The sequence below is a fragment of the Lissotriton vulgaris genome, chromosome 12, assembly GCF_964263255.1.
Source record: "Lissotriton vulgaris chromosome 12, aLisVul1.2, whole genome shotgun sequence".
Taxonomy (NCBI): Eukaryota; Metazoa; Chordata; class Amphibia; order Caudata; family Salamandridae; genus Lissotriton; species Lissotriton vulgaris.
Window position 1 is genome coordinate 415,630,402 of NC_141700.1, and position 144,179 is coordinate 415,774,580.

Consider the following 144,179-nt stretch of genomic DNA (forward strand, 5'->3'; position numbering starts at 1 on the left):
AGTTAGCTCAACTAACTATAACAGCCACATTTCTCTGGTTTTGTATGAGTGAAATGTCCAACTAACTATAACATCCCTGAAACCTGTGGGGTTTTCAATTAATTTCTAAGGCTTTTTAAATGCTAATTTCTAATTATATAGTCCTTGAAACCTGTGTTTTTTTCAGTGAATATATAAATCTATATATATATCTATATATCTATATGTGTGTATATGTAAATATATATTTGTGTATATGTAAATATATATTTGTTTATGTCAAGAGTAGCTCTGAAGTCATTGTTAAATCTAATTGGCTCACTCATATTAACCCCTTCACTGCGGCGGCTATTCCGCCGCAGTGCTAAGGGGGGAGGGCGGCAGAGAGGCGGGCGCATGCTGGTGACGGAACCACTCCGTCACCAGCGTCGGTTGCGCTGTGCTCATGACGGAGTGGTTCCGTCACGGCCCTGCCCGCTCAATAGAACGCGCCGCGCAGGCGTGAAATCAGCGCCGCGCAGGAGCGGCGGCATGGCATTGACGGAACCACTCCGTCATCAGCACAGCGCCACCGCAGCTGATGATGGAGCTGTTCCGTCATCAGCAGGGGAGGGGTTAAAGGATTTGTTAAATGCAGTTGTTCCTGCAGGGTATGTAGATTTGGTATCAACGCCACACAAGTCATCACTACCTTTCGCGATTTTTGTAGTTACACCTGCAGAACTGAATTTGCAGTTTACGTATTACAGTATAGTTGTGGTTTCAGATATGTTGGCAGCACAAAACTCCAAGTCCACTTAAGAATCCTACAGCGTTTGAAGGCTATGGTCAACAGTGACCCCACATATCCAGTGGCTAGACATTTGAAGGAGGTACACAACAACAACCTCGAACACCTGAAATATTTTGTCATCGATAGTGTACCTACACTTGGACGCAGAGGTAACCGTGAGAAAAAGCTCAGGCAATTGGAGACACGCTACATATTGGAGCTTAATATGAAATCACAATCAGGCCTCAACAATAGCAGGGATTTGTATAATTACCTGTAAATATGACGTATGGAAGCTATCCAAGTTTAAGTGTTTCCTTCACGTGCCAGCTCAATATTCACATTAGTACAGTTTCATGCTGTCTCTCCGACATTTGACCTTTTTCGCATTTGTGCAGTTATTTGTACTAAATCCATGCAGCCACAGTGCATATGTTCCATTTGATGTCATGTGCTTCTCTTTCAGCTACCATTGAGTCCCGTATTGCTGCATTTAAGCAGCTACAGTGTATTTGTCTCCGTTTGTTGGCATGTGCTTTCCTTTCAACATCCATTGCGTTGCCTTACCAGTGGGTGTCTCAGCGCCGAGACACCCACGGGTATTTGCGCGCTCTACAAATTGCCTAAAACAAAAATTAAAATAAATAATGATGCTTATATTCTGTAGTTTTGTATATTTGTTCCGGCTGGAACCTTGTGACTTCCGCTTAGGCACTAATTGTATAATATTCACTTAGAGCCCTAGTATGTCACACTAGATTCCACTATTAGTCAGTTTTTTTGTCTTTAATATTCTTTCACATTAGGGCACCTTTTCACTTGTTTGTCACTTATGTTATCCAGTCACCTTATGCACCAACATTCGACCGTAGCCCTTATTGCAATGGATGCCACGTATTTGAGCGTCTGATACACTGGAATTTGCTTGTTTGACCATCTTCAGTCAACAACATATTTTTACTCCTTCACGGATGGCCAGTTTTGTATATATTTCTTTTGTGGCATGCAACCTTAGACTGTGTACACTACTGACTCATCTCGATTATAATCTTCTGCCGTCTTTTCTCTGTTCCCCTTCACTTGTGATACATGGGAGATGGTCTGTTTAAATTCACTTAAATATTTATGGTGGATAACGCATATAGCAATTTGACATGCTGAAATTGTTTCTAGCAGCTTTAATTTTGCTACTATGGTCTCTCCTTTGTGTTTTGACGTCACTGAGCGAGTCTGTTTACAAAGATCTTTGATAATGGGATGTGTCATCTAGTAGTCATCAACATGTGACCTTCAGGGGCCTGATTGAAATGCACGGTGTGGTGAAAAAATGTAAAAAATGAAAAAAGTGTAGAAATACTTACCTAACTACTTAAGACGTCATGTGCACGTATCGCGTTATGTGATCAAGGCCGCAGGTCGGTGGCCGAAACGCGTCATTTGGACCTTGTTTTGATGGAATAAACTTACACATCAATTGGATGGCTCCTGTGTTTTTTCTGTGTGGCTAAACATGATAAAAATGCACATTGCGATTCTTTGGCTATACTTCCAAAGTTACAAATCTGTGAGTATGTATTTCATACCCTCTGCCCATGTTCCTATCCTTAAATTACAATGTCCATCTACAGAAAATCTTCCCTACTTTAAAGGAGCTACCTGATTGTACCTTCCGGATGTGGGTGTAAATGGCCACAGATCCCGATTCTAAGAATCACTAGCCCTTACACTGTAATTTAGATACACATATTGTTTTGTAAATGAGGTGCAGCATGATTAGCAGGAATAGTCACAGTTCCAGCAAGTTCTTACAAAGTGTCACCTGTACAATATTCTCTCATACGGGCACTCCCCATCTTGACCTGGCCAAGAAAGATCTGCCACAGCGAAACTTACGCATGTGCACTGGAGGTACTCTTGAATTCTGTCCCACAAAGTGGAAAAACAGTTGTGACATGTTCAACACTGAGATCAATTGATGGCTCAATCAAGCAAAGAAAATGCTTCATTTTATTGCCGTCCATATGAACTTACAGTTCCCCATCCCTTTTAATTTCCTTGTATTTCCGCGTTTTACAATTACGTTTTCTCTCTGCCTTCCTGGCCTTCGTACCACCTTGTTCAATTCTTGGGCCACATTGCCTGTTTCCTTTACCGCTGGATCATATGTCCTAATTTGTTCCCCTTGTCCTCTGTCTTTCACCTTAATAATTTTTACACAATACTTATCATACCACCGCTCAAGTGATATATTCCTGCTTGAACCTTCCTGGTTTTGCCCTGGACTGGAGTGTGCAAGCTGAGTACAACATTTCTAGATTCTGTCTTAGACCCACCTCTATGATTTCAACTAAATTTCATATTTTTCAATAGAGAGTTGCGGAAGAGGATTGGGCTTCAACAACTGTAACTCCGTTGCCAGAGCAAGTCCCGGGTGAGAGGTCTCAGGCAGGCAAGAAAGGGAAGGGCGAATGAAGACTACTAGCCACCCCAGATGAAATAGAAACCACTACTGATATTTTGTGACTAAGTTTATTTGGGAACGCCATTTTGATCCTTCCTAAGAAAAATAGGAGAATCACATGTCCATACCACCCTACTATGTATGCAGCACTGGCATTAAAGGTCCCAAATCCGTCACTTGAAACAGCCCAGCTCAAGGAACAACTGTCTGAGCTGTCCAAAGCAACTGAGTCAGTCAGAGATCATTGGCATACAAGAACTTCAGCCTACATCAAGCCACTTTATGGCATAAAAACAGGTGGGTCCCGTCTTATGAATGTAGAAAATGTCATTCCTACAGGGCTCGAGTCGGGGTACCACGCGGGTGGACGGCGTCCCCCCACTTATTTTTCCGGGAGCTCGGTAACTGGAGCAAATGGAGCCACAAATTCCCTCTTTGGCCTCTCTGGGGCGAGATCGAAGCCCATTCAGAACACTCTTCACGTGCTGGCTTCTCTGTTGCAATCGTTTCTAAGGGGTGAGAGAGGGGAGGCAAAGAGTCTGATGGTGCAAGCCATCTTTCGTGACGTCACTTCCTGTCGTGACGTCAGCGTCCCCCCACTTCTTTTTTTAGGACTTGTGCCCTGCATTCCTACATCCCAAACTCCTGAAGTTCTCCCCCACTCTGCCTGAGGACATTGATAAATTCCACATTTGTGAAGCTTCTCCTAATTCGTCCGTTAATCAACAAGTGAGCAACCGGCCCTTGGGGCAAAGTAAAGGAATGAATGCCAGCGACTGACCCTCTATTCAAAATACCAACTGCAAATTGCAACTGTGCCAAGTACAAGGCCCACCATAGGCACCCACTGACTGCTAAGGCATAAGAGTTACTCCCTGCTAAAAGCTCATATGGCTCAAAAAAGTCTGGAATCCCAATAATATGTCTCCTGGAAAAAAATGGACAAATTAGGGAACTGGGTAAACATTGGTAAACTATCACCCTGCTATCTGTTCCCAAAGAATCATTGGAGGCCCTGAGTAATAACACTTTATCCTGGATTAGAAGCAATGTGTGCGATGGGTTGATCAGCCTGACTGACTTCCGGGTGTTCAGAAGAGTGTAATTGAAGAACTGTGCTCATTGACTGGGTTTATTGACATAGGATGCAGTATCAGTAATTCACCTGGCACTGAGAGAAATGTGACAACAGTCAGAACTCAGTAGAGGTTTCAAATCGTCTCAGTATATGCAACTTTCGTTTCCCTCACAAGCACTGCTCCTATCTGATCCTATTTTCTATAGAATGCCCTACAAAAACTGCAGACATTCACTGATTTAAATACCAAGGTTGTTTTCATGTAGTCAAATATATATTAAGAAATGTTCACGCACTTAGAGAGATGCTTTCCAGAGTGTATATCGTATTCCACCTTGTGCTCCATGTTAATCGCTTACCAGTTCATGGATGGTTGAAACAACTGTTGTAGTGAATACCTTATGGAATCAAAAAAGTAGACAAGGACAGAACAGATGCTGAATGGCTCCTAATGATCAAAACCGTTATCCTTTTATCTTCTCTTTTTAATTTGTACTTGCCTGTGGGTTTTCCCTCCCAAAAGGGAGTGCCACTTATCACGTCTAAGCAATATTCCTTCTTTTTATTCGTAATTTTTTTAACTCATTTTTATTGCATTTTCAGTTTTTACCACACAGCTAGTAACATTCCACATGAGTGTATCGTGTCAGAGAGCCATGCCTTGTCTCCTTACTCCAACGCAGTAGATATTATTTTATCTGAATATTTTCACCTATCCTTTTACTTCTTTTTATAATGCTTGATATTTGATTTGCTGAGGCACCAACTGTCCGAAGTGTGTTTAAAAATACAGTCGCACAAAACAACACGCGAGCCTTGCCCAGTTTACTGGTGCTGAATTCACCAACCTCGAAATGGTGGGAGGATGCACCGGCCTTGTCGGAAATAAGACTGGTGGGCCTCAGATCACACCAGCTGACACTAGCAAGGGCTCCACCCGCCGAGCCACCAGCTCGGCTTCATAATGACTTTTATGTGCCTTTTTCTGGAGAGCTTTATGGGATATTAAGCGTCGCTCCCTTTTCTCTATTTAATCACAGCAGAGTACGGAAACCTGCTAACAGCACTACACACGGTGGCCTAATGCACACTCCATACCATTTACAACCAAAAAAAACCATGAACAGAAGCACTACGCTCGTATGAGTGTCACGCAAAGCACCGCCGAATTACTACGCACTTCGATTAACTTTCAGTGACCGTGTCTATAGGTTGCTTGGTTAATGGCTTTCTGTCAATAAAGCAAAAATGCTAATCTATCTTTACATCTAATCAATTCTGAAGTGTCTCTTTACATAAACGGTCTATCCCTTTCCTTCATTAAAATGGCAATCAACCAGAATGGACTGAGCAGGCCGTTGCAGATCTGATAAAAATACAATAATTAATTTCTAGGCTATGCATTTTGCGGAAGTTGTCCTTGAGTATTTTCGTCATCGCCTTTTTTTAAAGGGCACTCAGAATCAATGTTTCACATTTGCGAGCATCAATCTTCCCAACGTGATAAATTAAGTAGGATGTATTGATAGTTTTTGACCGGGCTTTTAAAATGTACATACTAATGACAATTGTGCCCTTGTGACTTGTGATTCCTTCTGTAGTTTACCATCGCAGGGATGTACCGGGTCTCTCTCTCTGTCAGGCTGTGATTCACCTCTCTCAGCTGAACTGTTGCCCATGTTGTAAAAGCGAAAAACGGTAGAGCCTGATTCGCCTCCACGGTTGTAATTATGGAACAGAGCAAAATGAATTAAAAACATGGCCTCTCTGATAGGCGGATATTTTTAATGGTGTTGAAACAACCAACTGATGACATGTGAGGTGCAGGGCCAGACTGGTCATAGCAGGCACCAGGCTTTACCCCGGTGGGCCGGAGGGATGGAGGCCGGTTTTGTACCCGTGGGGGCGTTTTGTTACTGGATGCCGGTTTTGCAGTATCAGTCCACTGTAACAAAAGTGGGAGCGGTGCTTCTCACTAGCACCCTGTCCATTCCCACACCCCTCCCCTCCTGGGGCCGGTCTGAGCAGAAATCTGCCAGGGCTGGTTGCTGTTCCCAGTCCAGCCCTGATGTGGTGGAGGCCCCACCCTAATACTTTTATTTAAAATAATATATTTTTCAGTAGCGCTTCAAACTGCACTGATGCGGTTTCACAGCACTTTGAATAACAAGTGCTAGTAGTACCAAATGTACTGGTACTCAATTTAAAAACCTCTGGAGGATGGAAGTCTGTGCTGTCTTTTCGGACATTTGATCTTGTGCCCTGCAGAGCATAATATATTTTAGTAGTGATCATTTAACTCACTGAGCCATCCTGTCGGCACAGACAGTTACACTCTCTGACATGCACAGTAATAGCCCACTTATTTTATTTATTTAAAACATTTATAAAGCGCACTGTGGCCATACTGGTGTCCTTGCGCTGACAAGACTCACCCGGACTCAGGGGAGGGAGGGAGAAAAAGGGAGGGAGAGGGATGCTGCAACTAGAACGGTACCAGACATGACTTCTGCTAAAACATACCAGGGATTACTTAGGAAAGAGCCATGTTTTTAGGGCATTTTCAAATTGCAAAAGATCTCTCAAGGATCTGATTCCAGATTTGAGCTGCTCTAACCGTTACGGCTCGCCCGCCGTATCTGGTCCTCCTGAATTTTGGAATACACACAAGGTTGGCTGTGGCAGAGCAAAGACAGCTCCAAGGGGAGTATCTTTTTAGGCTGTTTTGCACAGGCACAAATACACCGCCCTGGAGGGCTTTAAAGACAATAAAAAGAGATTTAAAGGCTAATCGCTGTCGCAGCGGAAGCCAGTGCAGATCTTTCAGAGCCTTAGAAGCAGAGGACCTCCTGTATTCCAATTTGGCAGGACATATCTGAACTGTAGTCAGTCTGTTAAGAAGATAATCAGGGACTCCTAGCAAAAGGGCATTACAATAATCCAATCACCAGGTTTTACTTCCTGTAGCAGTGAGAATGTCCCTTGCATGGTATACACTAATTTTATCATGCCTTAAGGGCCCAACTGTATGTGAATCTTGTATCTTGACTTTTATTTGTGCACTGCTCTCATGCTAACCTAGAGTGTGCACAGAGTTTTAGGCCTATGGTTGATGATGCAATGTCCAAGTTCTATCCTGTAACCTATATGTAGCATGCCCACATAGTAGGCAGAGAGCTACTGTCCCTGTCCTGGTCGTAGCACACTAAGCGGTGGTGACAGCGTACCATGCATTGTGATTTGTAGAAGACCAGACCATTTTATGTGTCATTGGGAGCGTGGCGTTTTGGCCACTCTGGTGGACAGCTCCACTGTTATGTGAAACCCAAAAACTTGTGCTAACATTCAGTTGGCATGTGAGTGTGCATGTGCAGTGAGCCTGTGATACATATGTGGTAGTAGTACTCTGTGTATGTATGTGCTTTGAGTATTGAAGGAGGTGGCAACCGTTTTGGATACCACGGATTTAGCAAGGTACATGTAAGAGGATGAGGACAGCTTCCCCCCACCGCAGAAGTGTATTATCTGTGTTCATGTGGCTGGAGACTGGAAATCCCGACACTAGAGTGTGGCATATGGAGACAGGGTTAATGTTATATCCTACATAATTATTTACCATGTATTCCAGTCTTGCTGCCACTAGCTGCTCAGCCTGAGTGTGTCTTGCTTTTAGAATGTTGGTGTGACTCTGATGCGTGGAATGCCTGGGTGACTGAGTGGGGTGAATGTGGCAGTTGAAGATGGGCTGAGCAGCTAGGGAGGCTTCTCCTGGTGGGGCTGGTACCACACTAGGCTGGCTGGAGTACAGAGATGTTGTTACCATAACTGATGACTTATTAAAGAAGACTTAAGAATACATCCTGGCTCCTGGTGTCTTTCTACCAACGACACAACAGTTCCCTTTAGAAATTCCAGGAAGACTTTCTTAGCAAAAGACTGCTGACTGATTCTGCCTGAGCACTGTCATTTGGTAGGGGTGAGGTTTGGGACTGCAGTTTCTGTTGTTCAAGGCAAGCCAGTTTCTAGGTCAATAGATAAAGGACTAATAGATCTGACTTAGGGTAAAAAAGATATCATTATATTCTTTCCTCACCGGTCTGGAAGAATAGAAATAGACTTCCATATTTTATTGGGGTATTAATGAGACTTTAAAGGATGCCCTTTTCCAAATAAATCCTCAGCCCACTACCTGCATGAACTTTGTTAACCCAGTGTCAGGCTTTCCCCAGGATGGCAGAGTACAAATTAAAAAGAAACAAGCCAATGTTTGTTTTCTTCCATGATTTGAGAAAAAAGGGATGCCTTTTTAAATATTGTTTTTATTATAAAAAACAGCCTAAGACATAAATATCAAATAGCATGTAAATATAAGACATAGGAGCGGTAGATAATAGAGTGGATACTGTAACATTGGTTCCCTCTGCATAAATCATGGGACAACGTTGCTTTGTGTTGAAGTATTTATTCTTACAAGGAGAGACGCTCAGCTGATCTCCGTAAAGCTGAACTCACAATGGCGCGTCGCAGTGCGCTATCCCATCAGGCACCACGCGGGATCATGTGGGTGCCAGACAACTAGAATGCGACCCCCATATCTCCCTCCTTTGTGACAACACAATATGAAGAACATAACAATGCAATTGCTGAGTGAATATTTGTGGACAACAGATGTGGGGGGGAGACAGAGAGAGATATAGAGAGAGAGACAGAAAGGGGTGTCCCATGGGTGGAACGAGGTGCTCCCCTAGGAGAGGGGTTTACATTTCAAATTTGCTATATCTGCTGGGATGCACCACTAACCTGCCTATGCGGGTACGTGTGTAGGAAGCCTGCCCCACTGAAGAACCGGGTTTTCTTGAACCCAGCGGCGCCAGGGGCACGCCCAAAGTCTTCGGATTCACCTGTCTTGGTATACAGAGACACGGAATACTTCTGGATGGCGTCAGAGATCAAATTTATTAGCTGCAGCTAGTAACAGTAATCCCAGCAATACAACACGGTGTACAGCTCAGGAAACTGTTCAACTTTTGTAGAGCAAGACATCACTTTTTATCCACATTTTGCTCATTATAAATGCACACCCACTGCGACAAACACTGATGAATGAAATATATTTTCCCACACATTATCACATCATAAAAGCTCGATTTACATTGTACCAACCCATAAGTTAATTATTAGGAATGTCCCAAAATCGATTTTCACAAGCCGGACAAAACCCATAATTGAAAGCACTACCCATATAATGAAAAGTCATAAGAAAAGAAACAATTTCAGATGCTGAATAGGATAAGATATATGCAAGAGAACTAAGGTTAACGATATCCTGAACATTGATTGGCAATCTCAGACAATGATCAGCCAGAGAAATTGGTTTAGCAAAAGGGTCAGTTTCAGGTGACGGGGTCAGCGTCCTACAGTTCACTCACAAGTCAGAAAAGGCCTAGTTAATCCGTGCATGAACAACGAAGCCCATGCAACTTTGTTCGTTCGGTTACCTCCACGGGCCTACGTGAGGGCAACACACAAAAGGCGTCACTAACAACTCGAACAAAATGGAGTCCGGTCTGATAATCACAGAACCTCACCCCTTGTGTCCCCTGTGCCTGAGGCGTGGTCTATGTGTTGCTCTCTGCTTGATTCTCGCTGTGTGCGTTTTGTGCCCTCTGTCCGGTGTCGGGGTTACCTGCGCTATTTGTTTCTTGGGATGGTGTGTGCTGTGTGGCATTCCCTTAGGTACTTGGCCCTGTGTTACCCCTGTCCCCCCCCCCCCCCCAAGGTGCTAGCGTCCCTGGAGGTCTCTTGTGGAGGAGCCACGAGGTCTCTGGTTCCTCCCTGTCGTAGCCAGTCCTGATGGCACTGCTGTCCATGTGCCACTGGAGGACTTCGTTGAACTTCGGCATGCGGCTGTGTGACCACACTTTTCCATCACTCAGGAGAGCGGAGCATGAATAGAGTTCTCTGATTTGAAGGGGTTTGCTGAATTTGCTGTCGCCTTTCTTGCAGATGTGGCTCAGCTTCACTTTGACCCAGTCTCCTACCGCCAAGGAGACTACCCATACAGTGTGTCTCCTGTCATTGTTGTCTTTGTAGATTTGCTGGGCCTTTTCAATGTTACTTCTAACCACAGCCGGGGACCACTTGCTTTGTAGTTTCATGTTCATCCACACTTGAGTGTCCCTTGTAAAAGGTTCTCTGCCTCGAAGGATCTTGAATAGGCTGTACCCTATGAGCGTGGGGGTGAAGCGGTACGTCCATTTTTTTTTTTTTTTTTTTTTTTTTTTTTTGAAATATATTTTTATTGCAGGAATCAGTAAACTGTTACAAATATGACCAGTATCCAAAATACACTGAAATCAATCGACTGCCTCCCGATCACCCCCCGCAGCACGTTTTTACACCTCATCATCCAGCCCACAGTTCAAAAGTAGGGCGATAAAATCCAGTGGGGGTTCAGCAGGAGCGAAAGGCTGGTCCGGATAATCCACCGTCCGTCATCTGCTTTTCTAAACAAGCCCCCAAACCCAAAAGAAAGTCCCACCCACAAAACACTAACTTGCAAAGAAATCCCTCCCCCACCCAACTCCGCCATCAGTGTATGGTAGCAACCGCAATAGGATTCGTGAGAGGACCCAAGATGAGCGTATCAGTAACAGAAAACACCATCGCCTATCGGGACTCAGGGCGCGCTTCTATCTCACTATCAGAGTCGCTGGGGGCGCAATAGTCTCTGAGGGCCTGCACCAGTGTCTCCCATTCCAGCGCTGTCTCCTGTGCTCGCTCGCTACGTTGTCTCCCAGCCAGTTGATACCTCAGCGTACTTTCCCCCGCCGCCCACTTCAATAGTTCGCTATGCCACCTGCCCCCAGTCGGACCAGCGCGTGCCTTCCAGTTCCTGGTCACCTCTCGTTTGGCCAAGAGAAGTCCTAAATCAATAAATTTACTGGAAATTTTGTTTTTGGGGGTATGTGGAAACCAATGCAACAGACCCACCGCCGCATCAAGCGATAGGGGTCTCCCTGTCACCTCCGTCAGGGTCTTCTCCACCTCCGCCCAGTAGGAGGACAGACCCGGGCAGGTCCACAACATGTGGAGGAGGTCTGCCTCTGGCGCCGGGCATCTGGGGCAAGCTGCCGAGTCCGTAGCGAAATACTGTTGGATTTTTGCCGGGGTCAGGTATGCTCGATGGAGTACATAATAGTGGACCAACTGAAAACGGGCGTGACGCGTCCCCTTCCACGCTCGCCGCACGAGCTGAGACCAGGTCGCTTCTGGGATTTCCTTGCCTATGTCTGCCTCCCAACGGCCCTTGAGGGTCGTAAGGGGGGTCAACCCTTCATTGACCAATCTACCGTAGAGGCAGGTGACCGCTTTCACCGTGCCCGCAGACATCATGACGTATTGGCACACCGGAGACGTAGGAGGTTCCTCCTGTCCGCCTTTCCAATGCGCCTGGATCGCACGTACCAGGGCCGAGTGCAACAGGAAGTCCCCTGGGGGAATCTCGAAACGATCAATGAGCTCCTGGAAAGGCAAAAGTACCCCGGCCTCATAAAGATCCCCCACCAACTGCAACCCCGCGTCCTCCCAGTCCGCCAATCGTGACCAATCCCCGCCATGGGGCAATGCCGTCAGCATCCCCAATGGTATTTCCGGCGCATACGGTATCCGGAGTTGGCCCCTGGCGTGAGCCCGGTTCCAGCACAGTCGGATGGTCTTTTCCTCCAACGTTAGGTCCTGTAAGGTCAAACGTTGGCGTAGAGCTATGAAAGATAGGACATGCCTAGCCATCCCTGTACCTCTCCTGTCCTCCGGGCCTCGGAATTCCCTGGCAACCTCCTGGGTGAAGGTCTGGAGCTGCGCCGCCAAATAATATTTCTCGAAATCCGGCACCGCAAGTCCACCCTCGGCTTTCGGCCTCATCAGGGTCTTAAGGGCCACTCTACGGCGGCCCGAGCCCCAAAGGAATCCAGTCACCGTCGACCGTAGAAGCCTAAACGAGGCCGGCGGGATCCAAACTGGCAGCGCCCGGAAATAGTATAGCAGTCGGGGGAGAGCCACCATTTTGAGGAGGGCGACCCGCCCCGCCAGCGAAAGCGGCAGTGTAGCCCAGAAGTCCATATTCCCCCGTAGAGCTCGACTGCACCTGGCGATGTTTCCGTCCAGGAGGTCAGATGGATTATGATAAATGTACACCCCCAGGTATCTGAAACAGTCAGGTTCCCATCTAAGTCCCCCATTAAGGACTGGACTAGGGGTGCCTCTACGGACCGGGAAGAGGCACGTCTTGGTCCAATTTACCCGTAGGCCCGAGACCGCCCCGAACGCCGAGAGCGCCGTCTTAGCTCCCTGTAGGGCCTCGACTGGGTCCTCCAGAAAGAGTAACAAGTCGTCGGCATATAACGAAACATGGTGCGTGCCCGAAGGGGTCCAGAAGCCACTGTAATGCGCCCCCGACCGGAGTAGCACTGCGAGGGGCTCCACCGCCAGCGCAAAGAGAAGTGGGGATAACGAACAGCCCTGTCTCGTGCCCCTTTCTACCGGGTACTGTGAGGAAATTAATGGGCCCGCCCGAACCCTGGCCGATACGGAGGCGTATAAGACCGCGGTCCATTTGATGAAGCCCTCCCCGAGGCCAAACCGTCGCAACACCGTGTGTAGGTAGTCCCATTCCAGGCTATCAAACGCCTTCTCTAGGTCCACCGACAGGACCACTGGGCATGGAGCATCCATCAGCGGTTCACCCAGCAAGCGGAACAACCTGCGGATGTTTATTGTCGTATTGCGCTTGGGGATGAACCCGGCCTGGTCCTCATGCACTAGGGAGGCCATGTGGCCAACCAGTCTCGAGGCCAGGATGCTGCTCAGAATCTTATAATCGACCGTCAGCATCGATAAGGGCCGGTAGGATGCCGGATCGGTCGAGTCTCGCCCCGGCTTGAGGAGGGGAACCACCAAGGCCTCCCGCATCGAGCCAGGCAGTCGGCCAAGCCTCCTCGCCTCTCTATAAACAATCACCAGTCTCGGAGCCAGGAGGTCGGCATAGGTCGCATAAAATTCCACCGGAAGACCATCTAGTCCCGGGGTCTTGTTCCGCGCCATCCTTTTGATGGCGCTGCGGATCTCCCCCAGTTCGATATCGGAACCCAGGGCTTTCGCCACGTCAGGCTCCACCATCGGGAGCTCCAGGGATCCCAAATAGTCCTCAAGAAGGTCGGGGTCTTTGACAGCACAACTGCGGTACAACTGATCGTAGTAGTGCCGGTAGCAACCTAGAATCTCCGGTTGAGTATGCACCATGGTCCCGTCCATCATACGCATGGATGTCGTCAGTGAGGTCTGGCGCGTAGGGTTAGCCAGCCAAGCCAGCAATGCGCTCGTTTTATCCCCTTCTGCAAGGGACCGAACCGTATAGGCCTTGTAGTCGAAGCAGCGCAGCCGCTCGACCTCAGCTGCCACCGCTTCCTTCGCCTCCGCCGTGCGTCCCTGGAGTTCAGGGTGCCCGGGGCGGCGGAGTTCCAACTCCCGAAGCTTCCGATCGGCCACCTCCAAGTCATCGAGGATAACCCGCCTCATACCTACCTTCTTGGTGATGCAATAACCCCTCACCACCACCTTAAAAGCGTCCCATTCCAGCGCTCTCGAGCTCGCAGAGCCCCCGTTGGACGCGAAATACTCCTCGATCTTATCACCTAAGTCCGCTCTGAAGACAATATCCTCGAGCATCTCAGGGCGTAACTTCCAGGTGGGCACCGCCGGCGCCCCCGGAAACCAGCGAAGGGCCAGCAGGAGGGGGTTATGGTCCGAGATGGTCCTAGTCAAGTATTCGGAACGGACGGCCGCTGAAACCAGTTCAGTCGAGCCAAGAAACCCGTCCAGCCGAACGTGCAACTCGTGGAGGCCCGAAAAATAGGAGTAATCTCTAGTGTCGGGATGTTGCGCTCTCCAAATATCCGTCAACCCCCACCGTGTCTGCCAGTCGCCACGGCTCTTGGCCACGCGGCGGACCGGAGAATCAGGGAGGGGCGGGTGCGAGCGATCAGTCTCCACATCCACCACTGAATTGAAGTCCCCACCGAGCAGGAGGGGCCCCGTGAAAAAGTGGGCTAACGAGCCCGACAACCTAGAAAGGAAGGCAATCTGGTCCATGTTAGGTGCGTAAACACAGCAAACGTTCAGGTCCCTCCCCCTCAGAGTGCCAGAGATGGCCACGTAACGCCCCTCGGGGTCTACCACTGAGTTTGTGACCTGGAAGGGAACCCCAGCCCGGATCCAGATTAGCGCCCCCCTGGCATACGCTGAGTACGACGTGTAGAAGACCTGTCCCCTCCATCTACGCTGTAGCGCCGCCCCTTCCGCCTTGTTCAGATGGGTCTCCTGCAGTAGCGCCATTTGTATTCCCCTACGCACTAAATAAGCGTGGACTTTGTGCCGCCTAGACATGGTATGAAGCCCCCGCACGTTCCAAGTAATACACTTCACATTAGCAACGTCAGCCATTGTCCCATACTGTGCATGCAAAGTCACCCCATCTGGGTCCCAGCAATAGGCAAACAACAATCCCCCCAACACTGATGGCGGCCATTTCCCTCAACCAAAACTCAACAAAATTTACGTTACCCAAACCCCCGCCCACCCTCCCCAGAACAGGACCCAAATAACTCCATTTAGTTCCCATCCAAACCATGCCCTCCAAAATTCCCCTCGTCCCCAACTAATCCTACAGTCGTCACCGTAGGAAGGCCTTAGGGGCCAGGTGCGGGCTGGGCGGTGGCAGTGGACCCTCGATGCTCAGGCTGCCAGGACTAAAGCAAGCCCTAAACAGTAATGGAAACCCTCGGGGCAAAGGCAGGGCCCCCCACCCCCCGCTTCTCCTGCGGTCATGTTGAACCATCGGCTCCCTCCACCCCCGGCACGGGCCCCCACCCAAAAGGATACAGCTCACCCCGTCAACCCTGTCCATCAAGAAGGTCCTCAACCGATTTCGGTGTAATCACCGGTGTGCTGGTACTATCCGTCACCGAGTTCTCTGAGTCCGTCGACGCTCCCTCGTCACCAGGGTTCTCTTCTTCTGCGATGGCATCCTCTCTTGACCCAGAAAGGGCAGACAACACCTCCAATACACCTTTCCGCTCCGTCGATGTCTCTGCAGTAGTAGGGCCGCCTGAACGGCCCCGGCGACTCCGCACCCTCGTGGACCGCCGTCGCTGTCCCGGCTCCGCCGTTGTCTGAGATGTGGGGGCGAAGCCATCCTTCCCAGCTCTATACAGTTCAAGCCAGTTACAGGCATCCTCCGGGGTATCAAAAAATTGAGTCTTGTCATCCACAATGACGCGGAGCCTTGCAGGAAATAGGAGCGAGTATTGAATGCCCTCGCTCCGGAGCTCGCGCTTAATCGCCAAGAATGAGTACCGCCTACGTTGGGTTTCATAGGTGTAGTCCGGAAAAATGTTCACCTGGCTGTTCTCCACCTTGAAAGGGCCATTATGTCTAGCGGCATTGAGGATGAGGTCTCTGTCGCAAAAATGCAGGAGGCGCGCCACCACCGGGCGTGGCGCCCGGCCCAGTTGCGGTGGCCGTGCTGGGACTCTATGAGCCCGTTCAAGTGTGTAGAAAGAGGATAGGCCTTCCGGGGCTACCGTGTCTCGGAGCCAGGCCTCCAAGTAGGCCACCATGTCGTCATCCTCGATCTTCTCCGGCAGGCCTACCACTCGGATGTTGTTGCGCCTGTTACGGCCTTCCGCATCCTCCGCTCGCTGTTCCAGGGCAGAAATCCGGGTTAGAGCATCTTTCATTGCCGCGGCCAAGGTGCGCTGTGCCGGCTCCAAGGTTTTCACCGAGCCTTCCACTTCTTTGACCCTGTCCGATAGCTTGCCATGATCCGCCCTGAGAAGGCCCAGACTCGTCGCCACCTGGGCAATGTCCTGCTGAAGGGCCGAGCGTGTGGTCGCAATCGCTTCCAGGACGCGATCAAATTGTTGCTGCAGCGGTGTGCCACCAGCGTCCCCCGGGTTGCCGCTGCCTTCCTTGTCTGGGGTCTCCGAGTCAGAGGCGGCCGGGGTGGGCCCCTTGGCCCCTCTCGGCTTCCCCATATCGTGGGAAGCGCACAATGTGGGCTCAGATAAAGGTGCCCCCGAGTGCGGGCTCCGACTACAACTCTCCCGAATGGAGGCCCTCGGGATGAAGGCCGGTGATCCTCTTCTCCAGGGCCAGGTGGATCTCCACAGGTTCGGCTCACGCCACCACCGTGTCGTCTGAGAGCGCTGAGGAGGAGGCGGAGACACTCGGCGCCAGGCCGGGTAGGGCCGTCTGGTTGACGAGGATCCGGAACGAGGGCCATCCACTCCTCCAGAGACTTTGTGGCACCAGGGGGTTATGCTTCCCATGGGATCGGGCCGATCGGGGGATGCAACCAGGCGCCGCGTCGGGGGTCGTCACCACCGCCGGGACCTCCAGGCGTCCGGGTTTACTATGGTGGGAGCTTCCGATCGCCCAGGCGCCTTCATCAATACCAGGGTCTCAGCAGGGCAGAGTCCAACTCCTCACTCTCCTGGAAAACACATGAGAAGAGGGCACGTTATGCTCAGCGGCGTTCATCCAGGCTAATGGCCCCGTCCAAGGGGACAAAGGGGTCCGGGCGCCATGTTGGGTCGCTCTCCCCGGGACCTCGAACTTCGTGTTTCGGGCAGATCACCACCCGTCCAGGTCGCGCCGGTCGTCTCAGTGGGGTCTAGTTGGGCCGAGCTACGATTTGCGGGGGCTAGGGTGCCCCGCGGCCTCCGATTAACAGGATAATCCCGGGCTCAGTCCCGGAGCCGAGCTCTCAGGCGACCATCGCCATCGGCGCCCAAGCCACGCCCCCCGTGAAGCGGTACGTCCATAACGTGTTTTTTAGTTATTTTCCCAATTCTTGCCCACGTTGATGGCGGCTTGAACAGAGCCCATGATGACGCGGTTGAAACGTTCTGCTAGGCCGTTGCCCGTGGGGTGATATACTCTGGTTTGCTGCATTTTGAGTCCATTTATTGGAGGTAAACTGGGGTCCGTTACCACAGGTGATGACTCTTGGGATTCCTTCTCTCAAGAATGCGTTAGTGAGAAACGCGAGGATGTCATCTGTGTCTGCCCTCTCACAGACCTCCACTTCAGGCCATTCTGAGTACCTGTCAACCAGAACGATCACATATTTGGGTACGCCCCACGAATCTAGGTCCCAATATGTCGACAGACAGTTCTTCCCATGGTTTGGTGGGTGTGGCGAATTCCCCCATTGGGGGCCGCAGAAGGGGGAGCAATTTGTCTGCCTTGGTGCAGTGCTGACATGCCCGTACATATTTTTCCCCGTATGAGCCGATGGCTGGCCACCAATAAGATTGCTTCAGTCTTCATTTGGACTTCACAATCCCTAAGTGGCCTTCATACACCATGCAGAGGATGCGATCCCATAACGACTTTGGGGGTACCACTTTGTCTCCACAGTGTAAGAAGATGGTGTTGTCACTGAGGGATAGTTCATCCCACACTTCCCAATACTTTCGAATATCCTCTGCCACATGCTTCTTTTCGGGCCATCCCTGCGTGATGAATGATTTTACTCTGGTCAATTTTGGGTAGTTGTCGTGGGCTGATGACCATTCTTGTGCACTGATGTATTCATGATCTTCTGTGAATGCCACTTGGTACTCATCCCAGTCACTGGGCTTGGGTGCTGTTTCCATGGCAGCGGAGCGGCTGAGGTAATCAGTGACTTTGTTCTTCTGGCCCGGTCAGTATTCCACGTCGTACACGAAGTCCAGGAGCTTGAGGGACATTTTCGGGATGCGCAGGGTGGCTGTCGTGTGGCCACTAGATGTCAGGACCTTTATCAGCGGTTTGTGGTCAGTTCGGAGGCTAAAGCGTGAACCCCATAGGTACTGGCGAAACTTGTCCATGGCCCAGAAGGGGGCAAACATCTCCTTTTCGATTACCCAAAATTTTCCTCATTGGGGACAAAACCGCTCCCAGCCCCTTCTCGCTGGCATCAGTGGTCAATATGCTGGGGGCCACGCAGTCAAATACCTGCAGCGGAACGGCATCCCAAATGTCCTTTTTGATTGTCTCAAACTCCAGATTAGAGGCCTGCGTCCAACAGAAACTGTTCCTGTCCTTCAAGAGTTGGCGCATGGAGTAAGTTTTTGTGGCAAAGTTGCGGACAAATTTACTATAGAATTCCACTAAGCCTAAGAAGGAACGGACGTCTTCTTTGGTTCGAGGTTGGGGCACAGCCCTGATCGCCTCCACATTGGCTTGTTTCGGGAAGATCCCCTTTTCACTGATCTCATGCCCCAGGTACGTGACTGAGCGCAGTCCAAACTTGCACTTCTCCAGTTCTGCCATGAGGCCGTTTTCCGACAGCGTCCGTAACACTTCCCGGAGAGTGGCGTCATGTTCATTTTTGGTCGTCCCCATGATGAGGATGTCTTCCTGGAAATTCAAGACATTTTTTCTGTTCTTGAATAGTTTGTGCATGAGTTTTTGGAACACCAATGCTGCGGACACCAGCCGGAATGGTAGGCGTCGGAAACTGTAGCAACAAAACAGAGTAATAAAAGAGGTGAGTTTCCTACAGGAGGGGTGGAGCAGGATTTGGTGGTACGCTGCTGTGAGGTCTATTGTGGAGAACAACTTAATTCCGTTGGTCTGTGTCAACAGTTCATTAATACGTGGTAGGGGAATTTGTCCACGAGGATGTTCTTGTTCAGTTCATGAAGATCGATGCACAGCCGCACGTTCCAGTTCGGTTTCCTTGCGACGACTAGGGGCGCTAGCCATTCGGCACTGTTGATGGGTTCTATTATGCCGCCCTCTTCAAGTCGTTGCAATTCCAGTTGTACGGCTTCCCTACAGATGAAAGGGATATTGTGCACTTTGTGGCTTACTGGTACGGCTCCATCCTTCAGGACTATCTTGTGCATGAATTTTGACAGTTGGCCGATGGTGCCCCCAAAGACACTTGGGAATTCTCTTCTCAAGTTGTCCATATCAAGCTTAGGGGATTCGTCTGTCATGAGTACTTGAATTTCTCCGCTGGGATTGAGTTGTATGCCTAATGCGCCTTGGTCAGCCCATCCAAGGACCGAGGGCCCTTTTTCTGCTACGTACAGTTTTCCTATCATAACACGTTCTTTAAACTCAAAGGGGAGTTGTCTGTATCCTACCATGGGGATTCTCTCGCCTGTGTACGTGACTGGGTGTACGTCTGTAGGGTATAATTGGCTCACTAAGGTGCTGCCAAAATTGTTATTCCAAATCTCCCTTTGTATGATTGTAAACGAGGTTTCTGAGTCAGCTACCATTGAAATATGGACCCCCCAATGGATAATACACATGATGGTTTCTTTCTGGTATTGCAATCAATGCCCCAAACCTGTTCGTCGATACACAAGATGAACTCTTCATCCCCTTCCCCCTCCCCCGTTTTGGGTTCTGAGTCTTCCATTACGCACTTCACGGAAACGTTGCTGGGTCTATGTCTGCAGACTTTGCCGACATGTCCCACGACTCTGCAGAAGGAACATTTGACTCAGTATGCAGGGCAACGGTTGTCATTGGCCATGTGTGTGTGTCTTCCACATCGGTAGCATGAACCCTTCTTGTCTGGAGGAGGTTTGGTGGGTCCAGTTTGGTCCTCGCGGGCCGTTGGCTGTTTCTGTACCCTGAGGAGGCGGCCAGTCTGTCTCAGGGAACTTTGGAGTCGGTCAATTTACAAATGGTGGGCTTGGTCTCCACGTCTTTTTTAGCTGCCACTGCGCAGTTGACCGCTAATTTCTTGAGTGCTGCCACGTAGTCTTCGACAGTTTCTCTCTCTCGCTTTGCTTCCGCTGGAAAAAATTGTATTTATCTATGGCCGTACATATGACTGTCTGGTAGTGGCTGTCCAGGTCTTTCAATGCGTGCTGGAACACGTATTCGTCTGTCGTGGCTCTCGGTTTCTTGACCATATTTTCGTAGACCCTCAACCCTTCTGGTCCTAAGTTGTGTAGCAGTATTTTCTTCCTGCGCTTTCTGGAGAACTCTTCTTTCCCTCCATCTTCCAGGGCAGACAGGTAGTTGAGGAAGTATCTCTTCAAATCGGCCCACTTCATGGCCGGCTCACCCGGTTTTGGGAGGAAGGGTACCAGATTCGTGAAGGAGAAGGTCTGGGCACACATTGTGGCGCAATGAGTTCACTTGCTGAAGGTCAACCACTCTCGAAACCTGCCCAGTGACAGCTGCTGGCAATCTTGTTGTGCTGGAGGCGCGACGTCTTTTGGCGGTGCTGAGCTGCGCAGATCAACGTCTATTATGTGGCGTTGGGTCGCTGGGTGGGTATCCCAGTAGCGTAGTACAACGTGGAGGGTGACCACTTGTGGACAACTGTGAACCTGTGATTGTGAGAATGGGCGCTGCGCACCCTGTAAGGGTGGGCCGGTATGTGATTGGCCCTGCAGTGGCTGAATGACTTGTTGAGTGGGTAGTTAGAGTTTCTGCTCGAGCCCACGTGCGTGAAAGGGGCCCTTAGTGGGGCTCTCTGCAGCTGGTGCTGGAATGACACCATATGTCTCTGTAGGTTACAGCCAGGGTGGTACAGACATTAGGGAAAGGCAACAGGTGCTTGCTGGAGCCTTGGCGCAGGTTGCTCACCTCGCCTGCGTTGGTAGGTCTGCTGCTGATGGAGATCTGGGGCGTAGCAGAGTGCATGCAGGACTTCTGGTGTCAGGACACCGCACTCCCTCTCCTAGATGCCGTGCTGAAGATGCGCTGAGACCGCATGTGTAGATTGTGGCAATTAACTCAGCAGGCGGCTCCTGCAGCACGATCCGGTTCCGCTCGTCGCCAGGTTGTAACGTTGGTTTCCTCAGCATAAATCATGGGACAACGTTGCTTTGGGCTGAAGTATTTATTCTCACAAGGAGAGAGACGCGCGTCCGATCTCCGTAAAGCCGAACTCACGAAGGCGCGTCGCAGCGCGCTATCCCATCAGGCACCCGTGGGTGCCATACAACTACAATGCAACAGCACCGATGCAATCAAAGGAAAGTTGGAGACCATTTCATACATACATATTCCAACCATTTAGATCAACTACAAATGTTCAAGAATTCATAGAGTGGCCGAGGGGCGAGATTTCATATTTTCAGTTATCGGTGAACTAGCCACAAGCGTTGCAAGAGAGAGCGGGGCAGACTGAACGGTAGATAGGGTTCTATTTCGGAGGGACAACCTAATAAAACCAGAGTGAAATTGAACAGGACCAGAACATGCACAACTTTCAACTACCTGGGGCAAACATCTTAGGCTGCCTTTGTTTGGGTTTATGTCTATTATATTTTTTAATGCTCTAAAAATATAGTAGCCATTTACTAGAAAATGCATCCAGTGAAAATTCACCCCCTGAAGAAAAGTACAATTAAGAATATTAGTGGTCTGTTTTTCATTGTCTTGTATTTATACTAATACCTGTCTCTTTAGCTCATTCAGCATTTTTTAAGTGGAGCTGTATAGGAGGGCAGTAACATTTTACAACGGAAACTAACAGTTTTAAAATCTGGCAAACTGGACTTAAATTATATCCACTGGTTCATTTATCTTGGCCATAAGTTTAATGCTTTGTATTTGAAAAAATACAAACAAAACCCAGTTTTGAGATGATATTCATTGTTGCTGGAACAATTGGATAGATTTCCATTTTCCTATCAATGATAACATCTGACAAGTAATGGAATCAGTGGCCACTCTGCTACGGTGGAGGAGCGCATTCCCACTGCTTTTCAGCAGTGGTAAAAAGGAAAAATAAAATGATAATAACTCCCTGTTATTATATTTTTATTTTTCCTTGCGAAAACCAGTTGTGGGGCGGGGCTTATCTGTCATCCCAGCCAGCAGGGGGAGGAGTGGTATATGCACTTAAGTGTGCATGACGGTTTAGCCGGCTGTCTTGGGCTTGCCAAATAGTGAACAGAACAGTGAACAGAAGCAAGGGCTGAGCATGTAGAGGGAATCGATGTGGTAGCGGTGGGTGGGGGGAGCCTATGGTTCCTGTCGCCTGGAATGGATGGGTGCTGCATCCCCTGTGTGACTGTGCAAGAGGCAGGAGAGTGGGATGGCAGGAAACAGAGGCTGGGGAAGAGTGGGAGAAAAAGGATGCACAAGAGGACACAACTGAGCAAAGAGAGATCAAAAACGCCACAAGTTGCACTACATATGGGACGAAGAGAGCAAAGGACAGAAAGGGGCAGAATGAATCGTGGAAGACAAGAGGCAGGGACAGAAAAGGAATTGGCAGTGGACAGAAAATAACAGGGCAAAACAAGAGGCATAAATAAGAGGCAAAAGAGAACAAAATTAAAAGAAAGGAAAGGACAGAGACAAGAGGTGAGAGGATAGCTAGAAAGTCAAGAGAGAGGTCGAAAGAGCAAGCAGGAATGTGTTGAGGTGGGGCCCTCACATGCTGAATCCGATCCGAAAGAGCTATACCTGGTCGTAGAACCAGGTAACTCTAAGATGGGGGTTAGGTCTAGCACCTGCTTAATGGTTAGTCCATGGTGCGGCCGCCATTTAAAAGGTCATGAGAAGTGGAAGGGGCATGGGACGTGGGAAGGTGAGACATGGAGTGCTAGGGAAGAGTGGGAGCAAAAGGAGGCACAAGAGCACAAAACTGAACAGATCAAAACACGACAAGAAGCACAGAATAGGGGCCAAAGAGAGGAAAGGACAGAAAAGGGCAGAGCAAGAGTCAAAACACAAGAGGCAAACAGAGATCAGCTAGTACAGAAAATGAATGGGTAGAAGAAATGGCACAACAATAGACAAAAAGAGCCAAGTACAGAAAAGAAAAGGGTAAAAGAGAGAAAAGCACAGGAAAGGATAGGGCAGAACAAGGGGCACAAACAAGAGGAGCAGAAAGCAAATGGCAGAGACAAGGGGGAGGAGAAAGCGAGAAGATCAAGAGAGCAGGCATGAGCTGGTTGAGTTGGGAACGTCAGGTGCTGGATCAACTCCAAAAGGGCCTTACCTGGTCGGAGGTACAGGCAACAGGTAAGTCCAAAGGGGGACAAGGAGTAGCACCTGCTTATGTGAGTAGATGTGGAATTCGTACTCAGGCTCGGCTGGTACTAAGGGAAACCTACCAAACCCAATCACTGCTGAAAACTAGACATCCAGAAGAGTCCACAGTGGTGTGACTCCCATGGATCCCACTATCTTTTCTCCCCCATAAATCCCTACAAAGTACACATTTTGTTTAAAATCAAATTTTCCTCACATTTCTGTGAGAGAAAGTTTACGATTCTGCTGGGATCCACAAAATTCCTACCACCCAGCATTGCCATATGTCCCTGGTTCCAAACCATACCTCAGTTGGCTTGGCACATACAACAGGAATGGACCAAACATGGACCCATGCAAAAAAGCATATTGACTTTGCATGGTATCTGGTTTGATCGGTTCATAGTGTGGATGCTAGGCCAAGCCATACAAGTGTGGTACCATTTATACTGGGAGAAATATGATGACATTGGGTGGAAAGAATTTTTGGAACTCCAACAGCTTCTGGTAGTTTCCCTCACAAAAATGTCAGGAAAATGTGTGGTTTTAGCTAAAGGTTAAGGTTTGCAATCAATTATGGGTAGGAAAATGTACTGGGTTCCATGCAAGTCACACCAACCTGGACTCTCCTGGGTGTTTAGATTTAAAAAATATCTGGGTTTGGTAGGGTTACCTGGTTGTTGTCTGGCCTGGATTAGATGCTAGTGGGTGTCTTAGGCGCTAGCAGGACCAGGGCACGCTATCACTTTTAAAATTGGTGCCGCATTGACACAGCCGGCAGCTTAGTCGCGCTTACCGCCGTATCTGTATTTCTGCCTGCTTTTAACCCCCTTTTGTTGTGCAGGTCCCGGAGCTGCTGACATTGGATCCGACTTATTTTAATTATCCCGCTTGCCCCCACCTCGCTGCAGAGTGCGCGCTGGGACCCTCCCTGGTCGCGCTGCACTCCAGTGCGGGACCTCTCTGCTCCACCTCCTGGCCCGCCCAGTGCAGACGAGATTGGCTCTGCCTGGGTCGTGACCTAGTGTGCCTCCATCTTGGGTGAGGGTGCAGGCGAGCGGACTAGCGCTCGGCCCCTCCCGCCCTCGGCTCTACAAAATGGGTCCCCCTCCCAGGGAGCGCAGCGGACGGGCGCAGCGGGCGCGCCGTCTTCGTGCCGAAGTCGCGCCTAAGTCCAGCCCGTCTGCGCCCGTCCGCGGCCGGACGGGCCCAGGGGCCAGGGATGCTGCCTCTGCAATCTCTTACACCTCCTTTGCCCTTATGAGCCTACAATCCTTCTCAAGTCCTCCACCGCCTGCTATCAAGGCTCGCATTTCCACGCTTGGAATCGCGGGGAACATCCCTTCTTATCTGGGGCCGGATTCGCCACCTACTCCACCAGCCCCTATTGAGTCACACATTCGTCTACTATACCTCAACACTCGCTCTCTTGTCAGACATCAAACTGACATCCTCCTCTTACTTACGGCTGAGAGGCCAGATGTTCTTTTACTATCTGAGACCTGGCTCACCGACGATTCCCTCCCTGACATCCTGGCGGCTTTACCCCCAGATTACTATCTGCTGAACACTAATCGCCCTGGGGGTCGGTGGGGGGGGGGTTCGGGGGTGGCAGCGGTAATACGCAAGAATTTAAAAATCATAGCCACCGCTTCCATGACTCTCCCTGAAGTGGATAACTTGGTTCTTAGCCTCGGGACTGAGGTGGGCGCAGTCACTTTTATAATACTGTACCGCCCCCCTCACCCTATGCCCTCCTTCCCCTCACCCTTCACAGAACAGCTTGTCAATCTCACCACCTCCTCCCCCCGCGTTGGCGATTTTAACTACTGGTTCCAACATAAGGATGCAGGACCACACGCCACTGAACTATTCGAAGCCCTCTCAAGCCTAAATTTCACTCAACTCGTCAAATCTCCCACCCACAGTGGCGGTCATATTCTCGACCACATCTGGGTCCATGGGGTTAAATCCTCTTGCCCGCTGATCACACCTTGTGTGTGGTCTGACCATTCCCTGATTGAGACTACAATCTCTGTCGTTGGTCATATCAGGATCCCCCCGCGGGAGGGCTGCGCCGCCCGCAAGTGGAGGGCAGCTGACTCTTCTAAATTGCTCTCTCACTTGTCACAGACCCGTCCCTTCCTCCCTAACGATATCTGCACCAATGAGCTAGACGGTAACATCTCTCACTGGCTCACGTCAGCTAGCGATATCTTCGCCCCCTTAACTAAGTTCCCCCGCTCTCGACACAGCAACTCCCATAAATGGTTTGACTCCCAACTTAAAACCCAACATCTGGAACTTCGCCAACTAGAGCGCAAGTGGAGGAGAGATTACTGTCCGTCAAGCAGAGACATTTATGTGGCCGCTCGCAACAAATACAAAAAAGCCATCACTGTGCCAAAAAAGCATATGCCTCCGAAAGAATCCTATCAGCCCCCTGTAAATCGAAGGAGATTTTTAAAGTCCTCGACGAATTCACTTCTGACTCCAGGACGCTCCCGACCCAGGCTCCTACGCAGGAATCATGCAATGCGCTCAGCACGTTTTTTTTACAGAAAATTGTTATGATTAAAGACACTATCCCGGTCATCCTCCCTGGCGCTGATTCTGTCTTTCCCCCTCATAATGCTCTTTCCCTCACACACTTCCCCTCTCTAGTTCCTGCATCCCTGGCCACACTGGCCGTTCGTGTCAAGTCTGGCTCACCGGACGACTGCTGTCCACCATCCATACTACGGGACATCTGCCTTACTTTACCTGACTGCATTCTCCCTCTGCTGAATTCTTCTGTCTCTTCTGGCATGGTGCCCAGCTCTTTTAAGGAGGCTGTCCTGGTGCCTCTACTGAAGAAGCCTGGAGCCGACCCCGTGGTTCTGGCGAACTATCGACCTATCTCCCTCCTGCCCTAGCTTTCTAAAATCCTGGAAGCTCACGTCACCGCCTGTCTCTCGCAGTTCATCGAGAGCTCCAACTTTCTTGAGGCCAACCAGGCTGGTTTTAGACCCGGCCACTCCACGGAGGCAGTGATCTTGGCCGTGTTGGACGCTCTGAGAGACAGCGCTGACAAGGGTACCCCCCAGGCCCTGGTACTTTTAGATCTGTCGGCCGCCTTCGACACGGTGGACCACAACATCCTTCTCCACCGTGTCAAGCAGGCCGGCATCCAGGGCCTGGCGCTGGCATGGGTCGAATCCTTTCTGACCGGGAGGTCTCAGACACTCAGCTTGGGCACCTTTAGGGAACCTAGGGAGCGCTCACTCTGCGGGGTCCCCCAGGGCTCCTCCTTATCCCCTCTTCTCTTAAATCTGTACCTCCGACCTCTTCTCTTTTCTCTGAGGCAGTGGGACGTCACCGTCTTCAACTACGCTGACGACCTGCAACTCATCTTTCCTCTCAACTCTTATTCTGCTATCTCTAATTTCCAGGCGGTTATGTCCCACATCCTTCAGTGGATGTGCCAGAATCAACTTAAATTGAACCCCGGGAAGACGGAGCTCCTTCTCCCGGGCAAGAGCTCTACCCACTGGGGTCCGCACTTCTGGCCGGCAGAGCTTGCCCCCCCCCCCACCCCTGTGGCCTCGGTGAAAAGCCTCGGGGTCACAATTGACTCCGAGCTATCCCTCAAGCCCCAGATAGGGATGGTGGTCTCTTCCTGCATGTATCAGCTGCGCAGGATCAGGAAGGTGGCCTATCTCCTGACTCCCGAAGCCCTGATCCAAGTCATTATGGCTCTTGTCCTCTCCCGCTTGGATTTCTCGAACTCTATCTATCACGGTCTGCCTAAATCCTTTCTCCTCAGACTACAAATTGTTCAGAACCAAGCGGCGAGACTGGCCTTTGGGATCCCGAAATGGCAATCCGCCAAACCTCTCCTCACCAAATTGCATTGGCTTCCTGTCATTTCGAGGGCAGCCTTCAAGATCGGCTGCCTCACCTTCAAATCTTTAACCGGTCCCTGCCCTGCCTTCCTGAAATCCCTTATCAGTCCCTACTGCCCTTCACGTAACCTCAGATCTTCTCACCTCCACCTCCTGGCTGTCCCCTCTATCAAACTCTGTAGATCCGGAGGTCGGAGATTCGCACATTTGGCCCCTAAACTCTGGAACTCTCTCCCTCCCCTGCTCAAATCCTCCAATTCCCTCATTCAATTCCGTAAATCTCTAAAAACATGGCTTTTCCCACAATCCAGCTAAATCCCTTTGCCCCCTCAGCATCAGATCAGCGCCAGGAAACCCACGGTGACAGTGCGCTTTACAAGCCTACCTTAACATAACATAACATAACATAACATAACATAACATAACATAACATAACATAACATAACATAACATAACATAACATAACATAACATAACATAACATAACAAGGCAAATAGTGCAGCCATTTAGCATGACCAGTGGGAAAAAAATGGAATGTATCCCCACTCTGCCCGCCCATATGTCAAAACTAAATTAAATAATCAAAATTTCCTCTGCTTGACATCAGGATGCCTAAGACCCCAAGTGGGCAAAAAGATGATGGGGGCTTTAGAGCTATGGCTGCAACCTGATGCCCGGGAAGGGTGCCATCATCCCATATTTTTTCTCCAAAAAATATGTGTGTATATTTGGCTTTCTACCCCCAAGAGGAGCCTATTTTGGGGTTGCAAAACTGTTGCATCTGCTCTGGGGTAGGGGCATGCACAATGAATAGGTGTGCCACACCCACCCATTTTTTTCTGTGAGCTTATTTTTTCAGTGGTGTCTAATGGGCTTTCTGTCCATTGAGGGGCATATTTTGGGTAAGAACACCCACTCCATCCCCAGGGTGTTAAAAAGACGATTGAACCAGATGGCATATTGTGTGGTAGGAAGACTGTTCTATTCATTCTGGGTGAGTGGCATGGCATGATGAATAGATGAGCTGCCCCCACCCATTTTGTTTTCCGGACCTATTTTTTCCCTTGGTGTACAGTTGGCTTTCTGTTCCCTGTAGGGCAGATTTTGCATAAACACACCCAATCTCTTCCCAGGGAGTTAGAAAGACCATTGTACCCATTCTGGTGTAGGAGCATTGCATGATGCGTAGGTGACCCGACCCTATCCCTTTTTTGGGGGGGGGGGGGGTTATTTTTTCAATGGTGTCCAGTTGACTTTCTGTCCCCCAGGGTAGGCAGACTGTGGGTAAACACCCACAATCCACCTGGGGGGGACAGAAAGACTGTTGCGCCCATTTTGGGGTAAGGGCACCGTGTGATGCCTGGCTAAGCATCCCCATGCCCCTTTTTTGGGGCAAGCAATTTTTTCTCTGATGTTTCATGGGCTTTGTGGTAGTTGAGGGCAGATAGGGTGTAAACACCCCATATCTGCCTTGATGGAACATAAAGATTGTTCAACTTGTTCTCTGGAGACGGGGTGGGGAATTACAGAGCAATGCTTGGGTGAGCCTTGCCACTCCTTTTTCTTGGAGCCGTTTTTCCCATGTGCCTAGTGGACCCCCCCCCCATCCGGGGGCATATTGGAAATAAAATCCCAGTGCACCAACAGGCAAGCCATAAAGACTATGTGGCCCGTTTGGGGTGTCTAGTGGGCTCTCTGCGAGCGGCATATTGGGAGTAAACACAGATTGGCTTGCTTTGGTGTAGCAACTCATCCGATGCCTGAGAGGGCCACCATCCACATATTTTATATGTGCCACATAAACATTTGCTGGTGTTTAATGAGCTCTCTACTTCTTCTGTGGTGGGCATATTGAGTGTAAACCCAACTCATTTTGTGCCTAGTCGGGGAAAAAGATTGTTTCGCCTGTTAGGGGTTGGGGCATGGGAAAATGTCTGGGAGGTCCACTACCTACCCCTTTTTTATGTGCCACATAAAAAAATCCCTGGTGTCTAGAGGGCTACCTGCCCCGGGGAATGGCGCAGGTTGGAGAAAACCTCTCAAATTCATCCCTGTGGCAGTAATACCATTTTGATCAAGCTTGTGGGCCACCCTGACTCCTCTTTTATATGGCTATATACATTTCCTTTGTGTCTTTTGGCCTTTCAGGTCCTCCCCAGGGGGATCATTGGAGCAAATACCTCCCATCTGCTCCCTTTAAGGATCAGGACTGTTTTGCCCAGCGGGAGCACCATCCCACTTCTTCCTTAAAAAGTATTCTGAGGTGTTTAGTGGGTGGATTCCTACGTGGAGGTCACCCTCCAGAGAAATCCACTAGGAAGAGATACAATTGGAAAGGGGAGATTAGTCTCTACCCAAGGATACCTCCCCCATCTATATTGGTGCTTGGGTAGCTGGATTATGCCCACAAGCAGTGATGCAAGTGAAAGTGAAATAAGCCAATGTGTTCCTTTTACTTTTACTGTAATTGTCTTAGCTGGCTAAGCATGCAGTTCATTATCCCCTCAAAAAACAACCGTGGACTGCTGGGAAAGCTGTTCCCCAGCAGCCCAACCTGAATATTCAACAAGTATTGGAAATTCCAACAAGTCTGGCTTTAAGGTAATGTTGTATGTAATGTGAAGCATACCCAGTAAAAAGCATGGGAATGGATATGAATTTGTCTAGAAACAAAAACAGCAGAATAATATTGGTGTAGGTTAAAAGGTCAGGTGACAGTTGCACTGTCAAGCCTGACCAAAACATCAATGTAGGTTAATCTAAGACACTTTCATAGCATTACAGTGTCATACATGTGCCCCTGAAAATTCAAGCTCAGGCACCTGTGTGAATAAACCAAGCTTACACAGCTGTGTAGAGGGCCCACACTTTATTTGAGAAAACACACAACTTCTGCCCAATCAAAACATGTACTCCTGGCTTCCAACATGTGGGTAGAGCCATAGCCCCTCTCTAGTGATGTTCACATAAGTGTGTGGTGAAAGCTGTGTTGTCAAGCCAGATGAAAAAAATAGAAATCCTCTTTTTCCTGCCTCTAGTGCCAGGACGTGTTGGACACGTCCTTGGCACCTGAGAGCCAGTGTTGAGGACATGTTCAACACATCCTAGGCACCAATTTAGTTATTGGAAGCAAATTTCAACATTCCAGCCATAGTATAATTCACTTCTGGGTTGATAGTTAAGTGTGTTGAGATCTTAACAGTTTTCTGTGACATTAATACCAATGTGTCTTTTGGGACGTTGTGAGTAACCTACATTCACTGAGTCTGAAAGTATGTCACTGGAGCAATTAAAAAGCAACATTTCATATTTTTTAATGTTTTTTGTGTAGCCTGCAATTGTGGTGAATTTCTAATGGTGTTCCTCTAATGTCTTGAAGATTTTCTGCTGCTTAGTATTTAAATACAAGGCAATCTCAGATGCACAAAGTTTAATTTCTTGGAGTTTGTACACTGGAAGTGAGATATCCAGACCTGAGATTTCAAGAGGTTCAATGAACAGGGCAAATAAGATTGGAAATATTCTGCATCACTGTCTGGTTCCCATAAGAATTACAATGGAGTCCACTATGGTATTATTTACTACAATGGATGCAATAGCCCTGTTAAATGAATTGGGAATCAACATTAAAAAGGGAGTATGAGAGTCAAAAAAATATAAGTGTAGCAAACACTGCATCCCAACAGATGAGATTGAAAGCTTTCTCTGTGTCTCACATTACTATAGCTTCCAGAATGTGGGGATTATAAGAAAAGTGATCTATGTCTTTTATTAAAAAAATATGTGCTGGTAAGCAATTGTCTATCTGTTACAAAACTGTTCGGGTCTTACTGAACTGTTCTGGAAACTGGATTATCTAACTATTCAGCTATTATTTTGTAATCGGATTTAAGAACAGTTACAAGATCAGCAGGAATTAACACCCTGGGGATGTGTATCTTTTTAACACAAAACTTACTCTCTTACCATTTAGGAAGGTAGTGGGTGCTTCCTTTGAATGAAGATCATTAATCAAAATAGTGATGAAGGTGGATAAAGACTCATTAAACATTTTTAAAAATTCAGAGGGAATCCCGTCTTCTCCAGCTGCTTTACCACCAGGTAAATGTTTAATAACCTCCTCTTTTTCTGCACTAGAAATAGAGTTATATGCTGATTAGCCTGTAAAAATGATGGAGAATATCTAATTTAATGAAGTAATTGACATCTTTACCTTGATTTTGAACTGATGTGAATATATTTGATTATAATAATGGAAAAATATTTGTATTAATTAACCTTATTAGTATCTGGATTCATTAATTCTTTATTTGTGTTTCAATTATTTTGTGTTTTGACAGTCCAGAAAAATGACTCTTTTAGCAGTTAGAGAGCATTAAAGAGGCTGTGAAGTTAGGGTGCTATAAGGGTCCACTTTCCACGGAAGGATAAAAAAGAGACCAACCAATCTCTGTTTACGGTGGGGGAATGCCGCCCACTATGTGGTCTGTATCAATAAATCCAAGAGGAACCTTTCAGGGATTTTCTCAGCTAAATTATGTGCCATTGAGTCGCCATCCAAAACCAAAACGGCTAGCACCATCCAGACTATGGTGTTGTTCTTGACTGTTTCAGGCAGCAGACTAGTAGTGTCTCACTTGAGGCCAGAACCATGATAACCTAAGGGGCAACTAAAAACTTAAATGATGTCAAATATTCATACGAATCCGAGATACTTGTTATGATTAAGATTAAGGCTGAAAGAGGGTGTGCAGCATATCCACAGATCTGACAAGGTCCCAATCAAAGATCAATGTTTTGTTTCTAATGATTTAATTCCAAACTTTGATCTTATGGACAATCTATGATGTTATTTTACACTGGCTTGGTTGTGGATTGCGAACCATAAATCCTGTATGGAATGTGCAAAGATTCTCTAGTCTTGATTTCCCTATTTCATTTAGATAAGTGTTTTGGATGGAGATGGAGATGAAACTATCCCCCAGATACATGAAACCCAAATTCTGCGAATTATAAATTGGGATAAATACTGAATCACAATTTAGAATTCGCAGAATGGGATTCATTAACAAATGCGACCAAAAAAAGCGAATCGCAAATGGCCGCAATTGCCGTTTGCGATTTTGCTCAAATCGCTAAATAAATCGCAGAATCGGCCTTTTTCTGAGAATAAATTGCGATCTCGCAAGTTCCCAAAATCGCAAATTGCGATCTCGCTAATTCCGAGATCCCAAAAAACGGGATGTCGTATTTCGAGCACAGAGATGACATCACAACCAGGAAGCAGGCAGTTCACTCTGCATACTGAGTCTGAAGTGGAAGCAGCACTGGCCAGAGCTCCACTCCAGACCACCTCCAGCTCAAATTCAGGAGACACCCTACAGCAGAAAATGTCCCAGGAAGCAGCAGGGAGCAGTTCCACAGAAAGGAAACGTAAAATCGAATTCTCTGAGCAAGAATTGGAATACTTAATTGAGGGAGTGAGCAAAGACCATGACCGGCTCTTTGGGAAGGACTCAAGGAGGGTGCCTGAGGCAGAGAAAAGGCGCATTTGGATGCGCATCCGCGCCAAATTAAATGCAGTTGGAGTTACCCAGCGCTCCATAGATGACTTAAAGAAGAGGTGGTATGACCTCCGAGGGCGTGCCAAGGAAAGGATTGCAGAGAGGCTGGGGGAGCGTGTTGCAACTGGAGGAGGAGAGCCCACCGTACCACCCAACACCCCACTGGAGGACCTTGTGGAGGACACCCTGAATCCCGAGGCATGCGTGGGAGTAACCCGGATGGACTGCTCCCGACACACCCAAGAATCCCAGGGTAAGTGCCATGGGACTGCGACCCTGTCCTCTAACAATGGCCATGACCCCAGAGCTACCCATTAGAAACCCCAGTCATGCAGCCCATGCCCACCAGAAAAGCCCTATTGCATTGTGGGACATGTAGTCTGACCAAAATTTCCATTTAGCCCCATACAGCCAGACCTGTCCAGTGAGAGTCAATCCTACAGCCAGTCATGGAATGCTAGCATGCATGCATGTAGCAACCTTCCATGTGCAAGATACATGTCATTAATCACCGTCCACTTTACATCACAGGTGGCGCTGAAGAACCAAGCACTGATAGTGAGGCCCTGCAAATAGACGACAATCCCGAGGACACCGAGGGAGACGTCCATCCTTCCCCTCAACCAGGACCATCAGGGCCAGCACCAGCACCAGCAGTAGTACCACCACCTGCCCCTGTGGACAGGGCCACCCCAGCAACAACAGGCGCACCACAACCAACCTGTGTGACACCCATGCCAGTGGCACTGACAACTACAGCTGCTGCACGGAAGCAACCAAGGCGCACAGCCACTGTGAGATCACAGTCCAGCGGACTGGTGAGGGAGCCGCGTGACACAACACCACGCGCCGGCAGAGGGGTGAATATGCGGGTACCTTGCCTGACAATTGAGCGTTGTATGCTCTGCGTACACCAAAAGCAGGCACGTCACCTTGCAGCCACCCACCTGCAGCTGCACAAGATAGCACAGAATGTGGGACAGCTCTCTGACAGAATGGAGAGGATAACTGCTGCTGTGGAGGAAAACACCCAGGTCATGTTGGCCCAGCGGGACGTCAACCGGCGCCGCCACCGCCAGCTGCTGACCCACCTGTCAGCGTACACACGCTCAAACTACATTATTGGGAATGCCACCTTCCAACTCTCACGTCGCTTGATGGCGATGCAAAAACAAATGGTGCAATGCTGCCAGGATGTCGCTAGGGCACTGGAGCAAGTCACCACTGCAGTGCAGAGTCTGCAGTCAACTGGCCATGGCCAGGCAGGTGGGGGGGATGACGCAAGTGAGGGCAATTCCAGCCACAGCAGCCTGTCGTTGCCACTGGTGACAGTACCCCGCCGCAGCACCAGACCCGCTGCTGCCTCACGGGCAAATGCTGAGGAAGAGGTGGAAAGGCGACTGGGAGCGTCCACCCGGAGGCGCTACTGACAATTTATTGTGTACCATGCAGGGCCATGCTGATGAAACAAGCATGCCCTCCTTACATAAATGGGGATGTATGACTCAATACAGATCTCATATAAATGTAAGAAAAAATTACACATTATTGTGAATTTAACAATAATATATATTCAGTACCAATTAATCTGACTCATGTCATTATTTCAATTGTCATGCATGAGTGAAGTGTTGGGTGAGGGGAGTGGGTGCACTAGAAACAGTTAATTGTGATTTGGTGGCGGCGCCTATGTCCTTCAGCAGGATTCTCCCTGCGTGCATGACGCACATGTGCAGGTGGGCGGTTGTCCTCTTCCGACTCACTGCCAGAGATCTCTACAGGTATCCTGCGCTTGGTAGCAATGTTGTGGAGTGTTGCACACACCGCCACGATGCAGCAGCACACCTCAGGCTAGTATTTGAGGGCCCCACCAGTCTTGTGAAGTATGCAGAATCAGCTCTTCAAAAGCCCAAATGTCCTCTCAATGCAATTTCTTGTGCGGATGTGTGCAGCATTGTAACGCCATTGCTGTGGTGTGGCATGGTTGAGGTATGGGGTGAGGAGGTACTCACGGAGACCGTAGGCGCTGTCACCTGAATTATAGGAGCAGAGGGTTAGTGCCTGTTATGTGCAGCTACATGGTCACAATGTACTATTTGTTGGCATGTGTACTTACCTAGAAGGTGTCCTTCACCAAAGTCTCCCCTGACCAGTCGTGTGTGCATGCCGCTGTGCTGGAATATGAAGGAGTCATGTGTGCTCCCTGGGTATTGTGCCACTATGTCCGTGATGATTGTCTTAGCGTTGCTCACCATCTGGATATTCAGGGAGTGGTAAGACTTGCGGTCCCGGTACATGTATTCTGTTTCTGCAGGTGGGCAGATGTGGATGTGGGTACAGTCAATGCATCCTATTACATGTGGGAATTGCGCAATGTTGTAGAAATCAAGCTTGGTTTTATTCAAGTCCTGTTGGGTGGTCAGGAATGTAATGTAATGGTGTAGCCGGGTCAGCATTGCATCCAGGAAACTCCTTAGGCAGCGGGACATGGTGCTCTGGGAGATCCCCCCTGCAACGGCAACTACCCCCTGGAAGCTTCCGGAGGCCAGGAGGTGCAGGCTGCACAAGACCTGGACATGGGTGGGCACGGCATTGGTCCTCCTTGTTGGGTGCTTCATCAGGGGGTCTAGGTCCCGGATCAGCTTGGTGATCATTGCCCCATTCAGGCGGTACTTGGAGTAGATTTCTTCTCAGTTTGGCCCAGAAGGGTGATCTGCTGGTGGAATATTCGCTCATGGATCCTGCGTCTGTTCCTTGCTGCAGCCTGGAGCCTTCGCCGCCTGACCACCATGTAGACTCCTGGCATTGTGTGAGTCCACATGCTCCTACTGTGTCTCCTTAAGTGTGTTTGGTCAGGCCAGCACCTGGGGCTAGTTTAGGTTTTAGGTGTTTTTTTTTTTGGTATTGACGCGTCGCAAATAGTGATTTTTTGATTTTTCGCTATTTGCAAGTTTTCATGAATTGCGTTTGCAATTATTTAGCGAGTTCACAAAATATTTAGCAGAATCCTTGGATTCTCGCTATTTCCGAATCGCTAAAGGGGTTCCACCTAGATTCTGCGATTTATTTTGCGAATTCGTTAAAAAAAATTTGCGATTTCGCAATTTTGTACTTTTTTTGATCATGAATTGCTTTTCTTTTAATTGCGATCGCAATAGCTAATTCGCAGCTATTGCGATCGCAAATTTGGTTAATGAATCTGGCTGTATATGCCCTAACTCTACGTTTGCAGCTAAAAGACGTAACTTGTGTTATCAGCCACTTATTCAAAATCAGAAGACTAATCAGAAGGAAATGAAATGTGTAATGAAAAACAGAGGCATCACAGCTGCATAGATATTTTGGTTTTGAGTGCTGCTGATATATAATATCAGATGTAGTAACAGGTTGCAGCAAATCGAATGCCTTGACATAGGTGGAAAACAAATATTTGCGGGTCCATGGAATGGAAAATAGTGAGAAGGGTTTTCTTTGACATTTCGGGTCACAGGCCAACTTAATTCTTTCTTTATCTTTATGGTAAATGGCGCATTGAGGGCCTGTTTGAATTACTATGAGTTCGACAAGGCAACATTATACAAATTCCAACCATAACCTTTGATATTTGTACTTTTAAATCATGTGAGCTCTCTAGTCTATACACTAAGATAGCTCTATGTGGGGCATACCGCTCAGTCTGGTTTAGGGGGAACAAGGAGAAGACGGTTAATGAGACAAGATCTTGATTATAAGAAAAACAGTTATGCTCGTTGAAATGTGTTTTCTACTTCTTTGTATATTTAACCTAGCTTGTTTTATTTGATATAGACAAAATGTGGGCTCTTCCAGGTAAGGAAGCTGACCACTACCACATGAGTCATTGGGTTTGCAGATTGTAGGAAAATATAATGTATATCGAAGGCTTCACAACTAATAGGTTTTCTAAACACAATTTGAAATCCATGGCTCTCTATATCCCTAAAACCTGTAATGATGGAGTCCAAGAAGGATCCCACTTTAGATGCCTTGTCAACCACCAACCTGTTTTAATGAGTTAAAGTTTATTTGGGTTATTACATTTTATTAGAAGGTTCTTTAAAGGGTTTTCTCCTTTAGTAGCCCAGATATTACTGCATTGTTCTGGATAGGATGTCACTTGCAAAGACTCCTGGAGCCAAGTACTCCTTTAACTTAGATTAAGGCCTTCAGTATTGCTTTCATGTTGATACATTTAATGTATATTTTGTAGTTGACGCAAATGGTTATTAAGAGGATAATGCAAGAATTCCCTCTATCCCACCACATTGGCTTCCCATCAGGTAGCCCTTTCTAAATGCATCTATGTGCCCTGTGAATGCAATTCCACAATAACAGATAGGGAGTTATTGAATGGTAAGACTGTTAAGATGGCCTTGTGATAATGGCATCATTAATTAGTGGGTATCACAAATATGGCAACTGTTTGGTTTAACTGCAATTAACTACACATTTTAATATCAAAAGCGTAAGATAGGATGTGTTCTAGTTTGTGATTTTCTGACCATTATATTCCGACCAATATAGGGGAAAACGAAGGCTAACAAATTGACTAGATAATCAGATATCAATACTGACAGACCAAAAGCATCGTTCAGAATCACCAAAGGATGGAGAGGGAAGGTGAGGTCCATTCAGCTTCCTGGCTTAGTATCAAAAATCAAGATGGGGGGAGAATGGACCATTTGTGACTGCGTTTACAGGGGTCTTATTCTCTTAATAAAAAACCCTCATGCACACACGTAGTTGGTAGGCGGTATATCTTGATTCTCCGCCAATTACGATGCGTTGGTGCATCATCATCGGGTCTTTTTTTTGTTGTATGCTCACCTCCATCTGGAGGTAACCACTGGATACGTAGTAGTGTCCAGATATAGTGTCTTTAAGTGCTCAAAAAAGGATGTGAATTAAAAATCTCTGGGTCATCTCAAGTCAATCGTTTTATTACAAAAAAGATGATTCAGGATTAATAAAAATGCTGGTGTGTAGATATGGATCAAGTTACTAGATCCTCTATACTATTTGTTAAAATCAGGCCGACATGTTTCAGCCCTACTGAGCCCAGCTGGGTCTATGGGGCAACAAACACCAACAAGTGGTCCATTCTCCCCCATCTTGATTTTTGAGGCCAAAGGCACCACAAGGACATGTGCAGCCCCTTAATTGAGTTCTTGTAGCCATCAGTGCTGATTGCTTAAAATCTGCAATTCTGAAGCCTAGCACAGTGACAAGTTTGATCCACTGGACACAAGAATTATGAGTTGGTTCATAACTGGTAGGGTATCTTCACATGGAAAAATTGTTATCCTCCAGGCAAGAACGTATTAAAATAGGCCATGAAGTGAAATCATTACTCCACACTGGCCATGAATTTTGGGATCCATAAAGCTAAATACCTTGTGGAATGTCACAGTCCACACAAGTTACTGACTTGATAAATGATGACACTTTTGTCTTCTAACAAAGACAAATCATCTTTAACTGACATTCACTGACTGGAAATCTGTATAACTGGATTTTGAAATGAACCATCCATCTGAGGAAGAATATAAAACACTATTGGTGGTAATCCCACCAACCAAAGGGGTCTCCAAAGGTGGTTAGACCAACTCATGTAACACATTTTCTGAACCCCCACTTCAGATGAAGGGCACCTCTAAAGCACTGAGAAATGAGATGCATTCACTTATCAACCACTGTCTTCAATCTGATGGTCAAAGAGAGGGTGGCGCAAGAATCGTAGGGGTTGGGCATTTAGCAAAATTTGAAAGACTATTTGTAACAGAATATCAGAAGAAATGCAAACTTTAAAAGTAAGGAAGGAGACACATACTTTGGCAACATTTAAGCACCCTTTACAGGGGCAATAAGGCAGGCTATGATAGTTGCATGGGCCAATGGAGTTGGTTCCAGTCAACATGGTAACGAAAATTGATAGAGACCAATCTTCGCATTGAAATGTATTGAACTGAAGAAGTTACTTGAAGCTATGTTTGCACAATTTCAGATTACAACAGTTTTGGACCCAAGAATTTGGATCGCCGCAATTTCGTATCCCTCTATTTTGGATGCCATAATGTTACACAGGTAATTAAAAAAAATAGGGGCACATGAAGAGAGATACATATATGCCATGGCAGTGAAAATAAACATGGCCTATTAACATGTTATTTAGAGCTAGTGTACTACTAAATGTGCATTCACACATTCATTACTGTGGTACAATGGTCACATTTTTGTTAATTTCACAGAACAGCAAACTGGACATGAGAAAAATGCTGTTCACTGCCTTGCAAATGACATATTTTACACAGAAACACTACTCTCCTAATAGTCACATAAGTGAGATTTTAACTTGCTGCACTAATGTAAACCCTACATCCTGGTTTTGGGGAAATATGTTTTTGGTCAAATAAATGCACATGAAACATGGCATGACATAAACCATGTAAGGAATAATATGATGGTTACTATTTATTATCATTGTTGAGCGAGGGTGGGAGGAGCATCATGACTTACTCAAGGCTTTGCCTTTCATTATTCAAAGTATGCAATCACATGAGGATATAAAGAGGGAAATAAAGTGCCCACCGTACCTCCTCTGAAAAGATAACATATCTAAACACAATGAGTACGGGGCATAAAGGATGAATACAGAAGGAAATCGTATTCCATATCTAGTATCCCTCGCTGAAAGGCCTGATTTAGTTATTCTGGATAAGGAAGCCTCACCCATGCAATGTGGCAGGCTTCATCAAAGGCTTCCTCACTCCACCCTGGTAAGACGGTACTACCAGGGTGGACTCAACGTCACAAGTATGATGGAGTTCTTGACAAATTATAATTCCTGGATAATTGCAGGGATCCACATAAAAATCGGTTAGGGTAACCCTATAGGATATACCTTTATTTTTTAGATACCCTAGGTATGATTTAAAGAGGAAAGAGGGGTATTTCTGGGCACCATTGCACTCGCATCTATTTTCATGCCAATAGGGGTGTTTTGGGGACTGTGACCGCCACATCTATTTTCCTGCCAACATGTTTCTGCCTATAAACTAGCCTATCAAATGGTCTTGGACATTCATCAGGGCTAATAAATGTAGAGATAAAAGATCCCCCCTAAACTACAATAGCATCTCTACATGCAGAAGAGGACTATGAGATAGAGAAATCAGGTTACTCTGATTCATCTTCATGGAGCAGTATATCCTCTGATTCTGAAAGCTCTCTGAATGGAAAAACAATAACCAAAGATAGACTAGGTCAGTGTCTATTTTTTCCATGGGTAACTACACACCCAAACCACAGCCCCACCAGGATTGGGGGTGTCCACAGGCATATATTTTTCACATTACCCAACCCACCCAACCGTCTCATTGCATTTTCAGAACCCCTCTTTTTAAACAGAGGGACTACTGTACCAAAGTCTCTCAAACCAGCCGGATTTCCTACAATGCGTGTTAATTGTTCATCCGTGACTTCTCGAGCGCACGCTTGGCCCGTTCCCTCCCACTTGCTGGCATACCCCTCCCTCCCCCCACCAGGCTCACGCTTCTCCAGCGCACCGAGAGCTTCACTTCAAAGGGATGCCTTATTCAAGTGCAGCGTCGACGATCGGCGCTGACACTCCCCAGCGCTGCCTCATCGTCGTTGCACTTACTCTTTAAGTGCAGCCTTGTTGGGTCAGCCAGATTTCGCACTAGAGCTTCTATTGGGTGTTACAAAAAGGTCTACTTCTAATGATGTCTTCTTAGAGTGACATTTTGCTTAGTAGTGCATAATTGTAGCACTCCTCATTCCAGTTAAACAAAAGAGGATGATGGACGGAGCGTTTGAGCAAATCAAACACTCACCCCCCAGTCAACTGATCTGGGTTTAATCCATCACTATTCTTTAGCTCACTCAGCCACCCCAGTTCAGACATGGCCATATGCAAATCAGTCTGACCCTGTGCCTCATGGTAACAGTCCAACCCGAACTGCCAAGCCATGTCTTTCCTGGACAGGAAACAAGCATCTTGGGACTGGTTTCGGATTCATAATCCTCATCAGCCAGGCTATCTTGAATTCAGTGGCCAAGTGAGCAAGGGACTCACGTCTGAGCATACACTGCCAACTTAGGGCGAACAAAGCGAAATAAAAGGGGATGATGGACGGAGCATTTGAGCAAATCAAACACTCACCCCCAGTCAACTGATCTGGGTTTAATCCATCACCATTCTTTAGCTCACTCAGCCACCCCAGTTCAGACATGGCAATATGCAAATCAGTCTGACCCTGTGCCTCATGGGAACAGTCCAGCCCGAACTGCCAAGCCATGTCTTTCCTGGACCCGAAACAAGCATCCTGGGACCGGTTTCAGATTCATAACCCTCATCAGCCAGGCTATTTGAATCCAGTGGCCAAGTGAGCAAGGGACTGACGTCTGAGTTCGGGCTGGACTGTTCCCATGAGGCACAGGGTCAGACTGATTTGCTTATGGCCATGTCTGAACTGGGGTGGCTGAGTGAGCTAAAGAATGGTGATGGATTAAACCCAGATCAGTTGTCTGGGGGTGAGTGTTTGATTTGCTCAAACGCTCCGTCCATCATCCCCTTTTGTATCGCCTCATTCCAGTTAGGCCTCTGTTCGTGCAGTGTTACTCAATACTGCCTCATTCCGTTTCAGTCTTCCTCCAGTGTGGCCTCAGTTCGGTTGACCTGCCTTGCTCAGTGTAGCTGTGCATTAGAACACTTGTGTCTTTCTACAGTCAGCGCTACAGTCTTCTAGCGCCGACTCATTTCAGTGCTGCACCACTCAGCGTTATAGTCTTCTAGCGCCGATGCATTCCAGTGCCGCACCTCTCAGCACTATAGTTTTCTGGCACTGACTCATTCTAGTGCATTCTTAATCAGTGCTGCTTCATCTTGGTAGTCTCAAGGCGCCCTCGTTTCAGTGCAGCGTCATTCCGAGGGAGCTTTAGTGCACGATGGCCTTATTACGGCGCATCCTCGCTCAGGTCTGCCTCTCCAGTGCTACTCTCGTTGTATTAACACCTCATTGTGGGTCCTCACTCCCAGTCCCATTTCATTGAAGGCTTTCCTAAACCCATGGCAGACGAACAGCGGTGCAGCCTCACACCACTGAGGCCCGATTCCAAATCGGAGTTAATCTAATTCACGCTTACTCTCCCGCAGTTGTAGGGAGGCACAGGGCAGCACCATTCCAGTGGAGCCTTGTCTCAAGACAACCTCATTCATGTACATCTGTCCCATCCCTTATGCCTCCTCATTACATGCAGACTTATTCTACTCCTGTTCCCTTCCAGTGCAACACTTGCACTGCTTTTAATGCAGCCCTATCCCAGCGTAGCCTCATTCTACTGGTTTTATGCAAGCAGAGATTACACTCGCTGGCATACCGCCCCCCCACCAGGCTCACGCTTCTCCAGCGCGCCAAGAGCTTCACTTCAAAGGGATCCGCTCTCCCGTCCCCTGCTTCACACTTCAAAGGAATGCGCCCCCCGCCCCCGCAATGTCGAGAGCATTTCCCGGCCGCTTTTCATTTTTTTTTCTCTCTGCCAGAGCAGGAAGAGTCAAGCCTGTAAAGTTTTTTTTCTTCCAGCCTCCTTCAGTTACTGGCTTTGAACGGGGTTGCTTGAAAACAAAGCCAGTGTTTGCTTACTATTATTTTTCTTGTTTAGTATCCGGTCACATTTAGCCTACACTGGCTTTGCATGAAGGCACACTCTAAAATGTAGACTTTGGTAAATCCGCCTACATGCTGCAAGCTAAAATTATGTAGGCGTTTATTTGGTATTATTTATAAGATTGTTTCCTTGTTCTGCCCTTGTTAGCTCTAATTTGCAATCCCCTGCCAAAGCTGGCAGCAATGTACAAAGTAGAAACATTCACAAGTACGAACTGTGACCACACTGACACACTCCAGGCCGCCGCCCTAACAGACGCCACTTCACTATCAACACTCAGCCACACCACAGCACCACTCAGCACCGCCACAGTATCACTCGGCACCACCACAACATCACTATGCTCTACCAGAGCACCACTCAGCACCACCACAGCATCACTCAGCACCACTACAGCATCACTCAGCACCGCCACAGTATCACTCAGCACCACCACAACATCACTATGCTCTACCAGAGCACCACTCAGCACCACTACAGCATCACTCAGCACCACTACAGCATCACTCAGCACCACTACAGTACCACTCAGCACCACCACAACATCACTCACCGCCTCAGCACGATCACAGCACCACTCAGCACCACCACAGCACCACTCAGCACCACCACAGCATCACTCAACGCCACCCTAGCATCATTCAGCACAAGTCAAGTCAAGTCAAGTCAAGTCAAAACATTTATATAGCGCACTACATACCCAGAGGGTTTCAAGGCGCTTAGGAAGGGGAGGTGGATTATTTGTCAAATATCCACGTTTTAAGCTGCTTTCTGAACGCTAGGTGGTTCTGGGTGAGGCGAAGGTAAGCGGGGAGTGAGTTCCATGTTTTGGCAGCCAGGTATGAGAAGGATCTGCCTCCCATGGTGGTCTTGTTGATGCGAGGTACAGTGGCGAAGGCTTGGCTGGAAGAACGGAGTTGGCGGGAGGGGGTGTAGAAGGACAGTCGAGAGTTGAGGCATTCTGGTCCGATGTCGTAGAGTGATTTGTGTGCGTGGGTAAGCAGTCGGAAGGTGATCCTCTTATTGACGGGTAGCCAGTGAAGGTCTTTAAGGTGACCGGAGATGTGTTCGTTGCGTGGGATGTCTAATATGAGTCTGGCTGAGGCGTTTTGGATTCGTTGTAGTTTCTTCTGGAGTTTAGCGGTGGTACCTGCGTAGAGGGTGTTACCGTAGTCCAGTCGGCTCGTGACTAGAGCGTGGGTGACTGTTTTCCTTGTTTCGGGGGGGATCCAGCGAAATGTTTTTCTGAGCATGCGAAGAATGTTAAAGCAGGAAGAGGATACAGCGTTAACTTGTCTGTTCATTGAGAGTGAAGAATCCAGGATGATGCCAAGGTTCCGTGCGTGGTCTGTCGGGATGGGTGCATTTCCGAGGGCTTCCGGCCACCAGGAGTCGTCCCATGCAGAGGGGGATTTACCTAAGATGAGGACTTCTGTTTTGTCTGAGTTCAGTTTCAGACGGCTTTGTTTCATCCATTCGGCGACTTCTTTCATTCCTTCGTGTAGGTTAGTTTTAGCGGTGCTGGGGTCCTTGGTGAGAGATAGGATCAGTTGAGTGTCATCCGCGTAAGAGATGATGTTGAGGTTGTGTAGGCGGGCGATGGCCGCGAGGGGGCTCATGTATACGTTGAAGAGGGTGGGGCTGAGTGAGGATCCTTGTGGTACGCCGCAGATGATTTCGGAGGCCTCTGATTTGAATGGCGGGAGGCGGACTCTCTGGGTTCTTCCGGTGAGGAACGAGGTGATCCATTCCAGTGCCATACCTTGGATTCCGATGTTTTTGAGGCGTTGTAAAAGGGTGCTGTGGCAGACTGTGTCGAAGGCTGCAGAGAGGTCGAGGAGGATGAGGGCGACTGTGTCTCCATTGTCCAGTAGAGTTCGAATGTCGTCTGTTGCTGCGATGAGGGCGGTCTCAGTGCTGTGTTTGGCTCGGAAGCCAGATTGTGAGGGGTCGAGGGATTTGTTGGCTTCGAGGAAGGCGGCGAGCTGGTTGTTGACAGCTTTCTCGATGACTTTGGCCGGGAATGGAAGAAGCGAGATGGGGCGGTAGTTTTTGAGTTCGGTGGGGTCCGCTCTTGGTTTTTTCAGTAGGGCGGTGAGTTCAGCGTGTTTCCAGTCTTCTGGGAAGGTAGCGGAGTTGAAGGAGCAGTTGATGACGTCTCGGAGGTGCGGTGCTATGACGGAGTCCGCTTTGTTGAAGATGTGGTGAGGGCATGGGTCTGTGGGGGATCCAGAGTGGATGGAATTCATCAGGCGGATGGTGTCCTCCGTGGAGATTGGGTCCCAGGCGTTAAGGGTGTTAACGGGGGGAAGATGGTCAGTTGATGGTAGGGTGGGTTGGCTTCCGGCTTGGTTGTCAAAGCTGTTGTGGATGTCAGCAATCTTGTTGTGGAAAAAAGAGGCTAGGGAATCGCAGAGGGTTTGAGAGGGGGTGATGTCGTTGGAGTTAGCTGAGGGGTTGGAAAATTCCTTGACGATGTTGAAAAGTTCCTTGCTGTTATGGGCGTTGTTGTCAAGTCGATCTTTGAATGCTGTTTTCTTGGCTTTCCGGATCAGTTGGTGGTGAGTACGGATGGCGCTTTTGAAGGCGTCCTTGTTGTTGGTGGATGGGTCTTTTTTCCAGATCTTTTCAAGGGAGCGGCAGAGTTTCTTGGATTTCTTGAGGTCGTCGTTGAACCATGAGGCCTTCTTGATGCCAAGTTTGTGTTGACGTATTTTCAGTGGTGCTTAGGTGTCGGCGGTGTTGGATAGCCAAAGGGTGAAGTTGGAGGCGGCTTCGTTGGCGTTAGAAGAGGGGGCTGGGGAGGTTTGAAGGAGTGATGTGGAGATCTGCTCTGTGGTGATTTTGTTCCAGTTTCTTTGTAGAATAGGTTGGAGGTGGATGATGGGTTTCGGCTTGTTGTAGGTGAAGTGTACGCAGCTGTGGTCAGTCCAGAGGAGGTCCGTGGTGTGGCTGAAGGAGACATGGTTGCTGGAGGTGAAGATTGGGTCGAGTGTGTGACCTGCGATGTGGGTGGGGGAAGTGACCAGTTGTTTAAGTCCGAGGTTGGCGAGGTTGTCCAAGAGGGTGGTGGTGTTGTGGTCGTTGGTCTTTTCGAGGTGGAAGTTGAGGTCTCCCAGAAGGATGTAGTCTTTGGAGGAGAGCGCGTGTGGAGTGATGAAGTCAGTGATGTCTTCACTGAATTTAGCGCGGGGTCCTGGTGGCCTGTAGAGGAGGGTGCCTCTGAGTGTGGTCTTGGGGTCGATGTGGATCTGGAAGTGAAGGTGTTCGGAGTTAGCGAGGTTGGCGTCGGAGCTGGTGGAGATGCGGATGGATTTCTTGTGGACGATAGCGATTCCTCCTCCTGTGTGGTCGGTGCGGTCCTTGCGAGTGATCTTATAGTCATCAGGGATAGCGATGGCGATGTCAGGGGCGGAGGAAGCGTTCATCCATGTTTCCGTTAGGAAGGCGACGTCGGGGGAGATGGTGTCTAGTAGGTTCCAGAGGTCAATGGCGTGCCTGTGGACCGAGCGGGTGTTGAGAAGGATGCATTCTAGGTGGTTGGGGTCGGGAATCTGTGGTGTGGTTGCAGCGGAGATGTTGACGGTGCCGATGAATTTGCAGGAGAAGCAGGAGAACGGTCCATGGGTGCGTCCAGGAGCGGCTTGGACGCAGTTGGGGGCGTGACCGGGGTTAAGGGCTAGGAGGGTGGTGGCATCGTTGGTAATGCGGGAGGGCTGGGCAGCGCGAGGGGCAGGGGGTCTGGCGCTGGGCGCGGTCCAGGCGCGGACGGGCGTAGACGGGCTTACCTTTGGCGCACCTTCGGCGCGGATTGGGCGCGTTCGCTGCGCGTGAACGCTGCGCGCGGGAGCAACTGTCATATATGGATAGTGGAGGGGGAGGGGCGAGGGCGTATCAGCTGGGAGGCGGGGCGGGTGCACGAGGACGACGAGGAAAACAAACAAAATGGAGGCGGAGGGGGGAGGCACAGCGTAGCGCTACAGGAAAATGCGCTGAGAGCGTAGGGGAAGCAGTTTTAATGTAACAGGGCGCAAATGAGGCACAAAACAAGCACAATGTCAAAAAGCGGCACAATTTCACAAGCCACAGAGCGCCAATGCTAAATACACTTTCATCAGCTAAACAGCGCAGATCAGGCAAAGCGCTACTTAGCTATGCAGCAGGCGAGATGAACCAAGTCAGTAATTATTATGGCAAAACGAGTCAAAGCAGCGCGGAGAAACCAGCTGTCTGCAGGGACAGTGGGAGCGACTCCTCAGCTCGTGGGGAAGGAGCGAGTCACGGCGCTTCCAGGGGCTGGGAGCTATTTGAGGACAGTGGGAGGGCGTATCAGCTGGGAGGCGGGGCGGGTGCACGAGGACGACGAGGAAAACAAACAAAATGGAGGCGGAGGGGGGAGGCACAGCGTAGCGCTACAGGAAAATGCGCTGAGAGCGTAGGGGAAGCAGTTTTAATGTAACAGGGCGCAAATGAGGCACAAAACAAGCACAATGTCAAAAAGCGGCACAATTTCACAAGCCACAGAGCGCCAATGCTAAATACACTTTCATCAGCTAAACAGCGCAGATCAGGCAAAGCGCTACTTAGCTATGCAGCAGGCGAGATGAACCAAGTCAGTAATTATTATGGCAAAACGAGTCAAAGCAGCGCGGAGAAACCAGCTGTCTGCAGGGACAGTGGGAGCGACTCCTCAGCTCGTGGGGAAGGAGCGAGTCACCACAGCACCACTCAGCACCACCACAGTGTCACTCAGCACCACTAAAGCACCACTCAGCACCCCCACAGCATCACTCAGCGCCACCCCAGCATCACTCAGCACCACCACAGCATCACTCAGCACCACCACAGCACCACTCAGCACCACCACAGCATCACACAGCACCACCACAGCATCACTCAGCACCACCACAGCACCACTCTGCAACACCACATCATCACTCAGCGCTACTGCAGCATCACTCAGCACCACTACATTATCACTAAGCACCACCACATTATTACTCAGCACCACCACATTATCACTCAGCACCACCAAAGCACCACTCAGCACCTCCACAGCATCATTCAGCACCACCACAGCATCATTCAGCACCACCACAGCATCACTCAGCACCGCCACAGCACCACTCATTACCACCACAGCATCACTCAGCACCACCACAGCACCACTCAGCACCACCACATTATCACTCAGCACCACCACATTATCACTCAGCACCACCACATTATCACTCAGCACCACCACAGCACCACGCAGCACCACCACAGCATCACTCAGCACCACCACAGCACCACTCTGCACCACCACAGCATCACTCAGCACCACTACAGCATCACTCAGCACCACCACAGCATAACTCAGCACCACCACAGTATCACTCAGCACCACCACAACATCACTGTGCTCTACCACAGCACCACTCAGCACCACCACAGCATCACTCAGCACCACTACAGCATCACTCAGCATCACCACAGCATCACTAAGCAGCACCACAGCACCACTCAGCACCACCACAACATTACTGAGCACCACCACAGCACCACTCAGCAACACTACAGCACCACTCAGCACCACCACAACATCACTCAGCACCACCAGAGCACCACTCAGCACCACCACAGCACCACTCAGCACCACCACAGCATCACTCAGTGTCACCCCAGCATCACTCAGCACCACCACAGTATCACTCAGCACTACCACAACATCACTGTGCTCTACCACAGCACCACCACAGTATCACTCAGCACCACCACAACGTCACTATGCTCTACCACAGCACCACTCAGCACCACCACAGCATCACTCAGCACTACCACAGCATCACTAAGCACCACCACAACACCACTCAGCACCACCACTACATCACTCAGCACCACTACAGCACCACTCAGCATCACTCAGCACCACTCAGCACCACCCCAGCACCACTCCGCACCACCACAACACCACTCCGCACCACCACAGCATCACTCAGCACCACCACAGCATCACTCAGCACCACCACAGCATCACTCAGCCCCACCACAGCACCCCTCTGCATCACCACATCATCACTCAGTGCTACCCCAGCATCACTCAGCACCACCACATTATCACTCAGCGCCACCACATTATCACTTAGCACCACCACAGCATCACTCAGCACCACCACAGCATCATTCAGCACCACCACAGCATCACTCAGCACCACTCAGCACCCCCATAGCATCACTCAGCACCACCACAGCACCACTCAGTACCACCACATTATCACTCAGCACCACCACATTATCACTCAGCACCACCACAGCACCACTCAGCACCTCCACAGCTTCACTCAGCACCACCACAGCATCACTCAGCACCACCACAGCACCACTCAGCACCACCACATTATCACTCAGCACCACCACATTATCACTCAGCACCACCACAGCACTACCCAGCACCACCACAGCATCACTCAGCACCACCACAGAATCATTCAGCACCACTACAGCACCACTCAGCACCACCACATTATCACTCAGCACCACCACATTATCACTCAGCACCACCACATTATCCCTCAGCACCACCACATTATCCCTCAGCACCACTCGGCACCACCACAGCACCACTCGGCACCACCACAGGACCACTCAGTGCCATGACAGCATCACTCAGCACCACCACAGCATCACTCAGCACCACCACAGCATCACTCAGCACCACCACAGCACCACTCAGCACCTCCACAGCTTCACTCAGCACCACCACAGCATCACTCAGCACCACCACAGCACCACTCAGCACCACCACATTATCACTCAGCACCACCACATTATCACTCAGCACCACCACAGCACTACCCAGCACCACCACAGCATCACTCAGCACCACCACAGAATCATTCAGCACCACTACAGCACCACTCAGCACCACCACATTATCACTTAGCACCACCACATTATCACTCAGCACCACCACATTATCCCTCAGCACCACTCGGCACCACCACAGCACCACTCGGCACCACCACAGCATCACTCAACAGCACCACTCAGCACCACCACAGGACCACTCAGTGCCATGACAGCATCACTCAGCACCACCACAGCATCACTCAGCACCACCACAGCATCACTCAGCACCACCACAGCACCACCACCCCAGCATCAATCAGCACCACCCCAGCATCACTCAGCACCACCACAGCACCACTCAGCACCACCACAGCATCACTCAGCGCCCCCCCAGCATCACTCAGCAGCACCACAGCACCACTCAGCATCACCACATCATCACTCAGCGCTACCCCAGCATCACTCAGCACCACCACATTATCACTCAGCACCACCACATTATCACTCAGCATCACCACAGCACCACTCTGGAACACTACAGCATCACTCAGGGCCTCCACAGCATCACTCAGGGCCTCCACAGCGTCACTCAGGGCCTCCACAGCGTCACTCAGGGCTTCCACAGCATCACTAAGGGCCTCCACAGCATCACTCACGGCCTCCACAGCATCACTCACGGCCTCCACAGCATCACTCAGGGGCACCACCACATCACTCAGCGCCACCACAGCATCAATCTGTGCAACCATTCAACAACAACTGGTTCAAATATGTTCTCTCAATGTTTCAAGCTTTATTACAAACTAGCAGCCCGTCCCGACGTTGTCCGGGAACAATTAGGCTTCGGGCCCCCACCCGCCCCGACGTTGTCCGTGGGTCCCCCGGAGCCTTCCTCCATATATTGCAGTATTATACCTCTATGTTTACTTTGTACGCTTTTGTAACCTGCACACGTCACTTTTTCCTCCTATACCTCTATGTTTACTTTCTACGCTTTTGTAACCTGCACACATAACTTTTTCCTCCTGTAATGCACTGTTTGGCTCACTTTTGTAATGCTCTGTTTGCTTCCTCTTGTTACCTGCACACGTCACTTTTTCCTCCTATACCTCTATGTTTACTTTCTACGCTTTTGTAACCTGCACACGTAACTTTTTCCTCCTGTAATGCACCGTTTGTCTCACTTTTGTAATGCTCCGTTTATTTCCTCTTGCTCACGATGTACGCTTTTGTAACCTGCACACGTAACTTTTTCCTCCTATAATGCAACGATTGGCTCACTTTTGTAATGCTCCGTTTGCTTCCTCTTGCTCACGATTGTCATTTTTGCTTCATTTTTCCGCCGCTCACCGCTCCTAACTAAATAAATAAATAACCTACCTCATCCGCCGCTCACTGCTCCTCCCCGCCTGTCCGCCGCTCCTCCCCGCCTGTCCGCCGTTCCTCACCGCCTGTCCGCCGCTCCTCACCGCCTGTCCGCCGCTCCTCACCGCCTGTATGCTGCTCCTCCCCGCGCCATATCCGCCGGTCCTCCTCGCGCTCCTTGACGCCGCTCCTCCCCGCGATCCTCACGTCAGCATGCACGTCGTGGCCGGCGCTTCTTCCAAGGGACTACTTTTTTTCGGTAAATTTTTTAAATAACGTATATTTATTACGTTTATATAGCCTATGTCCATCTGCACACCCTGACGATTACAACGATGTATCAGGTGTGTGGATTGGCGCTGTGGTTCCCGAGTTTACCCTCCTCAAAGGTTCAAAGTTCTTCCTTTATAATAGTAGTATAGATGTCACAAAAAAGATGTTAATATTTCACTTCTGTTCTTGGATTTTTGTCACAATAAAATACACTGAACATAATCTTCACAAAAGTTATTTACAAAAGTTTAAGCTATAGCCATTATAAATTACAATCACTTTTATTTAAGTATTAATTATTTAAAAAAATTAAAAGCCATTGTTATTTGTAATATCAATACATCTAAGTCACATAATTACAAAACATGTTGCATTACAAATGCTATAGGTGTCACATTTGCGAAAGTTATAACTATTGGCATTGTAAATGACAAAGCTATTAATTTAGCTATTTTCAAAACCAACACATAAATAAAAAAAAATGTCATTTACAAGAGCAATAGCTCAAACTTTCCAAATGCGAGACCTATTGCATTGCAAATGCTTGTTGTCATTTGGAAAGGCACAGTTGAGGAAGAAAGTCTTATTTGGAGGCTGGATAAATGCCCTTGACACATGCCTGAATTTCACTATGACAATGGGCAAACCTAATTTTGCTTTTCTTGATCAAAGAATTTACCCAGAAAATGGAATATTGAAAATGCAGATTTTTTTTACAAAGCCACCAATGGGAATAACCTATTACGATTCAATAGTTTGCAACTTTGCTCTCAATGGAAAAATCTTCCAGCAGGCCAGCTCCTACGTTTGACATGGAATTGCACAGATATAAGATTATTTGGAAAACGTGATGAGAAACGTAGCAAGAAACTGACTGAAAAGAACTATCCAGATGCAATCATCAAAAAAAGCTAAGAATCAGGCAGCCAACAATTATAGGGAACTTTCTGCCCTAGTTCACTTGAATTAAAAAAAAGTTAAGAAACACTAGAGAATACTTAACTGGAACAACTTAGGGTTTGAGAAATCTTTGTTCTATTTTTTCGAAAAGCTAGAAGTCTGTGCGATCTTATGGTGCACACGCCATAAAAGCAAGATAAAATAATATCACCATCAACCCCTAGGAATAAAACCCCAATTAATTGCCTTTTCCCATGTGGATATTGCAGCCTGGGTCCAATCACCAAAAAGACAGAGAAACTGGATCTAGTTCTTATGACACCATGGCAAATGAAAGGATTCATGGATTGTAACTCCATCAATGTCATCTATGGCATTAAATGACGCTGTAAGCTCCCATACATTGGGATGACAACATGGAAGATGAGGACTAGGATTAGTAAACATCGTAGCACCAGCACCATCCGATGCAATAAGGACAACACAAAATTCACTGTGCGTTTCCTTGACAAAAAGCATTGCAAATGACATTGAAAGGTATATTTTTGTAATTCGACGGACCAGGAGCCCAGCTATCACCGCACCACTGTAACAATACGGACATCACTGGATTTACATATTGGTGAGAGATAAGAAGGCCTAAAATGAAGATATCGCGTGGGGTCAAGTGGTTAACTGAACAGAACGGTGCCTTGAATAGCGATCCTGGGAAGTCCCTGTAGAAGTCTGTTTTTTTATGTTTTTTTCATCTTTTCATGTTTTATTCATGGGTTTAGATGGTCATTTAAACTGCCTTTCCTCCTTCAAGTCAAGTGTGGAGAATCCCATGATCCATCTTTTATTACATATTATTCAAGCATCAAAACCTGCGAACATGTTGTGTATGATGGACTCAACAACTCTTGAGATCCCCTTTGCTGCGTCTCACAAATTTTTTTTTGCTACACATATAAAAATGTTTTCGTTTTTGTGCACATATAAGTAGCCATACACAAAGGGACTTCATTTTATTTTTTACTTCCCTCTGTTTTTTTAATGATTAATGAACTCCCAAGCATTTCAAAAATGATAATATGCATTTTAACATTGTACACCTGAAACACAAATACAGTTTCTATGCTCTCCCCTAGGTCTAAAATCGTGACATCCCATTGAATTCCTCAATGTCACCTTTTAAGCAACTGATAATGCTCCTGAAATGGATATAATCACGCTCCAATTGGGCACAATCTAGAAAAATACATCACCATGATTCGTTTGGCACTTCCAGGTACCACATCCAATAGATTGCCACTATATTTGCATCGGTGGATGCCATTGGTGGACAACATGGACTTAGTCAGGCCCCAATAAGGTGTTTCCGTCACCTTTAACAGCGTCTCCCTCAATCTCTGCCTTGTATCCGGCAGACCGGGGGAGAACGATGTAGGTACATAGACGGACGCCACTTCATGGCGAATTGAGGGTCCTTAATTAGCCCTCTGTTGGGCTTATATGAGCACAAGGTAGTGTTACTTGTTCTTCTGGTGAGGTTTTATGATACACTCTGACAACTAACAGGCATGATTTGAATTAGTGGAGAAACTCCTGCAAATTATTCAAGAAACTTGATAGCCCTTCATTTTTTTCTTTTCACTAGTCTGATCAATACAGCATTTTATATCTTTCTCAGCAATCATGACCAACCGGTCACTAAAGATAACTATATTGTTCTTACGAGTTGGTTTCTATTTGGACTGTTACCATTCAATAACAATGTCATGCTAATAGTGTGTGACTACAGGAGCCATCCAGTCAGGCTTCTGACCAGGTAATAAAGCACTCACCAAAGTTGGGTAAGTCAGGATGCATGATTGAATGCATATGTTTGTGTTGCCACAGAACCACAGTGTCACATGTGTATCGTGTTTTGCTGTGCAGTATCACTTTAAGGACCACGTGTGCTGATTATTTACATCATTATGAATTAACTACGTCAATTTTGTCAACAATTCTTGCCATGATGTCCCTTTCTTAATCTGTCATCTCCATGCAAGTAAGGTAGGAAGTCCTCATTTCACCTGCATGTAGAGGTGCTATTCTAGTTTAGGAGGGATCTTTTATCTCTGCCTTTATTTGGCCTGATGAATGTCCAAGACCGCATGATAGGCTAGTTTATCAGGAAATAGATGTGAGCGTCATAGTGCCCCGGAACACCCCCCTTTACTCTTTTAATCATAACTAGGGTATCTAACAATAAAGGAATATCCTATAGGGTTACCATAAGGTAATTTTATCTGGGTCTCTGCAATCATCCAGGAACTACATTTCATCAAGAACTCCCTATGAGGTTGAGTCCGCCGTGTAGTACCATCTTACCAGGGTGGAGTGAGGAAGCCTTTGATGAGGCATGCCATATTACATGGGTGAGGCTTTCTCGCCCAGAAAAACTAGACCTGGCCTTTCCACCTTGAGATACTAAATACAGAACATGATTTATTTCCTTTTTCATCCTTTATAGCCCTAACTCATTGTGTTTAAAAACTATACAAAGTGACAATTTTCTAACACCCTCTCCTAACTATGGGTTATGGTTTATTTCTAGGGGTATTTTGGTACTACAGCACAGGTAAGAACTGGCCCTGATAAAAAATGACCCACTTTCACAGTTTGATAGAACAGTGAGTGCAGTGAGGTGACGGTAGAGATGGCTGTGCGTTGACTTGGAGTTACCATTGCAAGGCTACAAAGGGGCCGGAGAACAGGCAAAAGGCTAGCTAAATGTGTTAATTTGCACTGTGGAAATATAGACTTAATCACAACATTTTACGGCTTCCTCACAGTTTCACAAGGAGGCTTCCCAACAGAAATGAAGCGAAGATTTGAAAAAAGTTTCATGGTAATTCCCAACCAGAGCCTTCCACCCCCAAGCACAAGGGTGGAACATTCAAACCTTTCATTCAAACTGCCTGCCACTTCTTTATGTTCAACCCAACCTCTTGGAATATATTCTCAAAGGGGCTCCCTCAGCTTGGAAAGTTGTAATGTCATCAATAGCATAATACCTTTTTCTTTTTATATATTAGATCTCAAAGATATTGCTCGGGGAAGTGCCCATAATTCGTTTGCTCTGCACTATGCTAATTATATATTTGCAAATACAACATTGCACCCAAGGGCATAGAGAATTTTAACATGTTGCAGGGCTTTGTGTTTTCAGTGAAAACCACAGTTAAAATAAATCAATATATGAGTCAAGGAAAGTGGAAGGCTGCTGTGGCAAAAAAAGGCATTAAATATTTAAAAAAACAAACTCCTCCTTGCTGGTTTTAAAATAACAAAAGTAAGAAAGAAGCTGTGAATTCTGGAAATTCTACATTAGCATAAAGCCAAGACTCTTGTTTTTGCTTGTTCATGCGACAAGGGTGATTGTATTAAGTTTGATTGGCAGCCACACTGCGAATATGCGAGGTTGCAGCAAAGACCATTGGCGCTGCTGAACCTTTGTGTTTTTTTTCTATTGGGACAAATGTCTCTCCACACAAGACACTGCACGTCTGTTTCGTATTCCACAGAGTTTCACTAGCTGTAATTTTAAAAGATGCGACAGCAGCACAGGCTTCTCATTTTCTGCTTGGGACTTCAAGGGTGCCAGAAAAGGCAAATACAGCAGAGGACGGTCGCCGAGGTCTTCAGGCACTCTACAGAGAAACTACTACAGCCCTCTCTGGGGAAAGGAGGAAAGCTCTGTTTACACTGAGCGCGCGCGCAATAAAAATGATTGTTTGCAGAGCACAGAACCCAGCACGCGGCGATGGCGGCCATGTTGCCTCAGCAAATTAGCTCTGCCTTTTGGTCCACCAATCCAGGAATCATTACAGGAGATTAAGGGACGACGTCAGCGCCCGTTGAAAGTTATCTCCTCCGGTTTCAGCCACGAGCATGATTGGTCGGAGAGATCAAAACGTGACAGGATGTGCCTTGCAGCAGCATCAGTAAGAACGAGGCAGACAGCATGAAAGGTGTGGAGGAGGGCGAGGCATTCACTTTCATCAAAGTATCCGTTTCAAGGGCAGGGTTAGGGCGCCCTGTGTCATTGTGTTACACAGGCGGGCCTAGTTCTTTTCTCAGGCTGCTGTTTAGAAATGGAAGAATGCTTTCCTTAAATTGCACTGGCAGGCGCATTCTTCAGCGGTGTGGTGGAAGATATTATACAGTCATCTTAGTCGGCGCTATTAGTATAGTCCAGGCGCTTTGATTTTTTCACAAACACGTGTGGATCAAGCTTCTCTGCATTAATGGACAGACAGACGAGACGAGAGGGGGCGCCTTTATCTTTCTTTGTGTTTTTGTTCTGTTTTTGTTTGTTCGTGGCTTTCTGCCTGAATATAATAGTAGTTTCCTTAAGCTGCCCAGGGAGTCGTTATTTCATTGCTAAATATTTTATAAGGCACAGCGCACCATACCTTCCAACTGGTTCTTGTTTGTTCTCAGCACAAAATGCCAGCACTCAAATATAAATGGCATGCACGCACACATACACACAAGTACAGGCGTAACAACCGAAACAAAGGCGCGGAATATTAAATAAAATAGAGGATTCCTCTTTTAAATGCTGGCATTGTTCACGAGCCAGCCTCTGCGCTTGAAAGAGAGGTCTATTCTGCTCGTGTATTTGCCTCTCTCTATGATCCCGGGCATTTGTTTCCTCCAGGTTCCGTTTCCCGCGTGTTCAAAAGGAGTGTGTTCAAAGGCACTCTGACAGTCAAGGGAGAGCTCGGCGATGCCAGGCCTCGAGTGCCTGCCTCGGCCTGACCTTGAGGAAGGACCATTAAACTGTTCTGCGGAAATCTCGGCATGTGAGTTTTGTTAGACCGGGTCACAGGGGGTCAGGGCTCACCTGAGGCTGGGGATGGGGAATTTGCAGTCTTTTGCTCAAGTGAAGTACCCGGACCTATCTGTGCATAGGCTTTCTAAGAACTGTGCTTGAAAGTATGTCAAGAGCTGACAAGCAGAGGGAAGAGGATGTGGCACAACAACCAGAGCTGCTGACTTTGGAACTGGGCAACCAGGTTCAACAACCAGAGCTGCTTGCTTTGGGACTAGGCAACCGGGGTCGAGTCTCGGCGTTGGCTCAACACATCCTGTGAATCTGGGCATATGATCACAGAGAACCTTATTCCGAGTAGTCATACTGCTTCCTTGCATCTTCCCTTGTGCCCTGAAGTTTGATGTCTCAGCTGTTTTTCATGGACCAAGAGTTTAGAGGTGGGCGACGCAATAAATTGAAAGGGATAGCCGCCAAGGGTCTAGCTTGGTTTTTAGAGCAAGTGCACGAACCGAGCCCTGGAAATGTTTGCTATGTAACTCATACAGTACACATCATGTTAAACATGATAAAGTCTCTTCAAAATTCCAAAACGTGTATTTCTTTAATAAATGAAAGCTTTGCCATTAATTTGTGGAGTGGAGAAGTGTGGCTCAGGGGTTAGAGGCGGCAGACCCGGAAGCTGAGATCGGCCCTGGACCAGGGTTCAATTCCCCGCACCGACGGGGGTTGGGCTCAATAATTCCACGGACTCGATAATTCTCGCTCCGGTGCCTAGACTCACGGGTTCACACTCTGCGACTCTGGGCAATAGCTTGCTTAATCTCCACAGGTTCACACTCTGCGACTCTGGGCAATAGCTTGCTTAATCTCCACAACGGCCCCTCGCGGCGGGATGCCTGGCTTTCACCTTGTGGATACCCTGCCGGGGTATCTCACAGGGGAATACCAGGACGGGTTCCCTAAGCAAGCGCATAGATGCCTGCGATGTGGGCGATTTGCGCTATATAAATACATGTACATTTACATTTACAATTTGTCACATTAAAGCACTGCACTGAGAAGTACCAATTAGAAGTGATAGTTGTTTAACCAAAACCATTAGTGAACTAAAAGGCAAGACAGTTATCATGTAAAACCTGTATGGCACACCGATTTTTATAGAGGAATATTATAGTCTATTAAAGCAAACACAATAGGTGTTTGTACAACTGGTATGCTGAACTCATATCTGAAAGTGCTTTCATTTTGAATGACGATGAAAAAAAGTTTTGGTGAAATAAAATATTTGCTTTAAATCACACAATTTATCCAGGTTTCCTGGTTTGCCTTTATACAAATCAACGACTTTGTGAGTTTCTATTTGTCTTTCCTTTTTTATGTTCCCGCTTTGTTTTTACCTATTTGTGCAGTTTTATATATCACAAACTCGATCCTCGAAGATACTGGAGTGCTTTATATGAGCACCAGTGACATTACACAAGGTCACTTTCATTTTTATAGGCACAGGGAGATCAAGTGATTTGACCAGATTCACAGGATGTTGAGTCGACACAGAGACTTAACCTGGTTCTTCAGTTCAAAAGCCTACAGCTCCGGCCATAATGCCACATCCTGGGTACAGGGAGGATGGCAGGCAGAACCCACTTGAAAGCTCCGCTTGTTATGGGCTTGAGGTTCCAGCAGGACTTCAAGCTGAGCCAGGCTTCAGGCACAAACCTGTCCTAAGCTTTCAGTGATTTGCACATTCTACAAGAGCTGATTAGTTATGCGAACAACATGTACCTGCTGATGCTAGTGTACAGAAAGTATCTTGAGGAAATTCATGTAAACAGTACTCAAATAAATCCACAGCCATAGTTCCGTGCACAAGCTTTATTCTCCCCGTATCTGAGCAAGCGCGTCCCAGCAATGAATACAGTTATCCTCCACTGCCCACGCTTATATACCTTCCCAAAGCCACCAGCACGCTCCCCCATCAAAGGTAAACACCACCCAACTTCCAAGGCCTGCAACCAGTTTACCGAGCATTTCTCAAACTCTTGCACAAGCTGCACGGCAGTGCTAAGCTCGTGCTAGTAGAATACCCATTATTTTACAAGTATACACAACATAAAAGCGAGCACGAGAGTAACAGTATACAATATGTCACCGCACTCAGGCTTCACCTGACAGTTACTTGCTGATGTTATGTTGCCATATGAAAACCCTAATAAGATGTTTGAAAGTGATCCCATCCACTAAGCATGTGAGGTACTAATATGTATAATGTTAGACCATGTGCCAATCAAAGCAAGGCTTGAGATCTGACAGGGACTGGTCGGTCTGCTCCTTAGCATCAACCTTTTAGAAACCTTGTGTGCTTTCTTGGCCTATACTGTTGTTACAAATCATTATTATCAAATACATCAGGCTCAGCAGAAGCAACCCATAACTATAACTCCTTTAACACATTAACTTTTTAAGTAAATGGCCAGAACATGGTTTTCTGATGATGTGGAGCTGGCTGGCAACCCTACATGCTAACTCTTTTCACAACCAACTCAAATGGAAAGATGGAAAGATGTGGGGTCCAAAATCAATGCCTTCTCCAAGACTGCTATGGCATCAGTAGGTATATTGCTAATGGCGTAGCAAGGTTAAAATTGAGCATCATTGGAGTTTGCCTGACAAAGGTTTCAAAAGTCCTCAAGGTGGAGTGGTGTGGCTCACTGGTTAGAGGCGGCAGACCTGGGAGCAGAGGACGGCCTGGGACCAGGGTTCAATTCCCGACCAGGGTCAGCGGACTCGATAATTCTCGCCTCGTGCCTACTCTAACTAGGGATCACACTCGGCAACTCTGGGCATTAGCTTACCTCATCTCCACAACGGCCCCCCACATACGCCGGGGATGCCTGGTCTCACCTTGGAGATACCCAGTAGAGACCATCTCCCAGGGAAAGCCAGGACGGGTTCCCCTGCGGTCTGTAGCGCAGAGATACTCCTTCGGGAGTCGATTCTAGCGCGTTAGAAACCCGCAATTAATTAATTAAATCAATTAAAGTTGTTCCAAAGAGCCACCTCCAGAAATGAGTCTGAGATAGAAAATTATCTAAAGACTATATGTAACACCACAGTTGAAAGTAATACTAGAGGTGGGAAAACCAACAAATTAACAGAGAAAGCTAAGACAAGGGTCTGGCTTGTCTCTAAGAGACCTTGGACTAGCCAAGCCATAACAATATTTGGTATATAAATTATGCAGCAAACAATGCAAAAATATGACAAAGTCTCTTCAAAACTCAATGCAGTGTATTTGTTTAACACGCAAAAGCCTTTCACCTTAGTATACATCAATGTTATCTCCACCTTTTAGAGATATTTATTTTCTTATAATAATTTTTAAGCACATACCTATGAACATTCCTGCACCTGGCCCTGAAGTCGATGCCATTAGTGGACTAAGAGGGAAGTCAGCCGTCATGTATTAACTATATATAGCCTATATTCGCATTATGCACAGAGCTACATTATACTCTATTAAATCAAATACAAGCATATTTTGTTCGGTGCACGTCATGATTTAATGTATTTCAAGGTACTCCATTATGTGATATTGAAGAAAAAGGTGGATACAATATTTGCATAGCATCACAAAATGTGCAAGCAGGGCAGCTGGGATCTCTCACAGATTTTCATATTTCACATTGTGCAGTTTATCCACTAGATGGGGATTTTTGTCTCTCTCTCCTGTTTTTATTTCAAAGGTTAATGTTTTTTCTTCAATTCGTGACTCATGAGTGTGATGGCACACAGAAGCCACATGAAAGCTCAGCTCATTCAAGGGTCTAGGGCCCAAGTATCACTGAGCCAATGCCAGGCCTTTGGCTTGTCCCTGGCTCAACTTTTCAGAGGCTTGCCCCCCCTCTAAGAAATACTAAGTGGAATCCATGAAAACATTGGTGAATTTAATGATGCTGATTAGGGAGACAACCTTTTGAAGAAATACGTTTGAATGATGAAATATGGAGAGAGAGAAAGATTGGACAGGGAGCTTGTCATTTGGTGAATAACGAGAGCCACAAGAACATGATACTTGAAACTTTGGCGAGTGATGACAACGCGGCTGCTGGTTTGAGATAACACATTTCTATAATTTTGTATTTACGCAGCCTCAAGAACAGAAGGAGAAATATCAAAACAAATGATTTACAATTACATGAAACATTGTCCTGTGTTGATGACCTAAATAAGATGATTATGGGCAGCCACCTCACCTACCTGAAATGAAGCATGTTCTAGACTTAACTGGCGGTAACTTTCATGGTTTCATGGCCGAAATGGTCTTACAGCTGAACTTTATGTGTAATTATCTGATGTCGTTGTTCACGATTTTTAGCACTCTACATCTATACAATGGACATAACAGAATTATATGACACTATCTGTGAGGTGGTGTTAAACAATATCCAATGAAACAACCTGACTGTCAAACGCAGTTCAAAGCGACCACTGTCATACTCAAGGATGTGCCTAATCTGTACACACTGTCTAGGTGAGTTCATCCTGAATCACCCTGCATCTAGTTCTCAGGAGGCTCCTACATGTTATATTTGATAAACCCTGACCAGAATGTAGTCTCTGTACTATTGGATGCAATGAAGACATTTGAGTGGCATTATCTGGCAAATGGCATCCTTTCCTTAGTGACTGATATGGAACAAGATAAGAGGTGCAAAGTGACTTATTTTGTTTATCCTAACTGTTCAACCACTTTCTTCTTTAATATGGAATATGCTTAGGCATAAAGCATTACATTTGTAACATCAGACTGAGATTACATTCCTCTAAGCGAACAGGATGCTGTTGTAAATCAGATAACCAAAAGTGGACCACCTACAGTTATCATATGTTACTATATAAGGGCATTTCTTCATTTTTAGAATCACTTGCTCCAAACGGTACTTGGATCGCAATAGAATTAGATTTTAGTAGATGCACTGATTAGGGTAGGTACCTGGGGATAGTAGTGTGTAAGGGTCTCAAGTCAGAATATGAAAAAAGTTTGATAATCTCAATTTGTTTGTTCTGTAAAAGAAAGTACGAGAATACATTTCAACTTTTGATGTCTGGGAAAATCCCTACAAGGAAAGTGACAGTCCTTCAAAAAATCCTGTTTTGGTTCAAGATGATCCCCTTCATAATTTTCAGAGTGTTCTTTACTAGACTTAAAATTTCTTTGTTGGGGGGCGTGGCTTCAACACCACCTAAGATGGCTGCTTAGCAGAGAGGCTCTGATCGGTTGTGCCTTGAAGCGTTCTTGACGCCACTTTCACGGAGGTTTTGGGCTGTGGCGACGGCGGAAGGCAGAGCGATGCTGCTGTGCTGCTTCTGCTGAAGGTGCAGTGATTCTCTTGCTATATTTTTATCGCTGAGGCAGCTGCCTGAAGGGCGCCCACCATTTTCTGCTTTATTCCTCACTGAAGCGAGTGAAACAACCAGCGCGCTTTGCGCTTTGGAACGTCTTTCATCTAATGTTGCCATGTCTGTGTTTCACAAGGCTGCTTTACAGCAATTCATATTATTTATGGAACTCTTTTTCTGGCGCAGAATGTTTTATCTTCTTTTTCTAAGTGGCTATATCGCTTTGATTTTTCTTGGTCTATTTATGAACTTTCTTCATTTTTTTCTTAAGTGCAGTGCCAATATAATACTTAAACTCTCCTTCAGTTTGGCATTATTGACAGGCTGAATTTTTCCTTCCATGGGAAAATTAAGGAAGCCACACTTTGTTTTTAGTCCCAAGGTTCAAGCTTCCTCTGGTCTGAGTTCTGGTTCTGTGGGTTCTGCTTCAAAGGTATTAACAACAGACAAGGTGGATTCCCCTGTTGAAATGGCTAATTTTACTACTCCTTGTAGGGTCTCCTTACAGTCCTCTATAATGTAAGGCTCAATCTCCTTCTACTTCCAAAAGTTTGAAACAGGATCCCCCTTCATCTGAGAAGTCCTTGTCACCTATCCCTTTAGAGTAACTGTTGGAAGAAATTCGGACACAAATCCTTTCATTGAGGAGACTATTATCAAGATACAACACTTGGATGACAAATGGTCAACGATCAAGGGTCGTGTTTCTATGGTGGAACAGCAGATTGAGGATTTGCGTAATGAAACAAACACAATTCACTGTTTGGAGAAGGAGGTTCTTCAGCTTAAACAACACACTTAGGATTTTTAAAACAGGAATAGGCAGAATAAATGGAGGCATTGGAAGGGTCTGATCCTGTCGCCTTTTTACCTCCTTCCAAAATTGTTAGATATTACTTCCTCAACCTCGCTGAATATACATAGGGCACACAGGCTTGGTCTTCATCCGGCATTGTCTACATCTTCTGTCAAACCAAGAGGAGTCATTACACTTTTTAAAAAAGTTTACTGGCTTGTTAACTGTTCTTTCTGCTGCTAAAGCTAAATGTCAAATCACTTGGCTGGGCCATATAATTTTCTACTCTCAGAATGTTTCCAAAGCCACCTCAGCCAGAAGGAAGGAATTTCTCAATCTCCGTACTTTTCTTAGTGCTCATGGCACCAGGAACGGTCTTTTTCATCCCTGTATTTTTTAAGGTGACATTCCAGAATAATACTGCAATGTTTGAAGACCCAGCTGAACTTAAAAAATCATACAAACTCATACCTTGGTCACTATGGATAGAGCTGTTTCCTCTACTGGTTGATTTCTTTTACTCTTTTTTAGAATTTTCAGATGGTCTAATATGGTTTCCTTGAATTTGATGATGTTCTAATATCTTATATTACTTGTTTTAACATGTTCTCCATATCTTTCTCTACAGATTCGTCTTCTATTTTGCATGGTGCGGTCCTCCCTTTTAATTGTTTATGGTCGTGATATGTCGTGGATTCCTCCCCTTCTGGGTGTGTCATCGTTTCATGTGTCATCACTACCCCATTTCTTTTCCTTTTGTCACTTCTTTAGTTATGTTTTTACAGTCATCCTTTTTGGATATGTACTGTCTCTTCTCCTTGTTTCTCATTTCTCCTTTTTATCTTCCTTTTTGCCTTTCTTGGTCTTCCTTATTCTTTACTTGTTATTCTTCTCCCTTTCTTATTCTCTTTTTTTCTCTTTCTTATTCTCTTTTTTAGTTCCTTCATTTTCTATCTTTTGATACTTATTGTTTTATTGTTTAGTAGGTTTATTATTCTCAAAAAATTCTATTCTCTACTTATGTTTTATAATTCCGAGTAATATTGTGGAATATTAAAGGGTCTCTGAATCCCTTTAAACAACAGAGAGTATTATCACATTTAGGTAAATCTAATCCTGACCTCGTTCTTGATATAGAAACTCAACTTATTCAATCTTAAGCATTGAAATTTAAATGAAACAGTGTTGGCATGTCTTTGTTTCTCCTTCAGTAAATAAAAAAGAATGGGGTTGTGGTATTGCGCAAAAAAAATCTCTTAATCTTAAAGTGTTTTCACAAGATAAAGATGAAATGGGTAGAAGGATTATTGTTAACTTTTTTGAAGATATGGTTCCTCTTACTATATTGAATGTTTACGCTCCTACATAAAGTGCTTGTACTTTTTGGCTTTCTATTGTAAGAAAATGTGCACAGTGTCATGATGTGTATTTTATTCTGGGTGGGGATTGTAATCAATTTCTTGATCCCTTTTAGATAGACTGTCCTCAGTTCCATTTTTGCCACACAAAATGCACAAACAATTTCCTTCTGATATTTCTAAACATGCCTTGGTAGATTAATGGAGATTGTCTAACCCTTCTGTCAGAGATTATACTTTTTATTCAGCATCTCATGGTACATTTGCATGATTGAAGCACATATTTTTCCAAACCTCTTTCACAGTGCCTTATACAATCCCACATCATTCCAATTGTACTTTCTGATCATGCCATGGTGGTCACTGACGTGGATTTGGTTCCCCCCAGTTCTCCGAAGCATAGATGGAGATTCAATAATTCTTTACTACAGGTTCTCCACTTTTCTAGTTCCTTTATTTCTTTTGCTTCCGAATTTTTTTCATTTATTGATAATTCAGATATCTCTCCTTCCTTATTATTGGACACGTATAAAGCATCTACACAAGCTTTTGGGCCAGATGTACCACGAGAATTAGCATGCGCAAATGGGTTTGCGACTTGTTTGCGCATGTTAGTTCTGATAGGGCCATGTACAAACACTATTTTACGACTCGCAAAATAGTGTTTTGCAACTCGGTATTAGGAAGGGGCGTTCCCTTCCTAATAGCGAGTCACAAGCCATGCACCAATGTTTTGCGACCGAAATTGTGGTAGCAAAACACTTGCAAATTACAGTCGCAAATCGGAAGGGGTCCCCAGGGGACCATTTCCCCTTTGTAACTGGCTCTGAAATATTTTTCTATCTGCCCTTAAAAAAAGAAACAAAAACTTTTTTTTTTTTTAAATGCATTCCGTTTTCCATTAAGGGAAGCGTGCTGCATTTTAAAAAAAAGTGCTTTATTGACAAGTAGTCCCAGGGCCAGCCATTCCCAATGGGGTCCCAAATTGCGAGTGGCTCATTAATATTCATGACCCGCGCTTTTTGCAACCTCATTGGGAATTGCAATCAGTGTCTCTGACACTGTTGCACATTCCACATTGCGACTCAAAATTTGCGACTCGCAATTGAGCGCAAATTGTGACTTGCAATTTGGAATGGTCATACATCTGGCCCTTTATCTTTAACTATGTCTCCAAAAAAAAGAACAGTCGAGCCATAGAGCATAATGGATTGCTTTCATCAATCAAATCTTTGGAACCACAATATTTCTCTTTTAAATTCTCTTCTGATCTTCATAATTTATTGCAGGCCAAATTGAAGTTTAATACTATTTCCACTGATGAAGCCATTTCTATACTTCTTAGGAAAAATGCACGTTAATACGGTGGGAAAAATAAAGTTGGTAAATTGCTAGCAAATTATTTCAAGATCAGGAAAGAACAACATATTATTGACTCGGTTTCATCTTCGCAAGGGCAGTCTATTACTAACCATCAAGCTATTTTAGAAAACTTTGTTAGATTTTAGAAATCCATATATACTCCAGATTTAGAGACCCAGTCTTCTCTAATTTCAGAATATTTAAGTCAAACTTCACATCATGTTCCCCATGACCTGGATTGTGATTCTTTAGAGCAGGGGTCTCCAAACCGGTCCTGGAGGGCCGGATCCATGCCATATTTTTAAAATAACTACATGTATCTAAATGGGGATATGCACAAAATCTGGCATGGATCCGGCCCTCCAGGGCCGGTTTGGAGACCCCTGCTTTAGAGGATTATCTTACCTCTGATGAACTTTCTGGAGTATTAAAATCTTCTAAAGTTGGAAGAGGCGCCAGGCTGGCGACCAAGATGGCCGCCTAGGCTCCCGGCTCCGTTGACCTCCTTCTCCGGCCACTAGATCCTGTCATTTATCCTGCGCCCTTGTCATGCCCCTGCATGGATGAGATGAAACGACGCCGGTGCGTGTGCCCCCGAGTGATCTCCGAGCTTTGTGGACAGAGAAACGTCATTGTGGAGATCGTGGCCTGCACTGGCCTTGGAACCGGGGCCTTGAGTGCTGGATCTACTAGACACCATCTCTCCGGACGTCGCCTTCCTAACTGAAACATGGATGAACGCCTCCTCAGCCCCAGACATCACCATTGCCATCCCAGAAGGCTACAAGATCATCCGAAAAGACCGCACCAAGCAAACAGGAGGAGGCATCGCTATCGTCCGTAAGAATTCCATCCGCATCTCAACCAGCTCAGACGTCAACCTCACTAGCGCCGAACACCTTCACTTCCAGATCCACACCGACCCCAAGACCACACTCAGAGGCACCCTCCTCTACAGGCCACCAGGACACCGTGCACAATTCAGTGAAGACATCACTGACTTTATCACCCCACACGCCCTCCCCTCCGAAGACTACATTCTATTGGGAGACCTCAATTTTCACCTGGAAAAAAACAACGACTGCAACACCACCACCCTTCTGGACAATCTCGCCAACCTCGGACTCAAACAACTTGTCAATACCCCCACTCACTACGCAGGTCACACACTCAACCCTATCTTCACCTCCAGCAAACATATCTCCTTCAGTCACACCACAGCTCTCCATTGGACGGACCACAGCTGCGTTCACTTTATCTACAAAAAGACCACAACCCACAACCATCCTCAACCTACTCTGCGAAGAAACTGGAACACAATCACCATCGACCAGATCTCCTCATCGCTTCTTCAAAACCCCCCTGTCCACTCTTCGAACCCCAACCAAGCAGCCATTAACCTCACTCAATGGCTAACCAACAGCGCCGACAACCTAGCACCCCTGAAAAAACGTCAAATAAAACTAGGCAACAAAAACGCCCCCTGGTTCAACGATGATCTTAAAAAATCCAAGAAACTCTGTCGCTCCCTTGAGAAGGCATGGAAAAAAGACCCAAACACCAGCACCAGGGACGCCTTCAAAAACGCCACCCGCATACACCACCAACTGATCCGGACTGCCAAGAAAGCCGCTTTCAAAGACCGACTTGACAACAACGCCCACAACAGCAAGGAATTATTCAACATCATCAAAGAGTTTACAAACCCCGCTGCCAACTCCAACGACATCACTCCCTCTCAAGCCCTTTGCGACTCCCTAGCTTCGTTCTTCCACGACAAAATCGCAGACATCCACAACAGCTTCGACAACCAACCCGGAGACCAACCCACCCAACCTTCTGCCGTACCTTCACCCCCCCTTGAACATCCTTAATGACTGGAACCCAATCTCCACTGAGGACACCATCCGCCTGATGAACTCCATCCACTCAGGATCCCCCACAGACCCATGCCCTCACCACATATTCAACAAAGCAGATTCCATCATAGCACCACACCTCCGAGACGTCATCAACTGCTCCCTCAACTCCGCTACCTTCCCGGAAAGCTGGAAACACGCCGAACTCAACGCCCTTCTGAAAAAACCCACAGCTGACCCCACCAAACTCAAAAACTACCGCCCCATCTCGTTCCTCCCATTCCCGGCCAAAGTCATCGAGAAAGCTGTCAACAACCAGCTCACCGCCTTCCTCGAAACTAACAAATCCCTCGACTCCTCACAGTCCGGCTTCCGAGCCAAACACAGCACTGAGACCGCACACATCGCAGCAACAGACGACATTCGAACTCTACTGGACAATGGAGACACAGTCGCCCTCATCCTCCTCGACCTCTCCGCAGCCTTTGACATTGTCTGTCATAGCACCCTGTTACAACGACTCAGAAACATCGGAATCCAAGGAAAAGCACTGGAATGGATCACCTCGTTCCTCGCCGGAAGAACCCAGAGAGTCCGCCTCCCACCATTCAAGTCAGAGGCCACTGAAGTCATTTGCGGCGTGCCACAAGGTTCTTCACTCAGCCCCACCCTCTTCAACGTATACATGAGCCCCCTCACAACCATCGCATGCCAACACAACCTCAACATCATCTCCTACGCTGATGACACTCAACTGATCCTCTCACTCACCAAAGACCCTAACACCGCCAAAACCAACCTACATGAAGGAATGAAAGAAGTAGCCGATTGGATGAAGCACAGCCGTCTGAAACTGAATTCCGACAAAACAGAAGTCCCTATCTTAGGTACCTCCCCCTCTGCCTGGGACGACTCTTGGTGGCCAGAGTCCCTTGGAAAAGCACCCACCCCGACAGACCAAGCACGGAACCTGGGCGTCATCCTGGACTCCTCACTCTCGATGACCAGACAATTCAACGCCGTTTCATCATCGTGCTTCAACATTCTTCGCATGCTCAAAAAAACTTTTCGCTGGATCCCCACCGAAACTAGAAAAACGGTCACCCACGCACCGGTTACAAGCCGCCTGGACTACGGAAACACCCTATACGCCGGTACCACCGCAAAACTTCAGAAAAAACTCCAACGCATCCAGAACGCATCAGCCAGACTCATACTAGACATCCCGCGTAACGACCACATCTCTGGTCACCTGAAAAACCTCCACTGGCTCCCCGTCAATAAGAGGATAACATTCCGCCTCCTAACCCACGCACACAAAGCACTTTACGAACTTGGACCCGAATGCCTCAACACACGACTTTCATTCTACACCCCCCCCCACCAGCTACGCTCCTCCAACCAAGCCCTTGCTGCTGTACCTCGCATCAACAAAACCACCATGGGAGGAAGATCCTTCTCCTACCTGGCGGCTAAGACCTGGAACTCACTTCCCATCCACCTTCGCCTCACTCAGAACCACCTAGCATTCAGAAAGCAACTTAAAACGTGGATATTCGACAAGTAATTCCCCACACTTCTCAAAGCGCCTTGAGACCCTCTGGGTATGTAGCGCGCTATATAAATTAATTGAATTGAATTGAATTGGCCGGCTGCAAATTGAACAAAACCGGTCGGGCGGACCTGGGGAGTACCGGTCAACCGAGATGTGGGCTTCGATTCGCCCGATTTTAAGGATGGACCCTACATTCTAACAGCAGCAACTAGCGGAATCTGAAAATACCGCTCTACCTATAACCGAAGTGCCCCCCGTCTGCTGATCCGTAGGGTAGATATCCCGGAAGCTGATGGACAATCTCCCGATTGAGGCGAGTGTACCCGAAAACAGCCGGCTGTTTCCCGGACCTCTGCGGGGTCAGTCGCCGACCGGTAAATAACGTCGGAGTGGCGTTTTTTGTCTTACGAAGTGGATACCGAGGAGCGAACGCAATGCATGATATGGCGCCTGAAAGTGATTCGGATACAATCAAGACTCATTCCTCCAAGGAAACTAGAATCGTTCAAATGCGAGCTCCAATGGATGCGACTGTGGCCGCTAATGGGGGAGAGGAGATGGAACCTATGTTGGGCGATATCATGGCGGCCGTAGTGGGACTCCACTCCTCCTTGCACCAGAGAATGATGGCCTTGGAGTATAACCTGGATGCTGTTGCACTGGGGATGAGGTTAAGAAGTGTGGACCTTGCTACAATAGATGTAACTTCGGCAGTTTTAGAGCACGATATAGATCGGTCGATGGTCGACGAATATTCCTTTGAGCTAGAGGTGCGGGAGCCTGTGGAAAATGGATTCTTTGCGCATGATAGACAGGCACGCCGGAATAACGTTCGGAGCCCGATACATATGGACGGGTCAGAGAGTCAAATGGTGGCGCTGTTTTTGGGGGACTTATCCCGTGTAATCCCTCTTGCGGCTTGTGTCGAGATGCAGCTGAGGTGCAGCGAAATGACTTTCTTTCTTTTTCCGGATTTCGTGCTATTGATCATACAACAACAACAGGGTTTCCGGTCGGCTCTCAGATGTGCTGGAGACAACGGGTTCCATTGTGCTTTGATGTTTCCTGCCGGCATCCGGGCTGACCTTCACGAACCGGTTTGGTACTCTTACTCGCCTGAAATTACAACAGATGGGCAGGGACATATCCATGCACCAGATCGGGTGGGCCTGGGTTGAGCAATAGACGATAGTTTCATTTGGTGGCTGTGCGGGATTTTCACTTATATTATTAGGGTGCGGGTGGCAAGACTGGTGAACAATGACTTTCCCAATTTGAGGTTCCTGACGCTTAATTCAGTAATTTGTGCAGACATGGGAAGCTGAGTTGTGGCGGGAGGGGGTGGGCCGGGGGCCTGTCCTGGGACCTCCTCTACTTTCTATTTTTTAGTTCATTAGATTAGATTTGGGCGATAGGCACACTGCTAATTGGGGGGTAGCGTAGGTTACAGGCAGAGGTGCAGGGTGGGGGGACGGGGTTTGTGCGTTTGTGATGTTTATTTTCTTCATTTTACTTTATTGTATGTATCATCATTTATCCTGACTATGTTTGGGTGTCCTGGTGGTGGAGCATTTTATTATCCTGTGTTGTATATGGGTGGGACCTGAGAGCCTTAGCGAATTGGGCATGTCGTAGAGGTTTGCGGTCGCATATTTTCGAGTAATTACAGCGTTGGTGTCTCAGTACCCCCCGGCGTTGTCTTGCGTTCATACTGATGGGCTGTACTACACCAGATACGCACATGTGATGTTCATTTTCTTTATGTTATTTTATTATGTGTATTATCATCTATCCTGACTATGTTTTCGTGTCTCGGGCAGCGCATTTTATTATCTCCTTATTAAATGTGGATTATAAAATAGTTTCCAAACTCTTAGGTCTTCGTCTGGAGTCCATTCTTCCAAATCTTATTAGGAAAGAACAATCAGGATTTATTAAAGGCAGAATTATATTGGATAATAGTCAATTGTTTCTTAATTTTCTTAGTAAAGCCCCTAAAATTAAATCTTCTCTTGCAGCCATAACAATTGATGCTGGGAAGGGGTTTGATAGAATACATTGGGAGTTTATGCTTAAATCATTAAAATGGCATGAATTTGGCCGTAATTTTATAGCTACTATTTCCCTTTTATATTATAAGTCTCATGCATCAGTATTGGCCAATGGTATAGTTTCTTTCTATTTCCCCCTTTATAATGGTGTTAAACAAGGTTGTCCACTTTCTTCTTTATTATTTGTTTTAGCACTTCAACCCTTTCTCTCTCACATTCTTAATAATTCTTCCATTTCCGGTTTTCCTTATGGATATCCTAATTTAAAATTCACTGCATATGCTGATTATATTATTTTATTAATTTCTTCTCCACACAGTTCTTTGCACCCGCTTTTGCGAGAAATATCCTTATTTTCAAACGTCACGAGCTATGAAATAAATGGAGGAAAAATTGAAATTATTCTGCTTAATAAACATACTTTCAATCATTCTTATCGTCTTAGGGTTATAAATGGTCTACTTCTGCTAGGATTAAATATTTAGGCCTTTAGTTCACCAATTCCATTTCAGAACTTATCAAAATTCATTTTAAATAATTAAGTGCCAAAATAGAGAATATTCTGTCATCTTGGAATCCTTTATTTTTGTCCTGGTGGGGTCACTTGGATTCCATTAAAATAATGATCTCACCTCTACTATTATATTGTTTTTCTATGTTGCCAATTCATATCTTCTAAAACATGTATGGCATAATAAAAAGCCAAGAGTAGTTTTAGTCACCCTACAAAAATCAAAGCTAGCTGGAGGTGTGAATTTTCTAAATTTCTATGATTATCATAGAGCTTTTGCTTTCCATCAATCTGCGCGTTGGACTGTTGAATTAACCTCACCCATTTCTGTCTCGTGGCTAGAGCTAGAAAAGCCTTTCTTTCTCCTTTCACTTTCACTTACAAAGAGGTGTTCTCTATCTCTTCTACAAAGTTGGATCTCTTTTAAAAAAAAAACAGCTTCATTGATCAAAATCTACCTTTCTTCCAACTCCTTTGAATCCATCTATATTTCTGACAATGAGGATATGGTATAATTCTCCAATTAAAATCAATAATATACCTCTCTTTTGGGGTACCTGGAAGGATAAGGGTCTTATGTGGGTATTTCAACTTTTTCATATTTTCTCCTATCTCTTTTACTTAATTTTGTCTCATTTATCATTGTCCTGAATCTTTTTATCCTTGTTTTTTAGCGTTGATTAAAGTCATTGATGTTTATTTTTCACTGCAACATTCCACACGTTTAGTTTCTTTTTCTTCTGGTTTTACTGATTTCTTTAAAAACTTTCCAAAAGCCTCACTGATGTATAAATATATCTTTCTCTTCTGAATCCCTCTCGAACCAAGTCCAAGTCAGAGCTTTTATGGGAAAGGGATCTGGAGATTACTTGGGATGATTCTTTTTGGAATAAGATTTGGCACAAATATATAGAATTTCTATATCAGCTAGTATTACTCAATCCCTATTTTTCATATATCATAAATTATATTTCACTCCCATACACTGCTACAGCTGTCTTTAGATATCTCTGTTAGGTGTTGGTCTTGTTATTTTCCTAAGGCAGATCTTATGCATATGTTATTTAGATGTCCCAACACACTTTCTTTCTGGCATAAGGTTTGGTCCCAGATTAAGAAGATGTTTAGTTTAGATTATTCCTTTATTGTTCTTTATACTTTTCTGCGTTTCTTTACCAATTCCCTTGCCCCATCTTTCTCTACACATAAGTTTTTCGATATTTATTAGCAATTGCTTTTCAGCAAATCATGTTTAATTGAAAGTCATCATCTAAGTTATCTTACAACGTTTGGTGGGATTCAGTATGTTCGCATCATAAATTGGATACTGTTACACCATTCAGTGTTTGTCTTCTCATAATGCTGAATTGTTATGGTTACCTCTTACTACATTTCTTAACCAAGTTGACAATTTTATATTAAATACTATTTCTGTATTGTCCGAAATGTTTTATCCTCCGTAAATATTTTCTCTCTGTTTTTCTGTTTTATTTGATTTTAAGATGGCATTCTTTGTTTTCAGTTCCTGTTTCACTAATTCATAATAAGATGTACATGAGAACGGTATTTCTTCAGTCAACATATGTATAAGAAAAATTATTGTTTTGTTTATCCTTTGTTTTTACTTCCCTCTTTCCATTTCCTAACCTTACAGAATTTTAAAGAACTTTACTGTTTCTCTCATGTTCTTAATACAGTATGTTAATTGATGATTGTTTATTTATCAAATGCTTATTTTTATATTACTGTATTTATGGGCATTAAATAAAGTCTTTTAAACACGAAAAGTTCTTCGGTATGTGCGAGTCTTGTTGGATCAGTTGGAAGATGATGGGCGTACGCACTAGGCACATGCAGCTCCTGACCTGTACCTACAATGTCTACTCTTGCACACATTATACAGTATTTAGATTATTAGTTTTAAGAAGGTACATCTGTACTGTACATTGAAATAGTGCTGGAGAAGGCCACATGGCCCATAATGCTGGACTAATGAGCTCAACTCAAGCCACTCTGCAGAGCATAGACCATCTGGAATTTAAAACTAGGTATAAAGACAGATTTCCTAAATTATTGTCAATGAGTCCTTGTATCACTAAACCACCACCTCACTTGGCATCAGCCCAAACTGAGCTTTTCCATGTGACAGTCCCATATAATACTTGTGCCTGGGATAAGAAGTGCCGCCCTGTTGTGATCTTCTCTCTGGTGGTGAATGTATTATTTATAAAAAGATTTCCAAATGGAACCAGCCACTTGAGATTGAGTGTTTGAAATACATTACTGAAAATTAAGACATTTTTGGCACTTGCTGAAACATTTAGAGTGCTCCAATGTGTAGTACATTAGCTGAGTAAAGTTGGTTATATATTTTTATTTCATATGCATGTACAAAATGACCACGTGTTTCAACGATTCTCAGTGAGATGTAGATGGAAATTAGAACTGAAAATTCATATAAAAAATGGGAGGTGGAAAATAATTCATAGTTGAATTAGAACTAGCATATCTCTAGGATCGAGACGAGATAATAAAGATATTTACTGAGAAAATTGCCCCCCTGGAAAAGTACAAAAAATAGATATTATACTCATATATGCTGGTTCTGTGTATAAAAATATTCTCTGGCGGGGCTCACTCACCTAAAATGGCCCTCCCCCTTTGTCGCTCACTTCTAGACTGAGTTCACGAACATGGTAATTGAAGTGGTTGGATGCAGACTTGAAGCATGAATGCACCAACAGAGGTGCTATTCTTACATCCCGATGGATAGTTCTCAAATGAGGTTTAAAGAGAATTTTCGTGGATTAGAGGGAAAGGTGGAGGCAAAGAACCACACAAGTTTGATTCTCAGGTTTTGGAGGATTGTGACACAAAGAACAGTGAATGTAGCGTTGATGGGTCACACATGGTGTGTTTTGTGGGGCATCAGAATTTATGATTTTTAGAAAATGTTTATCATTCAGGCATACATAGACCCTCTATGTCACAATGGCTTGAAAGATATGCCTTTGCAGGCATGGCCATCATCTCATGAAGCCTCGGTTAAAGATTACATTTGTGTTAATGAGACTGAGATGTATTTTCGGAGATATTCAGCTCAAAATGCAGCCCCATGGAGATCTGGCAAGAGTGTAGAGTCTAATTAACCAGGATGAACTGAACCACTGATGAATAAGACATGATGGTGTGGCAAGGTCAGACTGGTGGTTTTGTCAGTTTGGGAATTAGGAGAGGCAATACTCCTTATTTTGATTTTGTGTATTTTGAGTGAATTGTCACAATTCTATTAATGTATTAAGTGAAAATCATATAGTATGTTTTAAATATAATGAATGGTTTACTCTATATCAAAAATTTTGCCTGGAAGGGATACTTTGAAACTCCTCCTGTGTCCCTAATGGACCTGTGCTTGTTTTATTGGACTACTCCAGTGACTTCTTTACTTAACTGAAGAAAACGTAATCAACTCTTTGTATCTCCATCTACTTTACATAATCCCTGTTTGTCCACCACTGTTTCACAGCGCCCCTTTGAATGGATTTACTTTGTGCTAATGCAGTGCAGAAGCTTAAATGTTTTCTGGCAAACCACTTTAATGTGGTTCCTGTGATGAGTATAGAGGTGAGGGTCATAGGCATGGTCTAGTTGTTGACACTATACATTGCTGCAGAGATATCTAGGACTGAGGAGAGGTGATTATCGCAGACATGAGTTAGAACACTGTATATACATATTGGAGAACTATTTTAGTGGAGAAAGCCAGATTGCAATAAGTAAAACAGGTTGTAGGAGAATAAGTAGGGTATGTGCCAGAGACTTTGAGAAGTAGATGATTGAGTTACAGGGCGATATGTGGGCAGAGAGGAGGGTAGGTAGCCAAACATTTGTTTTACTGGGGATAGAATGATCATTTTTTTTTCAAACAATCTGGATAGAGTAGTTGAAGAAATAGAAAAGGTTGGGTAAAGTTGTTAAAACAAGAGCAGATTGGTCAACGGTATGAGGCAGACTGGTTCAGACGAAGCAAGGAAGTGTTGGTTAATGGGACAATAGAGATCAGTTCTGTGGGAGTTAGTGAAAGGAGTGAGTGGAATATAATGAGTTGCTTAGCAGTAGAGTGAATGAATGTAAAGGGGTCAAAGAGGAATGCACCTATTCTTTGAAAATGTGATAAGATGTCAGTGATGGGGAGACTGGACATGATAGCACTAAGACATGAGCAGGACAGAGAGTGCATGTGCTGTAAATTTGGGGAGAGTGAGAGCTGAAGTGAAAAGATTATATTCTTGTGGAAAATATATTTAACCAAGAGTGAAGAGAATCTGAGTATGCTTATTGTGCCCCTAGCTATGGGATTTTCTCCAACTGCGAAGATTAGATGTATAGCATGGTCTTAAGGCACAGGCGACACATGTGATCCCAGGTTGGGGACACAGCAGAAAAGCAGATGGAGTTCAGGACTGTGCTATTGAAGTTGTCAAATGAGATGGTGTAAAGGAGAGAAAAAACAGTCATTAGGTATTTGGTAAAAGCTCCAGTACAACGTTGAGTGTGATCTTATGTTTTGTAATGGGGTTTTCATAAAGATGAGGGTAGGTGTAGAGCCTGTATTAGGACACAAATGAAGCAATCGTCACACAAAAAAGTGGTGGATTGTGGGCGGGTATGCCAGTGAAGCTGAAATTAGCATGAGTTCCAGGATGTTAGAACTGGAATCCCTGATTGGCTGAGGTAGAAGCAAATAGCTCTTTAGGAGGTGCTTGAGGTCACGCTGGACCTAGGCAGAGCCAAAGTTGGGGCCGACCGTGATGGAGCAGCGGCTGGCTACAGACACACGCAGGCCCTGGTGAACCATGTTCCTTCTCCTGGTCGCAACTGCAAGATGCGCCAAGATATCCGTTGATGTTGACACCGCAGGTTGAGTATGCCTTGATTCTTCTCTACGTAGTGATGGCGGTGAGACGTCCCAAAGGTGAGAAAGTGGGCAAGATCTGTTCGTTCCATAGAGTGATGCGCCGGGTTTCTGCACGCAATCAAGGTATGTGCCTATCTCTCCAAGCTACTGCGACAGAGAATCACAGTTCCAATGCTTTGGGTTTTCCAGGTGCTGCATTGGTTCTGATAGCGAAGCACCAATTTGACTCCAGCAACCAGGTCGATGCACTGTTTCTGCCTCAGGCAGATAGGAGGTCCGTCACTCTGGGTCTACTTTCAGTGAACCAGGCACAGGAGCAAGGGTAGAGACTTGATATCCTAGAGCCTCAGGCAACAGGCAGCAATTTAACAAGCCCTTAGAGCACACTTGGAGTGAAGGCAGAATCCAGCTCTCCCTCAGCAAAGTCAGAGAGCAGCAGGCAGCAGACGACAAACAGAAAAGCAGGCCTTCCAGATCAGCGGTCCAGTTGAGTCCCGTAAGCAGCACATCAGTTCTTCTAGCAGAGCTTCAATTGCAAGTCCAGCAGTGTCTGTCTTGGTAGGGTCACAGCCCCAATACTTATACCCAGTTGTGCCTTTGAAGTGGGGGTGACTTCAAAGCAGGCCCTTGAAGTGCATAGGTTCCCCTTTTCTTCCCATACATGGCTCCAGACTAGTAGTAGGGCATAATCAGCCCTTTGTGCGGGAAACAGGACACTGCCTATTCAGGGGAAAGTGTAAGATCCCTCCGCCCTCTTGCTGCCCAGGAAGAGCTATCAGAATGCAGAGGAATGCAGATGAATTCTCTGTCACACCCACCCTTTCTGTGCTTGTGGTGTCTAGAGAGAATGCACAAAGTGTAGCTGTCACCCAGCCCAGAAGTGTATTGGAGACAGGCTGCAGGCACAGAGAACAGTAAGAGAAAAGAGAAATGTCCACTTTCTGAAAGTGCTGTTTCCAAAATAGCAATGTTAAGTCTAACCTCTCCATTAACGAGGATTTATCATTGCCATTCCAAACATATAAAACGGGATACAGCTACTCCTTTCTGATCAGGAATTACAGTTTAAGAGTATATTATGAAACTCCTAATGCTAGCCTACGAGAGGAGTAGGCTTTACAGTGGTGAAAAACAAATTTGGGTGTTTGTCACTACCAGGACATGTAAAACTTAAACGTACATGTCCTGCCTTTTAGTTGCACAGTACCCTGCCCGTAGAGCTATCTAGGGCCTACCTAAGGGGTGACATATGTGCAATAAAGTGCACACATAGTTTAAGGCTTGGCGAGTGATTTTATATGCCTAGTCCAAAAGTCAGTAAACTGCACACACAGGCCTTGCAATGGCAGACTGGCTGAGAAAGGTTTGAAAGGCTACTTGTGTGGGTGGTACAAACCGTGCTGTGGGGCCACTAGTAGCATTTAGATTACTGATCCAGGGTATATGGTATCCCACTTTACAAGGGTCTTATAAGTAAACCAAATATGCCAACTGAATATACACCAATATTACCATGTTTAGGGGAGAAGCACATGCAGTTTAGCACTGGTCATCAGTGGTAAAGTGCTCAGAGTCCTAAAGACAACAAAAAACTATCAGAAAAAGTGGAAGAGGAAGGCAAGAATTTTGGGGTGACCATTCAGAGAGGTCCATTTTCCAAAAAGGGGGTTCTATAGGAGTTAGTGAGGTAGGAGTGTGTTTTTGTTGCTGAGTATTTAGAGGGGGGTCGACTAAATAGAGTGCCACATTATTCATGCCAAGGGCGAAGTCACTCAAGTCAATGAGAGGTGTGAATGAGTTTGCAAGTGCCAGAATATCCAATTGAGTTCCTCAAACAGGGCTTTATTTCCATTTAGAGTTTTAAACAGAAGAATACTGTGATGACAATCTATTCTTGCCTGGTGTTGGTTAATACCTTGGGGCAGTGAAAGTGCACAGATAAGGGGTTGTTTTATGAAGGGAATGACTCCGCCACCATGGCGCTCCAATCTGGGGATGTACCTGAAGGAAGAGGACTCAGAATAAATGTCATCAGCTGGTGTGACTGTGATCTTAGGGCCAAATAAAGCCTATGATATGCCAAAACAGTGAATGGATGACACCAAAGTCAAAGTAATTCACAGTAATTGTGGTGCTATTTCATATATAGTGGGTATTCTGTAGGCAAAGTACAACCCAATGATGGTTTGACTCCTAGTGAAGTTTAATGTAAATCGAATGATACCGTGGGGAGGCTTCATGAGAAAGTTTGGGGAATGTTGTTAATAGGTTACTGCTGAAGTGGCTACTTGGTGTCTGGTGAAGTTATGATGGGTAATAAGGTGATTGATAGAAAAACGCCATCAAACACAGAGGCAAGTGATTTGGGATACAGAAAGGCAATCACATATGAATAGTTGTCTGCTTACTAGAACATTTTCCTTACATAGTATGTGTTATGCATTGTTCAGGCTGAGTGGACGTTTAGGTTTAAAGCACATACCTCTATCAGGTCACAAAGTAACCAAGGGGCAAACATGCAAGCAATCAGTTCTAGGACCAGACATTCGCACAAGCTTGCTTCTTTGATATGTTGAGTGTATTTTAGGGGTTCTTAGGCTAATTCATATTTGATCCAGAGCACACATGAAACACAATTGTCATCTTAGAACTGTGTAAGCAGTCTAGAGAAGTAAATAACCTAATGTAGCACAGTTTAAAACTTGTGTTAGTGAATAATTCCAGGGACTTCTCATTGGATCAATGAGAATAGCATTACAGGCAGAATGTTTTCTTATGAAAATAAAAGAAAGTTGGCCATATACGTTATGCATTGTAAACTGTGACCTAGTCAGGGCCAGTGAAATTATGTGGCAGGGGCGGACAAAAGTATGCGGCAAGGTTGACTAAGTTGTGTGGCAAGAAAGTGCAAGTTATTCAGCGAAAAGTGGCACATTTTAAACCTGGATTAGTTCAATATTTTGCCACTTTCACATGTTAACACTGTAAGGGCAAAATGTTCACCTCATTAGTGTCCGTTTAACACCTGAATCGAACAAACAGCAGCTGACAAAAAGCTGCCACTGTGCAAAAACTCGCGTGGCAGCGTTTTTGGAAACTTTTGTTCTGTTTCTGCTAGAAGCAAAATAGTTTTTTTTATCTTCAAATCATACAGTTGATGAGCGATGTAGCAAGAGCGTCAAGTCGAATAATGTAGTGGCCTTGGATCTAATTCACACTCAGTTTGAATGATCAATGCATTTTTTAAACTTACTTGAAACGTTAATGTTCATGTGCCCCAAAACAATTCCCAGATAATGCAATACCAGGTGACCATCTGTGGAATCAGCAGGGATGAGTGTCAAAATATCCAGGCATGCATCAAATGTGGCCCTTTTACATCATCGTAATGTGGACGGCAAAATGTCCCTTCACCCAAAGCTCCCAAAATATTTGCACCAGCTTTCCATATATCGTGACTTAGGATCCTATTTAGAGTTTGGCAGACGGTACACTGTCAAAACGGGAAGCAGATCCTGTCCGCCATATTACAGGTGCCAAACACCACAATGCACTTGTAATTAGACAAAAGGGACGTCTGACGTGTTTGGGAAGGAGTACACAGTGTGCCAAGTTCTACATAAGGCCCTTGGTTTGTGAGAAGAAAGCAAAAATGTCATCCAGCAAAACCACCAAACAGAACTGTCATTCTCTGCTTTGCTTTAAACTCAACGTGGAGCTGTTATCCTTGGCAAGTAAGTAAAAGTACCGTTTATCCTGAAGTCTCACGTCAACTGTTGGCTCAGTTAGATAATTTGTTCTCCAAATTGTACCCTGCATTTATTCAAAAGAAGGCATTAGCCTGTAAGTGCCGCACGCCTCCCTACTTTTTGAAATGGTTAATTTGTGCAATTGCTTTTGATCAGTTTTGAAGTAATGCCAAGGGAAAAAAAAGCAAAGAAAACACTATTTTTTTCCAATTAGTTTCACCCCCTGATCTTATGTCTTTGAGTTACTTTGACGCAAGTGCAGGGGCAAGGCCACGGTATTAAATTTCTCTCAGTTATGTGAGTTGATTTATTGCTTGCCTAATTCCAAACTTAACAGTTATCAATGGCCAGGGGGCAAACGTGAAAACGGTGTTGTTAAGCAAAGAAGAAAAAAAAGAACTTGGGAACCATTCTCTTCCCTTTTTCTCCTCTTTGTCTATTTTCTTACATTGCTGCGGCCTACTTTAGAAAAAAATTGCATATACGAGTCTTGGATTTACATATAAGGTTTATGCAGATTTATCAATATTTTTGGAACCATAGTTTCCAGAGATAATGTTCATATGTATTTTGTTTTACATTTTATCCACATTAATTGTTTTCCTGCAATGGAAAATCCCTTAACTTGAAACCACATATTAAATTGAGTTGTTTTGTTCACTTCCCCTGCTTGTTCAGGTTGGGAAATCGACTGTAAAATATTTATGAACAGCCATAAACATGCACATTTGTGGTTGTTCACTACATTTTGCGGGGCCTGACCCTTGTAATACTCCTTCCCGACCCTCACGGTAAGCTTGCAGTGATGGAAATTACACCATACTTGTAAAATTTCCACCACTGTAACCATACATTGCGTTTCAATAATTATACTAGTCTTACATCTATGAACGTGGGATTTGAATAGAAAATGGCTGCTTTGTTTGTAAATGTAAGTGGGCTACTCACGAAGGTTAATGTGGCCATAAAGTCCTACACACCCGTAAATCCCTTCAAGGGGTAGGAACAGGTAATTTACAAGGAGTGATTTGCCTTGGAAGTCTTGAACTCCATAAACATAGCTGTTGGTTGCTATTCACAAACTACTCTCCTTCCCCTTTCCAACTTGTAAGGAGTCGGAGATTTACTCCAGCCAAATGCAAGTGTAATTTCCTTTCCATGACGGAAAAGGGAACAGATTAACCCAGATTAGATGAATGTGTAGGCAAAGAAGTTTCTCCTATGGGGAAAAATATTTTCTCTGTGGAGAGAAACAAAATAGAAATATGAGTTTGTATACTACATCCTGTTCCTCTTGTGGGACGTACTACACTATGGGGAACTCTGCAGAGCAGTACTAGGGGCCAGATGTATGAAGCACTGGTCACAAAATACCAGTTGCAATTTGTGAGCAGAATTTTTGCGAACAGTAAGTTATTTTGAGAACTGCCCTATGTACTGTCAGTTCGCAAAATACAGATTCCTAGTGGGTTTCAAATTGACCAACATCATGAATATTAATGAGGTAGATCGCAGTTTGTGACCCCCGGGAATTGCAGCCATCTCAGCGATGGTGGCCTGCTGGGATCAGCAGACCACCGCCATATTGCTTGTAACTAATGCCATCTTTTATTTTTTCGAAATGCAGACCTTTTCCTCAAAGAAAACTGGATACATTTAAAAGAAAAAAAGTAACTAACATTTTTTAACAGTAGGCAATGACCCCATCCATTGCCTACTCTTACAAAAATATTTTTTCCATCATTCTTGGGGTCCTGAATGGTTTAGCAGTATATTTTTGTAGTTGAAATTCGGTTACAAAATATTAATACGTCCAACTCAGATTCTGTATTTGGAGGGATACCCTAAACATGCCCCTTCCAAATACCGAATTAGAATTGGGTCTCAAACCTAGATTGCGATTCAGTAATGTTTTACTGAATCGCAATTTGTGGTTCTTACATATCAAAAGGCTTTTTTCCACCTCCAAATGACCCAAATCTGCTCTCCAGAAAATGTATGAATGCAAAAAGCTTTCCAACATATGGCCCCAAGATCCTACAGGAAATATCGCATGATCTTTCCAGAAATAGGCAACTAAAGGCTGCACACAGCATAGCTTTCCATGCGTATTCCTGGAATTTTTCAGTGAATTCCAAAAAGTGGTAAAATCTACTTTCACACATATGTGTAATTCTCAAGCTAGTAAATTCACAGACACCTTTAGAGAAGCGTACAATTAACGCTGCTCGAACAGCCCAGTAGTATTGGGGCATATTACCAAGCAATAGCGATAATTATCGCTATTGCTTGGTTAGCGTGAAAAAATTATCGCCGAATTGCGGCGATTTTTATCGCAGATAAACCTTGGTATTACCAAGGTTTATCGCAAATGCGATAAAAATCGTCCGCAATGCATGAATATCGATGAAAAGTCAGCGATATTCATGCATTAGCGAGCTAATGCTCTTAGCCATGTTATCCACCTCCCATTGGATAACATGGCTAAGAACTGCTCAGGGCAGGTGTTAGCTTTTGGAGATATTCGCGCTTAGCGCGAATATCTCCAAAAGTTGGTAATAGGAGATAGCGATGTTAGCGGCTGTTTCCAGTCGCTAACATCTTGGCACGCCCACTTTGCATCTCATTAGTGATAAATATCACTGACATGCAAAGTGGGGCCCAAGATGGTCGCTATCTCCTACTAGCTGTCGCTAGCTGGTGTTAGCGACAGCTAGGTAATAGGGAGATAATTTTATCTCCGCTTTCTTGGCTTTCAAAGCCAAAAAAGCGGAGATAAACCCCCTTGATAATATGCCCCATTATTATTTACGACATGAACTATTATGTTCAATTTATAAAACCTCTTTTCGCGCCCAAATATGGTCTGTAGGCCCGACGATCTGCACATGGCGCAGGCAACGTGCGCGTGCGCGCGCGCTCGGAGCCTTCAGCATAGTTCGTTTCATCTTGAAAGCTGCCGGAATCACAAATCAAGATGAAAACGCCCCAGCCACGAGCTCCTTCAATTGATACAATTTTAAAAAGGGACAGCTGCCGAGGCTTGGGGGAAAGCTGACACGATGACTTTTATAATAGCAGAACGTTTAAGGTTATAGAAATAAAGGCAAGGGGATGAAATCAGCCGCGCTGATCTTCGCCTGCAGGCCTCCTTCGCTAACTCGGAGCTCCGGCAATTATTTCTGCTCTGCCTTTCTTTCCCCTCACCGTAGCGGCATGTTTGAGAAGAAGCAGAGCCTGGCCATGGCGAGCTTATCAGCGCCCTGAGCTGACAGGGAGCACATCACACCTGCTTTTCCTTCAGGCGCTTTCAGGAATTTTTTTGCCGCAGAAGAATGCTGATTTGTGTTTGCATAAAGTGTAAGGGATTCATTTGTTTCAACTTTTGAACTTGGCAGAGCCACTCGAACACCTTACCCTTTGCCACTTGGAAGTGTAAGGATGCCAAGCTGCCAAAGTGGTCATTTTTTTCTTAATTGTAGAATTGAAAAGGTGATCAGAAAGCCATAAACTGACATTGTAGAGTAGGCCACGGTGAGCCACAAGAGTGCTGAACCATGTACGAATTTATAGGGATGCGCGAAATTACGAATTGTTTTTCAAACAAACTCTGGATATTTCTCGCAATGACTTCAAAATGTGCAGGAAGGTCGCTAAATTCCATGAGTTGGACTTTAATTTGAAAATCGGGACTTTCGCAAGTATGTTGTAGGAGACTATAATTTCTGTTGACACTAGCGAGGGGCGAAATAAGCATGTGCATTGATGCACACAAAGCTAGTGAGTTACGTTGCAACATGTTTTTAGATTGCCCATGAGAAGAATCTAGATAAGGCACGCGCATGTATGCACTCTACTTGTACGATGCATGTATGACGTGGTTTCCGAGAATTCACGACAAAAGCTAAGCAAGATATGTGCGTACATTAAAAATGCTTGCAAGTTACCAATGGCATCAAACACTCGCAAGAGAAAGTTTTGCTTTGCGTAGGCAGTGGTGTAGCTAGAACTTTGGCCACCCGTGGCAGTCCCTGTGTTTGTCGCCCCATGACACCTGCAGGTAAGAGCGTGGCTGGGTTTGGGTGCTTGCGATCCCTGCTTTGCTGCCCCGCGAGGGTCGCAAGTAAGAGCGAGGGACGCTGACCCCAACATTTGTACCGCCCAGGACTGACCCCCCCCTACTTGCTATGCCATTGTGCATAGGTATGCAAATAGTGGTCTACCAGCAGACCAAGAGCTCCTCCTTGCTCCAATGTGCTTTACGGGGGCCAGCCGTCCGAAGGGAGGTGTGCCACCCTGTGAAGTTTGGGACAATGTGATAGCCCAGGCTACATTGGGCTTCTTTGAGCTATAGTTGGTGCTAGAAATGGGGATCTCTAGTTGGCAGTGGCTTGCACCCTGTCCAAGTAGAAACCTTTATTCTAGTCAGGGTAAGGGTATTACACAACTTAGAAAACCCCTTCTCACCTCGTTGGTAGCTTGTCACGAGCAGTCAGGCTTATCTCAGAGGCAATGTGCAAAGCATTTGTATCTAAACACACAGTAACACAATGAAAACACTACAAAAGGACACCACTCCAGTTTAGAAAAATAACCAACATTTATCTGAATAAAACAAGACCAAAACGACAAAAATCCAACGTACACCACTCAAGATATCACTGTTAAAAGGTTCCCAATAGTTCAGTCCATAGTAATCTATGGATGCGTCACTTTTGTCACGAAAAACAGGCATAGGGGAGATGAAGCGTCAGAAAACACAGCAATGCATTGATTCCTTACTCGCAGGGGAGGTGATCCGTTGATTCCTTACTGTCAGGGGAGGTGATGCCTCGATTACTTATTGCTGCTCAGGAGAGGTGATGTGTTGATTCCTTACTGACAGGGGAGGTGATGCTTCGATTCCTTACTGCGCTGGGAGGTGATCCTTAGGTTTCCAGAAATGCGGCCTCGGTCCGTTACTGCTGGGCTACGGCAATGAAGTACTTGGTGCACAGATGTGTTTTTCCAGCCGCGAGCAGTCGGTGCGTCGATTTCTTCAGCCGCACAGCAGAGCCTGCGTCGTTGTTGGAGTTGGTGTCTCAGACGTCAGAAACACAGTGCTCAGGACTCTGGCTGCTGTGATCTTTTCATCCACACGACAGGAGCTGTGTCGATGGAGGAGTCTTACACGGCCCAGATAGACGCTCGCACTACAGCACAGTCTTCGTGGGACATTCTTGTTTTTTCTTCCCTTCCCCTCTTCCCCTTTGATCTGGGTTGGCTTTGAAATATTTTTGAGTTAGCTTGGTCATTACGGAGGCTGTGACTTAGCATCACGGCTTCCTGCCACTCCTGCGGAAAATCAGGTGAGAATCTGACAGAATCCCAAGCCAAGTTTCTGCCTGAGCGATATGAAAGCATGAGACATAACCTTAGCAGACCTAGCCCACATGATAAGTAACCTACAAAAGGAAACACAAGCAATGCCACAGAAAGCTGACACATTGCAGAGTATGGGGACTGCCAGTCAATCACTAGGAACTAGCACAGGGTCTTCAGTTGGTACATTTCCCATATCCACTACCACCAGAATCAGCATGAATTTCGGGAGCTCTGGTAATACATGTTACTACTTCTCACTCCATTCCATTGGCCCCTCCCGAAAGGTTCTCAGGGTTTCCTGTGAAATTCGCTACCTTTATCAACCATAATCAACAACACTTTATGTGCAAGGCATCTTGCTTCCCTGCAGAGCTATCAAAGGTAGCTTTTGAATTGTCATACTTAGGGGGCATTGCGGCCACCTGATCCATTCCATTGGTAGAACGGAATTATCCTTTGGAATATAATTATTATGCTTTCAAGACTGAGTTGAAGAGGTTATTTGATCAACACTCTTTTATACAATCAGTGGACACTGAGTTGTTGAACTTACAACAAGGTAGCAAAGAGCATATTATTTACATATTTAATTTCAACAGACTAGTTTCAGAAGCAGGTTAGGCAGAAGCCAAACACTGTTCTCTATTTTATAAGGGTTAAACCCGTTGCGTGCTCGCGTTGACCATTGGACGACGTGAGCACTTCCTCTGGGGTGCTGCACACGACCAACGGCCGACGCAGCTCCGCCCACTGCGTTGAACGCCCTTACCACAGCAGGTAACAGGTTAAAAGACGAGTTAAAGGAATGTTTTAGTCCAAGTAGTAGATCCCCCTGAATCCTGCAATGACTTAATTGACCTAGTGGTGAAATTGAATCATAAACTCACTGAAAAGCATAGAGATAGAGGACACTCTGATACTAAGATGTTTATGAACAGAGAAAGGAACCAGAAAAGACTACAGAAGAGCCAGAACCTATGCAAATAAGTAGTTTACAAGGACTTTAAGTGAGGAAGAGCGACAAAGACGGCTAGATATGAAGTTGTGTTTATTTTTTTGAAAAAAAGGTCATTTTTACGTGACTGTACCTTGAAGCCAAGAAAGAGAGGAACGTCGGGAAACTGATGTCCATGAAACCTGCTGAGATTAGTGTTTTGGTTATTCAGGTCTTACAGTTTCAAAAATGTTGGCACAAGTTACTTCTATACATTCTTATCATAATTTTTTGGTCCACACTTGTATATCATTCGGAAATCTTTCCAGCGATATACAGATAATGATTGGCTCCGGTGCTTCAGGAATTTCATGGACATATCTTTGGCCGATCAATTTGGTATTCCCGCCTTGCCAAAAGATGTGGTAGAAGAAGTAAGAACCATTGATGGAAGTGCTTTAAGGCCAGGACCTATTACTCATTCCACTGAGGATCTCCTTTTATTCACACAGGACAACCATGAGAAAGTAGTGCTGATTAATACAAGCTCATCAGTTCCAAGCAATGCTAGTCATTCCTTGGCTCACAAAACACAACCCAGACATTGATTGGGTTAAACCACAGCTTTCCAAACTTTTCATGTTGGTGACACACCTTTTTGTGAAAAAAATTTCAGGGACAGGGTAAAGCGAGGAAGCGCAGCGAGCGAGTCTGAACCACCTATGGTCGGTTTGGGCCCCACACCCCACACACACACATCCCACCCCACACACACCCCACACACAACCCCACACACACCACCCCATAGACACACCACCCCACACATACACCCCACACAACCCCCCCCACACACAACCCCACACACACCCCCACACACATACCCCCCACACCCCCTCACACACCCCCTACACACACACACCCACCCCAACACACACACTCCACCCCCCCACACACCCCCACACACACACCCCACACACACCCCACACACACACCCACACAACCCCACACACATACACCCCCACACACACAATCCCCCCCCCACACACACACCACCCCCCCCACACACACACACCCACACACACACCCCACCCCCCCACCCCCACCCCCCCCACACACCCACACACACCCCACACACACACCCACAAACCCCCACACACACAACCCCTCCACACACACAACCCCGCTACACACACAACCCCCCACACACACACCCACCACCCCCCCCACACACACCCCACACACACACACACCCCACACACACCCCACCCCCACACCCTGACACCCCCACCCCCACACAGACACACCCCCCACACACACACCCACACAACTCCACACACACACCCACACACAAAAATGCAAGTGTCTGTCTGTAACACAACTGGTGCTCATGTAAAGCACTCTGATACCTTTGGCTCTAGTTTGATCAACAAAAAAAGTTTGGCAAAAGCTGCATGGTAAAGCGTAAAGGATGTTTTCTACCATTATTTATCAACGAAATTGCTTTCTTAGAATTACTCCTTGAGGACCCCCCTTTCTCCCTCCCCCAATCATACTTCTGCAGATGTCATTTAAAGCGCAGCCTCTGTTAGGCAATCTTAAATTCCCTGCAGTCTGTCAGGGGCTAAAACATCTGAAATAGCAAGCAAGGATTAAACCACCACATGAAAAAGTCTGTCAGACCAGCTGCTTTCGCGTTGCGTTATAGTTGATACACTGTATCAGGCGCGCAACACCCATTGGCATCAAAGGGCTTCAGACCCCCGCCCCCGTCGTGTGTGGCAGCCCGGGACCGCTCACATCCGCACCCGAGCACTTCACAGGTCTTTAAAGACCTTGTGCATGTTAATAGGGCTTTGTTGTGGTTTCACCCCTTCTAAGAGCCCCTGCAGCCCGACTCTGCCTATTGCCGGCAGACGTCATCTCATCTCATCACGCGACACACCTACATATGGGTCGCGACACAGTAATGTGTTGCGCCACACAGTTTGGAAAGCTGTGGGTTAAACACTGTCTGACTTTTCAATCTGATTTTTGCATAAAATGTTGTATGAAAGATAATGGGGCCCAAAAGGAGGTGGTAGCAACCGTGGAAGTTGCTACTCCAACGTTACCTTCATGTTAGCAGCACCTTGCAGATGTATTTAATAAAAAAAGGTAATGCTCATATCCTTCATCGACCCTATGACTGTCAAACTGATCAGGTGCCTGGGGCTCATACAGGTACATCTTAAGGATTTTGGGGGCCCTGCGCCAAACGTATTTTGGGGGCCCTTGTTTAGCACAGCTTTGAATGTATGATCCAATTTTGGTTCTTTCTTACCCTCATTGGCCAAGTCAGTGACAGTGAACACACTGTTCCAAATTCTAAATGTATTTACATTGAATATTCAGGGATAGTGACATGTTTTCAATATTTTAAAACAGCAGCAGCTCACTAATATTACTGCAAATAATCTCTGTGACACCCTCCCATTTCTCATATGTGAGGTCCTGTTTTTTATGGATGTTGCATGAAACAAAAATTTCTCTGCAAAATGTCTGTTATAGTCTCTCACAAGTCAACCACCTTAAAAATAAATTAAAAGAAAACAGCATTTAAAACAATCTGTGTAAGAAATATTGAAGGGCATCAGGGCCAGACTTTCTGCAGAACAGATCTAGTTCCACCAGGAGACCCCTGAAAGTCTGGGGCCCTGGGCCAGAGCCCACTTTGCCCATGCCTTAAAACGTCTCTGGGCTCATATTGCTTGTAGTCAAATTTACAAGTTAATGGAAAAAGAGAATCATCATCTCCTTGATTACCTTGAAGAAACACTCAGTATAGGCTTATTTGACCTTCTCACTTTCCGGCCTCCTCGCCTTTATTTTTCTTACCCAAGAAGGAAGGAGGCCTTCGAACTTACATTGGCTATAGAGCCCTCAACAATGTAACCATAAAAAATCGGTACATTTTGCCTCTAATACACTCATTACTAGATCAAGTGAAAAGTGGGAAGGTCTGTACTAAGCTGGACTGGAAAGGAGCATACCATTTGGTACGAGTTAAAGAAGGAGACAAATAGAAAACTGCCTTTCATACCAAATTTGGCTATAGGAGTACTTGGTTATGCCCTTCGGCCTTTGTAATGCTCCCGCAGCCTTTCAGTTTTTTATAAATGAGGTTTTGAGGAAATATCTAAATATTTGTGCCATTGCCTAAATCAATGACATTTTGATCTATCCCTCCTCTGTACAAGAACACAAAACACGTTAGAGCCATAGTGCAGAAACTGAAGGAAAACAGGCTGTTTGTCAAATTGAAAAAATGTGAATTCCTTGTTCCGTCTCTTTCCTTTTTGGGTTATGTTTTGTCTACGCAAGAAGTTAGCATGGACCCACAGAAAGTAATAGATGTTACTCAGTGGCAGTCCCCCCAGTCAGTCAAGGAAGTGCAATAGCTTTCTGGGATTTGCTAATTTTTACAGTTTCTTCATTAATAATTTCACTACCTTAGCTTCACCCATTACCGGGTTTCTACGTAAGAGAATGAAGTTCCCGTGAACTGAGGATGCAGAAAAGGCCTTTCAACACCTAAAAGCAGCTTTTACCAGTGCTCCTATCCTACAACATCTAGACTCAACCAAACCATTCATTGTAGAAGCAGATGCTTCTTAGGTAGCGGTAGGAGGAGATATAAGTCTAGGAATTTATATCCTGTTGCACTCTTCTCCCATAAATTGAGTCCAGCAGAAATTAATTTATCCACTAGAGGATAGAGAATTGTTGTCTATAAAAAGACTTTTTGATGAGTGGCATCATTACTTGTTGTGTGCACTACATACCGTTATCGTCTTGACTGATCACAGGAATTTGAAGTTCTTGAAGTCTGCAGGTGCCTTGTCTATGAGACAATTGTACTGGACACAATTCTTAAATGATTTTGATTTTGTTATCCAGTTCCAATCCGGCCAACACCATGGATAGGTCAATGCTCTCTTACGTTCGGGGTATGAGATACTAGAACCAAATGAACATCCACACATAATACTTGGTGGTCAGATTCTAGGGGCTTTATATTCAGAAGAGCAGTTCACTCACGAAGGCTCCCAGGTACAGAAATCCAAAGAAGCAGACGTCATTGCTCATAAACATAATGGTCAGAAGGTACATGATTTGATGTATGCCCAAGGGGCTTTGGTTATTCATACTTGCCTTTGCAACAACAGGCCTTAGAATGGTGTTGCTCACATATACTCACCCAGCATCTAGGTGAAAAGAAAACCCTAGAACTTCTTCGGAGATGCTTCAGGTGGCCTGCCCTTTCTACTGATACAAAACAATGCATACAGAAATGCAGCACATGTGCACAAAGCAAAAGCTCTAATCAGGCACCCACATGATTACTGTCACCTTTACCCACTACTGCCCCTTGGCATGGTATTTCTATGGATTTTATTGTGGAATGCCAAAAACCTAACAAGGCTAGTTGTTGTGGATTTTTCATCCAAGATGTCCCATCTCCAACCGTGAAAGGGTTGCCTACCTCGAAAGAGATATTTACTGTTTTTCTGCAAAACATTGTACACCTTCATGGCCTTCCATCTGTTATCATTGCTGACGGGGTTGTTAGTTTGTTTCAAAATTTGGTGATGGTTGGGTGACACATTACAGATTGACATTCGTCTGTCTTCTAGACATCATCCACAGACAGATGGTGAAACAGAATGGGTGAATCAATGACTTGAGCAATACCTACGATGTCAGTTATTGCATAATACCACTGATTGGGATGTATACTTATGGGGTGCAGAATTTGCTTTCAATAATGGTATACACAGTTCTGAGGAACTGGAATCGATTTTTCATCATACAACACTTATAATCGATACCTTGTGATTAGCATGATGTATCTAAATAATATAGCATACGCACGCAACATTAGCATAGATTCACATTGCAGTATTTTAGATTTTCAGCTTGCACCGCTTTTTGCATTTACACTCGATTGACTCGACCAACGCCATTTTGTGGCCTCGGTCGAAGTCTTGCATTAGCAGACCCCATTCATTCCCTGCACCAAAGTCGTTCTCCTGAGAAATAACCCAATTGTTGCATAACTGCTGTTTCAGCTCGTTAGGCCTGTCAAGGTTGTAGGTAGCAGGAGAAGGCCTGATAAGCACATTCCGGGAGGGGTGCGGGGCGGACTGTCTCGGAGCTGGCAGAAGGGAGTCACCCGTCCGACCTTGCTAATCTAGGATGAGCTAAACCAAGAGCGCTTTGTCTGCCATATATGGCCTTTCCTTTCTGTACCAACCAGTACCAGTTTGTATTTTTCCATCTTGGGCAATGATTCTGTGAACGCAACTGTATATATGTGATGTTCTGACTGTGTGCCAGCAGTCTTCTTGGCGGACCTCTCGGGGTTAGGTCGCAAGGAGCTCCTCTGGCAGAGTTTGTTTGTTATAATAAATGCTTGGACCTTCTACACTGCCAACTGACTGATTATTGGTAATGGGAATGAGATTGGTTGTGAATATGATTGTAATTGGGAGGTGGTAAATAATTTTCGGTACTTCAGTTGGCGACTCCGCCGGGACTCCGCGTTGGGCTCATCCCTCTGTATTACAGACGACAACCGGGACATTTAAATGGGGTGCTCCCGATCGGGGGGGGTTGCAGAATAGACCAACGAGAATTCGGGGTTTGCTCTGCTCTCCCGATCCCGAGAACCTCAGCTGCTAGTGGCCCCGCGCCGGAGTCCTTCGGGTGAGACCCGAGAACCAGCCACGTTGGCCTTATCAAGAGTTGGCAGTGAAGAACGTACAATCAGACCTGTGTGCACCAGGTGAGTGTTTTGTCTCGTTTTGTGTTGGATTGCGGTTTCAAATTCCGGATCTGGTACTTGGCATTTGGTGACCTATGGTCACGGAGAAACTCTGAATAGAGGGTCTGACGGGGCAACGTTGAAATTGCACGTGCAGATGCCTCTGGTTTGATTTGTGTGGAAACACTGGAGATAGAGACTATACGCCTTTTGTGGGAACTGCGGTTCTCGCTCGGCCGGACTGTTCTCGGGAATGCCGACAGTTGAGATTGGGTAGCACTCGGACAAATCAGGAGCGGCTCTTGCAAAAGCGGGCTTAGCCAGCATAGTTCGGAAGGTGAACCATGAATACCGTCGGATGGCCTGTAGGTTGGTCTGTGGTTTAGAGCCTGTGTAGCTATCTCCAGGCAGTCTAAGGACAAGACTGTTGTTAGAGGGTGTTCTTCGCAGCTTTGGATATGTGGATAAAGGGTTCTCCATAGGTGGGAGTCGACGGGCTCCACCTTCTGTTTGCAAGATATTGGTATTTCTCGTTTTATTGTTTATTAAATCCCTGTGTTCTTGTTTTATGTCTGAAGGTTTATTTTGCAACGTGAGTATGACTTTGAATGAAAACATGGCCATGTGTTTGAAAGAACTGTGATTGATGTAACTTGATTCTGTTGTTTTGAATAATAATCCTCGATTCCTTTTCAGCTCGAGTAGAATAGAGAAAGGAAAATGCCGTGCTTTAGTAAATTATGCTTTGGCTGTGTTCACCGAGAGAGCGTGAGGTTAGACGAAAGTCAGCCAGCCCCTCCGGAAGGAACACCCAGTCACGATATGTATTGCAAGCACGGTATTGGCCCCCTACTTTTTAATTCCTTGTGGCATAGGTATACGAAGGATAACGTGGAACTACAGTGGCCAAAAACTGGATCTTTTGATGAGAAAAAGATTCAGTATTTACAAGAGCGTCTCTTTGTTAAACGCAGCCGACAGGCTATGTTTGACACCCTTAACAAATGGCAGAAAGAGGCAAAGAGAAGGCGTATTCGGTCAGAAAAACTACTCAAGATACAGCAAGGGCAAACCATAACACAGAAAGCTATTGCGCATGACAAGAATAGAACAGAAAAGAGTATTGAGAATGAGGCTAGACGGTTTAGACTGCAAGTGGATAAGAGCTATGTAACGCGAAATGAAGCTGAAGATGAGATAGAGGATCTGCTAGACAAAAGACCTCCCCCGCCATATGCCCCGCAGCGCATATATCCCGCGGTCCCTGTTCAAACGGCGGCTGCACCGCAAGCATCCGCACCAGGGGAACGAGGCTCTGCCACCCCTAGACGTGATGCCGGCGTTCCATCCCCCTCTACAGGGGACCTGGCCACTCTTGTCCCTGATTCCAGGCGGACTCTAACATCCCCTCGCACGCAATTAAGCATCCCGAGTCCCGTATGGGCGTCTCAATTGGCCAGCACCACACCCGGTATGTTGGAACAGACTCCAAGAGGGGCATCGGGAGGGTTGGATGGTAAACGACTATTCACTAGATCATCTGTGGCATATGGTGAGAAGGAAGTATTAGCAGATCAGGCCGTCAGATGGGTGCGAAGTGACGTGTATACTGTGGCTGACATATGGAGTACGGTGAAAGATTTAGAACCGGTAATGCAGCAACACGTGTTATTCCAGATGTCCAATTCCCTCATTGGGTCTTGGGAGGTCAGCTTCAATAACGGAAGCGCTCCTCAGATACTGTATGATATTCGAGACTGGACCCATAGATTTAATCTGACACCAGAGGAAGTATACAAAAACGTAGTCACCCTGGTCCAATATCGAGGCAGATTGTTCTTAAAGAGCCCTCTGTGGACTTCACAGCATCCCATGCGAGAGGTACACCCCATTTATCATCCCGAAGTTCCCGAACTACGCAATGATAACCAGCAGATCACGCGGGCACGGATAGACGCCCGGTTTCAGGAGCAATGGGTATACACTCCATGGAAAAGAAGTGAGGTCCTTGCTCTGAAATCCCAACTGCCCGACCCCCGAAAGAATCCTACTGCCTACTATAAAGAACTGACCGAATCTGCGGCATCTGCCGTAATGACATTAGCAGATGTCGAGCTATTCTTTGAGTTACTTGTGCCTGTTGATATATGGCGGCAGGTGCACGACTCTGATCACGCTGAACTAGGGGGGACATGGGATGAGTTAAGAGGGTGGGATCGAGATCGCAAACCGGGAGACAAACCTAAGGGTGAAATAACATCTTTGCCAGCAAAAATTATTATCTTTATGCATACTCTGATACCGCTGAGGAAGGTCGACTGGGATGAACTGACTGCTTGCCGACAGAAAAAGGATGAGAGTGTGTCCGACTTCTTCACTAGGTTTGAAGGAGTTTTTATTGACTTTAGCGGGCAGGATTTGGCTACGGAAGGCGGAACTAGGTTGTTCGTGAACAGATTTGTTACAAACTTGGCTCCGGAAATTTCTGCACGATTGCAGGCGGCAGAAAGTACCTGGACTACCTCTACCCCTTCTGTAATTTTGAGCATGGCCCAGTACTATGAGCATAGGGAGAACGAGAGTAAAGAGAAGGTGGAGAAGAAGGCCAAAGACCTTAAAACACGAGTGTTGCTGCAGCAGGTAGTCCGGGGACAAGGAGGGGGAAGAGGAGTCAGAGTGCCCATGTCCAGAGGGGCGGGTTCGGGCCGAGGCACGGGCGGGGTTCCAACTGTGGGTTTAAACCAGTGTTCCTATTGTAGAGAGGAGGGTCATTGGAAAGCACAGTGTCCATTGTTGCTTGCCCAGAACGGAGCAGTCCGAGGGCGAGGGCGAGGACGAGGTGGCCCCGACCGGAGTGATATGCGCAGAGAAGAAGGATCAGGCAGGTCTGTGCGAGATCATTTCGATAACCACCAAGGAAAGCAGTACTATCATGACGATTACAAATACGAAGATCAAGATGCATATGTACAAGCATAGGACAGCCACGGACAGAGTAGGGGCCAAGTGTCGATCCCGGTCAATCAAAAGGGACCTTATGTAAAAGGGGAAGTGATGGGGACTTCTGAGAATTTCCAAATTGACACGGGAGCAATGAGTAGTTCTGTTGCTCGATCATTGGTTCCAGGGGCGGCTCTGTCCAGGCAAAATAATGTCTCAGTGGGGTTCTCGGGAGTCCCAGTTGTCAGTCCCATCTCCAAACCTCTCCCCTTCACTGTCGGCCCGCCACCATTGACACTCCTCTTTTACTGACCTCACATTGTGGGGAGAACCTTCTGGGCTTGGATATGTTAAAGAAACTGAATGCGACAATACATTGCTCTGCTGACGGGGTTTATTTAACAATACAACCCTACGTGGACCAAATGAAACAATGTTTCGCTAAAAATGAACCCCTTCCCCCAGAGTTTAATGGCATCCCTGCAACTCTTTGGGCGACAGGGGATGCTGATGTGGGTAAGTTGGATATTTCCCCGGTTCACATTACACTGAAGCAAGGCGCGAAAATGCAGCACATTCCGCAGTACAAAATAGCACCAGCGGGAGAACAGGCTTTGCTGTCCATTATTCAAGATCTGGTCGACAAAGGGGTGGTGGAAGAAACGGCATCCAATATTTGCAATAGCCCGATCCTCCCGATTTTGAAAAGGAATTCTGATTCTTGTGAACAGGGCCATGGCGCTGCTTACCATTTTGTGATCGACCTTAGAGCTGTTAACAAAATTGTGGTACCACAGTATCCAGTGGTGACAGACATCACCACAATCCTCACGATCATTCCACCGACTGCCCAGTACTTTTCGGTCATAGACCTGAAAAACTCCTTCTTCAGCATCCCTATCCACCCTGATAGCAGACAGATTTTCGGATTCTCGTTATCTGGACGAAGCTTCCGCTTCTGTCGCGTACCTCAAGGCTATACTGAAAGTCCGAGCATATATAGCCAAGCCCTTAAGGCTTTACTAGACGATCTGGACTTGCCAGAAGGCAGTGTCCTTTTGCAGTATGTGGATGACTTGCTCATTGCCTCGGACACGGAAGAGGGCTGCAAAACAGCCACTGTTAAATTATTACACCATTTGGCTGCTAAAGGGAACAAGGTATCCTGTCTAAATTCCAATACTGTCGACAGGAGGTGACCTACCTCGGTCATCTACTATCGAAGGAGGGTAGACGACTAACACCTGAACGAATTACTACTATTTCCAAAATGTCTGTTCCTTGCACGCAGCGCGAAGCTCGCGCTTTTCTTGGCATTAATTCTTACTGTCGCCAATGGATACCTACATTTTCTCTTCTTGCTAAACCTCTGTTGCATCTGACTACTAAGGAAGTGCATGAACCCCTCCCCTGGACGGATGAATTTCAGCACTCTTTTGACTCTTTAAAAACTGCTTTATGTTCTGCTCCTGTCTTGGGCACTCCTGACTACCGTAAACCTTTTGTACTGTACGTGCACGAAGTCGACGGTTGCTCACTTTTGGTGTTAACGCAGGACTTTGGTGGTAAGCAAAGACCTTGCGCTTATTTGTCAGCCACACTGGATAATGTTGTCAGAGCACTTCCTAGCTGTCTGAGGGCCACAGCAGCTGTAGCAGTGGCAATCCGGCAGTCAGAAGGACTCGTCCTAAATTCCAATCTGACAGTGATGGTGCCGCATGCTGTGGACACATTACTAAACAAAACAAAGACACAGCATCTTACAAGTGCACGCCTCATTGGATATGAACTGACGTTGTTTGCACCACATATCACGATCACTCGATGTGCAACACTAAACCCTGCTACATTGTTACCACTCCCTCCGAGTGAATCTGCCAATGATACACATGATTGCATTTATCGCACCGAAGAAGAAACTAAGGGCAGGATTGACCTTACTGACACTCCTCTACCTGACCCTCAAGGGGAGTTATATGTGGATGGGTCCTGTTTTAAACTAACAGATGGAACAACAACAGCTGCATATGCAATTACGACTTTGAAGACAGTAGTCGAAACATTCCGAGTACCTCACCGATCAGCCCAAGCTGCTGACTTATGGCCTTACTGCGAGCTTGTGAATTAAGTGAGGGACTCGAAGTCAATATCTACACAGACAGTCAATACGCCTTTGGCGTGGCTCATAGCTTTGGGCGGCTGTGGAGGGAGCGGGGCTTCCTTACTTCCCATGGTCAGAAAATACAAAACGGTCCCCTGGTTTTGCGGCTGCTAGACGCCCTCACCCTGCCCAAGAAATTAGCCATCATTAAATGCAGTGCGCACAAAGCAATAGTGGACGAGGTGGGGGAGGGAAATGCTTTCACAGATCAGGTGGCCAAATAGACAGCACAGTCCCCAATGTCAACTATGTTTGTGAACTCCTCCGCAAGATGGGTGGAGGAATCTGAACTGTTTGTTAACACCATGGAAAGTGTGAGAGTATTACAGAAGGAAGCTACCCCCGCAGAATTAAAGAAATGGGAAAAGGAGGTAGGAAGACTGGATGAAAATAATTGTTGGGTTGATCTGACAGAAAAGCAAAGATGGTTACTGCCCAATGCACTAGTGCAGGCCATTGTGACTATGGCGCACGGTCCTGCACACATAGGAGCAAAAGGTATCTGTGGGCTCCTCGACCCAGTTTGGAACAACCCTAATATCCAAAGGACGGCTGTCCGGTTGGTCCAATACTGCATGATCTGTTTGCAACACAATCCGGGGAAGGGAGAAAGTGTCCTGAGTGGAAATTTTGCACCCCCAACGCTGCCTTTTGAAGTACTCCAAATCGATTACATTCATATGGAACGTGCCAACAACTTGAAATACGTCCTGGTGGTGGTTTGCACTTTTAGTAAATGGGTTGAGGCCTACCCTACTAAGGAAAACACTGTCATGGCCACAGCAAAGGCTCTTCTCAAGGAGTTTGTACCCGGCTTTGGTTTGCCCCACTTGATCTGGTCGGACAATGGGGGGCACTTCCATGCGGCCCTCGTCAAGCATATCTGTGAGGGCCTACAAATTAAGCAAAAATTCCACACTGCCCGACATCCACAATCAGCAGGGCTCGTGGAGAAATATAATGGTATCCTCAAGCTCAAAATGGCCAAGATTCAGGAAAGCACAGGGTTGAAATGGCCTGACACCTTGCCTTTAGCCCTTATGTCACTACGCGTTACCCCACACTCCCGATCTGGCCTCTCTCCGTATGAGATAATATTTGGCTGACCCGCAAATGTATGGGGGGTACCCAGGCCATGATCCTTTTCTGACATTGAATATCCTATGTTGATCGATTACCTATATGCTTTGACTAAAGATCTTCGTTCTATTCATCAGCAGGTAGCCTCCGTACTGCAGCCTCTGCCAGAGGGCCCCGGACATCGACTACAACCCGGCCAGTGGGTTCTAGTCAAGAAGTTTGAACGTGACACCAGTTTGGCTCCAAGGTGGTCCGAGCCACGGCAGATTCTGCTTGCCACCTGGACGGCTGTTAAAGTGGATGAGAGAAAACATTGGATTCATGTCTCCCATCTGAAGAAGCTGCAGCTTCCACTTCCCTATGATCAGCAACGCGCAGGGGGAATTCTGACACAGGAAACTGAGAGAGCCGCTGCTTTTGTACCCTGCTCCGACGCCTGTGAGATTGAGCAAAGGCTAGAGGAGGGAGTGACGAGATCAGGTGAATTGGTCTCTACTGAATCTGCAACTGCTTTGAATCCTGTTTCAAGTACCCCGGCAAGCGAAAGTTGTCATGCTCGAAAAGTACCTGCAGTACTATTTTCTGATCAGGAAGTTCCGGGTCATGTGCGGTATAACCTGCGGCCAAGGAAAACAAATAACAGTGCCTCAGACCCCACCGCAAGGAAAGACTCGATTGAATAGATAGGGTTTGCTGTTTTTTTGGTCTGAGGTGTTGAGCGAGACACTGGGCTGAACACGTTGAGAGCTGGAACTTTGATCACTGTGCTCTGTTCAGAAAGAAGACCAGCTATTGTCAACGGCCAGGTTACGCAACTGGATAAAGTCTGACCACCACTCTTTTGGTTGCTTGAGATGAACAATGGGAGTCTACCTGTGAGACTCTGACGGACACAGGGAGAAGAACCCTCTGGCAGGATGGACTGCTAGGCCCGAGCTTATTTTTGGACTTTTAGCTAGGAATGTACCCTTTTGGCCGTACTGTCTTAGAAGAAGAACTTCCGATTGCACCACGACACGTACCAATCTATGAGCCTATGTTTTCCACATGGACCACGAGGGTCAAAGTAGCATTTGTAGTGGTTATAGCGGTTATAATTGCTGTGTTTATGGGCTTGTTTGTATACCTAGAACATCAATACCCTTTGCAGAATTTTCTACCATCCACCGCTGCCCCATCTGAGCATTTGCTGTACACTTTAGCACCCCACAAAGAACGACATCGCCAGACTTGTGCTAAAAATGTATTTGTTGAAATGCTTCACCAGACTCACAGTGTTACCAACACTACTGATTGCTGGGTTTGTGGGCTTCTGCCATCCGTGGTGCACAATCATGATCTGTTTCTCTCACTACCCTTGTCCTATCTAGGAAGCTGTGAGGCCTGGTTCAAACTGTTTTCCGCCATATACCGTGATAAATGAGTACAATATGATTTTAGCATATATTGACGAGCATGGGGGTTTTGACCGAAAAGGAAATGGGGGACGGGGGTCAATAGACCCACAGGCATGCATGAACAGGTATATGGTGGCTAGGAACGATACTTGATTGCAGGAAGAACTTTATGATTTTAGCCATTTCACTGCTTCTCAATATTTCCAGCTTTTTATTGCACGAAATGTTACAAGTGACCGTATTGCACCCATTCTTATTTTGAATGTTTCTTCCGAATTTTTCGTGCAAGGAATAGGCCGTGTATGGGTTGGAGACAGTATCTGCAATTATACCTATCGTATGAAGAAACACATTAGCCCCCCGTTAATTACGCCACCCAATGTGTATTTCGTCTGTGGAGAAAATGCATATACCTGGTTACCACGTAATTGGGCTGGGCACTGTTATTTGTCCTTCCTATACCCACCTGTATACATAGCACCATCTGATTATCACAGGACACACCAGCTACACCCTGTAAGCACAGCACCCACCGCGGTACCCAATAGACAACGTAGACAGCTTGTCAAGTCCGAAGTTGATCAGACCGACACCTCTTTGCAACAATTCACGGATTTTAGCAAAGGTTTAGTGCCATTCTGGGGACCCATATTTAATAGCAGAGAAATAAGGAGACTGTCCAGGATAGTGGAAAACGTCATTAACTGTCAGAACAATAAAACGTCGTCCCTTACCTTGTCTTGATATGAGACGAGTAGTGAATTCGCAGGGACGCAAGGGACCAACCTCCCTAGAGACTAACCCCTTCCTGGAGGAAGTATAGACACTACAAGATATGAGCTAGACTAAGGGGAGGAGGGCCGGTACTGGACGTAGATGTTCTTGCTGTCGACCTGCGAAACAACAAGGAATCTCGGTTTTACCTCTTATTCTGAATCTGGTGATTTAACACTACTTCTGTACCTACTACTCTCTCTCTAGATGTACAAACTCTCGCCTACCTGCGTTCAGCTGTTGTCTGTCCTTCGTCCAGTATGTCTTTCTTGTCTTGTTGGTCAGTCTTGTCAGGTGATTTCAGTTGCCCTGTCTTGTTGTCTTGTTGTGAATTCGAGCCTTTGAAGAGAATTCTGTAAATAACAAAAGAATAGTTTAAGTATTTTCCTACCCTTCCTCTTGTCGTGAAACCCCCTTTTACCTTAAGAAACAAAAGGCCTTTCTCCCTTCTTCACTTACTTAGTTTTAAAATCTGTGTCTTCTGCTCTGTGTCTTTAGTCTAAAAATAAAGGTTTTACATTGCAAGAAAGAACAAGTACAACATTCAGAAATGACGCCTTTCCAAATTGCAGAAATCACCTTTTGACCTTTTCTTTAACAAACTCTAATTCCTAAGTACCTAAAACAAATCTTAAGTTAGCTTCCAAAAGTCTTGTAGGATTTCTCTTGAATAATAGTTCCAAAAATTGTTCCAGTAACCTTTCTTGAAGGGCGCCTTTTACTAAAAAGTTATTTCACTTATCTTTTGTCTTTGCAGATTTCCGATGCAGAAAAGAAGATGCCGGGCTTTTATCTTCAAGAGGATGTCGAAGTTCGAAGACTGAAACTCTGGGGTCATAAATCAGGTAAGCTGTCGTCTCCTCAAGCGTGGGTGCAGAGCATGTCCTTTCTCTTAAGCAGGCGGAAGGCAAAGCGCCTTCCAGAAGGCTGGGTGCGGTTTAAATACCTGACCTCACCCAGCCGCACCCCACGTATGCGTGCACCCGGCCTGATTAAACAGAGGTGCACACGAGTGAACAGTTTGGCTGCTGTTGTTCCTAAGCAAGCTGGCATGTTTACCAAACTAAGGGCAAGGTGAATTCAGACATCAAAAGGCATGACAAAAACGATAATAAACATTATTAGATGCTATAAATACTCAAGGCATCACAATTAAAAGCATTCAATGTCATAACGTTAACATTCAGTATTCACAAACACAATTACCCTCATGATACATTCTTTTGGAGTGCAGGTGCACGGGAAAGGGGTGGGTTTTTTAAGGCGAATAGCGCCAGAATAACATTGGAGCCCCCCAATGGAGACTTCATACGGAATCATGACAGTACTCCCTCCTCAAGATCCCCCCTAAAACTGTTGCAATAGGCTTTGGTTTGGAAGGGTTCTGCATATGAAAATACCTCAGAACCCTCGGAGCATTTTGTAAATGAGCGATTGGTTCCCATGATCTTTCCTCAGGGCCATACCCCTTCCAATCTACCAAATAGAAGAGTTTGCCTCTGATTCTCTTGGAATCCAGAACCTTTTTGACTTCATATTCTGGATTACCATCAATTAAGACAGAAGAAGGAGGTCGAATCAACCGAGTTTGAGGATCAAAAGGTTTAATTAAGGACACATGGAATACAGGATGAATCCGATATTTCTGAGGAAGGAGTAACTTTACACAAACCGGGTTGATGATCTTTACAATGGGAAATGGACCTATAAACCTGGGATTAAATTTCTTAGTTCCTTTTATGGTCAAATTTCTTGTGCTTAACCAAACCTTGTCTCCAGGATTGTACTGGGGTTGTTCACTTCTGTGTTTATCAGCAGCCCTTTTTTGGGATTCTTTTGCTTTAGCCAAATTGTACCGAGCTTCCCCATGAATAGAAGACAAACCAGAAATATAATCATGGATTGCTGGAACTGTATTTAGAATCTTAATGTCTTCAGGAAAGCTTTTAGGGTGGAAGCCATAATTACAAAAAAAAGGAGACATGTTTGTGGAAGAATGTTCTGAATTATTGTATGCAAATTCCAGAGTACTTAAGAGATCAGACCAATCTCCTGAAACAGAGGTCAACATGCAACGCAGGTATTGTTCAATGGTTTGGTTTGTGCGTTCAGTTAGCCCATCAGTTTGGGGGTGGTAACTAGACGACAAACGAATTTCCATTTGGAGAAGAGAACTTAAATTCTTCCAAACCTGAGATATAAATTGAGACCCCCTGTCTGAAATTACTACTGATGGAATTCCATGTAAACGTATGACATGTGTAATCAAAATTCTTGCTAATTCCATAGTTGTTGGAAGTCTTTTCAGTGGAATGAAATGTGCCATACGTGAAAACTGATCCACTACTGTGAGAATCGTAGTGTCCCCTCTTTGTGTTGAAGGAAGTTCTACAATAAAATCTAAAGAGATAGAATGCCAAGGTTGAGGTGGAATAGGAAGGGGTGTTAACAAACCACTAGGAGGTTGATGTGAGGGCTTATTTTGGATACAAACACTGCATGTGGTTACATACAATTGAACATCTTTGAACATTGTAGGCCACCAAAATTGTCTCTTGATTAGTTCGTAAGTTTTGGCAATTCCCGGATGAGCTGAGAGAGGGGTGTCATGAAGAAGGTGGATAATTGACTCCTGGAGGGCCTTTGTAGGAACCATGACAAGATCATGTACATAAAGAAGCTTGTCTTTCTCTTGAAGATACGGGTACTCTTTTTTCCATTCTTCAAGACTCTTTTTCTTTTGCTCAATCAGTATTCCATCAGTAATGCTTTTGACTGATAAGCAAGCTTGAAAACAAGTAGTAGGTAACACAGGTTGAACAACAGTTTCTAGTTCAAAACTACTTTCTCCTAAACGAGACAATGCATCAGCTTTTAAATTTTCCTTTCCAGGGCGGTAAGTTATAACAAAATTATAGTCGTTGAAGAACAGAGACCATCTTAGCTGTCTGGCTGATAAGGCTTTCACCTTTTGTAAAGCTTGCAGGTTCCTATGGTCAGTATAGATTGTGATGGGGTGACGTGCACCTAACAAGTAGTGACGCCATTCTTCGAACACTGCTTTTATAGCTAATAATTCCTTATCAGCAATTGCGTAATTTAATTCTGCAGGGGACATTTTCCTAGAGAAATAGGCAATGGGATGCATTTGACCAGTTTCTATATGTCGTTGCGACAGAATCCCTCCTAAAGCAAACTGGGAAGCATCCGCCTCGACAATGAATGGGAGTTTTTAGAATTGAGTTGAACCCTAAAAGTTTCAAAAATTGTGTGTCAATGAAATTTCCTGTAGCTCCTGAATCGATGATTGCTTCTACTTTCCTAGGACTCACTGGATTGGCTAAACTTTTTAACTCTACTATTACACAAAAGTGTCGACACCCCTTGGGTGGGACAGTTGAGGCCGAACTGGAACACACGCTCGATAAACTGACCTCTTCCTTTATCGAGCGTTCTAGTTTTCCGTTCCTTCTGATGTTAAAGCTACATCTGCAGTCTTAGACTTCCCCTTATTTGGTTTGGAAGGACATTCTTTTACGAAATGTCCAGTCTTCCCACAATAAAGACATTGATTTAATTTTCGTCTTTTTTCCTTTTCCTCTTTTGTTAAGGGTCCTCGAATAGACCCTATTTGCATGGGTTCTACTAGATCTACCTTTTGGGTTGTATCACGAGGAGTCAGGACTCTTTCTTTTTGAAACATGACCTTATGGTCCAATCTTCCTCTTTCTCCTTTCCTTTCAGACAGCCTATGATTTAATTTTACTACCAGGTCAATGAATTCACTAATTTCTTCTGGAGGTTCTAGGACTTGGGTTACCATGTCCTTGAGCTCGTCCCTCAAACCACAGTAGAATAAGGACACCCTTTTTTCATTTGGCCAATCAGCTTCTAGAACCAAACGATTGAATACGGATATATAGTGTAGTAAATCAGACGAACCCTGTTTTAAATTTAAAAGCTCACTGTCAGCCGATTGAACAAAGACATGTTTTGCAAATATCTTTTTTAAAGATCGTTCGAAAGCTCTAAAATTATATAAAACCGGATCGTCTCTTTCTACCAAGGGGACAGACCACAAGGCTGCATCCCCTCCTAAGTAGGATAACATAAAAGCTACCTTGGAGGAATCATCTGGGAAAGCTGTGGTTTTGGCCAAAAAATGTAAATGGCACTGATTGAGAAAGATGGTAAATTTGTTTGGGTCTCCGTAAAACCTCTCAGGTTGCGCTAAGGGCGTAGGAACTGGTGTGATTACTTGAATCTGAGTTTGAGCATCAGAAGAAGAAGCTCCTCCCTGAAAAGTGGCTGGCTTTAAAATTGTCTTTTGCTGTTGGACTGTATGTTGAAGAGAAGCCATATCTCTACGCAAGGCTTCATTTTCCTGTTTTAACTCATTTAACATGGCAGCTATATCTTGAAGAGAAACTTGGTCCATTGCGTCCAGGTGAATTATTCAACGTGGGCTTTGCCTTCTGTCAGAACAATAAAACGTCGTCCCTTACCTTGTCTTGATATGAGACGAGTAGTGAATTCGCAGGGACGCAAGGGACCAACCTCCCTAGAGACTAACCCCTTCCTGGAGGAAGTATAGACACTACAAGATATGAGCTAGACTAAGGGGAGGAGGGCCGGTACTGGACGTAGATGTTCTTGCTGTCGACCTGCGAAACAACAAGGAATCTCGGTTTTACCTCTTATTCTGAATCTGGTGATTTAACACTACTTCTGTACCTACTACTCTCTCTCTAGATGTACAAACTCTCGCCTACCTGCGTTCAGCTGTTGTCTGTCCTTCGTCCAGTATGTCTTTCTTGTCTTGTTGGTCAGTCTTGTCAGGTGATTTCAGTTGCCCTGTCTTGTTGTCTTGTTGTGAATTCGAGCCTTTGAAGAGAATTCTGTAAATAACAAAAGAATAGTTTAAGTATTTTCCTACCCTTCCTCTTGTCGTGAAACCCCCTTCTACCTTAAGAAACAAAAGGCCTTTCTCCCTTCTTCACTTACTTAGTTTTAAAATCTGTGTCTTCTGCTCTGTGTCTTTAGTCTAAAAATAAAGGTTTTACATTGCAAGAAAGAACAAGTACAACATTCAGAAATGACGCCTTTCCAAATTGCAGAAATCACCTTTTGACCTTTTCTTTAACAAACTCTAATTCCTAAGTACCTAAAACAAATCTTAAGTTAGCTTCCAAAAGTCTTGTAGGATTTCTCTTGAATAATAGTTCCAAAAATTGTTCCAGTAACCTTTCTTGAAGGGCGCCTTTTACTAAAAAGTTATTTCACTTATCTTTTGTCTTTGCAGATTTCCGATGCAGAAAAGAAGATGCCGGGCTTTTATCTTCAAGAGGATGTCGAAGTTCGAAGACTGAAACTCTGGGGTCATAAATCAGGTAAGCTGTCGTCTCCTCAAGCGTGGGTGCAGAGCATGTCCTTTCTCTTAAGCAGGCGGAAGGCAAAGCGCCTTCCAGAAGGCTGGGTGCGGTTTAAATACCTGACCTCACCCAGCCGCACCCCACGTATGCGTGCACCCGGCCTGATTAAACAGAGGTGCACACGAGTGAACAGTTTGGCTGCTGTTGTTCCTAAGCAAGCTGGCATGTTTACCAAACTAAGGGCAAGGTGAATTCAGACATCAAAAGGCATGACAAAAACGATAATAAACATTATTAGATGCTAGAAATACTCAAGGCATCACAATTAAAAGCATTCAATGTCATAACGTTAACATTCAGTATTCACAAACACAATTACCCTCATGATACATTCTTTTGGAGTGCAGGTGCACGGGAAAGGGGTGGGTTTTTTAAGGCGAATAGCGCCAGAATAACATTGGAGCCCCCCAATGGAGACTTCATACGGAATCATGACATTAACATAACTACTGACATCCTAGCCAACTTAACTGTTGAGCTTCAGGCGACCAGGCTTGTTGCGCTCCAAAACCGTATGGTTTTGGACGTTACCTTGGCTGATCGAGGTGGAGCATGCCGCGTGATTGGCAGCTCTTGCTGCGTATATATTCCAGACTCCGCCCCCTCCGTTCATCTAGCCATTCAAAAGCTGCATCGCATTGCCTCTGACATGCATACTGATAATGGGTCCTGGTCACTGTCGGGTTGGTTCTGGGGGCTCCTGTCCACCTGGGGATGGAAGTTGTTATTGATTTTGGGCGGAGCAGCCGGTATTATCTTTACCTGCTGCGTCCTGATACAATGTGGCCCGGCCTGTTGCTTCTATTGTGCTTCCCGAGTTACAACACTGTGCGTGCCTACCCCAGTCCCCGCCAAGCTTCAAATGCTGCAAAAGGAGATTCATGAATTGATGGCCATTAGTGGGGATATTTTCAGAGACTAATGCCTGCCTTCTTATTTAGCTACACCACGCTAAAAGGAGGGTTTGAGGAACTGGAATCGATTTTTCGTCATACAACACTTATAATCGATACCTTGTGATTAGCATGATGTATCTAAATAATATAGCATACACACGGAACATTAGCATAGATTCACAATGCAGTACTTTAGATTTTCAGCTTGCACCGCTTTTTGCATTTACACTCGATTGACTCGACCAACGCCATTTTGTGGCCTCGGTCGAAGTCTTGCATTAGCAGACCCCATTCATTCCCTGCACCAAAGTCGTTCTCCTGAGAAATAACCCAACTGTTGCAGAACTGCTGTTTCAGCTCATTAGGCCTGTCAAGGTTGTAGGTAGCAGGAGAAGGCCTGATAAGCACATTCCGGGAGGGGTGCGGGGAGGACTGTCTCGGAGCTGGCAGAAGGGAGTCACCCGTTTGACCTTGCTAATCTACGATGAGCTAAACCAAGAGCGCTTTGTCTGCCATATATGGCCTTTCCTTTCTGTACCAACCAGTACCAGTTTGTATTTTTCCATCTTGGGCAATGATTCTGTAAACGCAACTGTATATATGTGATGTTCTAACTGTGTGCCAGCAGTCTTCTTGGCGGACCTCTCGGGATTAGGTAGCAAGGAGCTCCTCTGGCAGAGTTTGTTTGTTATAATAAATGCTTGGACCTTCTACACTGCCAACTGACTGATTATTGGTAATGAAAATGAGATTGGTTGTGAATATGATTGTAATTGGGAGGTGGTATATAATTTTCGGTACTTCAGTTCTACTAACTTTTCTCCATTCTATTGTAATTATGGTCTTCATCCTTGCCTTTTACTAATTCCTTCCTATCTTGCAACGTGTATTCCTGCTGTACATTAATTTGTTGATTATATACATGACATCCAACAAACAGCAGAGGACAACATAGAAAAAGATAAGGAAGTGTACAAGAAATATGTTGACTTACATCGTCGACCCGGTCCTGATTACGATATCAGAGACTTTGTATGGTTATCCACACAATACATTGCCTTGAAGGGGTCGTGCAAATGTAAGTGTTATTTGGCCCTATAAAATCATTGAGAAAGTCAGCACTATCGCTATCAAAATGGAGTGGCCATCTATGTTACAAATTCATCCTGTGTTTCATGTCTCTCTGTTGAAATCCGTCAGGCCTGGTACTTAGAGTCCGGCAAAACCTTTACCCGTGGTTGTAAATCATGAAAATGAGTTTAAGGTTAAGGCTATATTAGATTCCAAGAGAATATACTGCCAGCTGCATTATCTTAATCATTGGAAAGGTTACAGCCCAGACAACCGCACTTGGAAGCCTGCTACTCTTCTCCAACCCCATGTTTTGCTTCAGCAATTCCGTCAACGGCTTCCAGATAACCCTAAACCAGTTGGGGGTGCTTTTGGGGTGTCTACTGTCATGCCTGCCTTGAGCCGTATTCCGGATGCGGCATGGGCGGAGCGCGTCCAATATCAAACCAGCAATGACAGACAGGCAATGCTTGGTGTTGTAGCTGATCCCTGCCTGCTGCTTCCTGTCGTTGGTGACCTTACCTTTGCTTCTGGGTCCTCCTAGTTGTTGCAGCGTTCTCCGGCGGTTCCTCCTCAGTTTTCCTTCATGTTTGGGCACCTCTTCGTCCCCCTCCTTGGATTTACACTTTTTGCTCCTGCACTCCATTTCTGGAATTCTGCAATCCTGCAAAAGAAAGAGACACAATTTAAAGAGCCAGCAATTGTTCAAGTTCCAGTCTGGGCAACGCGCTATATGCGCTCGCATGCTTAAAGTTAACTAACATATACTTATCTGACTATGCATTTTTCTCATGGATTCAGCATACAGTGATGCCTGTGATGAAAAAATCTAATAAGAGAGAAATACTATGTTATGATGTGCTTTTTTCCTAACAACTGATTTTGGTCATGCTTTTGATTCCTAGTACTGTTGCGTTTTTCTATTCACTTCAAGACTCTTTATAGTTTTGTTTTTGACTTGGTCTTAGGAATAGAACCGAGATGGATGTAATAATGCATAGTATGTGTATATGCTTTTTTCTTTCATTCTATTTTAATGCACTCTAGTAATTCCCTTGAGCCTGCTTATTGATGAGAACAGTGCAACATAAGGTATGCTATGGTCAATAAATGAGTGTATTACATGACCTCTCCTGTTACCCTCTACTACATATACAACCACTCTTTCTATTCCATCTAGATAAATAACACATCATTAGCTGACATTGGATCTACTAGTAGATGGAAGAGGGGGACTGCTAAGGTATTTAGTTATATGTAATTATTCATATTTACTAGGGGAATTCACAGGCGTTAGAGGTTGTTTCTGATACATTCTTTACTTTTCTTTCATGTAGGAGGAGTATTACACGTCCAAGATCGGCACTCACACTAAAGTATCTTTATGGGACATTCTTGGTTTTTTCTTTCCCTCCTCCCTTCCACATTGATCTGTTTTGGCTTGACCTATTGTTGGCTTAACTTGGACTTAGGGAGGTTACGACCCAGCATCGTGGCTTCCTATCGCTCCTGCGGAAAATCAGTTGAGAATCTGACACCACTTTAGTCCCGCTCAAAAAGTAACATTCTTAAAGTTTGGAGCAAAGTGTCCAGTTCACGGTCAGGGAGGCTGCGAGGAGCATGGAGAGCATCGTGGATGGTCTTCGCTGTATCTCGAAGAGCAGGCTTGGTGTTGTGGATGGCTTTTGTTGTAGGTTTGTGTTGGCGGTCACCGCTGGCTGTCGCTGTAGCACTGAGTACAGATCTCACATTGCTGATCATCGTGTTGCAGGGATTCTGTTCAGCAACAGAATTATGCTTGGGAGAATAGAGCGTGAGCAGGTAGGGACTGAGTCCCCATACCACCTCAGTACCATGAGCCCAAGTCCCATTAGCTATAGTGTCTCACTTGCCCTCCTACCATTTCCAGAAAAACAAGTGAACTGACACCCCAGAATACAACACTCCTGACCCTCTCGGGGTTCGCGGTAACAGGAAACCCCCTTTTGCTCCCACACTCGTACTCTTCCACAGTAAGATATAACAGAGACACGAAGGAACTTGAAATGTTTATTTAAACTATTGTCATCTAAAATGCAGTAATCGTGCCACAATCAGAAAACAAATGCTTAAAAGAATACAGTCAGCGTAGTCAATAAACCATATATTATGAAAAGCCCTGTCATATTATAAAAACAGATTAGCCTAAGCCCCCCCCTCTCCTTCTAAAGAAGCAGAATGATTATATAACAAAGATCTCTGGGATTAGTAGCGGACACTATACATTAGCATACACAGGTGGAAATTCTACATCTCAGTTACAGCCGTGACCTCCTCTCAGAAAGTCTCTCTCTATGTATGTTACATTACTGTGCATACCTATATGACAAGGCACATGTGCTCACAAACAACAGCTGCAATCATATGTTGTGTCTAGGTGCCTGTGCCTGACCAGAATGAAATAACAAGGGACATTGTTGTGTGACCTTCTCTGCTGTTTTTAGACTAAATCCCTGGAAAGAACAGAACTCAAAAACAACTGCAAGTTCTGTGTGAAAATACAATGTATCACAAAGATAAATGTGTTTATATAGTAACATGTGCAAAGCAAATGCGGCCTTTGTCATGCACAGCTAGGCTAACATAGGGAAAACTACAATGGGCCATACACTGAACTCATGACAATCGCTGGTGGTCACTGTAGTGCGAAAAGTTAGATTTACAGGTGGTTTGCATTGGCAGTTGAAGCAGACATCAGGAATTCAGCACAAAATGGCCCAAGTGTGGTTGTGAAAAGCCCAAAACCTCAGGATTTCTCCTTTTCTCAGAGAAGAGTGCACTCTGATGGCACCCAAGAGACTCACATCTGGGGAGGCACCTCTTGGGGATCAGGGACTCACTATAGAAGAGGCCCAAGGCTTGGGCAGGTCCTGGCAGGCCCGGTTGCAGTAGGTCAACAGCAAAGTTGCAGGGAGGCCTCTGGAGCTTGATGTGTCCCTGTATCTCAGAACAGGGAGTCAGTCAATTGACCATTGGAGTCACTCAGGGTAGCCTGGGATGAAGAGGCTATCCAGTCTTTCTTCTCAGAGAATAGGTCAGACCTCAAGCAGCAGGCAGTGCTCTGGGGAACAAGGCAGACTCAAGCAGCAGTGGAGTCCTCTGGTAGCAGCAGGGCAATCGTCTGGAGAACAAGACAGGTCTCTAGCAGCAGGGTAGCCCTCTGGGAAATAAGGCAGTCCTTCTGTAGTGACTCTTCAGGTCAGGAGTGTACTGAAGTGGCGTTCTGAGGGTCCAATATTTATACCTGGTGCCAACCTCTGACGTGGGTGTTGGTAGGAGGGGGCATCCAAGGCTACCTCATATCTGGTTCTGGAAAGGTCTTCCCTTTCCCTGCAAAGGCTCCAAGAAGGGTCAGGGTCCTGATTGTGTGCTTAGGTAAGCCCTACTACATGTAAGTGGAGCAGGTAACAGCTCCACCCCACCCATCCTGGCAGTATGCTCATTCTAACTACACCCAGTCCCCTTTGTCTCACTGACAGTGGTGTAAAGTGATGGAAAGTAGAGTATAGTGGCATACAGTGCAGTAGAGCGGAGTGCTTCAGAGTGCAGTGGTGTAGAGTGCAGTAGTGCAGAGTATAGTAGCGTAGAGTTCGATGGAGAAAAGTGCAGTGTAGCAGAGTAGATTGCCATAGAGTGCAGTAGTGCAGAGTGGCATAGAGTGCAGTGGCGTAGAGCAGAGTGGAATAGAGAGAAGTTGCATAGACTACAGTGGTTCAGAGTAGAGTGCAGTGACGTAGAGTGCATTAGCATAGGTTGCAGTGGCATAGAGTGTTGCAAAGTATAGTTGCATAGAGTGCAGTGGTGTATAGTGAAGAGGCATGGAATACAGCAGTGTGCACTTCAGCATCATTGAATGCAGTGACATAGACTAGAGTGGTGCAGAGTAGAGTAGAGTGGTGCAGAGTAGAATGGTGCAGAGTAGAGTGGTGCAGAGTAGAGTGGTGCAGACTAGAGTAGCATAGAGTGCAGTGGCACAGAATACAGGTGCCCAGAGTGCAGTGGTGTAGAGTAGATTGGCATAGAGCACAGTGACATACAGTGGTGCAGAGTAGTGTAGCATAGAGTGTAGTGGTGTAGTGCGATGCAAAGTAGAGTATAGGGGTGTAGAGTAGGGTGGTGTAAAGTGCAGTAGAGTGGAGTGCTGCAGAGTGAAGTGGTGTAGAGTGCAGTAGAGTAGAGTGGCATAGAGTTCAGTGGTGGAGAGTGCAGTGTAGCAGAATAGACTGTAGTAGAGTGCAGTGGGGAAGAGTGGCATAGAGTGCAGTGGCGTAGAGCAGAGTGGCATAGAGAGCAGTGGTATAGACTACAGTGGTGCAGAGTAGAGTGCAGTGGCATAGAGTGTATTGGCATTAAGTGCAGGGGTGTAGAGTGCAGTGGTTTACAGTAGAGTGGCATAAAGTGCAGTAGCATATAGTGCAATAGTGTAGGTGCAGTGTTGTAGAGTGGAGTGGCATGGAGTGGCATTGTGCAGAGTACATTGGAGTGGCCTAGACTGGAGTGGTGTATAATAGAGTGGCATACAGTTCATTGGCATAGAGTAGAATGGTGCAGAATAGAGTAGGGAGGTGTAGAGTGAAGTAGCGTAGAGTGCTGTAGCATAGAGTGGAGTGGTGCAGAGTGGAGTAGAGTGCAGCGGCTCAGAGTGTAGTGGTGTGGTGTAAAGTGGAGTGGTGCAGAGTAGAGTGCAATGGCATGGAGAGGTGTAGAGTAGAGTGGAGTACGCATGGTGTGGTAGCACACTGCTGTTACAGACAAAATATTTTCACTTGCAATTAGCATTACATTTGCAAAAACGTACAGTTTTACTAATAAAACTATACAGTGCACAAATGATAATGCGTGGAAATGACATCACCTAGTGTATTGATTTATTTTGATCACATTGAAGTATTTGTTTCCTTTTTTTTAACTTATTTTTATTATTTCCATACTTTGCACAGTTTACACATCATACATTTAAACATTTCGTATAATACATTTCATATTATTTGCCTATAAGGAAAAACATAGGGTCGGCAATAACGGCAAATCAATTGAAATATATATAAAAGCACAATAAGGAAAAAACAACAAAAACCAAAAGCAAAGGGATAGCCCTTAATCCTACTGAGGCCCAATATTCTCTTTCCATCTAGTTATGGGTTCCCATATTTTTAATCCTCTCATTTTACCTCTTATCCCTTTTCTGGAATAAATAGGTTTCTCCAAATTATAGGCTGCCAACAAATTAGCCAACCAGGTTTGCATGATAGGTGGATTTTTATCTAACCAGGCTCTAGCTATAGTCAGTCTATAAACTGCAGCAGCCACAAAGATAAACCCTTTATGTACTATACCTCCATCCTGATCCATCCCCAACAATAATATTGATGGTGTGAGGGTTATGCGTAACTTCAATGACCTAATTAGAAATCGTTCTATATTTTCAATCAGAGTGTACAGCTGTGGACAAGTGGCGAAAACATGGATTATATCCGCCTCTGGATGATTGCACCTTGGACAAGTGATACCCGTAGTACCTCCCCATTTAGCTATTCTCGCTGGGGTAAAGTATAAGAAGTACAGTGTTTTATAATGCTGTGATTGTAAAGGTGCCGAACATAAAACCGTACGCGCAAGCTCAAGTGACTCTTGAAATAATTCTTTTGGAATACTCAATTTAGATGCCCATTTGTTACTAAATTTCTCCATATCATCTGCTTTTCCTTTCACCAGGCATGCATACAGGCTCCTAATTGTACAGTCTGCAGAGATTTGTATTTTCTCTAAAATGTCATTACTCTGATATCCTGCAGGTCCTCCTTGTTTATTACCCAAAAAGCTCCTAACCTGAAGATATTTAAAGAAAGATCTCCTATCAATGTCGAATTTCGTCACGAGATCTGTAAACTGTAACATCGCTTCAGTCCCTCTGAGGTCCCCAATCTGAACAATTCCCCTTTCAGCCCAGCCAGCCATTGTACTATCCGCAAAAATTGAAAATTGCTGCAGGCAATGACCTATTCTTGTATAATCTAACATATCTATTAAACCTACCAAGGCCTGATTTCTTTAAAAAAACATTCCAGATTCTAACAGCAGCATTTAGTGTTTTAAACCTGGTCCTTTTGTAGTACCCATACTCCGTACAGTTTAAGAAACAATTTTCTGCTTCTTCACCCAGAACAGCCTTGTAAATTTCTGTCGACATACTTGTAACTTTTTGTGTCTTACCACCTCCCCCAATTAACCCCTGCATATACTGCAGGGCAGCAGCAACATAATACATCCTGAAGTCAGGCACTCCCCACCCCCCTTTTTCTCTCGGCAAAGCCATAAATCTATAAGCCCTTCTCGTCTTGCCTTGTGCCCATATGAATTTATTCAGAATAATCTCTAATGAGTTAAACCACTTATTCTCGAAAAAAAGGGGGATAGCTCTGAAAAAATAAAGGAACTTGGGAAGAATTAGCATTTTAATAACATTTGTAGTTCCTACCAGAGACAGATGTAAATTGTTGAGCCTTTCCAGGTCATTTTTGACTTTTGCCAATAGGGGGGCGATATTATTTCCCACAACATTATCAAGGCCTGCCGAAATAGCCACCCCTAAATAAACTGCCGAGGTAACCACACGTGGATCGTTACAGTTAGAATATCCATTTTCTACTATCTGGGTCTTTGCTTTATTAAGACTATACCCAGAGATTTGCCCAAATAACTCCGCTTCCCGTTCAACTTGACCAATTGACATATGAGGGTCAGGGGTAAGGATTGCCACATCGTCTGCATAGGCGAGGGATTTGACAACGCATCCATTCAAACTAACTGGCGTGATCAAAAGATTGCCTTCTAATCTGTGGAGCAATGGTTCTAAATACAAGGCAAATAGCAATGGGGATGATGGGCACCCCTGTCTTGTCCCCCTTCCTATAATAACATCTGCTGAATACCCTCGATTAACTCTGATTCTGGCTATAGGATCATTATATAACGCCTGTATAGCCCTAATAAAACCCTCGCCTATCCCAGACCACCTCATAGTTTGCCATAAGTACTTCCAAGAGACCCTATCGAATGCCTTCTCGGCGTCTAAGAAAAGTGCTGCCATAGGGTCTCCCAGGCCACCTGCCGCATCGAACATAGTTAGAACCGTCCTGGTATGCTGCGTTGTCCCTTTACCAGGTATAAATCCATGCTGGACAGGGCTTACCAGACTCTCAATAACCCCTGACAACCTTGTAGCTAGAATTTTAGAGTAGACCTTGACATCAGCATTCATCAATGTGATCGGCCTATACGATCCTGTGTTTTTTGGGTCTTTCCCCTTTTTTAGTATTACAATAATATCTGCTCCTCCCCAGGATGGGGGAGCCCCATCACCTTTTTGTGCTGAAATCATAATATTAAACATATCATTAATCAATACATCTTTAAATACTTTATAAAACTCCACCGGAATCAAGTCCGGCCCTGCAGCTTTACCTGATGGTAGGCTATTCAATGCGGTGTTAAACTCATCTAATTGTATTGCCATCTCAAGTTCTTCTCTTCTATCTTCAGACAATTTATAGGTCTCAACTCCCCTTAGGTACCTCTCGATATCAGTAAAACTCTCTTCCTTCTCTGGGGTATAGAGGGTTGTGTAGTACTCCCTAAAGACCTCTCTCACTTGTTCTGTCTCGCTTACCATGTTACCCTGGCTATCCTTAATTTCTTTAATATCCGAAGTAGCCATTCTCTGTCTCGTACGGACCGCCAAAATATGTCCTACCCTCTCACTTAGTTCATATGCGCTCTCCTTTTTGGACAGATAATTATTTGCCTCCTTCTCTGCAATGCCTTCTACTGCTTCTGCTTTCACAGCTATAATTCTATACAGATGTGATTCCACTGGAACATTCTGTGTTAAGGCCAAAGCAAGATCTTCTTCCTCTTTTATCAGTCTCAATCTTACCTCCTCCAGTCTCGCCCTCTCCTTCTTCTGTTTTGCTAGGACAAAACTAACTGTCTCCCCCCTTACTCCCGCCTTGAAGGCGTCCCAGACGATTCCTGAACTTGCAGATCCTCTATTAATTTCCCAATAAAATTTTATCCATTTTTCCATATGACCTCTGTACGCGTCGTCTGTTAGTAATGATCTTTCAAACGTCCATTGTGTTCTCATATTCTGACCCTGTCCTAGTTTAAAAGTTAAAATCAACGGACTATGATCTGATACTATCCGAGGTTGTTTCTCGATTTGGACATCCTGGAGTATTATACTAGAAATTAAAAAGTAATCTAACCTAACCAAAGTCCTATGCGGGGCCGAGAAGAATGTGCTACCATCTACCTGCTGTTGTGATTTAATCCAAGGATCTACCAGGGAATTATGTGTAACCATATCTACTAAAGCTTTATATACTTTCTTCTTCCTACCACCATAATGTCCACCCACCTGCAAACAAGAGCCATCTGGAACATGTATGTTTAAATCTCCGCAACATACTATTGGCTCTGGCCATTGAGCTAATTCAATATCCAGGTATTGTAAAACGTCAGGATCATCCTCAGTAGAACCATAGACTGACGTCAGCGTAAAGGTCTTTCCTTTAACACAGATTTCAAGGATGACCCACCTTCCCCACTGATCTTCTTTCTTTCTTTTAATCGTTATCTCCCTAGTCTTTCCCAAAACTGCTACTCCTCTTGTTTTTGTCCCTTGTTTAGTGTTGGCCAATAACCTGAAACCAAGTTGTTCCAATAGATAGCCTCTTGTACCTTCAATATGTGTCTCTTGCAAACACACCAAGTCCAATCTCAGAGATTTTAGCAACGCTGCCACCCTCAACCTCTTGTTAACACAGTTAAGACCACAAATATTAATTGAGGCGATTCTACACGTCATCATACTTCCACAATTTCCTTATATGAAAGACTGATCTTTTTATATACCACATACTCTGGAATGTGTAGGATGTGTAACTGTGCTGAGTCAAATATTGTGTATCGTGCATTTGTACTTTTTTTTCCCCTCCCCCACCCACCCCCCTCTCTCCAGTCTCCACAGTTCCCACCCCTCCCACCCCGGTCCCCCCCCCTCCACGGGCAAATAGGTCAAAAGACCTATGTGTGGCCGCTTTTGAATTGCGTTAGTCGCTTCCCCTCTCAGCCTAATCTCATCACTAGCTGAGTCCATGGCTCCTCTTATCGTTTAACCAAGCTGTGCTTATAGTGAAAACCCGTCTATTATATCCTTGCCATCGACTCAAGCCCCCTTCCTATTCTTCAGCTCTTCAATGAACTGCTGTGCTTTAATTTCGGAGATGAACACTCTTATTTTCCCTTTTGTTACAACTTTCAGTTTAGCAGGAAAAAGGAGGTATGCCTCTGACCCTAATGCCTGGAATGGTGCAATCAGCTGTCTGAGCCTCCACCTCCTCTCCACCGTCACGTGGCAAAAATCGGGCCTAGCGAAAAATGCGGTACCCTCAAATACCCTCTTGCTATCTGGTCTAGCTTTGGCAATAATCTCTTCCCTCAGCAAGAAGTTCCCTACATTTACCAAGATCGCTCTGGGATAAGAGCCCTGCCCATCTTTCCTGGCCCCCTGTTTCAATGTAAAGGGATATCTATGCGCTCGCTGTATCTCTTTATCCCACTGCCAATCTGACTCTGGGAAAGCCCCTTTTAACATGTTCACCACAAAACGCCTTGTGTCCTGCCCCTCAATCCCTTCTGCCACACCCAAAAGTCTAATGTTATTTCTTCTTTGGCGATTTTCAAAATCTTCCAACTTCCATTGGAAATCCTCCGAAAGTTTTTCTTGATCTGACTTAAAAGATTTGAAGTCGCCCATCTCATCTTCCAGCTTGCCTGTACGCTCTTCAGCCTCTGTTACTCTTTCAGCTAGTTCATCATACAGCTTATTCATTTTCCTCATTGTATTTTGAATTTTTTTAGCGTCCTGTCTTGCTCTACGGCTTTCTGCTCTAGCCTCCGCTTGCATCTGCTTAAGGGTATTAAACAGGAGTTCAACTGGGAGCTGATGCGCTGTATCTGAGCCTGCTGGGGGGGGGCCTGGATTATTATCATCCACCTCCTGGTACGACTGTGATGTCGCTGAATAATCCCATAATAACTTCTTCTGGGCCTCCTCAAACCCCCCTGCTAGCTGTCTAGATAGCTTCAAGGACTTCCTTCTAAGGGTGGTATCCTTATCAATACTTGAGTCTGAGTCTGAATGTACACCCTCCTCTGAACTTCCAGTGCTTGTTTGTTCAGGGTCTGACTCCTCATTCACTGAGAAGAAACAATCTCCCTCTGCCGAGCCACCTTCGGCCTTACCATCTCCTTCACCAGCTCCATTTTTGCTCGCCAGGCTGAGGGAGCTCCCCCATGTTTTCAAGGGTTCCAAGCTCGCTAATTTCATTTCATTTTCCACCATCAACAGGGCTCCTAACATATCTGCGTTACCAAATTCAACCGCGGGCTGGCCTTGACTTTCCTGATTTTCCATAGATTCTCCAGCCTCAGTAATGTCATTGTTACCTTCTGGCTGCATCTTTCCTTCCAGTTGCTGCAGCTTCTCTTGTCGTGTTTGCACCTCTGCCTCCGCCTCTGCTGTGTCAGTAGCGGTAGCTTCTTCCCCGAGCTCTGGCTTGCTGCCGAGTCCGTGATTCAGGCGTTGCCTAGCAACCCCACCATTAGCGTCGCTCTCCTGAGCGTCCGGTTTTCCGCTGCTTTCCCCGGGCCCTGTGAATCCGCCGATCCCGCTGCTGCTACCGCTCCCCCGTCTACCTCTTGGACCTTGCACACCGTCCATACGCTGGAGGGTTCTCGGGGAGAAAGCTTCAGTAACGGTAGGCTGCCGCAACAAAGTTACTCTGCCTTTCAGTTTGTCTTGCTGTCTGCCGGGTTTATTAACATTACTTACGCGCAGAGTATGTTCATCTGAACTGCTGCATTTCTGATCGGGTTTCTTTTTTCCTCCGATCACGACCCCTGTTTTAGGGATAGCACCCGGATTGGCACCTGGATTGCGCAAGGCTTTACTCGTCCCAATCGTATTCCCTGTTGAATCACTCGGCCCACTCGGCATTTTCTTGTCTTTCTTGTCTTTTTCTCTCTGCAATTCTTGTTTCTCTTGCCTTTCACTTTTCGTCGATTTTGTAGGCATTGTAGTCATTGAAGTCTCTCGCGCTTGTGCTTGTGCTTCAGCCTGCTGTAACAGGGTTTTCCTTTTAATCCTTAGCGCGATTGTACTCATCAGGCTTTTGGCACCTCTCTTCAGCCAGTCGAAAGCTCGATAGCAGTAATAGGCTTGCTTAACTATTAACCCTGAGTAATTTGACTTTGAAAGCTCTGGCTCGTCGTGTACCAGCCATATCAGTGCCATTCAAAAGAAACTAGGAAGACCATGGATTCCAGCTTCTGTACATCCTACTACTTCTTCCTCAGGCTGGAGAGGGGAAAAAATGCGACTGCTCACAGCAACCCAGCGTCGGCCATCTTGCCCCCAAATTTTTGTTAATTTTAAAGTGTATTGGAAACAAATACTTCAATACTTGAAGTATTTGTTTCCAATACACTTTAAAATTAACAAAAATGTGCTTACTTTGTGCTTTGCATATTCTGATATGTTCTGAAATACTTGCATAGTTAATTTAAATGTTGTTGTGTGATAGAAAAAAACATGTCCTCTACCCTCAGTATGCAGCAAGATTGTTACATAAATTCTCTCACTTTGAAATCATAGAAAGTAAAGTAAACACCAAAATACCTGGGAAGGCAGAGCCAGACATTTGACCTCTGTCTTTGAATGCAACACAAATGTGACAAATGTGAGGCAAAACAGGCCTGTTTAAAGAAAGAAGTACTTGTGAAATCATACAAGGACAGGTAGTGTGAAAAGGCTTTGCTCCTTGAGAGGTATGAACTGAACCTGGACAGCCTACAACCAATAAAGCCGTCTAATAGAAAACCAGAAAATGTGAGTTACAAACCACAAAGCCAATTGTAAGTAACAGGTGGAATACGTTCCTTAGGAAGCTTTCTGAATGTCCCCAATATGTCTTTAGCAAACCTGACAGTTGGGCTGTCTGGTAGGCTTCGACCTGCAGAAGAAAGTTTAGACCTGGCAAAAGGTTTATTTTGCCAAGTCAAAAAATTGAAGTTTTACGGCTGCACTACAGGGTTCAATGGCATGCCTGATTTTAAAGGGGTCTTAACACCTTGGCTGCTAGGCGTTTCCCCCCCCCTGTGCTGGAAATTGCCATTTTGCTGGTGTCATGATGAGCTCAGCTCGTCATCAGCACAGCTCAACTGTGCATCATGACGAGCTGAGCTCGTCATGAGCATCGAAAGGGTTAAAGTGAGTGGCACAATGAGTGCTTCAGGCCCACTAGTAGCATTTCATTTACAGGTCCAAGGTACATGTAGTACCACTGTACTAGAGATTTACAAGTGTGAAATGTCCAATATACAACAAAACAGACTTCCGGGACATGCATGAGGTTTATATCCCTTTGCACCTCTGAGGGTTGACTAGCTTTCCCAGCTTTTGCTCTGTGTGTGTGTGGTAGTTACAAACAGTTATACACAAACAGAAATTCTTAGGTGTCTGGAGGGAGTGGGCTTTCCATGAGGGATTGTGCACAGGGCCAAAACCAAGTTCAGCAGTGACTTGTCCATTAAGTGCATTTGGTTGGTCAAAAGGGCTCAGCTGTTTGCCAAGGGTTCGCACAGGGTAAAAGCTGTGCACTGTAGGTTTTGGCCTCCTAAGAGGCCTTAAGTCTGTGGAGGGAGTAGACTCTCCATAAAGGGGGTGGGCACAAGGCGAACGCCATGCACAACAGGGGCTTGCCTACCCTCTGCTGTTGTTTGAGCACAGGGGTTTGGCTGTCCACAAAGGATTCAGAATAGAGTGAAAGCAGTGCATTGTAAGGGTTTGACCTCCTAATGAGGCATAGGTGTCTATAGAAAGTGCACTCTCTGTGAGGGGTTATGCATAGGGCGAAGATCTGTGCTTCAGGGACTTGCCTACCCATGGTTGGTTGATTTCCTATGAGAGGTTGGCTATCCGCAAAGGGTTCAGAACAGAGTGAAAGCTGTGTGTAGAAGTAGTTTGGCCACCTAGGAAGGCTTGGTAGTCTGGGGGGAGTAGGCTGTCCATGAGGGCTTATGCACAGGGTGCAGACTGCAGGGGCTTCCCAACCCATATGCGCTTGCTTACCCTCAAGGAGTTGGCTGTTTGCAAAGGGTTCAGCATAGAACAATGGCCATGCAAGGTGTGGGTTCAGCCACCTAATGAACAGGTCTTGTCTGTCTGCAGAGAGTTAGTTTCCAGAGTTCTGCTTACAGGGGGTTGGGTACTTGTGTTTCCTTTTTTTTAGTAGTCTTGCTGTAATCTCATGGGGCTAAACACGGACTCTGTGTGATCTTGCGGGAGTCCCACAGGACCACATGAAGGTCTGTGTTGCATCTTGCATGAGTACTGTGAGACCCACAGGTGTTTTTATGCAGTTGGGTGGTCCCTCTAGGACACCTCTTGGAGAAGTGTGGCTCAATGGTTAGAGCGGCAGACCCTGATGCAGAGGTCTGGCCCGGGACCAGGGTTCAATTCCTGCCTCGGCGGGTCTTGGGCTCAATTTCCTCGGACCTGATAATTCTCGCCTCGGTGCCTATTCTAATCATGGGTCCCACTCTGCAACTCTGGGCAATAGCTTGCTTAATCTCCACAACGGCCCCAACAGCGCTAGGATGCCTGGCTTCACCTTGAGGGTGCCCAGGAGTGGGCACTTCACAGGGAAAAATCCAGGAAGGGTTCCACAGCGGTATGCGTACAAGCGCCTTGAGACCCCCCTGGGGGTGATCCGTGTGCTATACAAATACTAAATTACATTACATTACATTACCCTGCCCATAACTGTAAGGAGGTCAGGGTTTAACTACCTTGCCCCCTGATATCTTCATTTGTTTATATCTTCAGGACCCTGTACTGTAATGTTGGCAGCAACATCTCTGTTTGAGTTGCAGTCTGTCAATTAGATTGCTCAGGACCGAGGCGGCCAGAGAGAAAGAAAAGTTCCCTCATCCAATCAAATGCCTATTTTTTTTTATTTTACAGTACCGCGGAAGTACCACGGTACCCCTTGCAATACCAGATATCAATACAATTTGAACTTGAATTCCTGAAAAATGGCTGCACATTGATGGCATTAATAATATCATTTCATATGGGAGCAGTGATATTATCAATTATATCACAGAACAAGTCATCATGAGTGACAGAATATGTGTGGTCATAAGCAGTGCATGTGCAAGTTATAGTCACTTTGTTTAATTATAACTGGTGAATTTCAGTGATTGTTTGAATTTAAAATGTTGTGTTTTAACGTACATTTTCACCTAACTATAAGGTCATTTTAACCTTTGTTTTTGGGATTTTTTGAGATTTTTTAAAATGTAAAGTAGACATTTTTTACCATATCTTCGTATTAGATCACTATAAACTTTGACTTTTTTAATTAATATTTCGTATTTTTTTAACATAAAGTAATATGTTATTACCATTTCCACCTCCCTGTAGGCGACTGACCCCCCCCAACGCTCATGGCGTGGCATTGGCCATACTGCCTGGTCACAGCCCAGACCTTGCATAGCCGCTACTTGTCCACTCATATATTCTGTTTGTTGCCCACAAGTGGTTAGCTGTCCACAAAAGGTTCAGAATGGAGTGATAGGCAAGCATGGTAGAGGTATTCCCAACTAAGGACGTTTGAGTGGCTGGAGGGAGTGGGCTTTTCTTCATTTCACAGTTTTGGGTTCATCCTTTGTAAATCTTCTTTGCTCAAAGTGTCTTCCACCCACAAAGTATCACAGGGATTCTATGATAATTTATTTTCAAAATACTGTTGGACGCCTGTCTCTGGATTTTTTGTGGATATAGTGGCTGCTTCGAATTGGACTTTAATGTTAGATGTGGGAGGATACTGAGATTGGCATAGTACACCCCCCCTTTCTCAGAGCCTTTAAAATAAAATCTTACATCAGGAAAGAAATTACTGTTACTCCAGAGCAATTTATTGAGGATCCTATTTGTAGACGTTCTACTGCATTTTGGTAACAATTTTAATTTATCTCCAGGACCACAGATGATCCAGACTACTGGATTGTTCTTGTAGAAAGCTGGATGGACCCAAGTTTAATCTATTATCATGCATTGCCCACCTTTATTCAAGGCAGCCTCAACATATTATTAGCAGATATTCTACATTTGTAAGGGATGATCTTTTCCCCACTATAATAACAAGAGTCTTGAGTGTATCCTTTAACCCCTTTGCCGCGGCACAAATTTCGCCGCAGGGCGGGGGGCGGTGCTCATGACGGCTCCCGGACATCATGAGTCACGGTAGGTATGTGTTCATGACGGCCTGGAGTCTTCAGAACTCCGCCGACTGATTAATTCGCCCCCACAGGCGGGGAATTAATCGCATGTAAAAGGAGCCGCAACGTTCTGATGGCTCAGAGGTCGTCATGAGCACACGACTACCGTGACTCATGATAGCCTGGAGCCGTCATTAGCACCAAAGTGGATATCCATGGGTTCTCCTAGTGCTTTACAGGGGCAATTCCTGACTGGCCCATCACTATCCACATCCATAGCACTGAAACCTCTATGGGATATCAATCAATCAATCAAAGGACTTTATTTAGATCAATGAGTATCATAAAAGTACACCATAAAACAAGACAATTACAAACACACATTACAAATAATACATTTCATTATAAATAAACAATCACAGTCTATTTACAGTCACAGCAAAACAGATCAGTCAAAGTGAATCAGTGTTTGTGCGAAAAGAGAGTTCACTATGACAGCAGCATGATTGTAAAAATTACATCATTGTTTACCATTAAGAACTTCATCACAGAATACTTAAAAAAGAAGATAAAATATGTTTAAAACTATGTTATTTTTAAAAGGAAAATAGGACATAACATTATAAATAAACATTCACAGCCTATTTACAGTCACAGCAATATAGGTCGGACAGAACACATCCTTGTTTATAGTTAAAAACTTCATCTCTAGATATTTTAAAAGAGGAATTAATAAATGTTAAGAAACCATGTGCTTCTGAAATAGGACATAACCCACAATAAAAGCTTTATGGCGCCATAGAGTGTGGTGCGCCATAAAAGCTACACCCTAAAGACTATCAGGAGAGTACTTAGTGCGCCTGATCCACGCGGCCATTAGGAACTTAGCTATACAAAATACAATCTGTCTTCAATATTCTGTATGCCTCCTTGTATCTCTTTACTCCCAGATTTCTACAAGGGGGGGGGGGGGGGCAATCCATTTAAGTGGGGATTGGGAATATACAAGGGACAAAAAAATAAAACAAGTTCAGGCGATTCAGGAATCCCTTGACAACAGGGCAATATTCTTCAGCACTCTCTCCTGCTTTGCACCAGTTTCTTTTAAAGTAATTTAGAGGTAGGCAGCCATACCTAAACTGTAGGTATAGTTTCCTTGCTAGAGGGGGTTCAGTTTTATCCAGTGTGGGCTCAAATAGCAGTGTCTGTTTAAAATTCATAAAATCAATCGAAAGTGATACCTTGCAATTCATTATCAGGTCGGTTTCGATAAAACCCCAATATACAGCTTTAAGAATAAATGTATTAATCTGGCTAAGGGTTTCCGGATCTCTCTAATAGGCAACCAGTCCTAACTTAACTAGCAAATTCTTGACTAAGAGCATCCAGCGAATCTTGTCCACACAAGATGCTATCATAAGCTCTCGGACACCCACCCTATGGGAGGAGAGTGCTGCAGTGGTCCATAACCAGTGCCAAAACATGAGTATCCACAGGCCAACTTTATGTGAAATCTTCTTCTGGCCAATATCTAAATAGAGAGGAATCAACGGAGTAGACACCGGCAGATTCACTAGTGATCTAAAAAATCTTTGTTCAGTGACTAGGAGATTACTACAGTTAGAACAACCCCAGAGCTCTGCACCATATAAGGTCGCACCTATGGCTTTAGTGTTGTAGATTTATAACTCTGGAGCCAGCTTTCTAGATAAAGTTCTTCTATGAATTTTCAAAATGCTTGCGGTTTGATGAGTCAGGGTTAACTGTGCTTTATCCAATTGTGGGACCCAACTCATATTCTGGGTGAGTTTAATACCCAGATAATCAAACTGTCATTAATTATAGTAATTCACCGCCCACATACAGGTGTTTCTTACATTTAATCTTTGAGTTAGATGAAAAAAGCATGCATTTAGTTTTGGAACTATTTCGCTCCATCCCCCGTCCCGAACAACATTACTGAAAATTGTCTAGCAGCTGCTGGAGCCCTTGCGGTGTCTTAGATGTGAGCAGAGTATAAGCCGCAAATAGGAGAGCAGGGGCCCATTGACCTCCTATTTTCAGAGCATCACAGCCATTCGTGCTCAAACAACGAATGACATAGTTGATGAACAGGGTAAACAGGGTAGGTGCTAATACACACCCCTGCCTAACTCCTTTATCAATGTGGATCACTTCTGTTAGGGCCCCATTTTCACCCTAACTCACTTGTGCACATGTATTAGCAAGAAGTCTTATTGGAATATTGAGAATATGGGGCTGTCACTCCCATATTTTCTAGGACTTCCCACAATTTTGCTCTTGGTACCATATTAAAAGCGGCACGTAAATCCACAAAGGCAACATATAGTTTGCCCTTGCGAATAGTGACTTTCCTCCCAAAAATGCACATAAAGCGGAAAATGTGGTCAAGGGTACTTAGTTGTTCCCTAAAACCAGCCTGCCACTCTGAAATAATGTTCCTCTCTCTAGTCCACTCTCGGAGGTGGGCAAGGACCTGTTTACAAAAAAGTTTTTGTAGTGAGTCAATAAGGCTGATAGGCCTATAGTTCACCTGAAGGGCACAGTGCCCCTTCTTAAAAATAGTCACTATCTCTCCCAACTTCCACGAGTGGGGTATTTCCATTCCTGAAAGGATACTATTAGAGAGTAAGTTGATGTATGGTCCCCATGTTTTAAGATCTTCTTTGTATAGGTCATTTGGTATCCTATTGGGTCCAGGGGCACGACCAGAGACACAGATGTTGGGTTCCCACTCAGCCCACACACTGCAGGAACGAGGTATGTACCAACCACTTCCCCGGCTCACCAGCCACTCACAAGATGTAAATAATGAGTGTACTGATGACCCAGAAAAGGGGGTGGATTATGGGGAGACACCAAGTCTACCACCCCTATAGAGCGAAGAACGGACTGCTCCCTCCTCCACGCTTCTGCACCTAAGCAAACACAAAAAACATACACTTCACAATGCAACCCCTACCTTGAAACCCAACATCAGTGACCATATCCTGTTACAACAATCATATGTGCTTACCAGTCAAGAGCACAGGTTTGGTATCGTGGAGACTTCAAACGAACAATTCACCTCCAAGATATCCTCTCTTGGATCCAAATAGTTAGGTTGAAAGTTAATACAAGGTGTCTCTCTTCACGTTAATTTTATCGGGGGAAAAAAACATGTCTTCTTTTCAACATGGACAAAAAAAACCTTCACGCTTTAATCTACGTGTCAACACCGGAACTGGATACCGATACTGGGAGGGATGAGATAGCAGACTGGCTTTCTTCCCACACGGGATTGAATAGCGCTCGCAGAAAGACCTAAAACGTCATTTCCTGCATCAAACGACATGGAGCGGTGCTTTTAGAAGCCGCACAAAATCAAATGAAAGCGCTGTCACAATCACCGCGTTCTCCTCGCAAATGAAAGGGAACAAGGTGCCGTCAGGAGGAGAACAAAAACCCCTAAAACCCCCCAGGGTACCAAATGAAACGTGACAATGCACACGCACCAAAAAACGGGACAAAAATAGGGAAAGGGTATCTAACTCACTAAACTCACTACCCAGGGACCACGAGGGAAATAAAAAAAAACCAACAAAGGGGAACAGACTCAAATGCTTAAAGGAAGGGGAAAAGGAAGGATAACGTTTCTCACGAGCCCGTGAGAAACAGCAAAGCGAATCCAGGAACACAGGAACCAGCAAACAGGAACCTACAGGTGAGCAATAACAAGCCCCGACAGTAAGGTAGGACTGACCTATATCCTGAACTGGCAGATCATGTGATAACAGTTCATGGTCACTGAAAGAGGACTGCGCCCGATTCCTAACAACAGGAACTAGTTGCTACTTCTGTCTCATTGAGGGAAAATTGCAAATCATTGGGCTTAAATTGTGCCCTACTCACATCTACAGTATCTCTATTGTTAAGCAACCTAAGGTTGTCTGTGTATAGGTGGCTAAAGTGTGCAACACACTCCTCTGGTTGGATACAAAAGTGGAGTACAGGTTTCTTACCCCTGGACACTACAACTATGCTTTTTGAATACTCCCTAGTATCCCTATTTACCTGAACAAGCAAAGCATTTCCCGTGATCAGATCGTGATTCCCTGGTAAGAGTGGGTTTCAGACAAGTAGGTTTTGAACACGTACCAGCAGTTGCGGTAAAAGAGTAAATTCGATAATAATCAATGCGTTAAAATCTTTTAGGTGTATATTGTCCTGCTTGAAGCTCGAACATGTAAGCAAGTTTTACTTTGTCTTCATTTTGTTTCATGATGCACACATGGGTGTGGTGACGGTGGAGTAGTTTTTATACACATATTCATCTTGAATCAGGATATTCATTGAACAATTCTCTTGAAATTTTGTACTATAAAATTCTTTCCTTCGGCTGAAATAAGTTACTCATGACTATGTGTACATTGTTGTTATAGATTAATATTCTCCTGATGAAGGGCCAGGTATGGCCCGAAATGCATTGAGCCAAAGAAGAAGCACAGAAGAAGCTGTTTTAAAAAATCTTTTCTATGTTTATACATTGTGAAAATTATTTTATTTATCTTTTTGTTTAAAAGTGATCAATGTATGTTGATGAATGTTTGATGAAAATTTCGACTAAAGTTAGCATTTTGATGTCGAATTAAAACAAAATAATATGATTACTCAAAATTCAATACTTGTTTAAATGTGTTTATTTGGGTTGAATTATTGAAAGCTATTGTGCGTAGAGGTCGATTCCTCTGGACTCGAGATAGGAAGGTTTACTTTAGAGGCACGGGAAAGACAACCGTGCTATCTCTGCAGCACGCTGTTTAAAAAGTTAATAATCTTTTCATTACAAGGAGTGCATCTCCGCATAATTTCAAATCGTGCAGATCTGACCATATTGATTCTTCCCACTCCCTTTTTGCTTTGTTGATTACAGCCCTATGGCGTGCCCTAGATTTCATAATCTTGACCTGTGATTTAGATTTCATAGCATCCAGCAGCTCACCTTTCATAGCCCTACAGGCATTGTTATACTAGGACTCAGTTTTAGGGCAGGTGTTCTTGTATCTTTGTTTACCCAGGACATCTCTTATTTTCTCCCCTAGCTTCTCGTGTGAATATCATTTTTTTTATTTCTCGCTGTGGTAGGGAGTGTGGACAACTGGTCAAATTCGGCCTTAACCATTCCCTTAATAATGGTTAATGCCGCAGAATTTTTAGCTACCCAATCCCATTTAATAGTACTCAAGTTACTAGTAGGCTCAATTTCACCAGTATCACTACAGCCCCTGTTCCCAAGGTGTGGTGTTTTCTTGATACTTAGTGATAAACTGAGAGCGTTGTGATCACTATCTAAGCGGTCGATCACCTCCATGTCCATGACGGCAGGCCATAACTCAACTTGGGCTAGAAAGTAGTCTATTCTATTTCAATAACCCAGTCTATTGAAAGTAGCTTTGCCCTGGCTGTCTGAGGTACACCTCTAAGATCATACTCAAGGTAAGTGCCAGCAGTTGGCCTGCTTTAGGCATACCTCTTACTTTGGGCAAATCTAAGTGGGGTATACCCCATTGGTTATTCAAGTTAGTGGTTAAATCGTGGGGGGCAGCTGCTATTGACTCAAAAGTTGTATTAAGATCTCCCGCCACCAGTATTAAGTCTCTTGTCCTCGGGGTCAAGACCTGTTGCTCAAGTTGGTAGATAGTGAATATTTCGTTGTTTCTACCCTCTGCCCTATGGTAAACGTTTATTATTTTTATAGACAAACCTGAGGGAAACAAAAGTCTAAGGACGACAATATCCAATGAGCTACAAGGCAAAGTGCTAATAGTACATCGCAGCAAGGTATTAACATGAATATCCAATCCTCCTGAGGGTCTTCCCTTTGGGCTCTTAATCGCGTCAACACAAAAGGATGTATACCCATTTCTATAAAATGGTATAAGACACCAAGGCATAGATGCATCAAGCGATATTGCAATCGCAATCGCTGCAAAACAGCGATTGCAATTTCCGTTCCTGCACTGCATCAAGTAAAAAAGCAGCAAATAGCGAAATCTCAAAACAAAGAATAGCAAAACCATTTGGAAAGCCCCATTTGATTCCTTAACAGCGATTACCCACACATTTAGCGAAATCAATAGCGAATTTGCAATCAAATTGCGGAATCGCTAATAAATCGCTATTCCCATTCATCATAAATCGAAAATTGTGAAAATACCATAAATCGCTAAATACGAGTCGCAATTTACAGAGAAGCAAAACCAGGTGGTAACCATGAAGTCCAATTGGTGAAAAAAAAAATTGGCAAACAAGATACAGGTGTTGGGTAAATCAAACACACTTAAGGAGACTCAGTAGGAGCATGAGGAAAGTCACAATGCCAGGTCTCTACATCGTGGCAAGGCGGCTGAGGCTCCAGGCTGCAGCCCAGAACCGACGCAGGATCCAGGAGCGCATCTTCCGGCTGCGGATTACACTCCTGTGCCAGACTGAAGAGGAGATCTACTCCGAATTCAGGCTCAATGGGGCAATGATAGAGAAGCTCATCAGAGACCTTGACCCCCTGATGCAGCACCCAACACGGAGGACCAATGCTGTGCCCACCCATGTCCAGGTCCTGTGCTGCCTGCAACTCCTGGCCTCTGGCAGCTTCCAGGGGATAGTCGTATATGCAGGGGGTATATCACAGAGTACACTGTCACGGTGCCTACAGACTTTCCTGGACGCCATGCTGAGCCGGATACACCACTCATCACCTTCCCAACAACCCAACAGGACTTAATGCAAACAAAACTGGACTTCTATCACACCGCCCATTTCCCCCATGTAATTGGCTGCATCGACTGCACCCACATTCACATCTGTCCACCCGCAAAGACCGAATACATGTACTGGAACCGCAAGTCATACCACTCCCTCACAATCCAGATGGTCTGCAATGCGAAGACCATCATCACAGACATTGTGGCACAATACCCGGGGAGCACGCATGATTCGTTCATCTTCCGGCACAGCGCCATACACACCCGCTTGGCTTGGGGTGAATTTTGGCGAGGGACATCTCCTAGGTAAGTACACATGCCCACATACAGTATGTTAAGACCACGTTGCTGTGCATAACAGGCACTGACCCTCTGCTCCTCCCTTCAGGTGCCACCAAGCGGAGGATACCTGTGGAGGTGTCTGGAAGTGAGTCGAAGGGGGACAACCTGCCACCTTCACATGTGCATCATGCACACGGGGAGAATCCTGCTGAAGGACACAGGCGCCTCGCCAACATCACACAGAACTATTTCTAGTGCACCCATACCCCTCACACAACACTGCACTCATGCATGCCACATGAATGATTGACATGAAGAAGATTTGTGTTCAAAATAAATCTTTTGTTTATGTAACAAGCTCTCGATATGCTTTAAATCAGCAAACATTTGTGCTACTGTATTGAGACATACAGGCTCTTGTATCCTTAGCAGGCATGCGTGGTTACCTCACCATGGCACTGCCAGAAATGTACAGTCACTGGCGCCTCCTGCCGGACGCACCCTGTCGCCTCTCACCCTCCAAGTTGAGAGTGTTCTGCCGTGATGCAGCGTAGGGCCGGGAACTGCGGCGCCTTTCTGGTTCCACCGGCACAGACAGGCTGCTGAGGCTAGATGTCCCCTCACTGGCATCATCCCCCCCCTTGCATGGCCATGGCCGGCCGCCTCTTGGTTCTCCACAGCGGTGGTGACCTGCTCCAGGGCCCTTGCAACATCTGCACAGCATTGCACCATCTGTAACTGCATGGCCAGTGACCTGCGCGACAGCTGGGAAGTGGCGTTCCCAATCAGGTGGTTTGAGCGTGTGTAGGCTGATAGCCGTGTCAGCAGCTGCCTATGGCCACAAAGCGCTACTGCCTCAACCTGCTGCTTGCTTGGGACCGCACAGATGCTGGGCGTCGTGTCTGCCTCCTGGATGGGGGTAGGATCTGCTCCACTGCCATGCGTGCCGACTGGTGAGGTTGTGCTCCACCTGTGGCTGCAGATGTGGCCCTGTGTCTTTGGGAAGGTGCTGGTCCAGGTGCTGGTGCTGGCTGGCTTGCTCCCTCTATCTCATCAGGTGTCTCCACAATGTTGAGTGTCTCACTGTCAGACATCTCAGCATTTGCAGCACCTGTGACGTGAATGAGTGCATGATTAATGATAGGATTCAGGCACCTGGGATGTAGCAACATGCATGCAGGCTTGCATTCCCTGACTGGCTTTAGGGGTATGTTTCACTTGACTATTCTGACTGTGTGTGGTTATCAGGGCACATTGTCACACTACAGGTCCCACAATGCATTTGGGCGTTTGGGAGGGGCAGGAACTGGATTACTGGGGTTACAAATATGGCTTGCTCTGGCACGGCCTCGTACCACCTCTTTTTGAGGTCATCGATCGACCAGTGCGTGACTCCCACCGCGTTGACCTTGGCCTTGATGTGCAGCCAGATGCGCCTCTTGGTAGCCTTGGGCACCTTCAGGGACAGCTTCCCAAATAGCTGGTCATGGTCCCTGCTGACTCCCTCTATCAAGTACTCCAGTTCTTTTTCAGAGAACTTGATTTTGCGCTTCCTGGCTGTTTCACTGGGTCCTGCTGCTTCCTGGGACATTATGATGTCATTATGTATCCTGTATTGGGACTGCAGGGTGTGTCTCTTGGAGCTCAGTGCTCTGCCTCCTCCTCTATCCAGCTCTGTGATCCAAATGAAGCATGGAGCAGGCTACTTCCTGGTAGTGATGTCATCATTGTGCTCAAAATGTGACTTCCCGTTTTTGTGATCTCTCAATCTGCGAGATCGCTGTTTGCAATTTCGGCGCATGCAAAATCGCAATTTGGGGTTGGGAAAAAGCTGATTCTGCGATTTTATAGCGATTTTAGCAAATTCGCATATGGCGATTGCAGCCGGTTGCGATTTGCAAATATTTACCGATTTTGGTGATGCATCCCATTCTGCGAATTCTGAATAGCGATTCTGTATTTTTCGCCATTTAGGATTCGCATAGTGGGTGCTTCATTCATCTGGTGGCAAGTCTCCTGGAATAGGCATATGTCGTAGGTGTCTATAAATTCTCCCCATTGAGCATCGGGCAAAAGTTTAGCCAATCTTGCTACATTGCATGAGGCTATCCTCACCACGGGATCTAGAGCTAGTTCTACCTCATATGGAATAAGGTTAGCCTTTGAGTTACTGCCATTTGACATATTATCAGTTTCTAACATCGTTGACCTTTCTTGCCAATATAGACAGATGCTAGGCTGCCCAAAAACAGTCTCCCTATTCCTGGGGAGATCCCCTTCTTGTATGGGAAGCGACAGTGAATTCTCAACCCCCATACTTCCGCAGACATCCACAGTGCAAGGGGTCCTATGCTCCAGTCACTGATGATTTCTACTATCTGTTCCAGTCCCTACACCTGTTCCGTGAACTGTCTGCGCGCACAGGGGTCTCAGAGAATTAATAGGAGCGCAACATTTAAGCTGAACAACAGTGTGTGCATTTGAAATTGTGCAAGCTTCGACCACCAAAAGTCCCTCTACTATGTCTTGGCTCACAAATGAGACCTGGATTAGATCTTGTGTTTCTTCTAAAGTTGTGAACCTTTCCACATTAACAATATCGCTCCTAATTATTGAATAGCAATGTCTGATTTCACGAAACCAATAGGTAACTTTGTTTAGCAGGGACTTTTTGTTTTCCCTTGACCCATGGGAAAGGAAAACAAATGTTACAGCAAAAATATTAGTGATATCATTATGAGAATCTGAGGTGGGTTGAAGCCATCTCTTTCTGAGATCTTTCAAAAACAATAGAGGGACCTGGTAACCCATTATCCTTTCAAAAGCAACAATGGGAGGATTCAGGTTGTAGTGAATAGCGTTCCAAGACAGCCTGTTTTACCTTGTCATAAAGTGTGTGGCAAGTGGGATTTGCAGCTTGGTAAGTGGCATATAACTCTCCAGAGAGAAGTGAGGCCATATATTGACTTTATTGCTTTTGTGTAAGGGTGCTCTGGTAAGTCCCCACTCAAAGTTTGTAAACAAATGTGCAGGATTATCCCCCAATTGGAATTTTGGTAGTATAGAGGAGTGACACTGGGGTGCCTTCAGGAGCTTGCTATAACATCTGTGAGGCACAAATTAGTTGAATTCTGTTTTATTTCCGATGGGGTCAACAAATGGGCCTGGTCTAGAAGAGATGTCTGAAAAGCTTCCCTATCTTGTCCGTCTAACTGAATGCTTTTTTACAAGACAAGTCAGAGATGACACTGTCCTTTGGCCAGTTGTACCATTTCCCCTAGAGTTAGAGGGCCTGTACTGTAGGTTCTCATTATTTAACATCTGACAACACTGTAGTGGGAAATAAGCCACTGGATGACGGATAGTGCTACTGTAGGAAGTCAGCCTTTGCTGGCCCCAAGACTCTGTGCACTTTACCCCTTCTAACCAGTAGTAAAGTGCCTGGAATCCCGCTTTAAACACGGACAAATAGATGTACTCCTAAAAGGCATATCTAGCTTGCCTATATATCCTTAGGTACAAAGTGTACCAGAGGCCTGGAAGGTAAATACTACTAGTGGACTGAAGCACCTATTGTGCCATCCACTACAGTGGCAGTTCAAACATGGCTTCAGGCATATCAGTGTATCCTGACTTTATCAGTGTAAAACTGCAACTCTACCTGTCAAAATAAGCTCTTTTTGCCATGTCAAAACCTCAGTTTCAAATATTATTAATTTACCATATTGAGTTGTAGAAATGTAATGTTAACATGTCCTTGCAGTAAATAACACCCTAAAGCTATTTTCACTGTTGCAGGCCTAGCTGTCCTGTGTAGTAAATCATAATGCAGATTAAAGTATTAATACTATATCTCAGGAATGTGTTTAGCTAGAAAAATAATAAAAACAATTGTTTGTAATAGTTATTTAAAATCCAATTCAGTAGTACAGTTAGATTTTTAATAAATGTTAAGGAAAAGTAACTTTAACCAAGATACCCTTTCCCTGCCTGTCGTTATTGAAGGATTATTTGTATTTGCTCTCCAGCTTCTTCCACCCAGTAATTAGCCCTGAATAGATGTGTATAGCCTCCCAAGAGCAAACTATGGGCTGACCTGAACAGGCTGAGATTACTCCTCTGGATTTCACTGAATATGCAGGGTGGGAGCTGTGGGCATCCTTTTTGACACTAAAGTGTTAAAACTTTCTTGACTGGTCTGCTGGGTTCACATATAACCACTGGAACACCCTCAAAAGGGGAGAAGCTTGGATGCAAAAACAATTATTGTGGATCTACTGTCTGGTTGCTGAAGACATCTGCTTTTGTCCTACCAGACGCCTGTCTGTATTTTCTGTGGATATATATTGGCTGCTTTGAACTGGACTTTAATGTTAGATGTGGGGGGATACTGAGAATGGCATAGTACACTCCCCCACCCCCATCCCTCAGAACGCCAGTTTAATGTGGATGAAGACGTTCGCCTTCTTGAAAATGCTGAGTATGGGTAAGGTTGGCACTGGGCACTTTTACCACATTTGTTAAGGGCATGAACGGGAGTCATTCCCACACACTAGCTAGTGCCAGGCATAAATGTGGCACCTCCGGGACACACTTCAGAAGACTGGATCTGCTGTCCGTGACTTGAGAGGAGCCCTGAAGGACTGGACCTGCTCATACTTCTATTTGTGACACAGAATTGGACTCCACGGGTCATACAGTTGACCTCCTGCTCAAGCTACAGGGATGCAACAAACTACAAGAGGCCTTTTCCTGCAAGATATCTGACCAGTGACAACTGGACTGGGAATAGACCCTGCAGTTGATCTTTGCCTCACACTCTATGAGTCTCCAAGTGCTTTCCGTGAGGTCCTAGCAGCCTTTACAAGTGTAATCCTGTGATGGATTGGGACTTAAAGGGAGTAAGTCAGAAGGTAAAGTCTTTGACCAGGATGAACCTGTTACTGTATTCAACTTGTGATCCATCTCTGTCAGCGTTAAATTGCGCCCAATCCCTGGTCTACAGTGACCATTGACTATCATTGGCCCATTGGTGCTATCTTTTTCCAAAAAATCATATCTCTAATTGGGTTTGCTGGATTTCTTTGCTGTGCTGTCAATTTGTTTCTTAAATTATTTCTTACTCTATCGTTCTATTTCGGCTTGGGCTTTTTATTGTTGTTTTTCCTTTTTTTTTTTTACTGTTTTGATACTGGAGAAATACTTGACATTTAGCCTGTCTACTCTATGCCATAACTACTGGAAGATTTAGCTTAGGTTTATTAGGGAAATTTAAGGGTTCCCTCTGACAAGTGTTGTCGTTATTCTTGATGTGTGTAGTCACCCCCATCAAATAATAATCCAATTTCTTTCAGCTACCAGTTTGGCCTTTATGAGGTAAATATCTGTTAAACAGTACTTAATAATGTCATAGAAATCAAATCATAAGTTATTTGGAAGTCTTAGGCCTAGTTACTTCTCTAGTCTCCCTTCAACGCCATCTGGAAGGCTAATATGATCACCTTTCCTTTGGGAAATTAAAAAGAACAAATGGAGGATTGCTCAATTATATATTGTTGAATGGATTTATAAGACTTTTCATAATGGTAAAGAGGAGAGGGAATTCATGACTGGTATGTTCCCAGTACCCAAAATGCCAAACCGGAGAAGGGATGAGAAACCAACACATAGATGCCAGTAGGAATAAAACAATCCCTTTCAAAGTTGTCCTAATCTCCACTGCTTCTCTGTATCCCACCAACTCTCTGATTTGTGTCCCTTCTTGCACTACCACCAGCCTGTCAGACCTCACCTTAAGCCACAACCAGGGTTTATGATGTCAGGAGAGTTAGTAGCCATTCCTCACTGGACTAGGTGTGAGCCAGTGACTTTAATTCCTGATCACCTCCCTGCAGGGGGAGAGGTTGGTGTCTCTATAACAAGCTTCTTAATTGGCGCAGTTGCCCTCTTGTCTCTATCTCCTAGATGTTCTGCTGCTGGGACTCTGGTTCGGCAGTGTGTTTGTCTCCATCCTCACTTGTGTTCACTTTCTGCCTCTCTTTTCTGACTACACTATGAAAGCTGCTTGCCTTCACCAGGCTGCTGGGCACTGTCTCTCGTCTACTGGGCTCCTGCGGGCACTCTTGCTCTGCTGTTGGGCTTTTCTGGGCCCTGTCAGCTGCTAGACTCTTCTGGGCTGCCTTGCTCCCCTGGGCACTGCTGCCCGGCTGCTGGGCTCCTCTCACTCACTGGCCTCCCCCGCTGCTGGATTTCGTCTCCTCCTGCTCAATGTCACAGTAGGCTTCCTGCTGTTTCAGTTGATGTGCTGCTTGGCCCTCCAGAAGAATGTAAGGGGTTCTGGCCTAGGCAGCTTCTTTTAACTCGCCCAAACCCCCTCAGGGGCCAAATTCAAATCACACTTTGGCCTTCCATTGGCTGATTGAAGTTTGCACCCTTTTTGTATTACTGGCACCCTTGACACCCATGCATACCCCCTCGTCTGAGGGGTGCCATTTCCTGTTTTGTTCATGCCCTTTTCTTATGTGCTCCCTTTGTCCGGGCCTTGGCGAGGTTTCAGTTTCAACCCACCTAGCCCCCTCTGGCCCTTCACCCCAAGTTGTCCTAATCGCCATTGGTCCAATGTATCCATCCAACTCCCGAATTCCAGTCCCTTCCTGTGCTACCACCAGCCTGTCAATCCACGCCCTAAGTCACAATCAAGGTGTATGGTGTCAGGGGAGTCAGTAGCCAATCCTCGCGAGAGTTGGCCGCTCTCTGTGTCTTGCTGGACTAGGTATGAGCCAGTATCTCTGATTCCTGTTCACCTCCCTGCAGGGGGAGAGGTTAGTGTCTCCCTGTGACAAGCTTCTTTTTTGGCACAGTTGTCCTCTTGCCTCCATCTCCTCGATGTTCTGCTGCTGGAAATCTGTTTCTCCGTCCTCACTTATGTTCACTTTCTGTCTCTCTTTTCTGACCGCACTATGAAAGATGAGTCTTTCTTTTATTTCTGCTTGTCCCTATTGACTGTGTTTGTCTTGATGAAACACACTTCCTATTCATGAGTAGGGCCTGCACTTGCATGTATATACTGACTAACCTAATGGTCTTCCCCGGCAACCAGTGTACGGTGTTCTGAAATGGGGCGTACATGTTGTCACTGGGCCTTAATATCTTCCCTGGTCAGTGCACCAAAGATCAATATATGCCTTTTGAGTGTCTGAAACCTATGGAGTTTGTCCAAAACTGAAATAATAGATGCCCTCTTCCCCTATTCAGAAATCAAGCATAGCATGCAATCAGCCTGAAGCAAGAATTGTGACGGTGTATGAGCATTATCCAAGAGCTTGTTTTGCCATCTTTAATTTAAAGTCATCTGTTTACAGCTTCAGATTATAAATTTAATGGTTCATAGTAGCTGTTAATTTATGTTAGTACACGACAAGGATCTTGTACTTCTGTTTATCATGCGGGTTTTTGTAAGTTAAATATGATGCAAAACAAGGCTGTGCTTGAGAAAGACAATGTCACTTTATTTATTTATATGACTCATACAGACCAAATCATGAACCGGATGTTTTCAGGGAATGTGATAGTTCTTGGTAGAGCCTTACTCGGAAAAACATTCAAGAAGCATCGAGCTATCCTCAGCAAGAAGGTGGAGAGGGGTGAAGATAACAACCGCCATGACAGGAGACTGTGGGGGTGGCAGAACTGAAAAAAGAAAATGGTGTGGCACCAAGGAGGGAAAAAGAGATGCTTTTGTCGCTGTTAACTGAGAGGATTTTGACAATGGCACCCGAGGTATGACACTTGACTATGCAAAATCATTTCTCTCTGGATATATTTGATCAATGGTGATATCTAATACGCATTTTGTCCCCCAGGAATCAGCTATTTTCCCTAGGATTACTGCGACAAAAAGTAAAACAATCAGTTTGTTGAATCTCCTTTGTTTCACTGCCACTTAAAAATTGTGGGCCTCATTTACAAGAAAGTGCAGCAGCGTGGCACCTCAAGTCCTTTGGCTGAGCCACGCTGCAGGACTTTCGAAGTACAGGGATGCGTCTTATCTTCAAGGATATGACGGATCCCTTCGCTCTCTCCTGCGCTGGCGCATAACTTGCTGCCATGCGCTGACGCAGGCACCCTGGCACCATGGTGCATGGATGCCTGCATCACGGGGATGATTGTTTATGTGCAGGAAGGTGTCCCTTCCTGCACATAAACAATCTGAAATGGCATTTTTCAACTTCTATGTGAGTTTGCTGCATTAGCACACATAGTACCTGCAAGACATCATTTTTTTAATGATTATGTGCAGGAAGGGACGCACTTCCTGCACATAAACAATCGCCAGAGGTGATTTTCTCGTTCTATGTGTGCTCCAGAATGCACCATGCATAGAAAGAGGAAAAAAACGGGGCAAAATGAATACATTTCTCCTCGTTGAACCTCCCTACGCCTCCTCTGGGGAGAAGTAGCACTCAGACACATTTCCAGGTTTATGATTTCTCCTAAAGCTGAAAATGTGTAAGGTTTCATGGGCGTTGCCTGGAAACACTCACAGCAACACCCATGGAACGCCTCTTTCACGCAAAGTGCTGCGTTTAAAGAGACCATATTTACAAGCACAGGAAAAGCCACGCAGTATGGCTTTTCCTGTATTTGTAAATATGGGGCATCAAAATGTGCCGCCGGTGCGTTACAGAAAGTGATGCACCGGCTGCGAAAGGGGCCTGTAAACAAGCCCCTGTGTGTTCTTTTTAGTGCATTTCGATGTGAACTGACTTTAAATATTTAGCCATTTTGAAGTGTAGTTGCCTCTAGGGCGAGGGCTGCACAATGAACACCCTATGTATGAGAACTCAAAGCTCCAGCATTCCACTTTTCGTGTCTCGGCGGATTACAACATTGTGCTTTGACATTGTTTTTCAGAAAAGTGAAATATGCATTATTTTAATTCAGAAACATGTTTTTGTACCGGCCAGAACAATCCTGCAGCTAAATGTAGACGTTGCATACCGGGATTAATAAGCCACAGGGAAGCACTGCGATAGTGAGAAATTATAGAGGACCTCATGCCAAATAACTTTCGGACGAGATTTCACATAACCCACAGACATCTACACAGCAAAAAAGGCTACATTTATTAGGACAGGTTTGCAGATAGTAAGAGTCTAATGCAGCATTTAAACAAATGTCAAAGAACTCCCAAGAACTCACCCAAACGCAACACTTATATTTGCTTTCGCCCATCTCACAGCTTTTCTTTCCACAACCACCTCACCCAAGCTACACCTCTCCTAAACATCTACCCAGCCCTCAACTGCGCCCCCTTGTGACTCACCATCCCCCAACTACTGCAACCCACATGGCCTGCAAGCTGCTGCCTGTTCTACAGTGGTGAAAAGAACAGTTCCAAGCAACTGCTATGCGCTAATATCTTATATTATTGTATAAGCTCACGTTTTTCTCCTAAGCATATACTGGTAACTGCAACTGTAACTGTAACTGATGTAACCAAGTAACAGTGTACTGAAACAATGTCCTCTCTCATGTAAAGTGCTCTAATACTTCCGGGTCTAGTCAGCGCTATATAAAACTTTTCAAATAAAATAAATAAATAAGTAACTGTCTCAAATTACCTTTCAAAACATGTACATAAAAAAACGTACATTCCCAAAAATAAACAATGATTCCCTAAGAGTGGCAAATGTAACTCCAAAAATGGACGTGTTGGGTGAGAGGTCCAAAATAAGAGCTCCTGCACCACACTAACAGCCCCTGGATCAGGAGCTAGTCAAAATGGCTGAATTCCTGACCCAACCCTATATAACCTTGAACTAAAACATGGTAGTCTAGCTAGCCCTAGCTTATCCCCTTCTGAGCTCATTGGCTGGTGCCACCTGCCTAAATCAGCCCAGAGCGAGACAGGTCTACAGGTCTTGCTCCCCCAAGTGTGAGACAGGCCTTCAAGCCTTGCTTCCCTTGGGCCCCTCGTCCCAAGCTAATATTTGACTAGTGCAAATACCTCCTTTGCGCTAGGTCCTCTGTACTTTTTACCTAGTACTGCATATTATTCGTAGTTCGAAATATTCGAGTAAGCTTCGGCTGTGGGGGCTATGGGATGGAGTCACAATAACTAATAAGATCTCTTCGACTTCTGAACCTTCACCCTTTGAGAGATCCATGTTGAAATTAATTTTTGTTTTTGTTTTTGATCATATGTCCTGGAAGCAAAACTCCATCCTAAGAAGAGATCTTATGATGTTTGCAGCTATATGTTAGCTGCTAGAAGACAGAAAAATAATTCCAGCTCCTTCGTCATTTTATTTGCTACTTGGCTCTGCAACCCATTTCTAGGCAGCTGTGGTGGGCATTTACTTAGTCGTGAAAATGTAATGAAGGCAGTTAGTTGCACAAAATTTAGGGACTGATTCCAAGTTGCATGGAGAGATTTACATGGAGGATACTAAGCTGCCATATAGGTACACTAGGTGCTGATGCTCACCCAATGTTTCCTACAATGTATCAGCGGAGGAGTTCAACCTGCTAAAAGCAGGAGAAATTCTGTATGGCAGCAGACCGGAATTGGGAATCTGAATACAAAAAAGGGGACGGTAATTCTGGTCTGTTCATTGTTAGATCCCATTCTAGGACAAGGCACTTGGGGCCATATGTAGGTGGTCCAAATATCGGTCGGTAATGGTAAAAATCGGTAAATTTCACTGTTACCGACCTGTATATAGGCATGCGCGATGTAGGGAAGGAATCGGTAACAAGGAATCAGTAAATACTGATTCCATATTACCGATTTATAATTTACTGAATCGGAATTACCGAACACCTAAATACCGAATCGGTAAATAAGAAACGGATGTAGGAAAATTTGGTAATACCGAATTTCATGAAATTCGGTATTTAGGAGTCCGTATTTAACACCGACTGAAAGCAGGTGGTAATCAGGTGCAGTGTGTATAAGCAGTCCCAAAATGCAACAGTGATCACTATGGCAGCCTTCTATGTAATTGCAAGGTGGCTGGAGACGGGAGGAGCACGTTTACAGACAGCGCATCACACTCTTCCAACTTACTGAGGCTGAGATCTAACACCCCTCACCATCCTGGACCTGATAAGGAACCTGCACCCCTCCTGGAGCATCCAACACCAAGGGCGCACACCATACCACCACATGTGCAGGTGCTCTGTAACCTATAACTACTTGCATCTGGCAGTTACCAGGGAATTATAGCTGCGGTAGGTGGGGTATCACAGAGTTGTCTGTCCCGTTTCTTCAAGAAGTTCTTGGATGCCATGATGCAGAGAATACATCACTACATAAGCTTCCCAAACACACAGGTGGACCTGCTGAAAACCAAGACAGACTTTTACCAAATGGCACAGTTCTCGCATGTCATAGGGTGCATTGATGGGACACACATTCCAATCTGCCCACCTGCAGCCACTGAGTATGTCTACAGAAACAGAAATTCCACCCACTCCATAAATGTGCAGGTAATCTGCGATGCAGCCAACATAATCACTGACATTGTGGCCAAATTTCCAGGGAGCACGCACGAATCATACATTTTCCAGAACAGTGGGATCTACAACCGCCTGGCTGCGGGAGAATTTGGAGAAGGATACCTGCTAGGTAAATCACTGTGACACATCCTGATGGATACTGCAGATGAGTGTGTTGGTGTTTGTTATTAATGGCACTTTCTTTCTCACCTAGGTAATAGCGCTTATGCTGTGGGGTCATTCATCCTCACTCCTTACTTAAACCCATCAACCCCAAGTGAGAGACGATACAATGTGGCACACAAATCAACACGCAACGTTGTGGAGCGCACATTTGGACTAGCAGGTTCCGCTGCCTCCACAAAAGTGGAGGCGCACGTCAGTACACACCCATCATCTGATGCAAAATCATTGCAACTTGTGCTATGCTGCACATCCTTGCCACTAAGAAAGGTACAGAAGTTGAATTAATGGACTCTGAGGAAGATGATGATGAATTTTCTGAGCCAGAGCCCAACGCAGCAGGAGTGGCGCCAGCACCAGATGGGAGACAAAGACGGGCAGAGATCACACGCAACTATTTTTGAGTAAGTAAGGAGACACAGCCAGTTGTTGCATTTGTATGACGTAGTTTAATATTTTGGCACTACGCCACTACACAAAGAGCTCAACTTGCCAGTCCTATTTGTGACAACCCTAAGAGGATGTCATGGGTTAAGTCACTCAATTGAGTACACAAAGTATGGGTTGCATTAACCCTCCTGCCAAGCACAACACTGCTAGATTCCCTCAACAGACTGTCTTCACTGGCAATGGATTCAGTGCCAGCCCCATGACGTCTGCTGCTCGCTCCTCCTGGTCTCAGTTGTAGGGGGCGTTATGCTGCTGCGACTGGTCATCTCCTCACTGTTCCCCACATCAACTGCCCCAGTATTGGCAGCCTGAGTTGTTAGTAGCACTTCAAGTGCAGTTGTGACTTTGACAAGCCCCCTAGAGACATCCCGGTTGCAGGTGCCATGCCTTCCTGCATGGCCACGGAGTGCCTGCAGAGCACAGAAGTGGCAGTTGAGAGGCGGTTTACCGCCTTTGTATGGTTTCCCATCTTTTGCCTCTCCCTGCGCCGTGCCATGCTGTGCTAATCAAGTTTGCTGCACAGCAGCATCACTGATTGAGACATGTCCCTTATGCCCTCAGCCATCTCCTTCCTCCCCTCAGCCAGCATGGAGGTCATAGTGCTGATGCCCTTCTCAATGTTCACAATGTTAGTGTTCAGGTGTCTCATTTGACACTATACAGACTGTATTGCCTTCCCTTGCAAGTGCTGAACCTTGACCATGTTTGCCTCGAGCCCTGCAAACACACCATGCTCCTCACCCTGCAAAGGTGGACTGGGTTCCCTAGCCCTGCGGCGTCTGGCACCTGTGTGTGCTCTCTCTGAGGTGGACTGCGACCCTGCATTACTGTCATCCACTGGCACAGTCGAGATTGCTCCAACCCTGGTGTCTTCCAAGGACGACTCCACCTCTTGGAGTGTGGCAACTGCATGCCTCCTGGGTCTTGCCACTGCCGGTGGTGTTGCTGCTGGTGATCTTGGTAGTGGTGGAGATGCTAGCAGTGGTGGTGGTGCTGCCAGTGGTGGTGATGCTGGCAGTGGTGGTGATGCCGGTGGTGGTGGTGTGGTGTGCCCTGCACTTGCACTGGCCTCCTCTGATCTCTGCTTCCGGGGGTGCCCTTCCTGCCTTGTCTTGTGCATACCTGTGCGATGACTCGCCCGTGGACACAAATTGTACATTAGCTCACTACGCTGGCAGACCTAAGTAGCAATAATACAGTTTCATTTCTGGCACACTATCTTTCTGTCCTCTGCTTGCTTATCACTGATGTGTGTCACATGCCTTGGTGTTCAGTGGGATGACTGTCATGATACGTGTTACACTGACTACATCTCCCATAATGCATTGCTGGTATTTAGTAAAACCTGTACTGGAGTGGTATTCACACAGCCTCATTGGGGAATGGGGATAGGGAAAGGGGGGCGCAGATTGGTGGGCATACTTCTTACCTTGTTTGTTGGCAGCTCTGGCTGAGCTGTCTGCATCCCCGATTCCGCAGACGATTTCAGGCTCTATGGTGGACTCCACAAGCTGTT